General features: G+C 46.1%; 2 protein-coding genes across 3 annotated transcripts; both read left to right on the top strand.

Moving 5' to 3' along the window:
• Positions 1 to 14,038: 14,038 nt before the first annotated feature.
• LOC147673409 (serum amyloid P-component-like) lies at positions 14,039 to 49,134 on the top strand. The gene is made up of 3 exons (XM_086947277.1): positions 14,039 to 14,087; positions 26,207 to 26,278; positions 46,066 to 49,134. The coding sequence occupies exons 2-3, from the start codon at positions 26,221 to 26,223 to the stop codon at positions 46,731 to 46,733; spliced, it is 726 nt and encodes a 241-aa protein (XP_086803403.1). The 5' UTR covers positions 14,039 to 14,087; positions 26,207 to 26,220; the 3' UTR covers positions 46,734 to 49,134.
• On the top strand, positions 23,862 to 117,383 carry LOC147673408 (C-reactive protein-like). 2 transcript variants are annotated; one of them, XM_086947272.1, is made up of 3 exons: positions 23,862 to 23,922; positions 98,696 to 98,767; positions 116,183 to 117,383. In XM_086947272.1, exons 2-3 carry the CDS (start codon positions 98,710 to 98,712, stop codon positions 116,848 to 116,850), a joined length of 726 nt encoding a protein of 241 aa, XP_086803398.1. In that variant the 5' UTR covers positions 23,862 to 23,922; positions 98,696 to 98,709; the 3' UTR covers positions 116,851 to 117,383. The 2 variants fall into 2 exon arrangements, with proteins under 2 accessions (XP_086803398.1, XP_086803397.1); XM_086947271.1 differs by lacking the exon at positions 23,862 to 23,922 and adding an exon at positions 90,084 to 90,167.
• The last annotated feature ends 4,464 nt before the right edge of the window (positions 117,384 to 121,847 follow it).

The raw sequence follows: 121,847 nt of genomic DNA, 5'->3' as shown, positions 1-121,847 counted from the left end.
TAAAATTGTTTGAGTCATTATTTTTAATGATTGTCACGTTGATTTTCATGATACAGAAACTTAATTCTGATTTTAAACAAGCATTTACAATGCAACGGACTCACCTTTGCAAAAGTTAGAGCTATTGGCATTGTAAATGACAATTTTTTTTACTTATGTGTTGGTTTTGAAAACAGATAAATAAATGTCATTGTCATTTACAATGCCAATAACTTAATCTCTCGCAAATGCGAGACCTATTGCATTTGCACCCACCCACACACAGAGCCACACACACAGAGAGCTATAGATGTGGTGGTGGATGTGGTGGTGGTGGTGGAGGATGTGGTGGATGTGGTGGTGGAGGATGTGGTGGTGGAGGTGGTGGTGGTGGATGTGTTGGTGGTGGATGTGTTGGTGGTGGATGTGTTGGTGGTGGGTGTGGTTGATGTAGTGGATGTGTTGGTGGTGGCGGTGGATGTGGTGGTGGCGGTGGATGTGGTGGTGGCGGTGGATGTGGTGGCGGTGGATGTGGTGGCGGTGGATGTGGTGGCGGTGAATGTGGTGGCGGTGAATGTGGTAGTGGTGAATGTGGTAGTGGTGAATGTGGTAGTGGTGAATGTGGTAGTGGTGAATGTGGTGGTGGTGGATGTGGTGGTGGTGGTTGTGGATGTGGTGGTGGTGGTTGTGGATGTGGTGGTTGTGGATGTGGTGGTTGTGGATGTGGTGGCGGTGGATGTGGTGGCGGTGGATGTGGTGGCGGTGGATGTGGTGGCGGTGGATGTGGTGGCGGTGGATGTGGTGGCGGTGGATGTGGTGGCGGTGGATGTGGTGGCGGTGGATGTGGTGGCGGTGGATGTGGTGGCGGTGGATGTGGTGGCGGTGGATGTGGTGGCGGTGGATGTGGTGGCGGTGGATGTGGATGTGGTGGTGGCGGTGGATGTGGTGGCGGTGGATGTGGATGTGGTGGTGGCGGTGGATGTGGTGGTGGCGGTGGATATGGTGGTGGCAGTGGATATGGTGGTGGATATGGTGGTGGCGGTGGATATGGTGGTGGTGAATGTGGTAGTGGTGGTGGATATGGTGGTGGTGGATATGGTGGTGGTGGATATGGTGGTGGTGGTTTCTGTGACAGTGGTGGTTTCTGTGACAGTGGTGGTTTCTGTGACAGTGGTGGTTTCTGTGACAGTGGTGGTTTCTGTGACAGTGGTGGATGTGGTGGTGGATGTGGTGGTGGATGTGGTGGTGGATGTGGTGGTGGATGTGGTGGTGGATGTGGTGGTGGATGTGGTGGTGGATGTGGTGGTGGATGTGGTGGTGGATGTGGTGGTGGATGTGGTGGTGGATGTGGTGGTGGATGTGGTGGTGGATGTGGTGGTGGATGTGGTGGAGGATGTGGTGGAGGATGTGGTGGAGGATGTGGTGGAGGATGTGGTGGAGGATGTGGTGGTGGTGGATGTGATGGAGGTGATGGTGGATGTGGAGGTGATGGTGGATGTGGAGGTGATGGTGGATGTGGAGGTGATGGTGGATGTGGAGGTGATGGTGGATGTGGAGGTGGTGGTGGAGGTGGTGGTGGTGGATGTGGAGGTGGTGGTGGATGTGGAGGTGGTGGTGGAGGTGGTGGATGTGGTGGTGGATGTGGTGATGGATGTGGTGGTGGATGTGGTGATGGATGTGGTGGTGGATGTGGTGATGGATGTGGTGGTGGATGTGGTGGTGGATGTGGTGGTGGATGTGGTGGTGGATGTGGTGGTGGATGTGGTGGTGGATGTGGTGGTGGATGTGGTGGTGGATGTGGATGTGGTGGTGGATATGGTGGTGAAGGAGGATGTGGTGGATGATGTGGTGGTGGATGTGTTGGTGGTGGATGCCACCCGGTTGTCCACCATCCAGCAGTAGAAGCGGCCCACGGACAGGGTCAGCCTGCAGCGTGCAGACTTGCCTCGGCTCAGGCGGTCGGCGCCGCCGGTGCTCATGTCGTAGAGGGAGAGGGCACCCAGCGCCGCCGTTGTGCCGCCCTCGGAAAGGCTCCAGGTGAGCACCCCCTCTGATCATCGAAATCTGCCATACCTGTAGCAGGAGTGCCCCGGTTGACCTTGTGAGGCCCAGTGGCTCCCGAGTGTATCGCTCGCTGCGCCGTATCAGAGGGAGTGATCGGACCAACATTCCAGTTTTGCAGGATGTGCTGGGTTCCTTATGCTAAAAAATATTATGGAATGTAAATGCAATTCTGCAGCTTTCCGGACCCTACTCAGATGCATGAAGGCATGCGTTCATCACCTTTATGTACTTTATGACATGAGTAATGTACTTGTGAATGATTAGGGAATGAACGAGAATATCCAATAAGGTGTCGCCCTCAGAAGGATGAGAGGCTGAGTAGACGCACCGGGATTCGACCCACCCTGTATCCACGAAGCAAGACTTGATTAACTACCTGCGCTCGACCCCACCCAGGAGTGCAGGCCGCCACCCTTTCCGACGGGTATCCGGCTCAGACTGCTACCAAGTCGTCCTTCCTGTGCCCTGTCTGGTTCCTCCGGTTTCAGAAATGCCGCCTCGTGCTGGATTGATAAGTGTGGCGGGGTGGTACAACACCCTGAGAAAATCCCCAAGTTTTATCACTCACACGTAATTTCAGCCTTTTTTTACTTCCCCTCACAATTTTAGCACAATTTCCCACGCCATGAAACTGTTAAAAACCCTGCAAAGCCGCTGCTGGGCGCTTAGTTCAAATCCAATCCTTTTTTTTTTTCATAACACAACAGTATTCTTCCAAAACGCTTTATTACTAGAAGATAATTTATAATCATAAGGGTTTGTTCACCAGACTACTTTTTTGTTTGAATTAAAAAAGCGTATGTCGCGCTTGAACTATTTTTTTTTCTTTCGAAAACCTTTTTTTAAAAAAAAATTTTTAAAACCTTTATTTTCAAATAGTGCACACAGCTATTCAGCCTTGCATCCCGGAGGCTAGGCAGCAACTAAAAAAATAATGGGTCATAGTGCAAGAAACAAGGTACAAGAACGTGTCAAGGTTATAATTTTCCATTTTTTATGTTTTTTATGAAAAAGGAACAAGTACAGAAAGAGGCGCCAGAACTAGCGCTAAGAAGAAGGCAATTAAACTATTATGCAGTGGGGCCCAATCTAGGAGTCGGTTAGGCACAGTGATCACAGTTAGGTTTAAATCAATATGGATGCATAGAACCACGGGGGGAGGGAAACACAGGATAGTAATGATACCAAAACATCAGTTGGAGTTATAGGCTATGAGGTCAAGTGTTCTTCCAGTGGGGCGGTTTCCGGTGGTATGCAGATGTCACCCCTGTACTCGTTCCAGGCCCCCCACAACTTCTGCCATTTTTTAGGTTTACCCCTGGCTACGTACAGTCTTTTCCCGGAACATACACCAATCCACGTTGGCCTTCCACTGTACCACCTTCGGGGCTGTTGTCGCTCCCCACATCTTTGCGATGTCCCGTTTTGCGACCATATTCCCAAGGTCGAAAACCTTTATTGAACATTTGCAATCAAATACAGACATGGGCCTACAACCCCAGGGCTGGCCGCTAAGCATAGGATCTCAATTCACAAAACGCATCGGTTGCAAAGGTAATACAATTTAAACACCGGATAGGAGGTTTTCATTTTTAAATAATAAGTCGAAAGAGCCAGGTATCGCACAGTGTCTCGGATCACAAAGGGGGCGAGCAAAGAAACAACGTATCCAAAAGAAACTCATCATCAACTAAGTCAACGGAGTTAAGACGTAAGTCATCAGGATAAACTAGCACATTTTGTTCGTCTACTCCCTCAGTATTGTCCGCCCCAGAGCACCAAAACCTCGGAAAGTCAAGGTACTGTTATAGAGTCAAGGATGTAAGAAAGCCGAACCCACTACACTAACCCGGAAAAGGAAAGGAGAAGAAGACAAGGGAAGAGAAGGAAGAAAAGAGGCCATAGAACAAAAGTAAAAACGAACACCCATCCCCACACTCCCCCACCCTGCACACCTGCTGATGACTACGGCCACCCCCCTCGCAGCGTGCCTGTCGCCCAGTAATCAGAACCCGAAATATAGAAGAAGAGAAAGAAGAAAAGGCAAAGAACCCCACTCGGTGAGGGAAATCGGAGGAGGGCATATTTCTACGGATTCCCGGTCTCCTTTCCCCGTCATAACCAACCCCGCCCCGGACTCCGTTAGATCAAGAAAACAAACCTGTTATACCTAGTGCACAATCAGAGACCCAGATAACCATCTCAACCCTGGCCACATCTATCAAATTCACAAAGTCACTGATTAAAGAAAGCCCTTTCCGCAACTTATTGCAAGAGTCTACAGAACAGGAGTACACAGATGAGAAAAGTGCGGCAGATCCCAGTGTGGATGGTTGGTGCCAGTGATGCCCCTCCCTGTCTCCGAAGCCAAGCTTTAACCCATCCGCCATCTTGAGAGACCGACAGGGGAGGGGAATCGACAAGGTACAAAACAGCAAAGGATAAAAAGTAGAAAGTTCCAGGATAGGGATGTCATGTAAATGTTCCAAGGGATACATAATCGAGAGTTCCAACGGCTCCATTGGGTCATCGGGCACAGCACCGTCAGGTAGATCCTGTACAGTAGGAGCAGACCCTGTTTCCAGCGCCGGGTCAAAACAAGTCTCCGAGACATATGTTGAAATGCAGGCTGGTTGCCGGGGCACGGGTGTCGAGTCAGGATCCGCTCTCGGGTCTGTGCGTCCATCCGTCGCAGACAACAAACTGCAAGTCTGGACTGCAATGGTTCCCTTAAGTGCCATGAGTGCCTCCAGCACTGTTCTCAGTGTCGGGCCAGTTCGAGCCTGCTCCGCTAGCTGCCTTTCTTCCTCCAACATGGTGGTCCCCACGGAGTGACGCCTTCTCCGGGGCAAAATTAGACGGAGCAGGAGTAAGCCATGAGGGACTGATGGTTAGCAAGCAATAGGACACAGCGAGGTACCGACCCGGGGGGTCGACAATGTGAACGTCGAACCCCCGGTCTGGGACCCCCGCGACACGTCACCGTGCGTCACTCATCACCCCACCTACTGTAGGGCACTAGGCAGTTGGTGGTAGCAGATCAATCAAAAGTCCGAACGTTCCGGAGAGTGGACCCGATAACCTTCGGCAGTCCGTTGTTATTCAACTCCGACCCGGCAGAGCCCGCACTCGAGACCCCGGCGTCTCTGCTGGGTTAGGCCTCAGACGACCATCGATGTAACTCCGCTCCACAACGGCGGAGAAACTCCGGGATTGCACTACTGGAAAGCAGGTCAGATCACACACACGGATCCGGTGCGGGTAACCAGGATAGGCGACAGGATATTGGGTCGGAAGACGGAGGTCAGCGGAGCCGGGAGACTATGCGGCCATCTTGGTTGGTGTCGTAGCTCCTCCTCCGAACTATTTTGATGCTGTGTTCTATGTTTAATTATATCTGTTTTTTAATTTGAAATTTTTAGAACGCCAGTCTGCAGTCATCTTTAATTTATTTATACCTAGAACTTACGTTTGGAGTAGTGTTCATGCTGTTGCTGACTATTGTAATTTAATACAGGTAGCGTAGGATAAATGAACTTTATCTAGGAAGGACTTCAGATGTGAAAACGATAGCTGCATTAAGTTAAATTTGAACGTAGTTGACATTTTTGTTTCTGTACAGATAGGGGAAGAAACCTTTGACCACGAAGGAGGGTGGGAGATGGTTAAACCCCCCTTTCTAATTATTATAGAGGTTCTACAACGTGTACCCGCAAAATAATGGATTTGGGCTCATTTCAATTATAACTCAAACACGTTTTCAAGCAAGCAGAATTGAGACAAATTATTTCAAACTTAATTCATAAAATATGTGAGCTATTTTCTACCTGCTCTGTTATGAGAACTGCCTGCCGAACATGAGAGAACTCTCTTTGGAGGACATAATGTGGCCATCGTTGAATGCGTTGAACAGCAGGTGGCGCACACCAAACGGCACGTACATCAAAAACGTCTCTCGCATTACGTAAAGACCCGCAAGACCGGTGTTGCCAGAAAGAACCAAGTGTGTACAGCTTCATCTCAAATTTTCAGCTGTGCGATACCCCCATGACATAGGTCTCGCGAAAGGTCGCCAGTATGGTTCTGCTTACTACTGGTTCCACCATCAGCGCTTGTGGCAGATGAACACGCTAAAGGGGGAGGAGGAATCGCAGGCCGCTCAAGTTCGCGGGATATCGCGAGACGAGAACGTCAGGGAACATGGCGATGTCTAATCTGTTAAAGGTGAGGAAAGCAAAGAACTGGAATTCCTGCCCTGTGTATGCGCTGGCAATAGAGCTGTCTAGCGGAACAACTCACTATGCTATCGTCATTCTGACCCCCTCTTGACAACTGTCATCTGATGTCAAAACACCCTCTGGTTCCTGTCGAACTCCCACTGCTGCCTGACACTCGGCTGCTTATTCCAGCTAGTCCTGTCAGTCTTGCTGCATGCTACCATCCTTGTCAGTTCTTTATTCTTCTCTGCAAGCTAGCATTACTTTAATAACCACATTGTCCACCTCATAAACTTCTGTCAACAAGCGCTCGCCATTTGTCACTAAGCCCCGTCCTTTTCAGATTGGGGGGCGTGTTTTTTTGTTTCTTTCTCCCCTCTTCTCCATTGGCTGGAATGTAAACAACGGGCGTGTTTTTGACTGTTGTTTACATTCCAGCCAATGGAGAAGAGGGGAGAAAGAAACTAAAAAACACGCCCCCCCCAATCCGAAAAGGACGGGGCTTAGATCGAGAGAATGTCATCACTGGGACCTCTTCTCCAATGGCTGGCCGCCGTTTAGGAGGCCAGCCAATGGAAAAGAGGGGCGGGGTTGACCTCGCTACTCGGAGACATTAAATCTCGACAGCGAGACTGCGCATGTGCGCAGCCTACGCTAGCCGAGACCTAAAAATGGGTGCTTTGCTTTTTGTGCAAGACTACAATGAGACAGTAAAATATAGTAAAATAGACATATAATTCCAAGCCAAATAAGGTTACTTAGAAATTAAGCAAAATGCTTAAATTCCTGCAAATCCATAAAGTCAGATTTTGTTTGGGAATGTACAAGGGTAAATTTGTCTTTTTAGGTCTAACTTGACTGTGCAGCTGCCACTAGACCTACAGAGAGAGGGGCTTTAGCTCTGCCCATCATATTACTCTCTACTAGATTTAATTGGGCGGAAGTTGTATGCTTCCACCGACAAAGAGTGCGTGTATTGCACAGCCTGTGTTCAATATGGTACGGCTGGCTGCTTATGATGACAAGCAAATGATCAAGGATGCAGCCTAATTAGTTCATGGTAAAACGTTATCCCAGATGCCATGGGTATGATCTGTTTATTATGAAAAGTTATGACAAACGGTGTGGGCTTCAAATAATTATTTATTGTTAAAAGCATATGTTCACTCTAACAGGCCTTCATGGAAATGACTGCCAAAAAACATATGAAATGGCTTTACATCGTGAGCTTTATATATTTAAGTATGTGACAGATGCAATTGGGAGTGGATTTACAGTGAGAACTCTCTTACAAATGCAGAAAGAAGGGATTTAATGCATATTTGCTTTTCTTGGTGTGGCACTGGAAAATGTTTGATCCCTACAGACAGCAATTTAAGGGTCATGTCAATGTATACATTGAATCTTCTAAATCTTTGATGGTTCTCTCTTTAGGCAGAGACCACACAGTTATGTGTATTTATTCTTATATTAAAATCAACAAGCTTTGGTTATTAAATGTGATGACAAATGTTCTAGTCCTCAAAGTTTACATTTTGAATGACTTGACGATGCTAGCAGGCTTACCTTTTATATTGTAAAAGGCGTCATGCACTTCGGTAGGCTCATATAGGCAATTGCTATTTTACGATTAAAGCCTGCTTGTGTGCACATTACCACATGGTTCAAGACTACATTTATAGGGCTTGGTGTCCTCTGTGATATTTCTTTAAGGTACATTATTTGCACTCTGCTTAGTCTCCAAGACCCCAATGGTAGGGTTTCCAACTTATAATTCCACCTGAAATGTTATAAATCTTGCAAATATTTCTCACTTTGAATTTCATTGTGTCAGCATTAAAGCGTTTTTCCTTTTCAAAGGAAGCTAGGGGAAATGACAACTTCAAAGGAGGAGCTTCCAGTTGTGAACTCCTTGATAAGTGTAGAACTCGGCTTAAGAGACCGTCTTATACAGATCGCTAGTTTAGGTGGTGATGGGGCGTTATCGATTTCATTATGTTCAATATTTAATTGTGTGTGAATTCAAGCACTTTGTTCATTTTAAAAAGGAAAACACAAGAATTATTTCCTAATTTAAGACTTGTTGTGTAGTTTGTGGAGTTCTTTAACATTTATCAAACCCCTTTAATATGCTATTTTGGCTTTATATATTTATTTATGCTGTTTATGTCATTTCTGACTTTCCTCTTAAACTTCAGGAGTGTCTTGTTTCAGTTGCATGTTTAAAGAACACCAACTTTTTGAAGATGATAAAGCTTAGACACTTTTGAAGTCACTGGCTCTTGCCCACTCTCAGCCCTGCTACTATGAACAAATGTTGGTGTTGCTGCCAATGCCAAACTTAGCTCCTGCCAGCATGTTAACTAGAACTCTGGAACATGTTGCTCTTGTTTGCAAAGTTTAAGGAAAGTTCTTCCTGGTCTTTGAGTTGAAGGAGAAGGTGGTGATCCAGGCAGCTGTCTCATCCTGTTTTGACTACAGGGTTGCAGTCTTGCTCGGTGTACCTAAATATTGTATCTGTTGCCTTGAGATTGAGCCAAATGCAGCTACTATGTCTGTTACTTTATTTACTACAGTGGGCATTGTCAACTCCCAATTGGATTTCCTCTACAGGTACCCAGTGAGTTAATGGATCTTTTATCTTAACCTTTGCATAGTGCAGACGGTACTTGCTGGCACTTCTCTTAAGAACCTCGGCTCTCAGTTTCAGCATAACATACCCTCACCCATGCTTCATTCCTCTTCTAATGCACACTTGGTTGTGTCCGTGCTCTATTGCACCACAGCAGGCAGATGCTCCTTCTTGGTTCTCACTCCTCTTTCGTGTTCACCAGATATAAACGACTCTATCCACGTGAGTGCAGGGTGAGCGGTGTGCCTGTGTGAGTGCATACTATACCACATTGAAGCCTGACCTTTTGCACAGCCAATGTTTGTTTTGTTTCCTTCTTAAGACTGTTAAATCCCCAATCATTTCCTTTCTTTCTAATCTTGGCTCTTGTTTCTGGAACAAAAGGACTTCCTTCTTTTAACAAAGAAAAACCATGTTGGCTGAGCTCTAGCAGGCAAACCACAGCGGGCTTGTTAAGGAAATAGCTCCACAGAGGATCACTTTGTCTTAGTACATTGTGGAGGAAAACTGTTAGATCACTATAGTAGCTACTCGCAGGATCTTCTACGTGCCATAATGTTCCATGTGTTCCTTCTCTCCTACTATAGTGCTTTAAGCGTCCCAACTCAAGACAGGGTCATAGTGCTGTTCTGGTCACTCACACATGACACCAAAAGGCTTCCCAAAATCACACGTGGGCTCTAAGGGAGAAAACCCCGGGGGAGAGCTTACCACTCCCTATCAGTATATTGAACACCAGGAACCTTGCGGGCCCGGTGTGAGGAGGGAGCCCTATGATGAAGCATGTCACCTTCGGGTGAGTGAGGGTTCTCGCCCTTAATGAAATTATTTTCTAACTGCCCCCCTTTAGTTGGTTTAAGAACTTAGCTTTCTGTCAGTTCAACCAAAATGCTTCCACAAAGACCCCGCTGCAGAGAGATCCTTCCGACCAAGCGTTCCCTCACAGTTCCGCGTGCACGGTGTCCCAAGAACCCACTGATCAGTAAAGTCCAGATTAGTTTTCAGGAGGACAAATCTGCAAATAATCACTCCTAAATTTCAGTAACTGGGCCTAATGCACACTCAGTGTAGATGGCATCAAAATCTGACTCAATTTTTACCTTTCAGGGGTTCAAGAGCTCAGTCCTAAATATAACTATTACCTGTGGCCATGTCAATAGTAATATAGGCTTTGAAAATCATATAAACCAAGGCGCCCAGTGCTTACTGGGTGCTCTTGGTTTCAGAAACCGGGAGTGTTTTTTATCATCAAACTTTGGCCAGAGCAAGAGAGAGAGAAACTAAATAAATGTAGAAAGAAGGATGAAGTGACAGATTTACTGTGACAAGAAAACATGGGTGAAAAAGAACCTGCAAGACTGAAACAAGGAGAAAGGAGGTAGAGAGCGGTGAAAGAATGTGGCATGCGGTGGAATTAAGTCTAAGCCACCTTAGTTTCAGCAAACCAATCATTCGGCAGAAGCAGCGGGAAGAAAAAGTAAGGGTCAGTCCTTTCTTGTTTCAAACAAACTGAGCACTGAGGGGCATATTTTCTAGAAAGTCCCACAGCACAGCTCAGCAGGTCACCTTGCTGTGCTGCGTTGTGTGACACGGAAAGGGCCGGAATGCATCGTATTCAAAAGAATACGGCATATTCCTGCCTGTCGCCCTGTGCTGGTGCAGTTCTGACTGCCTATTGCCAACGCTTGCACTCTTGCACCATGGTGCAAGGGTGCCTGCGTTGTCAGGAGGAGTGTTTTTGTGCAGGAAAGGAAACCTTCCTGCACAAAAACAACCCCCTGAGTATATTTTGCTTTCCATGTGTGCTGCAGATAGAGAGAGGAAGTAACGAGAAGAAATAAAGATATTTCTCTTTGTTACACCTCCCACGAGAAGGTGCATCTTTTTGGCACATTCCCGGGTCAACTACTTTTGCTAAAGCTGGGAATTCATCAAAAACCATGGGAGTTGTATGGGAACACCCACGCAACGTCCATGGAACGCCGTCTGCGAGCAGAGTAGCGCAGTTTAGAGATTTGCGCTGCGTTGCGTTACTCTTGATTTATGAAGCCACGAAAGGTGGCCTCGCGCGGCTTCATAACTTGCATTTTGGACTTGCGCTGCTTTTGCACCAGAACGATGTAACTCATTTTATAAATATGCCCCTGAGCACATAATAGTTTTTGTTGGACCAATCACTTCCCACTTTTATCCCACTGACACATTTCTTAAAGTGGGAGTTACTGTTGAAAAGAAAAACCCTTCAGGGAAGTGCAGCAATGGAATGTCATGAAAGGATGGGCATTGATGGCCTTACAGAAGAAGGCTTTATTATGGGATATAAAAAAATAATAAGCAACATTTGGTTTATTAAACCTTACACATTTTTGTTATTGTTGTACTACAGTCACAGTCAAAAGTAAATCCAGGAGAGCCAGATCCATGCCAGATTTTTAGGATATCCATAAAGGATGCACTTACTCAAAAATGAATTGCGACTCGCAAAAATATGTTTAGAGACTCGCTATTTGGAAGGGGTGTTCCCTTCAAAATAGCGAGTCTCGAACCCATGTACTAATATTTTGCAACCGCTATTCGGTTGCAAAACACTCCCAATTACCACCTACTTCAAGTAGATGGTAATGCATTCGCATTCTTATTCGCAAATGGGAAGGGGTCCCCAGGGGACCCCATCCCCTTTGCAGATGCATGTAAAATTATTTTTTAAGGGCTGGCAGTGGTCCCAGGGACCAATGACTGCCCTTAAAAAATGAAACCAAAACGTTTCATTTTCTTTCTTTTTAAATGCAAACCGTTTTTCTTTAAAAAAAACTGCTTTATTTAAAAGCCGTCCCAGACATGGTGGTGTGCTGAGGCCAGCAGGCCACCATCCCTGGGAAGCCCTGTCATTCCCATTGGGCTCGCAAATTGCGAGAGCCTCACTAATATTAATGAGCCTCGCAATTTGCAACCCCATTGGGAATCGCAAACATTGTTAAACACACTGTTGTACATTTGATTTTGTGCCTCGCAATTTGTCGCAAATTGCGAGGTGCAAAATGAAATGGTCGTACATCTGGCCCGGCATCTTTTTGTTGGAGCCGTTTGAGTTCTGCAGTGTCTGCTGCCTTTCATCTTAGACCCCCGGTGCTTGAGTGCTAAATGTCCCTCCTAGCAACACCTTCATGAGAAGGGCTTTAATTAGGACTACTAACAAAAAACTCCTTTGTTTATGATCTGTTTTCAGCGAGGTAGAAACCATATAGTTTGAGGTAAACCCAATGACTATGGAATTGAATTCTATGAATTTGAGGTTCTAAACTGGTTCTCTTGAACTTGCTCAAGTCTGAAGACCTATTGTAGAAGATACCAATATGAACAGCGGGTTTTGGGTCAGCCCATTGTTCACAATAGGTCAGCTTTCTCGTCACTTTCATTTGCTTGTTTCATGTTCAATTGTTTTCCTTCTTCTTCTAGTGTTTAACCCTCTCTGTAAACACAACTTTTTACAGTCCTTTTGATTGGATGGCTTGTATTCTTCTACTGTCAGACTTGGGGAACTATTTTTTAGGTCGAGCCTGGGCAGCGCATGCGCTGCTCTGCGAGGCATGCTGTATTCAGGTAGGGACTTGAAGCTCCGCCCACTCTCCACCCATATTTTTCATTGGCTTGTCTCATTGTCCACTGTAAACTTTGGCTGTTCATTGGCCAATAGGCTTAGTAGTCCCTCCTTATAAGGCCTTGTCTCATTTTGTAACCTCCCATGGCGACGCGTGTTGTTGCTCGGTAGGCTTTAATTACTGCCTCTGACCACTATTTTCTCAAATGGCTTTGTCATGCCTGCAACAGCAGGCAGGACAAGCTCTCACCTAATGCTTTAAAAAAAAATTATAGCACGGGCGCTGAACGCATGTGCAATGCAAAGAGTCTGGCATTTGTGAGAGTTTAAGCTATTGGCATTGCAAATGACAAGGCCTTTTATACATCTGTTTAATAAACAACGCATACATAAAAGGCATTCTCATTTACAATGCCAATAGCTCAAACTCTCATAAATGCGAGACCTATTGCATTGCAAATATTTGTTTCTTTTGCTATCAGCCGTCTGTGGGAGTGCTTGTGTTTTTTCCCTCTTCCCTCTTGTGATGGTTTAACCCTAACATTCCTGTCCTGTGCTCCCCATGTTTCAACCCCCCAGCTCGTCTATTGCTTCCCTCGCTGTCTCCATCCTTTTTGTTTTTTTTTTTCTTTTTCAAAACAATTTCTTAACCTTTTTAATTTAAACCCCGCCCTCACCACTTACGTTGCTCCCACAACCCTCTTCGTAGTTAATCTTGTTATCGTCTACTACCGTCCGCCATTGCTCCTCTGCCTCACCCTGCCACATCTTTTCTGCATCCGTAGTATTTCTTTTATTTCTCTCTACAGGAAGTCGAGGTAGCTGCAGTATGCTGCCGGGCTTCTCCTATTTGAAAAAATAAGGTGATGCCCATTTAACTTATGGTTTATTTTTCTTCACTGCTCCAAGACTGGGATCCACCAACTTGGGCATCTGGGAATATGAAATGAAAAAAAGTCACCTATGTCATGCTAGATGTCTAGCATGTGTGGTGATGAATGGAAAAGCATTGGCAAAGCCAGGAGGAATGCATCAAAAGCCAAAAGGCGTGACCTGTTATCTTTGGCAATGCTGGTTGAATCTTGGGTTGTGGGAGAGTGTAGGAGGATGCTTTTAAGTCATGGAAAAATATTCTAATGTTGTGAGGCTCATACAGAGAAGGCCTAGCTTCATGGTACTGCACATGGAGGCTGAGGCAAGGTTGTGTTGAAAAGCACATTGTTTTGAAAGCTGAATATTCAGAATCTTCCTGGCCAGAGAAAGATTTAGGCGCTGAAGGAAGTGCTCGCTTAACCTGACAGCACAGTTGAAGATAATCCATCCATCCTCAGAATCCCAATCGTTAGGCGGTTCAGTGTTTGTTTACTTCCTTCTTGCAAGATAGTGGAATTTCCCATAAATGTCCCTTCATTGCAACACTTAGAAATTGGATTGTGTAATATATGGCCGTCTGCCTCCTGGACTTGGACAAATCGGATTGGTTGATATGTGTCACGTGCATCTCACACGGGGGCTATAAAGCACGTAGTGCTGTTGTGCAGTCCCAACTTTCTGACAGAAAGTGGGTTCTGGAAGACGTTTGCTTCGCATCTGACAAGTAAGTTTTCATACATCATCAGTCTCCCCATTACTATGTCTATTTATATAGCGCTTCCTACTTCCTTGTGGTGTACCAAGGTGCATAAGTGAAAGGGGTAGCCCGCTGCGCCGTGGGGTAGCGCTTGCTTGGTAGCGTGGTACTTGTCGTGACCCTATGTGAGAAGCGCCTTGGTGTCGTGCGTGAGTGACCAGAGAGGTGCTCTTACATTGGCTTGGAAGGCAGCGCTTTCCCCATGGAGGAGGAAGTCTGAGAGATAGACAATCTCCAGCCATGATTGTCCTTCCTCAGCAGGTTAAACACTTGCTGCAGATCTCAGAAGTCAGAAGTGCCCCTGACCATATATAATCCACCCTCGCTCTGGGTCTATTGCCCGGGGACGCTTGTTTGTTAGAAAGTCAGACCCTACATAACTATATAACTTAAATATATATCTTTTAAACCTCTGCCCCAAAGAAATTGCCAGCAAGGGCAAATGTTTTAGTAAATTTGTTCTAGCTCACTTGATTGAATTTAAAATATTTTACAGGTTAATGCACCTGCTTTGGAGATATTTGTGTCCCAGCAATTTCCAGGGAGTATTGATAGTAAGATAACTTGGGTGGTTCATACACTTGATGGGGAAATCTGGGGGATGTCGAGTAACAGGTTTGGACTCATCCTAAACTAAAAGGTTCAAGTGGCGGCCTGAAAGGAGAAAATCTACAGTGCAGGTCAAAGATGTGTGTTTTATCTGGACATCTCAGTGGGTTACTCATTTTGCTGCAGAGATCCCTGTGTGACCTGCATGTAACAAGTTAAAATTCCAATAATATTAAGTACCGGAAGCAATCAATTGAACTCAAATTTAAGGCATAAATATAGAGCCCTACAGTTTTTTTTTAAAACAATTGATTATTTTAAAGTAGTTGAAAATTGCTCCTTTGGTCAGTAATTAAAACATATTAATATGTCCCACATAAATAGTTAATAATGTAGTTAGTGAAATAGAAATATCTGTCCTCACGGTGCATGCATATCTATTCCATGTAGAGCTTGGAAAACTAAAACCACCCCCTCCAAATCATGGTTTAGCTCAGGTAATGGTGAACTGACAAGCAGAATGCCTTTGTTTCCCTGCTGGCGTTGTCATCAAAGTGTTAAAGTTCCAGCTAGCTCTCAGCTGGGGCATGAATAAAAGGAGGGCTGCTGGCCCCTTACGTAATGCATTTGTGTTGGGCTCAGCTGCCTGGAACTGAAAATAAGGGACCCTCCCTAATGTCCTGCAGGTTCCTGCTCTGTACACAGAACAGTGGAAGCGTGGGGGCAGCTGGCTTTGTCAGCAAATTGCAGCAGGACAAGGGCAGCTTTTTTTATTTTTGTGGGAGTTTTATCAAGTGCGAACTCGACCCGAAGGTATCAGAGCGCTTTATATGAGCACCAGTTGTGTTACGGACGGACACATTAATTTTTTTAAAATGAGGCACGGGTAGATTAAGTGATTTGCCCAGAATCACAGGATGTTGAGCGTCTGTGCTGAGACTCGAACCTGGTTCCCCATCTGATCTGAACGCTGGATCCAGTTGAATAACAGCTGCCGACCCAGGGTCAGGATGGATCACCCTGAGGGTCAGGGTGAAGAGTCAAAGACTGATGGGAAAGGGGAAAGAGACATATAGGGCTTAATTTGTGCTGGTGGTTGCAGATGGTGGGCAGCAATACTCATTCTTGGGGACTGTGACTTATTTTTCATCATCAAACTTTGACCCAGACCAAGAGAGAGAAATGCAGAAAAGGGAGAAAGTAACAGGAGAACGATTAAAAAATCATGACACGGGCTTTCTAATGGGAGGAGGTGAATTCTTTAGATATCGGCAATTGCGTTCAGCACTCCATTGTCATTTGAAAGAAGGGCCTGCGATACCAGAATACTCCCCCCTGGAGGATAGACTCCTCTTAGATCCCATGATTGAGAAAGAGGTGTCCCTGACTTATAAAAAACTGGTAAACAACTCCCCGGACTGCACTTGCTCCCTGGGGGAGGCCTGGGAATCTGATGTGGGACTTTTGGAAGATGACGACTGGGCGGAGGCCCTTCAGAGCCCCAGAGGAATAGCCATCAGAGCGCGTTTTAGGCGTGTTCGACTCTGCATCCTTCACAGATCATATGCCTCGAGAATGGTACAGTCCGTATTGGTGGTCGTGGATCTGAGCTGTGTGCTAGGGGGTGTGGTGAGAAGGGGTCTTTCTTCCATATACTGTGGTCCTGTCCCAGGATTCAGAAGCACTGGAGGGGCCTAACCCGCATCATGGAGGCTGTGGTGGGTGAGCAGGTTCCAATGGAGTCCAGATGGCACATACGTGACGTCACGGGAGAGATCACATGGCCACAGTGGGCCGAGCTCTGGCTCGTCTTAGCAAGGGGGGTCGCCAAGAGTAATATCGCCCGGGCATGGGGGGCGGTGGAGCCCCCAACAGTGGCAGCATGGCGGTGCGATATGGACTGGTGTCATAATGCGGAGCAGGTGGTCTAGCAGTCGCGGATGCCCTCATGAGTGGGAGAAAATATGGGGGGCGTGGACACCGTATAGAGGTCTGTGAGGGGGACCGTGAAGTGTGTTGTATATGTTATCCTATGAGAGTTAAGCGGAGCACTCAATCTAGTATTGTGCTAAATTATGCAACATGACATTGTGTGCTATGTGCTGAGGAGCTATGTAGTGACCGTGTCATTTGCATGAACTGTATATGTATGTCTGGGTCTGCTTTGTCTCTGAAGCTTGTTCTTTTGTTTAATAAAAAGATTTTTTTTTAAATCGTGAGAAGGGAGAAAAGAGGGATAAAAATGACTGGGCAAGGGTGAGATAAAGAGTCATGAAATGTAGGAGGGCATATGAAGGAGGCATCTGACGGAATCAAAACTAGGCCGCCTTGCTATCCCTAAACCATGGCATTAGGTAGCGTGGGCTGCAGGCTCCTAAAAAAATGTCTGACCCTCTACCCTATATATATATTTTTCCCAAAATATACAATACAGAGACAGAGTTAGAGAGAGTGAGACAAAGCGAAAGTTAGCTATGATTGAGACGGAGGTGGCAGACATAAAAAGAGGCAGAAGCAAGGACCTGAAAGTAAAAAAAAACACAGAAAGAAGAGAGAGTAGAACAGTGAAAGAAAGGCTGAAGTGGAAAGAGACAGGGAAAAAGGGGGATAAAAGAGCAAAAGAGAGGGGAAGAGAGAAAACAGGTTAGACGGAGGGAAGGACAAATTAAAGAGGAGAGACAAGAGGTAAAGAGAGAGACAGTCGTAGAACAAGATAAAAGAGGGCGAATAAAAGACAGCAGAAGTGTGAGGTAGAGCAAGAGAAAAAGTGCTTGCTGCAGAGATAGCGAAACAGGAAGAGCCAGAGAGAGAATAAGAAACATATTGCGCGAAAGAAGAAAGGACAGAGAAGGCGAGAATGAGATTCTAGATACCAGGGCCCTTATTTACTTATTTTTGGCGTAGGGGAGCGCCGCTGGGCTTCCTGCTGCAGTGCCCTATGTCAAAAGAAAAGGGCAGGAACGTGCCACATCTATGAGATACGGCAAAATCCCGTCCTCTTTCCCTGCGCTAGTGCTCAAATGGCTGCCTTGTGCAAAGACAGGCACCCTTGAACCACGGTGCAAGGATGTCCGTGTTGTAGGGATCATTGTTTTTGTGCAGGAAGGGACACCTTCCCGCACCAAAACCATCAATGGAGGCGATTTCCTCTTTTGGTGTGTGCCGCTGAATGCAGGACACATAGAAAGAGGAAAAAACAAGGATAACTAATGTTATTTCCCCTCGCTGCGCCTTCCCTATGCCACCCCTGGGGAGGCCCAGGCTTTTGACAGATTCCAAGATTCACAGCATGCTGTAAATCTGGGAGTGTGTCACACAGTGGCGTAACGAAACTTGAGGGGGGCCCCCTGCAAACTACACGGAGGGGGCCCCCCCTCCCATCTTCCGTGCCAGTCTAGAGCTCTCAGGCCAGCGACCCACCATACTGCAGGAGATGCGGGGTAATTGTTACGCCACTGTCACCAATGCAGCCGTTAATAGTAACACTGGATGGTGGAGTTAAAGGTTGGGCTTCGTGTGCCCGCAGGCTATCATAGGTGGGGGTCCATTCATTACAGGGTCCCTGCCATCAGTAGGCCGGGGAAGTTTGCCCAAGTTTAGGTGGGTTTCCTGATGCAGACCCCTGTCTTGATATACAACATCGGGCCCACTCATCGTTCAGTTTTGACAAAAGTGAATCCACTGCTCCTTCTCGTTTCCGTTTTAAAACATTTGACAAAGCGACAATGCAGTATTTCAAAAGCAGATGAAACTACAAAGAGCACATTTTGATAATACATTTTTATTAGTAGACAATAGCAATCTTAAGAGGCATTGCATAGCTTCATACACACTGTGACCCCAATTCCATCACAGTCTCTCTCTCTCTCTCTCTCTCTCAGTCAGTCAGTCTCTCTCTCTCTGTCATTCAGTCTCTCTCAGTCAGTCTCTCTCAGTCAGTCAGTCAGTCTCTCTGTCTCTCTGTCAGTCTGTCAGTCAGTCGGTCTCTCTCTCTCTGTCAGTCTCTCTATCTCTCTCTTTCTGTCAGTCTCTCAGTCAGTCAGTCCCTTTCTCTCTCTCAGTCAGTTTCTCCGCCAGTCAGTCTCTCGGTCAGTCAGCATTTAGTCTCTGAGTCAGTCAGTCTCTACTCTCTCTCCACTCTATCTCTCCATTCTCTCTCTCAACTCTGTCCACTCTATCGCCACTGTCTCTCTCTCCACTCTCTCTCCACTGTCTCTCTCCACTGTCTCTATCTCTCTCTCTCCACTCTCTCTCTCTCCACACTCTCTCTCATCTCTCTCCACTCACTCTTCTCTCTCTCTCCTCTCTCTCTCCACTCTCTCTCCACTATCTCCACTCTCTGTCCTCTCTCTCTCCACTCTCTTTCTCCACTCTCTCTCCACTCTCTCCACTCTCTCCACTCTCTCCACTCTCTCTCTCCACTCTCTCCACTCTCTCTCTCTCTCTCTCCACTCTCTCTCTCCACTCTCTCTCTCCACTCTCTCTCTCTCCACTCTCTCCCGCCTCTCTCTCCTCTCTCTCTTCACTCTCTCTCTATTCTCTCTCTAATCTCTCTCTTCTCTCTCTCTCTATACTCTCTTATCTCTCTCTAATCTCTCTCCACTCTCTCTCCAATCTCTCGACTCTCTCAACTCTCTCCACTCTCTCTATCCTCTCTCTCCACTCTCTCTCCACTCTCTCTCTCCACTCTCTCTCTCCACTCTCTCTCTCTCTCTCTCTCCACTCTCTCTCCACTCTCTCTCCACTCTCTCTCGCTCACTCTCTCCACTGTCTCTTCATGCTCTCTCCACTCTCTCCACTCTCTCTCTCTCCACTCTCTCCCCACTGTCTCTATCCACACTCTCTCTCTCCTCTCTCTCTCTCCACTGTCTCTCTCCACTCTCTCTCTCTCCACTCTCTCTCTCTCCCTCACTCTCTCCACTGTCTCTTCACGCTCTCTCCACTCTCTCTCTCCACTCTCTCTCTCCACTGTCTATCTCTACTCTCTCCACTCTCTCTCCATTCTCTCTCCATTGTCTCTCTCCACTCTCTCTCTCCACTCTCTCTCTCCACTCTCTCTCTCCACTCTCTCTCTACTCTCTCTCTCTACTCTCTCTCTCTCTCCACTCTCTCTCTGCTCTCTCTCTCTCTCTCTCCACTCTCTCTCTCCACTGTCTCCCTCCACTCTCTCTCCACTGTCTCTCTCTCCACTCTCTCTCTCTATTCACTCTCTACTCGCTCTCTCCACTGTCTCTCTCCACTCTCTCTCCACTGTCTCTCTCCACTCTCTCTCTCTCTCTCCACTTTCTCTCTCACTCCACTCTCTCTCTCCGCTCTCTCTCCACTCTCTCCCACTCTCTCTTGCAAAGTAGTGTGCATTGTCATGGGCGTCCGCAGAAATGTTTCCAGGGGGGACACATTTTTAACTTCATCACCATCCCCCTTGCACCCTTCTCACCTTTGCCTTGCACCCTTCTCGCCCTCCCCCTTGCACCCTTCTCCCCCTCCGCCTTGCACCCTTCTCCCCCTCCGCCTTGCACCATTCTCCCCTCTGCCTTGCACCCTTCTCCCCCTCCGCCTTGCACCATTCTCCCCTCTGCCTTGCACCATTCTCCCCTCTGCCTTGCACCCTTCTCCTTTCTGCCTTGCACCCTTCTCCTTTCTGCCTTGCACCCTTCTCCTTTCTGCCTTGCACCCTTCTCCCCTCTGCCTTGCACCCTTCTCCCCTCTGCCTTGCACCCTTCTCCTCTCTGCCTTGCACCCTTCTCCTCTCTGCCTTGCACCCTTCTCCTCTCTGCCTTGCACCCTTCTCCCCTCTGCCTTGCACCCTTCTCCTCTCTGCCTTGCACCCTTCTCTCCTCTGCCTTGCACCCTTCTCCCCCTCCGCCTTGCACCCTTCTCTACCTTGCACCCTTCTCCCCTTTGCCTTGCACCCTTCTCCCCTCTGCCTTGCATCCTTCTCCCCTCTGCCTTGTACCCTTCTCCCCTCTGCCTTGCACCCTTCTTCCCTCTCTCTTGCACCCTACTCCACCTCCGCCTTGCACCTTTTTTACCTTGCACCATTCTCTACCTTCTGCCTTGCACCCTTCTCCCCTCTGCCCTGCACCCTTCTCCCCTCTGCCTTGCACCCTTCTCCCCTCTGCCTTGCACCCTTCTCCCGTCCACCTTGCACCCTTCTCCTCTCTGCCTTGCAACCATCTCCTCTCTGCCTTGCACCATTCTCCCCTCTGCCTTGCACCCTTCTTCCCTCTCTTGCACCCTACTCCACCTCCGCCTTGCACCTTTTTTACCTTGCACCATTCTCTACCTTCTGCCTTGCACCATTCTCCCCTCTGCCTTGCACCATTCTCCCCTCTGCCTTGCACCATTCTCCCCTCTGCCTTGCGCCATTCTCCCCTCTGCCTTGCGCCATTCTCCCCTCTGCCTTGCGCCATTCTCCCCTCTGCCTTGCGCCATTCTCCCCTCCCCCTTGCACCGTTCTCCCCTTCGCCTTGCATCCTTCTCCTCTCTACCTTGCACCTTTCTCCCCTCTGCCTTGCACCCTTTCTCGGCCCCCCCTTGCCCCCCACCCCCGCGGACACCCACTTGGTGTCTTCTAACAAGAGTGCTTACCTGAGGGCACTATTTTGCTGCCTGATCCCTTCACATATATGAGCTTTGCCCTGGAGAATGCTCTCTCTGGGGGCCCCCACTCCCACCCTTGTCAGGGTCCTGAGCAGTGCTCTGTGCTGCCTCCTGCACTCTGGGGCCCCACCTCACCTCATCCTCTTTCTGGCCTACTGTGCTCTGACTGAGGAGAAACATTGCAACTTGTCATTTTGTTTCTCTTCAGCGGGAGGTGCTCAGAGCAGGCTGCAGACAGCCTGCACCTGCTTTAGAGGGAGAGAGACTTGCTTCAGCGCAAGCCTCTCTAACAGCTCTCACCAAAGAGCTGATGGGGCCCCCTTCATTTCCTGAAGAGAGTGGGGCCCCCCTGCACCGCGGGAGCTGCAGGGGCGGGTGTTACGCCCCTGGTGTCAAATGTCATGGATGTTACATGGGAACACCCACAGTAAAGCCCATAGCACACCTCCCTATCACAGTGTGAGGCTACGCAGCGACTTGTGCTGCGTTGCCTCACACCATATCTATGAGGCCATTAAAAGCCGTGCAGTGTGGCTTTACGTGGCCTCATAAATATGACTCTACAATGTGCACCGCCAGAGCGTCAATAAAAGTGACATTGCAGCAGCCTCCGGGCGTGTAAATGAGCCCCCTTGCGCTTTCCTGTATCCCTGTTATAGGCGGACACACTCTCTGACACCTCGATAGGTTACATCTATCGGCCTCTCACTGCACACATTTTCATTTAACATTTCCTTTTCTGTTTGAACCTTGTGACTCACTAGTGGAGGGCCGATTCCATCTTCCTGCGGGTGGGTCACCAAAAACCTTCAGTCAGCAGGACTCTCCTGAACGTTACGTGGAGCTTTTCTGGGAGTGGATTTCACACAATGGCATCATTGATTCAGACTTGTTAAGCTCTTTACTTCAAAGTTTGATGAACACATGGCATTATGGTACATTGAGTCCTCATGTACACCAGTCATATTTACCAAAAAATGTTGGAGCACGGTGCTACGCCAAAGCTGGCAACTCCGACATTTTTTAACCCTTTCGATGCTGATGACGAGCTCAGCTCGTCATCACACACGGGTGTCGTGTGCTGATGACGAGCTGAGCTCGTCATGTTGTCACTAAATTAGCATTTTCCAGCACAGGGGGGGAAAACGCCCAGCAGCCATGTGGTTAAATGAAAGGATGCGCTGTATTCACAAGAATACGGCACACCCCTGTGTTTCCCCTGGCACTAAAAAAGCTGCCTAGCGCCAGTGCAGGCAGCCTGCCGCCATGTTGCAAGGGTGCCTGTGCTGCTAGGGCAATTGTTTATGTGCAGGAAGGGACACCTTCCTGCACATAAACAACCAACAATGGTGATATGCTCTTCCTAGGTGTGCTGCAGAATGCAGCAGTACAAAAGGGGGTGGTGATGGACGGAGCATCTGAATCAATCAAACACTCACACCCAGTCAAAAGATCTGGGTTTAATCCATCACCGTTCTTTAGCCCACTCTAACACCCCAGTTCAGACATGGCCATATGCAATCAGTCTGACCCTGTGCCTCATGGGAACAGTCCAGCCCGAACTGCCAAGCCATGTCTTCCCTGGACCGGAAACAAGCTTCCGAGGACCGGTTTCTGGCATTCCAGCCGTCTTCAGCCCGGCTTGCTTGAATCCAATGGCAAAGTGACCAAGGGACTCACGTCTGAGCAACCCTGCCACACTTATGGTGGCCAAAAGTGGTACAAAAGGGGGTGGTGATGGACGGAGCATCTGAATCAATCAAACACTCACACCCAGTCAAAAGATCTGGGTTTAATCCATCACCGTTCTTTAGCCCACTCTGCCACCCCAGTTCAGAATGCAGCAAACATGGAAAGACCCAAAAAAATGAGGAGAAATTAAAAAAATTTCCTCGTATCGCCATTCTATGAACAGGTATTCCCCGGCGTTAGTTTTTGGCATTGTAAATCTGAAGCCGCGTCAAAAAGCAATGGGTTTTGCAGTGAAACGCCCACAACACCCATTGCACAGCCCTTTGCCGCAGAGGACTGCGGCGGAAAGGGGCATCTTTACAAGGTGGCGTTAAACCACGTTAAGTGCAAATATGTGAAATGGCGCTACGCTACCGGAGCGTCAAAAAAAGTGCTGCACCGGTGCCGAAAGGGGCTTGTAAATACGGCCCTTAGTTTGTAATTTGTTATTTATGGTTTGTCTAACACTCTCCCAGAGTAAGCCTCGACTACTCATCTTTGCTACCAGCGAAGCGCCTAAGTTACTCGGTGATCCAACTGGAGTAGAACCGTATTTATAGCCCTGGGACCCCAGCAGTAAATGATATGGTTAACACATCACTAAAAATAAAGGCCTCACATGTGTACAGCAATACAAATGGGAATCTGCAATGTAAATGAACATCAGTGTGAGACAAAGGCACTTGAATTGTGCGGCAGGGGAGGAACAAATTATGTGGCAGGGTTTAGAAAAGAAAAAGTAAATTATGAGACGGAATACGAGACAGTTTGTGATAGTATTACCATATTATTTTGTCATTTTTACACATGTTTATTCTACCTTGGCAGAGGTTTCACCTCATTTACCGATCTGACACCCACATACAGCAATAAGCAACAGAAGGTGACCAGTCAACATTTGAGAAAGGCCTCCCACTGCGTAACAAGAAGTGTTGACGCGTTTTTAGTAATTTTTATTTGAGCTAAAACAATTTATTTGTAAAATGAGCAGATAATGCAGCAGATAAAGGATTATGTAGCAACATCGTCAAATCCATAATTCTGCGCAATACTCCGCAGCCCCAAAATCTCATATTTCTAGTGGCCTTAGTGAAAATATGGCAGTACAGCTGTCATTCACTTGCATCAGTCTGAGAATCTGCAACGCAAATATACATAAGTGTGTGAGCACGTTGTAATGCAGCTGTCATTCACTTGCATCGGTCTGAGAATCTGCAATGCAAATATACATAAGTGTGGGAGCACGTGGTAATGCAGCTGTCATTCACTCGCATCGGTCTGAGAATCTGCAACGCAAATATACATAAGTGTGGGAGCACGTGGTAATGCAGCTGTCATTCACTCGCATCGGTCTGAGAATCTGCAAAGCAAATATACATAAGTGTGGGAGCACGTGGTAATGCAGCTGTCATTCACTCTCATCGGTCTGAGAATCTGCAACGCAAATATACATAAGTGTGGGAGCACTTGGTAATGCAGCTGTCATTCACTCGCATCGGTCTGAGAATCTGCAAAGCAAATATACATAAGTGTGGGAGCACGTGGTAATGCAGCTGTCCTTCACTCTCATCGGTCTGAGAATCTGCAACGCAAATATACATAAGTGTGGGAGCACGTGGTAATGCAGCTGTCATTCACTCGCATCGGTCTGAGAATCTGCAACGCAAATATACATAAGTGTGGGAGCACGTGGTAATGCAGCTGTCATTCACTCGCATCAGTCTGAGAATCTGCAACGTAAATAAACATAAGTGTGGGGGCTTATAAGTGTGGGAGCATGTGGTAATACAGCTGTCATTCACTCGCATCGGTCTGAGAATCTGCAACGTAAATAAACATAAGTGTGGGCACATGTGGTAATGCAGCCGTCATTCACTCGCATCGGTCTGAGAATCTGCAACGCAAATATACATAAGTGTTGGAGCATGTGGTAATGCAGCTGTGATTCACTCGCATCGGTCTGAGAATCTGCAACGTAAATAAACATAAGTGTGGGAGCATGTGGTAATACAGCTGCCATTCACTTGCATCCGTCTGAGAATCTGCAACGTAAATAAACATAAGTGTGGGAGCATGTGGTAATGCAGCTGTCATTCACTTGCATTGGTCTGAGGATCTACAATGTAAATAAACATAAGTGTGGGAGCATGTGGTAATGCAGCTGTCATTCACTCGCATCAGTCTGAGAACCTGCAACGCAAATATACATAAGTGTGGGAGCACGTGGTAATGCAGCTGTAATTCACTTGCATCAGTCTGAGAATCTGCAATGCAAATATACATAAGTGTGGGAGCTTATAAGTGTGGGAGCATGTGGTAATACAGCTGTCATTCACTTGCATCGGTCTGAGAATCTGCAACGTAAATAAACATAAGTGTGGGAGCATGTGGTAATGCAGCTGTCATTCACTTGCATAGGTCTGAAAATCTGCAACGTAAATAAACATAAGTGTGGGAGCATGTGGTAATGCAGCTGTCATTCACTTGCATTGGTCTGAGAATCTGCAATGTAAATAAACATAAGTGTGGGAGCATGTGGTAATGCAGCTGTCATTCACTCGCATCAGTCTGAGAATCTGCAACGCAAATATACATAAGTGTGGGAGCACGTGGTAATGCAGCTGTCTTTCACTTGCATCAGTCTGAGAATCCGCAATGCAAATATACATAAGTGTGAGAGCCTTTAAGTGTGGGAGCATGTGGTAATACAGCTGTCATTCACTTGCATAGGTCTGAGAATCTGCAAAGTAAATAAACATAAGTGTGGGAGCATGTGGTAATACAGCTGTCATAAGTGTGGGAGCTTGTGGTAATATCCATTCACTTGCATCGGTCTGGGAATCTGCAAAGTAAATAAACATAAGTGTGTGAGCACGTGGTAATATCCATTCACTTGCAACAAGCTGAGAATCTGCAACGTAATTAGACAAATCCGTCCGAGAGTGTATAGTGACACAGCTCTCACTGGGTTACAGAGGTTTTTTCAGCATTGTTGCATAGATAGGGGTCAGATCCTCCACAGATGTTCGCAACAACCTCTACTTATGTTCATGTCTGACATTTCAGATTCATTGTATGTAAATGTATTGTAAGTGGAAATCCTGGAACTTGCATGGCTAGCTTAGCTCCCTCATCCATCTGGGCTTCAAAATATTGACCTCCAGAAAGTGAAGTTCTAATTGGATGAATGCTTTACTTTTCAGAACAGCGGTGGAAAATGAAGCTGTGCTTTCTGTTCCTTCTCAGCATCATGGGAACTGTTTCCCTAGGCATAAGTAAGTATTGTTGAAGCAATGAAGGTGCAGCGGAAGAGGGTTGAGGGTGTTACTGAAGGGTGCACATCAGTGTGGGGGGGATGCTGTGGGACTGTGCAGGTCAGGGGAGGGCAGGCAGTGAAGGTTAGTGGAGAAGGAAGGAGCACATGGTCTGGTGGGTATGATCAGTGGACTCTAGAGAATGGATAGGATGCTCTTCAGCAAAGTGGGATGGTGCAGGATGGTGATGGTGTAAAGTGGAGGGGAGATAGTGCTTGTCAGTGGACATCAGGGGGTATGAGTCACTGATGGAGGGGAGAGGGCGCAGGACTAAGAAGGAGTTCCTGAAGATGGAGACCTGTGGTCAGGAGAGAGGGAAACAACCTTTACATCGCGGTCATTACACCGCAATGCCATTACAATGCAGTCGTTACAACAACCGCGTTGTTACCACGGTATGCCATTACTACGCAAGTCATTACATCGACTTGCAGTAGATGGCGCAGTAACATAAAGAACAGTCTAGTTTACTATTTCAACACCTTCCCTACTGTTGCATAGGCTGGAGTTGGAATAGTAAATTATACATTCATAATGTACATTATAAATGTGTATTTTAATAGTCTCTTGAGGCATTGTAAAAATCAAAGCATCAGACCTTAAAAATAAAAGTAACACGTGTGAGATTTTCTGCACTCTCAGGGTCACCTTGTAACAACTGCTACTCTGAGAGCAGTTTTCTTTGATGTAGGAAAAATGTACACGTATAATGAATTACCTTTAAACATGGAAGGGTTTTTTAGGGTAGTGCCTGCGAGAGCATGCGCTAGCGCAAGCGTCTCGCTTGCGAGACACTGTTGTATACGTAAAAGGGCTTGGAGCCCACCCATTGCTTACCAATTGTTGGCTTGCGCAGCACTCTTCTTTACTGCCTTGTAATTCGTCACTGCAGGGCTAGCATAATTTCTGTTCCTCTCTGTGGAGCAGGAACTAAGCACTGATTGATTCACCTTAATCTTGCCCGTACACTGCTCCTGACATGATTGAGGTACTATTTTGATCTTTTTAACTTCTTGTACCCTGCAAACAGAAGCGGTGTGACTGGCGAAAACGTGCCCAGCAGGACAAACAAAATTGCAAAGATTGAATTAATATAGTTAACTTTCTTTAATTTTGCCAAGTCTTTTGTCAGTTTGCACTCATGTTTTCTTTCGTTTTTTGCACATGGGCACTGTTCTCAAAAGATCAGGATTGTCTTTTTCTAAATATTGTGATATTTTTGAAAATGTGCTTTAACACATAATTGTGCAGTACACCCCTGTCCACCCAACTCTAATATGCCCCACTTCATCCATGCCGATCCATCTCAGCTCACTCTATACCAGAGGTCTTCAAACTTTTGGATGTCAAGACCCCCCTGTCAAAGTTTCCAGGCGTAAGGACCCCCTCCTGACAAGAATTTCTAGCACTTGGTATTTCTCATCACCGACAACCACAAACACTACATTTCAAAAGGGGGTAGAGCACCTGCAGCACATGCACATCTCGCAAGCCATTCCTCCACAGTACAACAAAGCTGACCAACCAACCACAAAAAACGCCACAAAGTATGGACTAAAAACCTGACTACAGCGCTTCCAGCCACCAGAACCTAAAATGGTGGCTGGGACAGCGCTAACCCTCTGTAAATACCTTTGGGCTTCATTTTAAAATTGGGCTGCTTTTGGGCTACTCCCAAGGCAGCCCAAAGCTGCAAAATGGCTTCTCCCTGCTCGCCCCCCTCCCCCTCCCAAATCTGCCCGGGGCAGACTTCACGATGTTCAGCTGCCCCCCAAAGCTCCCCTTGCCACTGAGTCATCTCAGGACACAAGTGCCCTGTTAAATAAAAGTTTGAACTGCTACAAGCCATTAGCTTGTAGCATGCACTTATATCTTTGTTCCCCCCTCTCCGTAAGAAATTAGGTTAGCCTTAGACTCTATGCAGGTGACAAATGAAGAGTGATGGGTACTTTGACACCGTTGAGTCAGGGTTTTTCGTACACCTAACTTGACTCTCTTGGGAATGCATTTGACCCCTTCAACCATTGCCAATCCCTTTATTCTCTGTGAGGTTTCATCCATCTGAGTGCAATCTAACTCCTCCACTATGTCTAATGTTAAATTTATTGTGAAATATAAGTAATTATTTTCCGGCACCTTTTTGTTATTTGTTTGCTTAACTTACATGTTTCTTGACCCCTTCGATGTTTGTGACTGAACCATTCCGTCATCAGTCACGGTTGGGCTGTGCTGATGACGGAATGGTTCCGTCACGACCACACCCATTTACATAGGGGCCCAGCACAGGAGGAGATTCTCCCTAGCAACCAAGGTGTTAATATCTCGTCAGGAAGGAATTCCATCTTAAAATTATCTCAGTGCTGCCATATGGCTATCAACTGGTTCCCCCACAATTTACCTTCAGTCTATAAACTTGTGCCGTTCTAAGACGTATTTTTCTTTTGCAATAATTTTAATATTTTTGATATACAGCTAACTGAAAGCTATAAAGTTCCTCATGTATCAGTTAAGCAGGTAATTGTTTGAAATTGCTTGCTTTCTCTGTTTTTGTAAACATACCTACCTTAACTATTACACACACATAAAACAGTCCCTCCATTCCTTCCAAATAAGTGCAAACGGTAAAAAGTTGGTGGTGCCACAGCACTTAACAGCATGACACTGTATGAATCGCCAGGGAGTTATAGTTTTCAGCCCCTCCTGCCTCCTATACCTTTCTCGCAGTTTTCTTACAACAGTAGTTATCCTGGCTGCAGAATGCCCAATACAAATCAATAGTGGCTGATTACAATCAAGATTCAGTTTGATATTAATGATCATCCTTATTCTTAATTTAATTCCTATCTCAAGAAAGTGCAGTCTCTATGTAATGCGCAAAACTATGCTTTCCTCACTTTGGCAAACATAAGAACAAGTTTTCTTAAATTATCACCGGGTGATTCAAGTGCCATAAAACTATGCACCAAATTGCCACAAGCCTGCGTAGGACGAACGCTCTTCTGGTTGCTATTCTCACAAATGATGCGTGTGCAGCAACTTGCTCGAAATCACATACCTACAGATGTGCGTCCCTTAAAAAAATGCCTCCACCACAGTATCATGATGTAGTTATACATTTGCACTTTTGGAATACAAAAGGAATTCACATCCTTCGTGTGTGTGTCTTTGAGGAGTTAAAAGCCAGCTTGGAAGGCGGGGAAAGAGGCAGCTTCCTTTCAAGTTTTGCGAAGCTTCGGTTACCTACGAAACCAGGAAACAGCCGGGAGATCGGATAGCAGAGGCAGCCACAAGAAAGAAGAATGAAGAGGACACCCACTGTAACACTACAGCAGCAGCAACGAGGAAATCCAGGAAAGGCAGCAGGAACAAACAAAGATTGAAGTTCCCGGCATTTCCTGGTGTGCATCCTGCAGTTTCTCTGATTGGAGGACAGTAGTCAATGACTTTTAATTCTTTTACAATGTCCTCCAATCAGAGAGCTCCTTGAGATGCACTGTTCGGAATCCAAAACTAAGGGTAAATGTTTTGGATTCCAGAGTAAAGCAGTTCCAGTCAGAAGTGCAATGGGAAGGCGCGACCCCATTTCCACGACTCCACCCCCCCCCCCCCCGGGGGTCACATCCCACAGTTTGAAGACCCCTGCTCTATACCTGCTCTATACCAATCCACCTCACTCAATCAAATTCACCCAGGACCAATCCAATCCACTCCACTACAATCCAAACCACTCACCCCAATCCAATACAATTCAATCCACAAAACTCACCCCAATACAATTAGACTCCAGTCCACCATACTCCAATCCAAAACAACCCACCCTACTCCATTCTGCCCCACTCCAACACAAAACAGTTTGCGCCCCTCCAATCCAAAACAATCTTTCCCACTTCAAAGCAATCTGCTTCACTGCTAAATAAGCTGATCCATTCCACTCCAGAACAATCTGCCCCCTCCAATCCAAAACAATCTGCCCCAATCAAATCCAAAACAATCTGACCAACTTCAATCTGCTACACTCCAATCTGCTCACTCGAATCCAAAACAATCTACCCCACTCTAACCCAAAACAATCTGCCCCACTCCAATCCAAAACAATCTGCCCCATTCCAAAGAAATCCGCCCCACTGCAAAATAATCTGGTCCATTCCACTCCAGAAAAATCTGCCCCCTTCAATCCAAAACAATCTGCCCCACTTCAATCCAAAACAATCTGCCCCACTCCAAAGCAATCTGCCCCACTGCAAAATCATCTGGTCCATTCCACTACAGAACAATCTGCCCCCTCCAATCCAAAACAATCTGCCCCAATCCAATCTAAAACAATCTGCCCAACTCCAATCTGCTCTTTCGAATCTAAAACAATCTGCCCTACTCCAATCCAAAACAATCTGCCTCAATCCAGAAACAATATGCTCTACTCCATTCTGCCCCACTCTAATCCAAAACATTCAGCCCCACACCAGTCTTCCCCAATCCAAGCCAAAACAATCTGCCTCACTCCAATCCAAAACAATCTGCCCCACTCCAATCCAAAACATTCTGTTTTACTCCAACCCTCCCTACTCCAATCCAAACCAATCTGACCCACTCCAATCCAAAACAACCCACCCCACTCCAATCTGCCCCACTCAAATAAAATGAGATGTTTATTCCACAAAGATAGATAGCTATCACAAAATTAACATATAACAGTTGTAGCAACAAGAAAATCCTCTTTTTTAAAACACAAATGATAGAAAGAAAAAACAAAGATTACATTTAAAAACTCAGCAAAACCAGGACTGATCCTAGGATCCAATTTTCATGTTTAATAGCTGAACTTGAGTAAAATTCAAGCTATTTGTGTAGTACTAGTTGGGTGTGAATGTTGAAAGTCTTTGGGATCATACTTTATCTAAGGAGGAAATTGACGAAATACAACCCAAGTCCAATTTCCATTGTAGTTCAACAAAATACTTTGCAATAAATTCCTCAGGAGAAATTATAAACTTGAAATATTCAATAACATACTCCAATTGATGAAGTATTAAGTATATACCTTAGTTTTCGTACACTGAATGCTATATATAACAGAAGCTAAATTCATAGGATCACTTGAACTAGTGTATTATATTTGATCTTACATGTCCTGTGTGAGCATACTTTTATGGTAGATCAGAAAAAGAAACAGCCCCTCTATTTTGATCAATTGAGAATCCACATAAATACCTGGAAATAATTTTCCTCAAGAACAATGCTTAATCATTAATTAGGATGTTATTATGCAACAAAGTGCTAGACACAAATGTATTTGATTGTGACAGGGAATCAACAAAAATAATAGTTTTACTAACTGATGTGATAATTTAGCCATAGGAGATAATACGTGATTTGGGGGTTATGTGAAAAAAAAAAAGATATCATGAGAAAAATAAGCCAGGTTAGCTTCAGCATTGTGTTGCCATATTCTTTTGAGACCTTCTGCTTAATCAGATGCAATAGACCACACCTATTAGAAACCAATAGCAGAATGGTATTTTGGTAAGTCAGGAAAATGTACTTCATCATTCTGCTTGGAGTTCTTTGCTTTTTTTAATTTTTAAATTTTTTTAATCTTTTTATTTGAATTTCAAGCAAGGGAGGAAAAACAAATGCATATACATTAGCCTGTACTGGTTCCAATACAAATACAAAAAAATCATATCGCAGGAGAGGTAAAACAAATATACATGTAAATCATACAAGCATAGGATTCTTATGGGGTATCGCAATATATTCAATCAATCTTTTATCATTTTATGTCAGACTCAACATTGAACTTAAGCCTCTAAATTTTGCCAAGGCCTTTTCCCTCTCGAAAACCTCCACAACAATAACCCACCACTCCGCAACTTTGCAGGGTCTAGGAGAAATCCAGGCCCTAGAGATGGCTAGTCTAGCAGCAACCAAAATTATAGGGAGCAGCTAGAATCTCCCTTATATCCCAGCATGATCTCTTGTGTGGTAACAATCAGATCTAATCCAAGGAGGTTTTTACAGACCTGTGTAACTCCCTGCCAGAATGTCAATAACTGTGGGCATGTAGCAAGAATATAGCATGTTACAACGCATGCTATAACATCGCGTACTATTACAATGCGGTCGTTACAACGACCACGTTGTTAGTACACTATGCATTTACATCGCAAGTCATTACAATGACTTGCACTAGCGGGCGCGCTGGACTTAGGAATAGTATTAATTACTATTCCTACTCCAGTTTGCGCAACAGTAGAGAAGGTGTTTATTTCCAATACCTGAGTGCCCCTTAGTGCAAGTAGTTGTAATGACTGGCGATGTAATTGCATCGCGTACTAACAACGCAGTTGTTGTAACGACCGCGTTGTAATGGTAGCGCGATGCAATGACAGCGTTGTAGCAAACATATGTACAATATTTGCTCCATGTACTCCGCATATAGAGCTATTGAACTTATTGCTCGGATATTGAGCTCCCTGTCGCCCCCAGCCGACAATCCTTTCAGGAGTATAGTACAAAATACATACTGTCTGAAATTGTTGTAGACTTAAATTTAAGCAGATCACACAGCCTCTTTTAATATTGTAAATGCTTCATCTATCATTATAGGAGTGGTTTCAGTCTCCTGAGTGGTGCTCCATTTTAGGGCTAGCTGTAGACATGGGTCAGCTCTATTCTGGCCAAGATATGTATATGCCACAGGAATTGCATGCTTTTGAGGAGGTTCATGTAGTAATGTCAAAAGGTCATATGCCTCTACTTATGTAAGACCCTGTGTTCTCAAAAATAAGACTTTAAATTGTAGATATTTATAGTAATGTTGACATGGCATTGAGAAAGTGTCTTGCAAATTTTGAATAGTTCGAAAACCATTACAGTCATAGAGGTCTCCGAGCTTATCAATCCCAAGTTTAGCCCACTGGACACACCATCATGAAAAATATCCGGAAGTGATGGGTTATCCCAGAGAGGAAATTTATCATAGTAAATTGGAAAAGAATATCTAGCTAGAATTTCCCGCCAATTAAACACTAAGCCCCTGAGAGTCTTGAAACTTACTCTCTTGAAAAAATTTGGATCGTGAATTCGATAGAGAAATCTACAGCTATCTTGGCCTAGCAGAAGGTTGTGATTAAAGTCTTGGCCACTATTTGAGAGAAGGCTGGGTAGCCGGTTCGTAAAAGAAGCCCAATAGTATAATTTAAAATCGGGGAACTACATGGGTACTTTAGTAGTTTAATTGCTTGGAGCGCATGTTTATACCCCCACAGGAAACTGCTTATTACGCCATCTACTTTTTTTTTTAAAAAGGAGTTAGTAACTCTCAAAGGGATTGAGTGAAATAAACATAAAAATATGGGGAGGATCGTCGTCTTTATGATGTTACACCTGCCAATTATACTTATAGGTAGTTTATGCCAGTTTTTTGTTATCTTTTTAATAACGGTGTGAGGCAGAGCATCATAATTTAGTTTAATTATGCATTCAATCTGAGATGAAACAGAGATGCCTAAATAAGTAACGTCTGGGCATGTCCCCATTGCAGGGCTACCTGGTGTAAAATTCAATAACAAATGAGTTTTATTAGGGTTCAGTTCATATCCAGAAAAGGATCCAAATATTCCTGCCTCATGCATAATTAATTCCAAGGAGTTTCCCGGGTCCGTAGTAATGATAGCGATATCATCTGCATAGGCATTGATTTTCAATTCATTCATCAGAATGTTTTTATTAGCAAGTAAAGCCCGAATGAAGGTTTCAATATACAGGGCAAACAATAATGGGGAGAGAGGCATCCCTGGCACGTACCCCAATTTATACGGAAAAGCACGAATTGAGAGCAGGCATAATTAAATTTGGCCTGTGGTGTGCGATAAAGAGCCCTTACCCACATGAGAAATCGGCCCTTCATTCCAAATGTAGTAAGGATAGGCCACCTCTAGTAGTATCATTCCCAGATTATTACCGGATTGTTTGACGTAGTCGAATGCCGTTATAGTGGTATTAATATGTGCCTAAGTATCTCTGCCCGCTATGAAGCCATGCTGTTGACTAGAAACAAGTTTTGGCATCAAGGGAGCTAGGCCCTAAGCCAAGATTTTGGCATATATTTTGGTGTCCGCATTGATAAGGGATATCGGGTGATAAGAGCCGCACTCTTCCGGAGGTTTTCCCTTTTTCAGGAAGATAACTTTATTAGTAACATCCCAAGCTGGTGGTACCGTACCAGTATTGCCGATCTCTTGAGTGGCCTTGACATAGAGTGGAGCTATTATATTCCTGAATATTTTTTTAAACTTGATAGGTATCGAATCTTTGCCAGCAGCCTTACCAGCAGGCAGTGAAGACAGAGCAACCAGAAAATCTTCCAGTGAAGTAGTGTGGCTCACTGGTTAGAGGCGGCAGACCCGAGAGCAGAGGACGGCCCGGGACCAGGGTTCGATTCCCGACGCGGCAGGTTTCTGGACCAGGGTCAGCGGACTCGATAATTCTCTCGCCTCGGTGCCCACTCTGATCAGCGATCACACTCGGCAACTCTGGGCACTAGCTTGCCTCATCTTCACTAACGGCCCCACCAGACCGCTGGGGATGCCTGGTCTCACCCTGGAGTTACCCATTAAGGGACCATCTCTCAGGGAAGCCAGGAAGGGTTTTGCAGCGGTCGAAGCGCGGAGGTACCCCTTCGGGAGTGATTCCAGCGCTATATAAGCACATAATTAATTAAATTATTAATTAATTAAGATCTTTGCGCAAAGTTGGGAAACGTCCTCTGCTGGTAGAGATGGTAGTGCTGCTCTCGTTAAGTAATTAGAAACCTCCTCTGCTATTATTGCGTCTGATAGAGGATGAAGGTCTTCATAAAAAGATATGAATTGTGCAAGTATCATGTGAGTTTCAGTGTAGAGTACATTACCTGCTCCTTTATGTTATGTTATCTTATTTGCGATTTATACAGAGCCAAATCACCGACAGGTCTCTTGGCGCTTGGAACCAGGGGAAAAGAACAGCTGACTTGAGGATTGTGGAGGGCACAGATCTTCAAGGAGCTTAACCTGTGTTTAATGCTTCTTTAAACAGGAGAGTTTTGAGTGATTTCCGAAAGTGGAGCAAGTTGGGTTCTTTACGGAGATGCTCAGGTAGCTTGTTCCAAAGCTGCGGAACCAGCATTAAGAAAGTTAATAACCTTTATTACGTTTTTTGCCTTATTGTCTGCTAATTGGTATGCTAATATCCTACCCACCTGTTCGCTATATTCGTATTTAGTAGTTTGATATTTATTATAAGCGGCAACCACTCTCCCGTTGCTGTTTATTGTGCTTTTACCAGATCAATATAAATCTGCATCTGAATACAACCACTCTGCATAATGGCTGTTACATGACATGTTTCTAAGTTAGCCCGCATTAAACGACCCGCCTTAATAAAAGCCTCTCTAGTTTTATTCTTTTGCAATATAAATTGTTGTGTAATACCCCTTATAAACGCTTTCATTGAATCCCAAACAATACATATGAAGCAGTGTTAGTGTTAATGTGAATAAATTCTGAAAACAAAAGTGTTCTGCTTTTCAAAGACAACTGAGTACTCCCCTTGCTCAGTGTTAGAACCGGCTGTCTCTAGTTCGCAGAGGTATACACTTCTGACAAATAGGGACACACCTTTCCTAGTCAGGGCAAGGGGATCACACACTTAGATAACCCCTGCTCACCCCCTTGGTAGCTTGGCAAAGCAGACAGGCTTATCTCAGAGGCAGTGCGTTAAGCATTTATGACCACATACAGTAATAAAGTGAATACACTACAAATGGACACGACACAGTAGTATTATAAAAATAAGGATTTTTATATAAGGCTTAGCACAAGACCAAATAACGACAAAAATATGCACAATCTTAATAAATACTCTTGGAAGGGAAAAATAATAGTTCAAATGTAGTTTCTTCTTAGCACAAAGTCTTTAGTATCAAAAGCAACTCTTCTTCTTTAAAACACAGTTCTTGGCAACAATGTAACCCACACGGGAGTTACACGACGTCGAGGCAAAGTTAATCCAAAGGGTTCGGCGAAGACCGCGAGGAGCGCTACGTCGAGCTCGGAGTCACACGGACCCCCACAACACAGTACCTTTGAAAAGCGAAGCACACGATGATCAGCGGCGTCGAGATGTCCGGCGTCGCGTCTTCGGCGTCGATCCGACCTCGGAGTCTGGACGACCAGCAGCGGCGTCGATCGATGTCGGGCAGGAGCAGCGCTCACGAGGTGAAGCAGGATACGGCGTCGTCGTCGATGTCGATGAAGTTGCAAGAGTGAGCAGCGCTCACGGCGTCGAGAGGGCTCGAAGTCGATGCGATCTGCAGCGGTGCAGACACGGGGTCACTTGGAGCTGGAGCCGAACTCGCTACTCACTGGCGGTGCTGCTGGCGTCGATCGGGCCCGGCGGCCGGCGTCGAGGAAGCGAGACACTGGAGCCGTTACTCACGATGTCGAGCTGGATTCGGCGGCGTCCGTCGGCGTCGAGATTGCTGGTTTCTTTCAGAGGTGCTGGATTCAAAGGTTCCAGCAAATAGAACTTTAAGCAGATGAAGTCCTTTAGCCCTGTGACTTCAGCAGGAGACTGGCACTTTTCCAGTCCTTGGAGATTTTCTTAGCAAAGTCTGAGAGTACACACACAGTTCCTCTCTCCTGGTTCCTTGGCAAAAATAAAGAAGCACATGCAGGATTCCCCCCAGCAAACAGCACACTGGCAGAAGGGGTAGGCAAGTCCTTGGATCGGCAGGCTTCTTGTCCTTGGTTTCAGGGTTCCTTGTCAGAAGTGATCTAAAGTCTTGGTTCAGGGGTCCTTCTCTTATACCCCTTTTTGGCTTTGATCCCTTTGTCCCTGCAGGGGAATTTCCCAACATCCTGGGTCTGTTGTGGGTGTAGCCAGGCAGAGGCACCTGGCCTATTCACTGGGCAGGGCAGAGTCCTCAGCCGCCCAGTAGGAGGTGGAGCCAGTATTGTCACTGGCAGGAGCAGAGCTATCAGCCTCCCGGCAGGAGGTGGGGCGAGGATCGTCCCTGGCAGGCACAGAGCCATCAGTCGCCTGGCAGGAGGTGGAGCCAGCATTGTATCAGGCAGGGCAGGCTATCAGAAGCTACTCTCCCCATACTCTCAATGCAAATGTCCCACTCATCCCACACTGACTCAGCAGATCTCTGGAGCCACCCAGCTCCTGTCACACACACACCAAACCAGCAGAAACCAGAAATAGTTAGACAAGAAAATAGCCACTTTCTAAAAGGGCTATTTTCAAACCCAGAGTCCAAAAACCATCCACACAAATGGATGCGTGATTAAACCCCGAGTTCAGGGATACCAAACTCGACATTGCACCATGCTCCCCGAGCCATCTGGGATTATAGCATTAATAACCCAGGCAGCCCATTCTAACTAATGGAGAGCAGGTTACCTTACAATAGTGAAAAACGAATATGGCTGTAATTCACTATTAGGACATGCCAACTTGGTCAGGCCTGTCCTACCTTATACTTACAATGCACCCTGCCCCCAGGCCTACCATAGGGGAGACTAACATGAAGTTAAGGGAAGGTTTGGGGACTGGCAAGTAGGTGTACTTGCGCAGTCAGCGTGACAGTACCAGACTGCACGTAGGTCTAGCAATGGCAGACCTGTAGACATACTTTTACTAGGCCGCTCTTGTGGGTGGCACAACATGTGCTGCAAGCCCACGAGCAGCATTTGTATTTACAAGCCCTAGCACTCCTGGTGCACTAGACTAGGGACTGACAGTAAACCAAATAAGCCAAACATGGAATTCAATCAATACAGTAATTTCACATAGGGAGCACTTGCACTGTGGCACTGATCAGCAGTGGCACAGTGCCCAAAGCAGTATACCAGCAAAAACATCGTAAACAGTGGAGGCAAACAGAAACAAGCATTTACAATGCAACGGTTTCGCCTTTGAAAAAGTTAGACCTATTGGCATTGTAAACGACAACATTTTTATTTATGTGTTGATTTTCAAAACAGATAAATAAATGGCACTGTCATTTACAATGCCAATAGCTTAATCTCTCGCAAATGCCACACACAAACACACAGACCCCCTCACACATCCATACCTGCAGAGCCACACGCAGAGCCACACACATACACACACATACACAGAGCCACAGACACACACAGCCCCCCCCCCCCCGTTGGGACGCACCCTCCAGGGCCAGCATGGACGGGAAGTCCTTGCAGTTTGCATAAAATGGAAAAACGGTGATGTTTCAATTTTGCTAAAAGCAGTGCAATTACCACTCTTTCACCCACACACTGTCCCTCTGGCTGGAATTATGCCCGAAAAGCATATTATCGATCAGTTATCTTACAATCACTTTTCATTTGTAGGGAACGTTTTAAGCATGTTCTTATGTGAGGGTGTTGGTTATTGTGAACATCATACTTTGAAGCCTTTAATTTGCCTCACAAATATTGCAGAGACCCCAGTTTCATTTGTAAAAATAAAAGTCCTAGGGCCAGAGGTCTGCCACTGCAGCTGGCATTAACCACAGCTCCTCCAAATGCCAGTGTCTGTATTACTGTGGCAGCATTACTTACAGAAGCTGACATTTTGCACAATTCCAGGTCGCCCTGAGCTTTAGGAAAGGCCCCAAAGTGCTATTTCTATTTATGTTTTTATAGTACATAGCAGTGGTTTGCTAAAAAATAGAGAGACAGCGTCGCCTTGTGGTTTACTGTTCTAAAAATTTGTCGGTGTTTAGAAATAAGCAAGGGTGCCGATCATTGGCAAACACTGGCACTAATTAACCAATGGCAGTGGCTCAAAACACGACAGAGGATCCTAGAGCAACCTTTGGCATCCACCGCCACTAGTCACTACTACCTCCAGTCTAAAGTACTGCTGCTGCTGGAGCAACTCCCTGCTGCTGCCATCCCCAGCGAAATGCTACAGGTGGAGCTACCCACAGAGATCAACAGCAGTGTCATAGCGACATAGTAATCAGACGAAGATGTGAACCCGTTACACACAAATAAATCATGCACATATCATCAACCAATAAACAACAAAAGACACAAATGAATTTGCTATTGGCTTGGAAAGTGTTTTTTAGCCGTATGAAGCAGTGTGGGTGCTGTGCAGCATGTGTGAAATTTTGGAGAAAGAAATGTCATGAGACAGCCAGCACTGGCTGCATCTTATGGTTTTGTTTCTGGTGGGAAGGGAGGGGGCAAATAACAGAGCAGCACAAGCAACAATGCTATAGGGAGCATGAGGGACGAGGGCTAGTAACAAGGTGAGTAATGTAATGAGGGGCGTGGGAACGCAACAGGGTGTCTGTGGGGAAGATGGACAGGTAAGCCACAACAACAGGGGAGGGGTCAAAGTTACAAGGCAAGCAACAATAACGAACAGGGAGGCGGGAGGAGTAGGGAAAAGCAGCAACAATAGCAAAATGGAGAGGGACGGGAGCAAGCAATAACAAGCACTGGCAAAGCTAATAGGCGTTAAAAAATAAATATATATTTTGGCAGTGAGACATGAAAGAAGGACAGGAGGAGTAAAATAATCAGAACAGAAGGACAGGTAGGGGAAATAGCATGGAGGGCAGGTGGGGGAGAAGCGGAGTTGAAAAATAAAAGCACACTGGAAACCGAGGAAAGCAGTGGGGAGAAAAGTACACGACAGACAACAGGTGGACACGCATGCACTCTCATGGAGTGCTTCGCAAAAAGAAAAAAAGAAAACCTGAAAAGCAGACACTGGCCACGCATAGAAGCAACCAATCAGAAGGGTCCAAGGGAGGGACAATTACAGGCTGGCCCAGCTAATACATTGCGCCAGCGAACAAAAAGTAAGGAAAAGTGAATGAAAAAACAAAAAGGCAGTGTTTAGCAATGGGAAAAGTGCACTTCTAGGTCCGTTTTCAACATGTCCACAAGAAGGCAGCACACAGTCTGGTGGGCTCCGACCTAAAAAACTCTTTATTTTATTTATCCAGCTATGCTGCACTCAGACTTGCTTTAGTCCTCCGTGTAGGCAAGAGGTGGGAAAGCAGCTGAGAGACGGAAAGAAGCTAGAGCTACTCTGCCTCTAAGAGATGCTATTTCCATTACAGATAACAGGACCATTGCTCCAAGTGAGGCACTGGAGCACGGGTGCAGCTTAGCGATGAGTAATTCTTTTCCACGGAGGGCCGCCTCAAGTCCCTCAGGCCGCAACACACAAGAGGATGGGGGCCCTAGGCTGGGCGCAAGTCGCTGGGGGGCAAGAACACTCAGGAGGCAGTGCCACCAGACCGCCCAGCGCAGGGGGACATCACCACTGCGGCGCCCCGTCTAGTCGAAAATACCGCCGTGGTCCGTCTGCTGTGAGAAGGTGCCCATTCAGCAGGGGCAGAGAGAACAGCCCGGGTAGATATGTAGCAGTGCGGTAGGCGCCCAGCGGATGAGGAGGGGTGTCCCACGGGTGGTGGTCGGGGAGGTTAATACTGTTGATCCCAGTTGTTGTACTGCCTGGTGGGAGCCCTGGGCAAAGCTAGTGCTAGATCTTCCGTCTCCCCTCCAGCCAAAGTGGCAGTCATCCCGGGCCGCAGGGCACTCCGCCCGACCACCTCCCGTCAGCCGGCAATGAGAAATTCGGGCCCACCATGTGCAGGATCCTGAAATCAGTCCCCTCACCCCTTACACGGAGCCAGCAGCTGAGGGAAACTCCAGGATATTAATCAGGTCGCCAGCCTAGGATTGTCACTGCAGCGCTTCTCTGTCACCCCGGTCAGCCCGCACCACTATCAGGGCAGGGGGCAAGACGGGGAATGCAGCCAGGATGGCGGGGGGCGGGGAAGGAAGCAGTCTCCCGGCAGCGCCGCGTCCAGCACGGCCAGAAAGCCCAGCAGGGTTACACGCCACTCACCGCACCACCCCGCAGTGGTAATAGTCAGGGCAGCCGTCGGTCCACTCGTCCTCCCCACTTCAGCGGCGGCATCCGACAGAAGGTTATTCAGGCGGGGATGCGGCAAGGTCCGGTCAAGACGCCCGTTCTCCTCCGGCGTCAACAGGATAATCGGCCAATGCAGTCCCAGCGGTGTGCAGCCAGGCTCGGCCAATTAATCACGGTGCCGGGAGTCGGGAGATACGCCAGGATCTAACGCCGGGCCGCCATTTTGTTTCTTCGCGCCCGTATGATTCTCCAGCTGCCGCGGCCGATTTCGTGAGAAAAACAACACGAGAGCCAATGCTGAGACAAAGTTTGCCCACAAAACTGGGGGGAACAATAGGGGTTTGAAAAAAGCAAAACCACCTGCTTGATTTCTTTAGCAATGTATCAAGATTTATTCTCTTTCAAATTATTTTTTGCTTTGTTTTTTATGAGTGCAAGGGGAAGCAAACAGTTTCATATATACAATAAATACAAAAGTGCAAAAAACATGAATATTTCAGACATTCAATCAAGCATGGCCGTCCAGTCATACACAAACATTCATACACAACACAACGTAATCAGTGGACAAAAAGAAACAAGAAAATCCAAATGGAACCACGTATTGGTCAAACGTAAATTGGAAACAATCCCTTTGAATGATGCAGTTTTTTCAGTTCTTTAAGTGTATTTACACGGGGAGATTCGTTCTCACAACAAAATCAAAAGATGTTCTGTCTTTGAAATAGCAAGTAAAGACCAAATACGGGAGTAGAGTGGTCGACGCCTTTCGAACCCAACTTATTAGGGGGGTTCTCCTCAGGACCAAATGGTTCTGCAAAGATAATAAAAAAGGGTGCTTAGGGGGGAATGTTCAGACACGATTAAAAATGAGAGACTCAAACACCAGTGGGGACCACATCCTACCTTAGCCAATGGACCACAGAGTCATCAATATTCAAAAAGCGGCAGATCAAGATGGTAGAAAGTGGAATGCTCACAGTGGCTGGAAACAAAAAGGAATACATGTGCGGTTTTAATATCAAGCATTCGCTATGGCTCATTCAACCTTTGTTTCCCTGAGCGGTGCTCTTACCTGCGCTTCATCCGGCTCAAGGCTTGCCGGAGAGTCCCTGCTTGTCCTTCGTTCCGGGGGAACGGTGTTCAATTTTCTGAAAAAAGGACGAGGGGGGGAATGAGTCAAAGTCGTAATATTCACCTACGCGGGGTTGTCTAGCTGTCGCGTCAGCCTGGGGACGTACCGATGGAAACCAGGCGTCTGTCCTTGTTACCAGTATGCGAGAAACGGCAAAGTCGCTGCCGGTTGGAAGGGCAACTTCCTGTTAAAAAGCCCCGTGTCATTATGGGACTTGTAGTTTTTGAGTTCCGCTGGGAACTACAAATTGGAAGAATGCTGAGGGTGTCTAGACTGAGCCCGGTTTGACAAAAAGATTTAGCTAGAATTTCTATAAATTTCAGCTATCTCATTTAGGCCTTTGGACGCTGTGTTGAATTTCATAATGAGTAAAGCCTCACGTTGAGACAATCTCGCGTCCACGTCTCCTCCTCTCGGATCCTTCTCGATTTTTGAGAGTACTGTCCATTTCAGGTCAGATTGCTCATGTTTCATCCTGGACCAATGGTTGACCAGTGGGGCATTCTCAACCCCTTTCCTGATCCTAGATTTGTGCTGGATGATCCTGTTACGGACTTCCTGTGTAGTTTTACCAATATACACCAAAGGGCACGGGCAGACAATGGCGTAAACTACATTTTTGCTTTTGCAATTTGTAAACGTTTCATGTTTCCAATAGATGTTATTAATACTGAAAACAGATTCTTCAATTGTTTCGTTGCAGCAAGTGCAAGTTCCGCACTTGTGGTGGCCCTTGGTTGGTGGAAGTCCGAATAGGCTTTGCAAAGTTGGTGCCTTCGTTGTGGGGAGGGCAGCTCTGATTACATGATTGGCTATGCTCTTTTCTTTTTTATAAGCGAACAGAGGGGGGGACACAAAGTCCTCATGGAGGTCTTTGAGTAAATGCCAATTAGATAGGATCAGTTTTTTGTATGGGTTAGCCGCTGGGCAGAATGTGGTAACGCAAACAAGTCTTTTGAGATCTTTTTTGACTTTCTTTTCCAATAAGGTTTCTCTAGGAGTCCACCAGGCTCTTTTGAGGGAGTTCCTTAAAAGTTTTTTGGGGTAGCCCCTTTGCATGAGACGTTCTTTCAGCTCGCCAGCATGTTTGAAGTACTCTTCCTTATTTGAACAGTTACGACGAATTCGTAAGAATTGTCCATAAGGAAGGTTCTGTTTCAAATTGCGCGGATGGTTGCTGGTGTAATGTAGCGCCTTATTTCTATCAGATGGTTTTCGGAAAAGGGTAGTTGTAAGTCCCTGTGTTGTAGATTCCACTTTGACGTCCAAAAATGTTATGGACTCATTGGAAGCTGTAGCTGAAAATTGAATATCAATGGTTCTTGAGTTTAGCCATTCGATGAATTGGCTCAATTCTTCCTGGTTGCCAGTCCAGGTCAGGAACACGTCGTCAATATACCGCATATAGTTAGTGATGCGGGAACTGAACGGATTATTGTTGTATATGAATTTCTCTTCATATAATCCCATAAACATTATGGCCAACTCTGGAGCAAAGGGGCAGCCCATAGCGACCCCTTTGGTTTGAAAGAAGAACTCAGAGTCGAATGTAAAAAAATTCTTCTGCAGTGCAAATCGGGATAAATCCAGTATGAATTCAGTGGGGACCCTTACTGGTCTTTCTCGACTATTCAAGAAAAAAGTCATGGTTTCCAGAGCCTGGTCTTGTGGTATTTGTGTGTACAACGACACTACATCTAGGGTAACCAATAACTGGGTTCTACGATCGAAGGTAGTGTTGGCTAGTCGATTTAGAAATGAGGTGGTGTCTTGCAAATGGGCTGGAATCATATCGATAAAAGGTTTTAGGAAAAAATCGATATATTTAGCCACCGGTTCAAAGAGAGAGTCGCACCCCGATATTATGGGGCGGCCTGGTGGATTATGCTCATCTTTGTGCAATTTTGGAAGGGCATAGAATACCGGAGTTCGAGGGTTCTTATTCTGTAGAAATGATAATTCCTTGGGTCCAACAAATCCTTCGTCAAAGCCTTTTTGGATGACTTCAAACAATTGGTTTCTAATTTCCACAGTGGGGTCCTTACCTATCCGTCTGTAACAGGCTTGGTCATTTAGTTGACGATGAACTTCTTGTTTGTATTTATTCACGTCCCAAATGACGATCGCTCCGCCTTTATCGGCCTGTTTAACCACGATTGTTTCGTCTTTCTTGATTGACAAAAGTGCATCTCTCTCAGTCTTAGATATATTGTACTTCACAAAGGTTTTCCTTTTTTCCAATTCTGAGATTCCGGATAGAATGGTGTTTTCAAATGTTATTACTTCCTTTGGAATCTTTGGGCCTTTGGGGCAAAATGTTGATTTCTTTTTTAAACCTGTGACTTTCTCTTGTTGTTCTTCAGTAGAGTCTTGGAAAAATGTTTTAAGCCGTAATTTACGGCAAAATTCAAGCGTCTCAAGTTTCATTTTGACGTAATCCGTAGGGCGTGATGGAACGAAATTAAGGCCTTTGGTAAGTATAGATCTTTCAGCAGATGACAGAATTCTGTTGGAGAGATTGAAAATCGGAGAAGTGGTTAATTCTTGTAGAATTTCTGACGTGTCCTCATTTCCCATGGTTGAGGTGCTCGAGTTCGACCCCGAGGTTTCGGTTGGCCCCGTCCTAAAAAAGGCTGCTGGTTTTGCTGCTGTTGCTGGTATTGGCCCTGTCGGTTATCGTTCCTATTCTGGAATTGTCGATTGGTATTGTCAGGTTCACTTCCCGATGAAGAGGATGTGTCAGAGAAGGTGAGGTATTTTTGGCGTGACCTTCCCTGATTGTCCTGTAGATACCGTCGTGCGGCCGATTTCGTGGCGCAAGCTGGACAGATCACGGCACAAGAAGATTCCCCCGCACACCATGAGGCTCCGACACCCAGTAGGAGCAAATTTGGGCCGTCAGTGCGTCTGTTAGTATACATCACAAGGAAGGGGTTGCAGTAGAGCAAGGCAACAACATTTATAACAAGTCAGGTCCCGGGCCGGCCAGCCAATCACAGCGCGGCCCGGGAATGACGTCACGGGGGCGTCCCGGGCCGGCAGCCAATCACAGCACGGCCCAGGACAAAGGGGCGGGGCTTAAAAAAAGAACGAGAAACGCCCCCGAATCGCGTTTTCGCAAGAAAGCGTGATTGACAGCCTCTGTCTCCCAATGGCTAGCCTCCATTTATGGAGCTAGCCAATGAGAGACAGAGGCGGGTCATCAAGCCGACATAGAACTCAAGAGGTTTTTTAGCGCATGCGCACTACGTGCGCACTCGCAGGCAAAACCTAAAAATGGAGGAGAGACTCAAGCCAATGATGTCAGGTCTAACACTCAGCTACCCTCGTGTTTTTTAATTCTACACATTGATTGCATATTTGTGCAAGTTGCTAACGCTTTGTGTCATTTTATTGTGTCATTTTTCTATGTGATTTTACGCTGTCTCTATGCTGAATCAAAGATGTTAATGTTTATCTCATGGTGGTAATATCCACCCTTTTATGATTTTTACAAATCAAATAAAGTATATTATATTGTGAAACTGATTTTTTTTTATCTACAGTAGACTTACAGTTTGGTACATCAACTGCATTTGGGTGTGCAACTCTTTCCCAAAATGTTACAAAGTTCAGGTGTGGGTGTAAGGATTCATATATTCTTCCTGTTTCTTTTCTTTTGTTACAGACATGGATGGCCAGGTATTTCTTTTCGCAAATCGATCTGCCACCAACCATGTGACACTGAAACAAGAAGTGACCTCGCTGATAGGTTTCACCGCCTGCCTACGTGCATTCACAGAGCTAACGGAGGATTACAGCTACCTTTCTTGCAACAGCCCTACTCAAGACAACACTCTTCTACTTTTTCATAAAACTTCTAAGGCAAATCCATTTTCCGTCTACGTGGGTGCTGCAGAAACGCCCTTCAGAGCTACGAGCCCATCTTTGGACAGAAGCCACCACATATGTGGCACCTGGGATTCATTCACAGGGGTGGTCCAGATGTTTCTCAATGGAAAGCCACTCGCCAGGAAAGTCATGAAAAAAGGCTACTCCATTCAGGGTCCTCTGACATGTATTCTTGGCCAAGAGCAGGACTCTTTCGGAGGGCAATTTGACATAAACCAGTCTTTTGCAGGTGAAATTGATAATGTACACGTGTGGGATTATGTTTTGTCACCCGCAGATATACACCAGGCCTTTATGAATAACAAACACTTAAATGGCAATGTCATCAGCTGGAGGGCCCTGAGGTATGACATCACAGGAGATGTGCTGGTGGAGCCGGTGCAACAGCGTAGTTGCGATAACCAGGCATGTTATGAAAGTTCCCCAAGATGTGACGCAAAGTAGAGGTTTGGTTAGGTTGCAGCCCATTTGTGTCGACATTCGGGCCTCATTACTTGTTGCACAGAGGGGCATCCCTCTTGGGGATACTACTCTGAGCAAATAGATGTGGTCCAGTGTTTCCAGACCTAGTAATCCCGAAGCACACGACTCAGCGGCAAATCTACCCTGGGAAACCGTAATCATTCTGGTCAAGGGATGCAAGCAGAAGAACTAGAATCTAACATTAAATTTGCAATTCTCTGTCCTATTCAAAAAGCAATGGAAGAAAGACCAAGGGTATCAGCAAAATGTTTCACTCCCCCCTGAACATAAACTATGCTGACATAAGTGCCTCAGTGGCGTCAAAAATAAAAACTTACCTTCCAGAAACTTCAAAAAACAATAGGTTAAAAAGTTTAGAATAAAGTTGAAGGAATTTCCCTTATTATATAATATCTAAAAAGCATTTATTTAAGGCCTTTTTGTTTTCTTATGAAAATGTAATAGCAAAGATTCAATTCATAATTCCAGTGGGTGGTCCTTTCGTGTTATGGCTGAAAAACTGAGAAGGACCTCTCTGAAAAGGAGGTTGTTCCGTTTTTGCCAGTTTTTAACAGCATTAGCTTAGGGCCATATGTATGAACACATTTTCCCATAGGCACAGAATGGGTAAAAACCTTTGATACATCTGGCCCTAAGTCATTAAAGGGGCATGCTGGACTTTGTGAAGTTGGAACTTTGAGACCAATCTTTGTAGAATTCCTGAGAGACCTGAATAGTACTCTAAAGAAGCAAGAACAGAACTGGAGAGACATGTTATTTCCTTTTGCGTCAATACTCAATCAGGCAATTGTATTTTCAACAATTAGAAGACTTCTTAATATTTTTCCAGCAAGTCCAGATACATTTATATTCCCTTAGTCCAGTCTGAAATGCACCAGGGCATTTTCTGCTGGAATGTGAGGATCCCGCATAACGAAAGGCAAAGTTTTCAAGCACATAAATTTGGGAAAAGATGGTGCTCGATACTTTTCTCCCCTTGGACTCTTAAGGATAGATCAACATTGATTGTATATACTGAGGTTCTTAAACGGTGAAGAAGGTGTGGTGTAGAGTCCCAAACGTTCTGGCTATGAGAGTGGATTAAATTTCTCAAAATTAACAAATTACTAAGTTTTTGATGAGTTTAACTTAAAAAAGGACCATTGAAGATTATATCAATGATCCCAACGCTTTGCTTCGTAGGATGTGATCTGCAGGTGTTGGCCGCACCCCTTTGTTAGTTGCATGGAATTTGAAAATTGTGTATATTCTGCATTCGTATCGCAGTACCCTCCTGGGGTATATGGAATGTTGGCCATGGGTGATTAGCTATTGATAAGAAGGTGCTGCAGCACCCGCTCCCGAGTGACACCGTAGGTGATCTTCTTGGACTCAGACTCAAATGGAGGCAGAATGATTGCATGAACGACCTCACAAGAAGCTTATTAGTTTCAGATGGTCAAAGAAAATCATCACATCTTTAATAGCTTCCCGTGCCACATTGGGTGGTAAGAAATTGAGGAGCCAAAGATTCCCTCAAATGGGGATTAAGCTCAAATTAATTGCCTTTTACTTACTCCGAGCAGCATTTCAAAAGGAACATTTTAGCGTTTTTCCAAAATGTTCCCTCTAAAATGTATTTCTACTAAAAGCACACCAACAGGAAAATTGGCTTTTTAAGGCTTTGCTGCTAACTTCATCCACTTTTTGATTTTTAGGGGGAGATTTTCACTGCTTCAAACATGTAACTAAGACCACGATACAAATGCATTGTGTCTGCCAATCATTGTATGAGGGGCTCACTTTAATAAATGTAGGCTATTTTCAGAGTTTGGGAAATAAAAATCCCCAAACCTTTGGAGGAAACTTTAAATGTGGAGTAGATTCCGCCAACTGAATTTCCTTCACAATACCATCAATGTTATGAAGCAAATTCTGCCATTGGATTTTGCTCCTTGTTAAGTTTTTATTCCAGAAATGCTAGGATTTTCAGTTCACTTCAAACTCTAAATGCTCTTTGCATTTTAAGTCATGATTGGTAGAATAACTCTGTTCAGATGAAAGCCCTGGAGGTCCGCGACTGTAGATCTGAAGTGGGTTTACCATATCTAAGATGAAATGAGAACATGGTCAGAGAGTCCTGTCCCCACTGCCTCTGGAAACCAGTAGAAGTAACGGTGGATGCTATACTCATTTTACTGTGTGTTTTGAACGTGTACATTCCAAAATGCCGCCTCTCTCTTCGTCTCTCCAAAGAGGATCCATGAGACCCTAGCGCTCTATTGTATATCTGCTCCAAATGCTATTTACTCAACTGAACGTGCATGCTTGTGCAGTCACTCATTGCACCCCACTATATATGGTAATAAATCACTTGAACTTTGCAGTGTGTCTCTGTGAATTGAGTTTGGTGGTGTCCAGTAAGGCCTGATGCACTATTCCCATACACAAACCAATTATACACACTGTGGACAGCGACAAGTTTGGAAATGCAGGTTGCGATGCTACTTGTGAATGAATGGTTAGCATCTCATATTGTCTTTTCTCCTGCAATCACAAGACAACCTACCTAATGAATATCAGTTATTTGGTATTCATTCACTATTCGCGGTTTCCGACTCCCTGTGATTGGCTGTGAATGTAGGGATAGTGGTCTGCAAGGGACATTAGACCTACGTCTCTGCATTTGCATTCCCAAGTGGGTAACATTTGGTTTTGTTTTATGGCCGCAAATTCGTTACCACCCACTATGAGGTGCCTGTAACTGATCAGTGGTTTGCACCTGCAATTGCGGTCACAAATCATTGATACATCTCTTTCCCAATCACAAATTCGAGGTAGATGCCCCTTTCAAAACACCTCCTATTTGTGTACCAGAAAAGGTTGCAAAAGTCCTTTTAAGGGACTTTTGAAACATTGTAAAAAGTCGTTTTGTGGTCACAAGCCAGTGGTTTGGGCGATTGCATTACTTGCATCTGCACAAGGGCTTTGCACATCAGGCCCCCAAAACCCCTGCTATGCTTCTTATGTAAATTGCTAGTCGCAACAACATATCTATAACTTTGAACCTGGGGCCAGAAGGCATCAGTATGATAGAAATGTGTGTTTGTCATATCCGGACTATAAAGCTTGCAAAATGAGGGAATACCTGTTAAACAAGGATCCTTGGCACTGCTGCTCAAAACCACAGGTTGAGTAAAGATAATCTTCACAGCATGGCCGGAGAACCACCAGTGTGCATGGCCCACAAGTCTGGAACAGTGTGAGGCCACTCCTGAGGAACCACGGGGACATGTCCGGGTTCCAGGGTCTCGCGCGGGTTTATCACTTGACTCCATGCCAACGCTGCTTTGTCTGAGAGTAACCACACCTTTACCTTTAACTTTTTATTTTTGTTGTTGGGACTCGATCATTTATTACTTGAGGAACAGCCTCTTGCTTCTGAACTAAAGTATTTAATAGCTACTGTTTGAAGCTTTCACTAGAGTGGCATTTAAAAAGGACTTGTAAAGATCCGCAAATTTCATAAAACATGGTTAAGAAGATTTCCTTTGAGAAATATGAATTGAGGAAAACATATGATGTAAAAGGCTACAATTACCAGAGAGGGAAATCTCAAATTATTGTGGTGCACAACGCTTCGTACATTGTTTGTGGCCTCGCCTCCCTGTGTTTCATGTGCGCTATCCCACACCTGCTGGAAAACACTCCAGACCGCCATGTTGACAATGCCATCAGCGCACACTAGGAGAGCGTGCCATAGGCAACCGCTGATGGTGCACCCATATAGAAACGTCTCTGGCCCCTGTATACACATCGGTCCCACTGGGGTCCAACCCATGAATATAAGAAATCTTTAATCAATTCTTGTTCAAGCCTTTTATAGAACTGGCAAGTCAGCTTTGTGGCCAACTATTCACCAAGAAGGAAGAGCCACATGATGAATAACTCAAGAACTTGCACATCTGACCTTTGACCTTCTACTTTGCCAACTATAAACCGAAGGAAAGGGACTTTCGAATGTGTATAGTATCCCAATGGCAAAAGCCAACAACTAAACAACAAAATCAACAAGATACAAATAAATAAATAAAGACCACCTGCTCCTCTACTGTTATCTCACTATGATTTTGGCTGTATTCACAAAGGTAAATTTACATACGCAGGTTTGCTCGTGCGTACATTTACTCTTACACTTTGTAGTAACTTTGCTGCTCTTGGCTTTTCACCATTTCTGAATGTAATGTTATTCCAAAACGCAGACATACATGTAACTACCCCTTGAAGCTAGAGGGTGGAGCTATATTCATGAGTGTAAAGTTACTATTTCACACATAGACTAAAGTCTCCATTACTGGGGTGGACCGCTCCCTCAAGGTAAAATATAGTCAAAAATTAAATACGTTTATGAAAATGTAATCAAAATAGTATGAATATTTTAATATTCAATTTGAATGAAAAAGTTACAGAACTATTATCTGAGAAGTACATTAAATAAATAATTCATTTAAATATATGTAATTAATGTATAGTTATTTATTATATATTTATTTTTTTAAACACCTACAGTAAAATAATTATTTTTATTTACAAATAGAAATGAGATGTATCTTTACCTTTTAAATAGTTTATTAAAGTATATCAGGATATTGGAATGTGGAGCACCCTATTGAATACAATGAAGTACACTGGGCTTCTACGGGCCGGTAGAAGCATGCAGAGCAACATTCCAATGTTGTTTTTGTTCACAGCTGATACAATGAACAAAAGCCGCTCAGAGCCTGAGGGGATTTAATCCCCCCCCCTTGGGCTCTGAGAGGCCTTTGTTATTAGTAATTAGAACATTCTGCCCTCTAGGGGCGGTATTTTCTAATAGCCTTAGAGCCCTCCTACCGGGCTCTACTGGTCAGAAAAGGCTGGCTCCCTTGTTAAAGGCCCCAGCCTTCGGCTCAGGCCTTTAACCCTGTTGTGGGTCTTCAATATAGCCTTATAGCCCACCGTAGCGAGCTATACTGGCTATTAAAGGCCTGCTCCAGCGTTCGGCTCGGAACTTTAAGATGGGAGCGGGACTTTAATAGCCGGTATAGCCCAGCAAAGAAGGGTCATAAGGCTATTAGAACATTCTGCCACTAGAGGGCAGAATGTTCTAACAAATAAACCAAAGGGATCTCGCAGACCAAGGGTGTTTACATCCCCTTGAGCTCCGAGAGGCCTTTGTTCACAGCAAAATCTGTGAACAAAAGAAACGTTGGAATGTTGCTCTGCAGGCCTTTACCGGCTCGTAGAAGCTCGGAGCACTCCATTGTATTCAATGGAGTTCTCAACATTCTAATGTTCAAATGGCTGTTAGAGCCCGTTAGGTCGGGCTCCAAGGCTACAATATAATATTATTTATTATGTAGTTATATATCATTCCCGAAGCATTTATAAATATATATTTTTTAAGTCAAAATAAGTAAATTTTATGTATTTAACATTATTTTCTACAGAGTTCTATTTTAAATACCTTCATTGTTTTCAATGGATGAGTGTTGCAGTTTCAATGATTGGCATGTGGGGTGCTGGACTTACTCCAGGTCTGAACTGGATTTAATTTAGAACTGTTTTGAGTCATTTTTGCAGAATTCACTTTAGAAGTGCAATTTGTGAATGGCAATAGCCTTACTCTATTAGGGGTGGTTGCTTGTCCCTTTCTAAACTCCCCCTTACCCTCCCCTATCCCCTCCTTATTCCTTCCTAATCCCCTCCCCTTTGTAGTGTATATTCTGCCGTTTTCCAGCCACTCTTCAGTCCCTTCCAGATTTACTTTTATAATGTTGGCATACATGTGTGGAGATCGCCACAAAGCAAAGGTAAGAAAGCTGGAGGCATAGGCCTCCACGCGCATTTTAGTGAATGCATTTTATAGTATGTGAGTAGTACTATTGCAGCACTACTAGACATAGTAAAAAGTGCAGTTTGTGCACAGGCTCCCAGTCCTGCATATTTAGTTCAAATTCCCTCCATCAATTTTGCTCCTATACTCTCTAATCAACATCCTGGGTCTAATCATCACCCTTAATTAATCTTCTAATTGAATTTAACTTCATAAAGTGCCACAGACCCCCTGATTAGACATCATGGACTCCCTGAAACCAGAAGGTGGAATCTAATTTACGAGTGTAAAGTTACTCTTTGTAACTTGTCACACCTAAGCAGAGATCTTCCTATGGTAGAGTGTACAAAACAGTTAAAATGTTTATTAAACTTAAACTATTTTTTTTATAAATAATAATAATAATAATTTTGTATGTTTATTTTAAATGTAAAACAAACTTTTAAAAATGCTACTGCATATGTAACTCATTTTTAAATTAGATAAAAAAATATTTTAAAGAGTTTCTTTAAAACATAAAGTAGTGTTTACATTTATTTATTTATTAAAAATGACGAAAAACGTATGTACAGACGAACTTTAAATATCAAAAGAAATAAGTTGCATTTATTTTTAAATTTAAAAACTATTAAAATTATGTACTTTTTTTATTTATAGGCCATTTTTTTAACATTGTGTTAATATTTATTTTTAGGAAGTATAAATCCATTTATTTAGTTTAACACTATCTCCCATGCGGTTTATTTTAATGTCCTACCTCCATTATTTTGTGTGTGAGGGTGTTGCTGTCAGGATATGCTCCACGGGATCCGGATGGTGAATAGAAGGCCCACCTCCAAACGTCACAAACACTCTGATATAAATATATCAACAGAGGATTTGAGCCATTAGGCGAGGGGTAATTGCAAAAATAATAAACAGGGAAGGGAAGGAAGGGGTCAGCTGGGAAGGGATGTACCTGAAACGACAGAGCATACACAGGTAAGAACACCATACACCCAACACATCAAATAAACCACCAATTCCTCTTGCAACTAAGTACCCGTGAGAACAAACATAAACTCGGCAATTGGGTGGTCTCGAATTCCCCCTCTAAGGATATATGCTTGAGCCCTAATGGAAACAGGCATAAGTTAGGAAAAACATCAAATGCATAAACTCATACATATGAATTCATCAGGAGCTCCTATATACCTTAGTGGAAACACAAGCTATCCAAAATAAGGAGTTCTGGGTGAAGGTTTGATAAGAGAGTAACTGAACACAAAGAAAATTATAAGGAGAAGCTGTTGTTGTTAGCCACACAGACACGGTAATGCGTGGGAAGCAAGAACCACAGCACTCCGCTCTGCGAGTAAAAGCACACCAGCCTCTGTTAGGAACACAGGTACTTGAAAGGAACGTTTCATGAATTTTAGCAGTTAGTTTGAATGGTATGAAATACTGTGACACTGTGCCAGCGTACTCGTGATATGTACTCAAGTGTTCTCGCCACGGTAACACGCAGTTAACACCACCGCCGTGCTCCGCAAGCTCCACTAATAGTTATAGGGCATAGAAAATACAAGCGCTTGTTCTGGCTACACGGAGCAGCTGCTACCACCGTGCACCACCTACTCGAAGTAGAAGAAGAAAGCAACCAAATGAGAGACGGCAGCGTGTGGCTCCTAACACTACTACGCTCCGCTCTAATGTCCACAAGCCGACACGGGCTATAACCAAAAGCTCAGCGTTTGTCCCACGGAGGCGAACCTGCTCCTCCGCGCCCCACAGTAAACAATCTGAAGCAACAAAACAAGCAAGCGCCGCAGTTCCGTCACTGCGCGCTGGAAATCACGGCAACGCGTGGGAGCCCCCACAGCGCTCCGCTCAATGGCGGTCACAACAAGGCGGGGAACCGCTCCTACCTGGAGGAAGAGTAATAACGGACACAGAACCTCCCTGCAGGTACACGAATTCCCCGGCTCCTTCTCCTTCCGCTCAATCCAAGCAACAAAGCGGAATAACACGCAACAGGATGCGTGTCACAGGAACTCAAATAGGCTAACCGAGGATTCTGGGAAATGTAGTTCGCTCAGCGCCCGTTTTCTTTTCCTGCACATCGTCATCCCCCAGACACAGCAAGGCAGGCGCAAATATGATTTCTGACAGTTGCAGTACCAATGGCTGACCATGTAAAAGTGTTAGACTTACTCGAGGTCTGAGCTGGAGAAATCTACTACTGTTGTGGCTCTCTTTTTGGCAGGAGTAACTATAGTTGAGTGCAGTTTGTGACTAGAAATGGACTTATTGTTGTTGGTGGATACATGTCCCTCCCTACACCCCTCCTTTAGCCCACCATGCTCCTCATACGCCTTTTTCTCATTTGCCAGTCGCTCACCCCTGTCCCGCCCACATTTACTACAGAAACATGTGCTTACGTTTGTGGAGAGCCCCATAGTCAGGTCAGATGTTTTGATACATAAAAGATAGGAGAGGTGGACAGACCTGCACATATAGAACTGTGAATAGCATTATGAAGTACCTGAGTAGTACTAATTGTATTTGCAGTAAACATACTACAAAATGCAGTTTGGAAATAGGCCCCATTGTGTGTGAGCCGACACTGACCCTAATTATCCATACATTATAAGTCACTACAATTTTGTGCCAGTAATCACCAGTTGGTTGTATTAGCATGGCGTGAGCCACCATTTGAGGCATATGTAAAGGGCTGATATAAGGCCACACACGTGCTTCTGCGACACAGCAATAACGAACACAGACACGGCCAGTACGTATGAGCCGGAAAGACCCCGAGCGGTCTTCCGCTTTCTTTATTTATACCCCGGTGCGAGCCCGCCCCGAGTTATGCGTGAATGCGTGAATGTATGGCAACATTGTGTGAGAGAGTCCGGGTGGCTCTCTACAACCCTCCTACAAATTAGTCTGCCCTTCCACCCCAACCTGTGCTTCACGGCGATGTCCATGCAAAGTCTCTCAACCTCTGGCTATGTCTTGGGTTAGGCCGTAGGTCGTATCTTTGGCTGCGTGTGCACGGGGATGTCACTACCCCAGCCGGGGTGGTCTCTGGACCTGTGCATCTGCCATCCACACTTGGGCTGCTGGAGAAACTCCTGTCATCATGCCTCGCCCCAAAGGTGAGTTTCCTCGGTCTTGCGGGGCAGGTGGCGACACGGGTGTGGACGGTACAAGATCAGGATCCACATATTCTTCTCCATCGCAATCTTCGGTCATTCTTCGGGTCTCCACAGGTCCTTTCGCCTTCTTGAAGCTGGATACATTGCGGTTGACCACCTGTTTCCCCCGCCTGGCAGTAACCATGGTGCCCTGAACTTCCTCCACCGTCCACAGCTCTGGTTCATATGGGGTCCTGAACTTCCACCCCGGGTGTCGATCTCGGACCACAACGGAGTCACCCACTTGCAGAGTCGGTTCTTGGGCATGTCTTGCCACACTTGCTCTTCGATTAGTTTCTCGTCTCCGCGCCTGAATAGCCTCTTCATCCCTGCTATCAGGCAGCCATGTATGGTCAGTCGGAATGCTGTCAAGGGGTGCTCTTTGGAAGAGGATGTGCGCTGGGGCACACTTCGTGGTGCTATGTGGTGTCTGTCGGTAAGCTCCCAGGAACTGATCAAGGGCAATCTCAGGATCCTCTCCACTATCTACCACAATCCTCAGAGCTCTAATGAGGGTCCTCATCAGTCTCTCCACTTCCCCATTGGCTTGAGGCCATAGCGGGGTGATCTTACGGTGTGTGATTTGGAGGCTCTGGAGATAGTTCTGAAATTCCTGCCCCTGGAAGGGTGGCCCGTTGTCTGATTTGATTTCCTCCGGAATCCCCAGCGTGGCAAATATGCGATTGAGGGCCTTCTTGACATGGGGAAATGCCGTGGACGATATTACTTCCACTACTGGGAACTTGGAGAATGAGTCCACCAGGACGAGGGTGTGGCGGCCATCTGGGAAGCTCCTGAAATCAATGCTAAGGTGCGTCCAAGGCGTCTGGGGTAGATCTCCGTCCTCACGGGCCCCGGTGCTGGCACACTGCCGGGAATGGTGCAGGCGTGACATGAGCGTACCATCTCATCTACCCTGCTGTCCGTGGTCGGGAACCAGACTTTGCTTCTCAGGCGTGCCTTTGTCTTGTCCATCCCTTGATGGCCCACATGTGCAAGTTCCAGGATCCTGGGCTGTAGGGCTTCAGGTACTACAATTAAGTGTCCTCTGAGGATAAATCCCTCATCACCTACACTCAGTTCATTCCGGATTTGCCATAGTTGTCGGCGTGTATGGCTCACTTCTGCTCGAAGGTTTTGTGTCCCATCCAGGAAGTGGGCCCACCTGTTTCCTTCTAGGGCATGCCAGAGTCTGGATAGTGTTTCGTCCTGGGCAGTTGCCACCCCTATCTCTGTCAGTGTCATCGTTTCCGGGCATGCTGTTTGCGAGATCATGTGAACAAACCCATCCACCCCTGTTCCATCTTCCAACGGGCGGATTGGGGTAGTGACATCAGGGTGTCTAGAGAGATAGACAGCGGGATTGTGCGCACCTGGCCGAAAGATGATTTTGAAGTTGTATCCCTGCAATTGGACTGCCCAGCGATCTATCCGTGGGGTGCGAGTATGGCAGATCCCGCAAAGAGGGGCAGTAGTGGCTTGTGGTCCGTCACCACGCTGAACTCTTGACCACACAGATAAAGATGAAAGTGTCGGCACGCCCACTTTATCGCGAGGGCCTCGCGCTCAATTTGTGCATATCGGGTTTCGGTGTCGGACAGGGCTTTGCTGGCGTAAGCCACTGGTTTCCACACCTCCGGTCCATGTTCCTGCAGGAGCACTGCCCCATACCCTAGCGGACTGGCGTCGATAATGAGCTCCGTTTTCCGGCGGGGTTGGAAATAAGCCATCACAGCCGTGTCCAGGAGACTTGCCTTTATGTCCTGAAAAGCTTTGTTGGCCGCTACGGTCCACTCCCACTTGTGATCTTGTTTCGTGAGCGTTCTTAGGGGTTCCGCCAGCGCGGCCAAGTTGGGGAAGAAGCGGCCACAGTAGGTGGCCAGGCCTAGGAAGATTCGCACTTCGGTGGGGTTCCGCTGAGTGCTGGCGGCCTTAATTGCTTCTGCTTTCTTGGGATCAACCTTCAGGCTTTCACTTGTGAAGACATATCCGAAAAAATCTTGACAGCTGTGTTGGGTAGCTTCATGTCCACACACAGTCTGATGGCTCCTGGTTGCTTCGGCTTGGGTGCGACCACCAGCGGAGATACCCAAGGGATCAGGCCTGACTCTATTACCCCAAGGTCTTCCAGCTTCGTGAGTTCTGCTTCCACCTGAGGTCTCAGATTGAATGGTACCCGCCTATGCCTCAGGGCAACAGGCCGTACCGACGCGTCGATGTGAAGTTTAACTTTCTTTCCTTTTAGCTTCCCCAAGCCACGGAATAGTTCAGGGAATTCCTTTAGCAGATTGTCTGCGTGGGCTTGGTGTACCTGGTTCGCAAAGAATACCAGTCCTAAGTCTTCCGCAGTGTGGCAACTCAGTAGGGTGCCCTTCTTCCCCTCGGTGATGTGGAAGCGAGTCTCGGTGGAGTACTCTCCATTCACAACTGTCGTCTCTATGACCCCTCTCAGGGGTAGTGGGTCCGTTCCCCCATAGGTGTATATTTGAGAGTTGGAGGTGGCTAGCGGGGTTTTGGCAGCATCTTGTCGTATTGGTCTGAATCCATGACGTTTACTGATGCTCCGGTGTCAATAAGAGCTCTCACTTCCGTGCCTTCTATGGAGACGGAGCACATGGGTGGAGGTCTCTTCCGGGTCAACACCCTGCTGACGTACGAGATGACATACACCTCATCATCACTGTCATCTTCGTATCTCGGTCGCCTCTCCTGTGCTTGGTTATCTGGGGGATATGGTTCTTGATCAATTGACAGTTGTCTGACTCTCCGTGTTATGTTCTTGGGCTTTGGGCCTGTTGGCCGATACCGTCCTCCTCGGCATACTGCTGTAAAGTGATTCAGCTGGCCGCACTTCAGACACGTTTTTCCTTTTGCTCCACAGGTAGCGGTCGCTGGGTGATCCTCACAGCAGTCGTCGCATTGGCTTCCTCGAGTGGCTGTGGTGCGCTGCTGGTTCCATTGAGGTCTCTTCTGGATCGCCTCGACCTTTTCCTCCTTTATTGTCGGCTGTGGCCGGGCATGGGCTGGTGCTGCCACTGGTGTTCTAAGGGCTACGCCCATTTCTTCCGCTCTGGCGTCCGAGAGTTTGTGTGAGCGTGCCAGGACTAAGATTTCATCTAACGAAATTCCTGGTTGTTGAAGTATGAGCTTTCTCAGTAGTGTTGATCGACACCCCACTATGATTTGGTCCCTAATATCCTCTCGTGGGTTGGTAAAAGGACATGAGAGCGCCAGCCGGCGCAGCCGCGAGTGGAACATATCTACCTATTTTGCGTCGGTCTGCCAAGCCCTCTTGAATTTAAACTTTTCAAAGTCGTGGTTGAGTTGTGGGTCGAAATGCGCGTCAAGTGCAGCGACCCCTGCGTCATAGTCATCTTCTTGCCCTGTGTTAGGGAGTGTCTCGAAAAGATCATAGATTTCAGGCCCTCCATATAGGATGAGGAGCGACCTCTTGACTGTCCCATCATTCTCTCTGGTGCCTTTGAAGTAGAGGTTGAGCCTTCCTACCCAGGCTTTCCACCTCGCGTCGGCAGTCGCAGGTTCCCCCGCCTCGCTGAATGGGGGAATCGGCGCGGCACCGACATGCGGGTGACTGGGCGGTGGTGGTGCGGCTGCAGCAGCTTGATTTTGGGTGGGTGCTTGAATCTGGGCAGGTGGCAGTGGCGCTGGTGGTGCGGCTTGACCTGGCCCGCCACCAGCTTGGCCGGCTCCTGGCGCTGTGACTAACATGATGTAGGCCTCCTTCTTTTACGAGTCTTTCGAGGCTACTGGGGTAGCTGGAGCGCGCTAAATTGCTTCCTCTATCCATGTCTCTGCGTGTGACTCACCCTGCTGCATCGAGCGAGGCTGTGCTCCGCCCACCAGGTCTCTGGGGAGCGGGTGGGGCGATGACAGGCCGGGCCTGGCTGCGAAGTTTGCCACGATGTGACGTGGTTGCAGGTCTTTCCCTGAGCCGCAATGAGGTGCTGTCCTGTTGTGGGACAGTGTGTGTCAGAGGGTTTTGCCACTGCTTGTTTGGCTCCCTTCCTATTTGCCGGCGAATGGTGATGAGCCGCTGACTCGGCCAGGATCATTGCTGCACATCACGGTGAAGTGCCCCTCCCTCTGGGACTTGGCCGGGAGGCTGGGTCGTGCTGCGGTCAGGCGCGCACTTATCTTCGCGCCTCTCGCGGCGCACCTCCCGATCCGGGACTGCCACGTGAAGCGCACGCAGGGGGCACAAGTGCTGAACTCACCCTACCGCCGTGCAGGGCCCGGCGAGTCCCGTCTGCCGAAGGCGCTACCCCCGACGGGGAGACGCGTGGGCGGGCCTCGAGCCTGGGCGCGGGCGGGTCGACAGACCTCGCAGCCTTCCGGAGCGTTGTGATCAGGTCCCCAGCGATGAGCGGCCCCACTGGAGGCAGGGGCAGCGGTCGGGCAGGCGTGGATTCTGACCGCCTCGTCGCCAGTGTAAAGGGCTGATATAAGGCCACACACGTGCTTCTGCGACACAGCAATAACGGACACAGACACGGCCAGAACGTATGAGCCGGAAAGACCCAGAGCGGTCTTCCGCTTTCTTTATTTATACCCCGGTGCGAGCCTGCCCCGGGGTATGCGTGGGTGCGTGAATGTATGGCAATATTGTATGAGAGAGTCCGGGTGGCTCTCTACAGCATCCATATCCGTAGAAGTGGTCTGCAAAACTGTGACAAAACAATGGGCAGAGAAGCCTATCGACTGTGGATTTTTCACTATTGCACCAGAACAAGAATGTTGAAAGAGTTGACCATCAAAGTCAGCAAAGAGGCAAGAAAACGGAAGGTATGAGGTGGAGTTGGGATATTCAATAAGGATGCTGCAGGGATTGAAGTTCAATCCCTGCACAAGGTCACCCAGAGCAGGGCCCGGTGATGTGGCTAACGTGATCCCACGCACGTTGCCAGTGTGCTTCCCGATTCGCCTAGCCTCGCCCTGCCTGCTAATGGCCGTCCGGCTGAATGCTGCCCGCTGACCGCCGACCGCTGTTTTCTTGATCACGAGCGGTGAATGCGGTGAATATCAGCGCTGGTCCTGGCTCTCGGACACACCGGAGATCTGCGGTCTGCAGCTATCCCGCTGCCCCACTATCCCTTTGTCCCGCGGTCGATTCTTGGACGGCCGCGGAGTTTGTTTTCAGCGCTGTGGAGTGGCGCCCGCATTGAGCCTGCTCGCTGCTTTCTGTGGCGCGGTGGAATGGCGCCCGCATTGAGCCTGCTCGCTGCTTTCTGTGGCGCGGTGGAGTGGCGCCCGCATTGAGCCTGCTCGCTGCTTTCTGTGGCGCCCGCATTGAGCCTGCTCGCTGCTTTCTGTGGCGCGTTGGAGTGGCGCCCGTGCTGAGCCTGCTCGCTGCTCGCCTTTTGCCTGCCCTGCCTCGCCATACCCCACGCTCATGTTTCTCTCTTGAACAGTCTAGAGCGGGAGCATGGACAGGTGGAGAAGATGAGCAACAGCTCATATCCCAAGGTCCATCCGAGAGAAGGGCTTTGCAGGTTCTGCAGCGTGCTTTAAGGCGGGAGCACAGAGAACATCACGAACACAAGCGTAGAGCACCCACCTGCTGGATAACCAAGGAGAAAAAAATGTATCGGTGGATATCAGATATCAGAAGGCATGGTAAGGAGGAGATCATAATCCTAAGACTTTTTGAGACTTTTGAGAAAGCGCTAAAATCACTAAGGAAGGTGCATGAAACTGATTTAAAAAAGGGGTTCCTAATTCCAATATATATTACAGTGGCAGTTGGGGCCATAGAACTGTTAAAGGGCCACTAAAAGGCTCCTAAAGGGACTGAAGCACCGAAGCACTGATCTGTTCAACGTACCTGGTGCATTTATATATTGGTCAGCTGTTCGGCTAGTGCTAGGGCTAGTGCTCTTACTGGGGAGGTTTTCTTCGACGTTTCTGACTGGCAGCTTCCCTTTCTTCCACTAGGAATGTCAACAAAAGTGAGAAGTAAAAGGGCCTAGGCCGGGGTAGCAAAGGAATTTCTAAAAACGGGCCAGTCACCGACAGCACCCTTATTTGTATCTAAGGGGGCCAGGAAAGTAAGAAGAAACGCGCAGCAAAAGACTGATTTGAAAAACAGAGTACTGGAACTAGTGGAGAAGAATAGACAAAACACCTCTGCAAAATCCCTGGAAGAGGATGAGGTGGAGGACGATGAAGAGGCAGAAATACTATCTGAACTGTCGGCAGAGCTAAGCATGCTCGCTGTAGGCGATGGATGTGAAGGAGATCGAGAGGATGAAGCAGGAGGGACCCTGAATAAGGGGGAAGACAATCAGTTAAGCTCCAAACAATACCCCCTCTTCAGCAAACCACTAGCTTCACGGGGCAGACTCACAAGCACCCCTCAATTGAACCGGGAGGAGCTGGGAGAGCTGAAAGAGCGAGCAATGGAGAATGATGTGCAGGACGCACCGGAAGTGCAACATCAGAAGGCATTATCTACCGACGCATACCCCCCGTTACCTCAAGTGGAACAGCCACAGCCCCAGCCCCAACCAAAACCTCAACCAAAGCCAAATGGAACATCAAAATCTGCAGAACAGATAGATATTATTGAAGAGAATACAGTTACTCCCTCAAATGCATCTTCCTCTGTCCGGTCGATATGCCCGAAGCCTCAAGAGACTCAGGTCGCCGCAGAAGATAGATGAGGTAGAGGTTTTATCCAACAAGCTAAGTACCCTGTCTGAATTATCAGAGCCAAAATATGTTTCAGTACAAGAAATGTTAATAACTATCCTTCAAGAAATAAGAGATCTTAAATCTTCGCAGGCACTCGAGATATCACAACTACATTGCAGACTGACAAAGATGGAGGAAAATCTAGGTAACCTCCCCAGAAGGGTTACAGAGGCCGAAGCTCGGGTCTCAACATTGGAAGATACTGTCACTTCCATGCAGAAGGATCTCTATGTGCTGAATAAAAATAAGTCTCAGTTGGAGTCAAAACTACAAGACTTAGAAAATTACAATAAAAGGTCCAATCTACGCCTCGTAGGAGTCTCGGAAGAGCTGGAGGGCGAAGAGGTGGTGAAATGGTCCGAGGCTCTCTTGAAAAAGGCGATACCTGAGCTACGAGGTGACCTAACAATCACGAGAGCACACAGGGTACCTGCACATAAACCTGTCAATCTTTAGTATCCGCAAACAATCTTAATGAATTTTTCAGACTGCAGGATTAAAGAGAGAATTCTGAGTATGGCAATCTCTAGAAGAACCTTTAACACCGATGAAGTAGGGGCATGGCCTGCGGTGTCAAGATGGCGGTCGCACTCTGAGAGTGCTCCTGGACATCCTCCGTCATCCGCCCAGCATCCGCCGCTATCTGCCTAACTTTCAGCCATCTGCCTGCCTGGCGAAGATCCCTGTGAGGTCCGCTCTCTGCCGCTGCCCTTGGGAGCGGTCCCGGTGCTCCCTTTCTGTCCCTCTGATCCCTGCTCCCAGAGGCCCGGTGCGACCAACATGGCGACCCCCAGGTAGTGTGGGCCTGCGCACGAGGGGGTGTCTGCACGGGTCCCCGGACCCCACCCCCCCAAAATCCGGGTCCGTGGTGCTGGACTCGGAGGGCTGCCTGCCATCCCGGGCACTGCCGGTGTGAAGTGCGGCTGGGCTGGGAGGCATCGCCACTGACCCCCGAGGCCAGGGTTGTAGCTCGGAGCTGTTGGCGCCGGACTGAGGCGAGGCACGGGAGAGATGGCTGCTGGCCTGGCGGTGAGCCCGTAGGAGCTGTCATCTAGCGGGTGCGGAGCAGAGATGGACCAGCGGACCGGCGTTGTAACGGTGAGGAGTTCCGGGGGGGGTGGAGATGGCCGGGCCCGATCTTTCTGCCTCACAGACCCTGAACTGTTGTTGGCCTGCTGGAGAGACCCTGTGAGGCGGCCCTCGGCCTGCGCGTGGTAACGCGGCCTGCTCTGGCCCTGAAACCCCCCCCCGGTGGAGGACTGTACCCCGTTGCAAGACCTGTGGGCAGTGGCCTCGTGACCCTCCCCCTTGTACAAGGGCATCGCTGGCCCTCCTACCGCCTGTATGAGACCGGCGATTAAGGTGGTGACGGCTGACTTCCCCGGGGTGCCGCCGGTGAGGGGGAACTCTCGGCGGGGGTCAGGCTTCCACGGGGGGCTGCTGTCTCTCTGGAGAGTGGGCCTGTTGCCCGGAAGAGCCACGACAGCCAGGAGTGTCCGTGGGGTGAAGAGACTGGACCCGAGCGACCTGCCCCGAGACCTGGACCCTGCGCCTGCTCCAATCCTGAGCCTCCCCACGAGGTGGCCCTCTGGCCCCATACCACTGGCGGGAGTGCCTGTGCCCTGAGGAGTCACTCCGTGGATAGACTTGCCTAACACCATGAGGCCGGGGGCGGCCCTGTGACCCCTCCTCCCCAGGTGGGGGACTGCGACCACCTGCACCCTACCATGTGAATCTGTGCCCCTGGGGAGGACTATCAAGGATTTGGCCTGTCTGGAGCTGTGTTACCAAGGAGGAGCTCACTGCCAGCCGCGGAGCCCGGGGGCGGTCTGACGCTATAACCGGCATATCTGAGCCTCGTCCATGAGCCACCATGCCCCAAGTACTCCGTTGTGGAACGCCCCGGCCCCGGGGAAGACTGACCAACGCATTACGGGCGGCCTACCCCCCTTCACCCCAACCTCGCTCCGAGCTCCCCGCCGAAAAGACTCTGGCATAGGTGGGCCGGGGGCTACGGAGAGATCCGTCCATCATACCAGAGACCCCGGTGCCGCTGGACCTGCGCCCCCTCACCCCTACCACGTGTTAATTGCCTGTCTGCACCTATGGGTAAGCCCCGCGCCCTCCCGGCCCCTGACCCCGCAACCCAAACGACCATGGAACAGTTTGCTAAATCGAATCGAGGACCCGGTGGCGAAGCGGGCCGGTTCTGGCCCAGCTGGGGGGGACCTATCGACCATTCTTCAAGCGATCTCTGCGTCCCAGGCGTCCGTTAAAAGCAAGATAGGGGAGGTGCGGATTGATGTGGCCCTAATCCGCAAGGACCTCCGCAAAGCCGCAGAGCGCATCACGGAGGCCGAATCCCGGATCTCCACTGTGGAGGACGACGTAAGTACCCTCAAGTCTCAAATGGCCTGTCTCCAATCGCAGACCGCGGAGCTCCACCGAAGGGCCGAGGACGCTGAAAACAGGGCTCGCCGAAACAACCTGCGGCTTCCGGTGCTTTCCCGAAGGGGTGGAGAAGGAGAATACCGCCACCTTTATGGAGACCTGGATCCACACCTGGATGCCCAAGGAAAAGCTGTCCCCCTGGTTTACGGTGGAGCGAGCTCAACGCTCCCTTGCCCCAAAGCCACCACCTGGTGCCCCGGTCCATCCCATCATCCTCCGCGTCCTAAACTTCCGGGACAGGGACGCAATACTGGGGGCGCCCAGGGAGCTGGGGGCGCTGCATCACCAAGACTCTAAGATAATGGTGTTTCCTCACTACTCCAGGGAGGTTCAGTCTCAACGTCGCTCATACGAAGAAGTCAAACAGAAGCTTAGGGCGCTGGGCCTCCGCTACGGGCTCCTCTTTCCGACCCGGCTAAAAATGATCTTTCAGAACAAGACCTTCTTTTTTGACTCCCCTCAATCTGCGTGGACCTGGCTCACGGAGGAGCGGCCCCTCCAGCCGAAGACGACTGTCTCCCCTTCCCAGGGAGCCCCAGAGCGGGCGAACCACTCCACGCCGAAGCCCAGGCACCGTAGAACTGGATCATGAAGGAGAACGGGTCGCCGAGGTGGTGGCTCCCAATCGCCTGAGGCACGGAACCAGCGCTCTTCGACCCAAACCCAGGAGAGGGGTCCCGCTCCCCCGCCATTGGTCTCCTCCCTGATCGACCTGGGCAGCGTCCGCGGACCCAGTGAAACTTTGCGATGTGCCCTGTCTGACTCTGACCTGTCCGGGAGCCCTATGATCCGCGGCTCGGACGGGGACCGGGTCATGAATGACGCTACCACCAGCACCTGCAGCTCTATCCTGAGGCGCATCGTTAATGATCACATTTCTACCGCTGCGCCCGAGCTCACAAGGAGCTCACTAACCTGATTTGTCGGGGTCCTCCCATTGATGCACTCCTGAGCTCACATACCTTAACCCGCAGATGCACATTTGTTATCTTTTCCTCTGTCCGGCAGTTAGCATTTCATCCTAACACATGGAGGGGGGTCCGACTCAGCCATGTCCCAATCTTGTGGTTGCTAACCGTTTTAGTTTAGCTGTTCGCCTCCCTGTGAAGTGTTTGTGACTTGTTAAAGGGCGACAGATGCTTCCTGTTTCGAAGTGTAGGGTAGGGGAGTTGGGGGGACAGGGAGGGGGAAGGGACCGTTGTCCCTAGAGCGGATTCTTCTGATGGCGGGTGGGAGGGAGTTCCATATTCTTGGTGCAGCCCCAGTGAACGCCCGATTATAGGTTTTTCTTTTTCGAAAGTGTGCAGACTGGAGTAGGAGGTCTCTGGCAGACCGTGAGTTTCTGATTCCGCCCGATAACACAAGTTTCTGTGACAGAATTGCAGGGGAGTTCGTGTATACAGACTTGTGTGTGATGCATGCCAGCTTAAACTGTATTCTGGCCTCGAGAGGAAGCCAGTTCAGCATTTTCAAGTGTGGGGAAATGTGATCAAATTTCCTTGTGGCGGTGAGTAGTCTGGCGGCCGCATTGAGGGAGGCTTTTAATGGTGCTAGTGAGATCTTTGGTAGGCCAGATAGTGTGGAGCAGCCATATTCCAGTCTAGAAATGACTAGTGCTTGGACTGCCATTTTTAGGTCGGGAGCATCCAGGAAGGGTTTCAATTTCCATGGATAGCTCAGGTGTAATCTGGCGGATTTGGCCATCGAGCTGATGTGATTTTGCATGGTCAAGTTGCAGTCCAAGGTTATTCCCAGCGATTTGGCCGAGTTCACAATGGTCGGAGGACAGTTTAAGGCTGTGATGGCCTTAATCCAAGTTTGAGTTTCAGGGTTGGTTTTAGTAGGGGAGATGAGAAGAAATTCCATTTTCTTTGCGTTGAGTTTGAGTTGATTGAAGGCTAGCCATTGGACGGTCTGCTTCAGGGCCTCATTCAGGGAGAGAACCTCCTCGAGAGATGAGATTTTGATGTAGATCTGCGTGTCATCAGCGTACATATGATAGGAGATATTTGCGGTGCGGAGGACTTCGGCAAGTGGTTTGAGATAGAGGTTGAAGAGGGTGGGGGACAGCGTTGAGCCTTGATGGACTCCAACTGTGACCGAAGAGGGAGTGGATAGGATGCCATTGACTAGGAATATTTGAGATCGGTTTTGGAGGAAGGAGCTAAACCATTCAAGAACGGTACCATCTAGTCCCATCCTAAGTTTTAGACGTTCGAGAAGTTTCCCATGGTTGACCGTGTCGAAGGCAGAGGATATGTCTAGGAGGATTAGGAAACAGGTTGTGCCTTGGTCAAGGGCTTGGAGGGCATCATCGACGATGTGGAACATGGTGGTTTCAGTGCTGTGTTCTGGCCTGAATCCAGATTTGAAGTCATCGAGCAGGTGAAAGTTGTTGATGTGATGACTAAGCTGCTGCTGCACACATTTCTCCAGCACTTTGGCTAAGAGAGGGATGTTGGAGATAGGTCAGAAGTTTTCAGAGAATCTTACCCATTACGCCTTGCCTTTCCATTAAAATATGACCAAATGGCAATATTTTGCTGAAAGATTCACCCCTACCTCTGATGCACAGGAACGGGTGTATACAGTGTTACCTGCTTGGTGAGACAAAGTGTACAGTGAAAACATGTCTGCGCAATCCGAACCAACAATGGCATCCTATCCTGGGAGTACGGGGTCTCTCGTTCAGCCGAATATGCCAAGTGAAGCTCCTCCACCCTTTTTGCCACCCACAGTATCTGGGATGCCAATAAATAGTGCTCTACGTTGGGTGAGGCCAGCCCACCCTGTGCCCGTGGTAAGTACAACTTCTTCAATGCCACCCTGCACCGCGTATTATTCCAGATAAAAGCCCTGATGATCCATTCAAGGGAACGAAAGAAGGAAACAGGTGAATAAAGCTGGAAGGTTGGCGAAATAGTAAAGAAGACGAGGCAGCATTACCATCTTGATCAGTTCTACCTTGCCTATAACAGACAGGTGAAGCGCCTTCCAAAATTCGATTTGAGATTTGAGCGCTGTAACTGCCCTGGAGATGTTGACTCCTGAAGATCACAGTCATCATGGTAGATGCGTATATACCCAAGTACCGAAATGCCATCAACTGCCATAAAACACTTTTATGATTTGAAGGAGCACTGATAAAATATTCAAATTAAAAATAGGAATAGGCCACGTTACAACACATGCAATTACAACGCGGTCCTTACACCGACTGTGTTGTTACATTGCATACCATTACAACACAAGTTGTTACAACGACTTGCTGAAGGGGGCGTGCTGGATTTTGGAATAGTATAATTTACTAATCCAACTCCAGTCTGTTGTAACGACTTGCGTTGTAACGGTTTATGATGTAACAACGCGGTCGTTGAAATGACCACGTTTTATTGGCATGCGTTGTAAACGATGTTTCCCGGAAAAGAGTAATGTGATCCCAGTACTATTAGGCATATCTAAATGGACCATGTATGGTATTGGTTGATTATAAGGACAATTATACGATTGAAGGAATACATACGACCATGCATAACTTTTTAGCGCATGCCCAGGCAGATGAGATTACACTGTTGCAGAAAAAGGCTCATGGGCAGCAGCAAACGATGCACTGTTGCTGTCGAAAGTGACATTGTCGGTGAAAAATGACAGCCCGGAATGCAAGTTGTGCAATCTCCAGTGGATGGGATCAGTTCAACCTTCCCTTCCATCACCGTATTGTTCGTTTCGGGATTTAACTTTGCATCATGATTTAAACTTGTTTGAGGCATTGTTCTTAAGGTTTGTCACATTGATTTTCAAAAAATGCTCTTTGCTTTTTGTGCAACACTAAAATAGACATATAATTCCAAGCCAAATAAGGCTACTTAGAAATGAAGCAAGATGGTGAAATTCCAACACATCCATAATGTCTGATTTTGTTTGGGTCAATGTCTCTTTTTAGGTCTGACGTGACTGTGCAGCTGCCACTAGACCTACAGCAAGAGGAGCTTTGGCTCCACCCATCATATTACTCTTCCTCTCTACTAGATTTTATTGGGCTGAAGTTGTATGATTCCACCGTCAAAGAGTGCTTGTATTGCACAGCCTATGTTCAATATAGTACGCATGGCTGGTTATGGTGACAAGCCAATGATCAAGGTTGTAGCCAGATCAGTTCATTGTATAAAGGTATCCCTTATGCCATGGGTATGATCTGCTTATTATGAAAAGGTATGACAAACGTTGTGGGCTTCAATTATTTATTGTTAAAAGCAAATGCTAAATCTAACAGCCCTTTATGGAAATGATTGCCAAAAAACATATGGAATGGCTTTACATTGTGAGCTTTATATATATTTACCTATCTCACACCTGCAACTGGAAATAGGTTTAGAGTGGGAACTCTCTTACAAATGCAGTAAGAAGGAATTTAATACATATTTGCATTTTTTTGGTCTAGCTTTGGAAAAATGTTGATATCTACAACAGTGATTTAAGGTTCATGTCAATGTATACTTTGAGTCTTCCTCAATCTATGGTGGTTATTTCTAGGCAGAGACCAAATAGTCATGGTTATTTATTACTATATTGAACTCAACAAGCTTGCTTTAATGGTTATTAAATGTGATGGCACGTGCTCTAGTCCTCTAAGTTTACATTTCGAATAACTTGACGAAGCTAGCAGGCTTAATTTCTTTAATTGTAAAAGGCCCCATTCACCCCAGGAGGCACATATAAGTCATTGCTATTTGTGCGATTAAAGCCTGCTTTTGTGCACATTGCCACATGTCCATAACAGATATCTGGGTGCAGCCCACATTTATAGGGTTTGTTGTACCCTCTGATATTTCTTTAGGGTACATGATTTGTACTCTGGTTAGTCTTCGAAGCCCCAATAGCAATTTCCAACTTAAAATTTCACCCGAAATGTCTTAAATCTTATAACTATTTCTTATTTTGAATATAGCATTTAATTGTGTCAGCATTAAAGTGTTTCCTAGTCAAAGAATGCAAGAGGAAAGAGTTTACACTGAGAACTCTATGACAACTGCAAAGGAGGAGCTTCCTGTTGTGAACTCCTTAATAAGCGTAGAACTCGGCTTAGGAGACCATCTTAAATAGATCCCTAGATCAGGTGGTGATGGGGTGTTATCGATTTTATTGTGTTTAATATTTAATTATGTGAGAGTTAAGACACTTTATTCATTTTAAAAATGAAAACACAAGATGAGTTGTGCACTTTGAAGAGTTCTTTAACATTTATCGAACCCCTTAAATTCCTTTAATTTGTTATTTTGGCTCTATATTCTTAACTGTGCTGTTAATATTTCATTTCCGACTTTTTTCTTAAAATTTAGGCGTGTCTTGTGAACACTAACGTTTTGGAGATCAGTTCAGATAAAACTAAGGTGTTGATTCGAAAGAACAATCCTTGGATCTTAGACACTGCCTCTTGCCCACTCTCAGCCCTGCTACTATGAACAAATGTTGGTGTTACTTCCAATGCCAAACTTAGCTCCTGCCAGCATGTTAACTGGAACTCTGGTTGGGATGGGATGAATGCACTGCTACTGTTTATATACTCTTTTCTCTCAGTTCCTTACTTTAGTTGGTGCACTAGAAGGTAATACCGAGGGTCCAACGGTATTCAATGTAATGTCAAAGTTGTGGGTCTAAAGGTACTCTAGAACCATCCCTTCATAGGCACTCAGTACATTGTCTCCATATGGTAAGAAGACTTCCACACTGTAATTCAATTCATTCATTGATCATTTTATTTGTTATCATTTGGTTGCGGTTCATATCATCTTTCTTTTTTCATTTAAATGATTGTTGGCATTTTCATTGTCATGTCAAACATTGTCATCTCGGTGTATCCAATGCATTTCGGGCATGCAAATATGCCCTTCATCAGGGACAACGACACTGTCAGAAATAATAACTATGGTCAAAAATACGTACAATGTTGTGATATGCATAGACAGTCACATTGTGGTGAAAAACGCAATTAAAAAGGTTTATGTGAGGTAAGTGAATATCTGGTAAAACGTGATGACCTACATTGCATGCACTGTGTCTAAACGATAAATGTGGGTGATAAGGGTTTGTACAGACTCACATGTCTAGGATTTCCAGTGGTAGAGGAAACCTGTAAAGAATCAAAAATAAAAGAACCACGTTCTAGTATCTGTGCACCATGTCCGTATCTAGTCTAAAATTCGCTCTGCCAGAGACAACCGTCTCAGTAACTAACCTTCTGTGCAGTGGGAATGCCGGTTCCACGCGGGTCCTCTCGGAAGTCCGAGCTGGTACATGGATCAGCCGCGTTTGTGTTGTTTTCAAAGAGGGTTCCCGGTCATGTGACGAATGACGCGTCACACTCATAGAAAAAAGACTATGAAAACGAAGATTCACCGGTGATCGCGTGCAAAACTAAATGTGCACGTTTAATGTGGTGTTCTGGCATCAACAATTGTCAGGCATGGCCATGGGCAATTCAGCAGCCCCTGTGTATGCGAACATTTTTATGCAGTGGTATGAAAACCGACATATATTCTCCAATAATGAATGGACGAAAAACTTAAAACTACTGATTAGATACATTGACGACTACTTTATCGTATGGACAAACACACAAGAAAAACTACAGATGGAATTAACGAAATTCAACGAACATGACCAAAGAATACAACTTACATGGATCATGTCAGATACGTCTGTGAATTTTCTAGATGTTAAGGTAACCATAACAACTGAGGGATTTGTGACTGACTTATACGTCAAACCAACAGACCGTAACAACATGTTGTTATATTCAAGTTTTCATCAACCTAACCTAATCAAAAACCTACCATTCTCACAGATGACTAGAGTCAAACGAATCACTTCAGACAAAAACACACTTAACATCAGACTAGATGAAATGGTAAACAAGTTCACATCCAGAGGTTACCCCCAATCTCTATTAGACGAATCTAAAAAGAGGATTGACCAAATTGGAAGAAAACAGTTACTAACCAGCAAAACCAAAGCAGAACAGACAAGAACAGTTGTAGTATCCAAATACTCCACTGCGAGCAAAAAATACAAACAGGCAATAATGAAACATTGGACAATTCTCAATATGGAACCTGATTTTAACCAATCCTTTAGGGAACCTCCGATTTTTGCATTTACAAGAGCTAAGAACTTAGGAGAAATTCTACAACAGAAAAGTCTGGACAACACATCATTCACAGGAACAAAACCTTGTTTAAACTGTGGGAATTGTAATAGTGTGATTCGAGGCAACACAATCAGCCATCCCTCCAAAGGTTACCCAATAAAACTGAGAGTGAATGCGACCTGTGAATCGAGCAATTTAATTTATGGAATCAGATGCCCATGTGGCAAGATTTACGTGGGGAAAACCGAGAGACGCATCAAAGTGCGGTTAACGGAACACAGATCCAACATACGACTAAAGAATACCAAATCAGCATTATCGCTGCATTTCACAGAAGAAAGTCATAATGTCTCGCAAATCAAATTCATAATCCTGGAAACAGTTCAAAAAATTGAAGGGAGAAACAACAACAAACACCTACTGATGAGAGAGAACTATTGGATACAAAAATTGTCTACCCAGAAACCAATGGGGTTAAATGATAGAATTGAATTTGCATGTTACCTATAAAATTTATATTAATTGCTCTTATTAGACTGTATCCTGTGCATACTGTGTGCTGTTCACATATCCAACAGACACTTACATTCACACATTACCTTCTTCCCCATTAACTTTACCTATGGCTCACCACACTAATCCCTATAATACCAATGCGAACCACCTTGGTTCGAATCCCGACTTTTTCCTAAATTTTTTTGTGAGGGAATATATATATAAATTTTTTTAGAAAGCTCGTGTTTTTTCCTCAAATATCACTGTCAACTTAGTGATACATTTTGTTCTGGCCAGAACACCACATTAAACGTGCACATTTAGTTTTGCACGCGATCACCGGTGAATCTTCGTTTTCATAGTCTTTTTTCTATGAGTGTGACACGTCATTCGTCACATGACCGGGAACCCTCTTTGAAAACAACACAAACGCGGCTGATCCATGTACCAGCTCGGACTTCCGAGAGGACCCGCGTGGAACCGGCATTCCCACTGCACAGAAGGTTAGTTACTGAGACGGTTGTCTCTGGCAGCGCGAATTTTAGACTAGATACGGACATGGTGCACAGATACTAGAACGTGGTTCTTTTATTTTTGATTCTTTACAGGTTTCCTCTACCACTGGAAATCCTAGACATGTGAGTCTGTACAAACCCTTATCACCCACATTTATCGTTTAGACACAGTGCATGCAATGTAGGTCATCACGTTTTACCAGATATTCACTTACCTCACATAAACCTTTTTAATTGCGTTTTTCACCACAATGTGACTGTCTATGCATATCACAACATTGTACGTATTTTTGACCATAGTTATTATTTCTGACAGTGTCGTTGACCCTGATGAAGGGCATATTTGCATGCCCGAAATGCATTGGATACACCGAGATGACAATGTTTGACATGACAATGAAAATGCCAACAATCATTTAAATGAAAAAAGAAAGATGATATGAACCGCAACCAAATGATAACAAATAAAATGATCAATGAATGAATTGAATTACAGTGTGGAAGTCTTCTTACCATATGGAGACAATGTATTGAGTGCCTATGAAGGGATGGTTCTAGAGTACCTTTAGACCCACAACTGGAACTCTGGAACATGTTGCTCTCTTTTGCAAAGTTTTTAAGGAAAGTTCTTCCTAGCCTCTGAGTTGAAGGAGCGGGCGGTGCTCCGGGCAGCCGCCTCATGCTCTTTTGACTATAGGGTTGCAGTCTTGCTTGGTGGACCTAAATATTGTATCTGTTGCCTTGAGATTGAGCCTAATGCTACTATGTCTGTTACTTTATTTACTACAGTGGGCATTGTCAACTCCCAATTAGATTTCCTTCACAGGTAACCAGTGAGTTAATGGATCTTTTATCAGGTTCAGGTTCAGGTTTTAACGTCTTTATTTCGAAGGTTTCTTCATAAAGGACAGCAGATAAGAATACATACAGATTTACAACATGAATATTACAAGTAATAAAAGTGGTTTATAAGTAGCCATCAAGACACATTATAAAATTTGATTAAATAGTATCACAAGACGTTTTACATAGATCATTAAAAAGGATTTACAAATCACAATTCATACATTATAACAATGTGTTACTACACTAAGTATATTCCCTCTTGTACAGTTATCATCATAGGGGACTTAATTATCTTCCTGAGAGATGTCTAACCCTAATGGTCCACGCCCATCCAATGTATTTCGCCAAGCCTATGGAGATCCACAGCTGTATTATATCTCATGGTTAACAGCGCTTCTTCCCACGCCCGTGTGTTAACCCTTCCAGTATGCTGGACAGGCAAAAAGAAAATGACCCATAGTTTCCTTTTGCTCGCTACACCAGGGGCAGTGCAAAGACGGTTTATTATGCCATTTGTTGGTAAACTCCCTTATTGGCAATGTGCCAACTCGAAATTGATGATAGAGTTTCCGATCTGCACTTTTAGTAATCTTGTCCCAGTATATTTCTGCGTGGGAAACCACTTTATGGAGCAAAAAGAAGCCAGTCAAGTTTTGGTTTTGTGAAAGTAAAACCAAATCTTCTTTGACTGTGGCCCAAAACATTAGTTTAAATTCTTGTTTTGAAGGAAAAACCTGGTTTCCCGGATCTGACCACAGCATGTGAAGACCCATCCTATGGAGAATTTCCTTTACATTTTTAAACCAAGATAGATTCCCTGACCCTGGTATCGATCTCACTTCCAGAATTTCATTTGCAAACATAGAAAGTTCTGGGGTGGACCAAATTCGTCTCCAAAGGGCTACCATCCTATATTGAGTCTGATTTTTGATTGATTGGCAGCCCATATCTAACATAAGGGGGAGTGATGGAGTCGAAAATGGGAGACCTACCAAGCTACGGAGAAATTTATTCTGGATTTTATCTAGAGAGGCAAGATCTGCATAGCCCCACAGATCCGAACCCTAGAGGATGGCAGAGCTAATTTTGGCATTAAATATTTTTAGTGCTGGCAAGACTCTTTTGGTTTGGGAGCTACGTTGTTCTTTGACTAGGCAACCCGATAAACTGGCAAATTTTAAATAAAGTGCCTCGATCTGCTCCTTCCAGCGCAATCTATAGTCTATAACCACCCCTAGGTAGGTCATCACCCCTACTTGTTCCAAGATGGTACCATTCATAGTAACATGACCCCTTTGTGATCTATTCTTGGTCAGAACCATGAATTTGGTTTTCGAAACATTAATTTCAAGATCGTTTTTTGTACAAAACTCCACAAACTTATTTATTGCGGTCTGGAGACCCACCTGTGTTTTTGCCAGGATCAGAGTATCATCGGCAAAAATTAAAAGGGGGAATCTTGTCCCACCCAGAACTGGCGCATCTGTCGGGGTAGAAGAAAGGAACTGTACCACTTGATTAATGAAGAGTAGGAACAGGGTTGGTGCCAGGACACAGCCCTGTCTTACTCCACGGGTCACTGGAAAGGGGTCTGTCACCTGGCCCTGACGTCCCCATCTAACTCTAGCAAAGTTAGACTCATGTAGCCTGATGGTAAGCTTGAGTAGTTCAGGTGGCATACCCATTCTCTTTAGAGCTTCCCATAATTTTCCTCTAGGAACCATGTCGAACGCAGATTTAACATCTACGAACGCTGCGTATAAGGTGCGTATAAGGTGCCTTCTCCTAAGTGCACTGTCTTCCAATAGATCATGATAAATCTGAGCACTTGGTCGACAGTGCTAATACTAGCCCTAAAACCAGCTTGTAGCGGGGATAGGATATTTTCCTCACTTATCCAAGACTGGATTCTACCCAGCAGCATTCTGGCAATTACCTTCTGCAGGGCGTCAATAAGACTTATAGGACGATAATTCCCTGCAAGGGTCTTATCACCTTTTTTAAGGTCCCTTTCCAAGAGTCTGGAATACTGGCTCGTCTAACAATAGCATTGGCTAAAATGGTTATATAAGGGACCCAGTTTATTATATCCAGCTTGAAGAGATCAGCCGGAACACAGTCCATACCTGGTGCTTTCCCATTTTGTATCTGTTTTAATGCAATCTCTGTTTCACTTTCTGTAAAAACTATGTTCTCACTAGTAGCTATGGAAATAGGAGACAGATTACTCTCCCCTATATTAAGATTGCCTGTCACCTTGCCACAGAATTGGGCCGAAAAAAATTCAACCCAATCATCGGCTGAAACGTAGTTAACTGGGGTTTGCGAGTCCCATGACCCTCCCCACTTCACTACCTGCCAAAATTTAAGTTGGTTAGTGGACAGACTGGCCTCGTATAGTTCCAGCCAGCGTTGGTCATCCCATGCAGTCCTTGCTTGGTTTAGCACTTTCTTATATTTGGCCCTCTCTATTTTAATATCCATTGTTACCCTGGACTTAATAACAGCAATCAAGGAACTGTGTGCTCTACGACAGGTTTTATTATACCATTTAGCGCCCAGGGTTTTTTGTCTATTTTCGACGAGCCACCCTGTTTTGTAAAGAAAGGTTTAAGTTTGGCAGAAAAGGACTCATGGATTGCAGTCATTTGCTCCAATGACCCCATTTTATCCAGCACTGATTTTACTTTTTTAGTGGCAGCTGCAACTTCCATTGAAATTTTTTCAATGGTATCGGGGACTTCCAGAATCCGATCCCAGCGTACCCTACGACAGTCATTTGTAAGAAATGTCTCAGCCGTAGTGTACTTTGAGGCGTTCCTTATGGACAAGCCACCATCCACTTTCAGGTTTATTGATAAAGGATTGTGGTCACTTTCAGGCCTATCTACTATTTCCTTATCTTCTAATAGGCACCAGTACTCTATTTTAATAAGGAAATAATCTATGCGGCTAGAACTATAGCCATTATCAAATGTGGCTTTTCCTGCTTTGTCAGAAATAGACCTCCCGTTTGCTGCCCTAATGTCCCACTCCAGACATAACCCAAGCCATTGCAAAGCAGCATCAGTGACTTTTTTGATTGGTGATAAGGCAAGGCTGGGAATATTCCATAATCGGTCTGTTTCGCCATAACAATTATCTTCCGTAACTGGTAGGGGTTCAAACGTACAGTTTAAGTCCCCTGCCACTGTTACACACTTATCTCGTCCAATGCTGTTCAGTAGGAATTCTAGGTCCTCAATAATTTCGGGACTCTTACCTCCCACTCGACCCCTTGCATATATGTTGATTAAAAACAAGTCCCGTTGGTTTGCTCTGCTGAGTTTAAGACCCTGAAGATCGGCACTAGGGACAGATATCTCATGGATCCTGTAACATAATGATTGTTTTATCTAAATAACAAGTCCCCCAGACGGGCGACCCTTATGCCCTTTATGTGCTGGTTTGTAAAAATTCAGATAACCAAGACGAAAAATAGCATCAATTGACCAACTTTCTTGAAATACAACAATATCAAATTGCTCAATAAAGACCCCCCATTCTACCAAGTCCACGTTCCCCTTCAACCCCGCAATGTTCCAAGACAATATCTTGAGTGTCTTTACAAGAACTACCAGTGGCTCATCAGGTAAGGTTACATCCCCCATACTTTTGTCACACGATAAGGGGTTGTTTATACAATCCTGTACCAGATTAGTAACATTAGGACCATTTCTTATTTGATCACCCAAAGAATTTTCAGCATTATTATGTCAGTTATCGGTGCTTGTGTGAGATAAGGGGATATTTTCCCAATAGAGAGCCTGTGCACCCTATAGCTCTGTTCCAGTGTCCCCCCATTATGTCAGTCAACACCATCCAACCCACACAGCGGAGCAAAACGATTCGAGAGATGAGGCATGAACATAGGGTAAGTAGCCACTTCTGAAGGGTATCTTCCTCTAAAGCTACCGTTTTGGTTGAAATGATTTTGTCGAGGAAACTCTCTCCCCAGGCTGAGTTTGGGGTAGAAATAATGCAGGGATAAAGTTTGAACATCACCCACTCTTCCAAATCTTGGTTCTCTACTAATAAACTCAGCTACCCATGGCTCCCTAAAGCTGATGACGACAGTCCTTCGAGGTCTTTTTTACTATAACCTACCCAGTCTACTCTCCTAAAGGTTAGGATTTCAGTTTTTGACATTGGTGGGAGTGGACGGTTCTTATTTAACCAAAATTTTACTTTGTTATGTAAATCACTGTGAGTTTCCACCCTACCCTCTCCCAATGGGGCTACTCCTGTCAGGATTACGGTGTATGGCAGTGATTCAGGAGGGAGATTCATGCATTTTTTCTTGGATGGAACAGTTTTCCTAATCTGTGTGTTTTGTATTACTGGGCGGGATGGTTTAGATGAACCTTTTGGGGTGGCCTGTGGTTTGTTACCCGAATCAACTTTATGGGGGATAGACACTACCGCAGTCTGCTTATTTATATCTGCGGCAGGTTTCTGCTGGGGGACCTTCAATGAAGATGGTACCTGATTTACAGTTTTTCCCTTATCTCCATTACTTGGCGCCCTTTTTTGTACATTCATTTGCACTGGGCCCTTGGAGCTGCTAGATTGTTGAAGCTTTTTCAAAATGTCAGAATTTTCCCTCACCAGTATTTCCATAGAGTCCATTTTAACATTAAGCAGTCTAGTCCGTTCAAATAAGGGCAAGAGGAGAGATTTAATGAACACCTCAATTTTATCTAAGAGTGTACCTTCTACATTATTATTAACTGTGTTATTGTTACTCACTACAGGGTTTGGAGGTATCACTGTTGTGTTATTTTGGGGCAGAGTCTCACTATTGGTTTTCTGAACCTATTTATTACCCCCCTTCTGGGACGAATCTACCCTTTTCCTTTTGTTAGATTTCTGCATATTCCTGTTCTCCAGAGATGATAGTTGTATTTCGGACTCTGGGCTTTTAGTAAAACTAGAGGAAATCGAAGTATCGGTCTCAGAGTTGATTGAATTGTAATGTAGAGAACTACATTCTAATATGGAATCTTGAGTGTTTTTATCAGCTCCCCCCTCTAGCTCTGACTCAAGGCCAACAGGCACAATTTCTGTAACTATAACATTACAGTCCGCGGACTCCAATTGTGTTAGTGGAACTGGGGAAACAGCTTCACAAATTTTCCCTAAGGAAGAGCGCTTACCCGTGACTAAGTCAAGAGATAAGCGTTTTTCTCCAAGAGCAATTTCTTTTTCTAAGATACATGTTGTACGTTTAAAAAATTGGTCAATGGTACCAGTAAAGACTCCATTTGTGGTGGATACTTGAACTTGTCTTTCTTTACCAGAGCGTAGGGGCATTTTGTGTGAATATACGTGACCACGCTACCAGAGGAAATACAAGACAATGTACAATAACGCAACCACTATGAATCAAAAAATCATACAAACCAGATGACACAAAGGGAAGATGAAAGGGGGGTGGCCCGACCCGACCTCCGCCGACCTCGGACGGCCTCAGACGGCCCCGCCCTTGTCCCGGGCTTCTCCCGGTCGCTCCCGCGCTGCGGGTCTAAGTGATTAACTTTATACAATACAATGTGAGAGGGGAGGAGCATGCAGGGAGAGCGGCCCAGGTGCTGGCAATTGGGTCTGGCGGGCACTCCTGGGACTTGGAGTCCTGCGCCCGCACTCGCTCGCAGCCCCGCACAACACAGTCACCCACAGAGACTTCCTCAGGTGAAGGACGAAGTTCTTGGCAGTCCGGCCTCGCTAGTTCAGGGTTAAGCTCCCACACAAAGCGGGACCCGCGAAGCGGGTTCCACGAGCAGTAGGCTGAAAGGCAGAGATGAATCCACAAGCGTCAGCACTCGCAAACAGCGTCCCAACAACAACCAGGGGAGTGGATTTTTAACAGGCACTGGTGGGGAGGAGCATGCAGGGAGAGCGGCCCAGGTGCTGGCAATTGGGTCTGGCGGGCGCTCCTGGGACTTAGAGTCCTGCGCCCGCACTCGCTCGCAGCCCCGCACAACACAGTCACCCACAGAGACTTCCTCAGGTGAAGGACGAAGTCCTTGGCAGTCCGGCCTCGCTAGTTCAGGGTTAAGCTCCCACACAAAGCGGGACCCGCGAAGCTGGTTCCGCGCAGTGGCGTCACTAGGGGGAGCGGGGGGTGGGGACCGCACCGGGTGACCCCATCCTCATGGCGTGACACCGTGAGACTCTGCAATATTACACCACATATGTGCACATGTGAACTCATGCTGGGCATTTACACGAAGACGCGTATGGGGGAAAGTGCACCTCGTGGTGAGACGACAGAAAGCTGCTAGGCAGCTCCAAAGTATGAAAATGATGTCCCTGCTTGTCTCTCCGCTCTCGCACGTTAGTGCGCAAAGGCTACTAACATCACAGACAGGGGAGCCCCAATGACATAAAGCCATACCAGGCGCCGCCGGTTGACGTCACGTCCTGCTGCGCCTGCGGAAGGCGGGGAGTTTACTTTGGAACTACTGTCCGGTTCCTGACTCCTGCGGCGCGTGCGGGCGCCTTACAGTCTCTCTCTATGGACTGCACTAAGTTATGCAATGGGTATGGCAGCTCGCGCTCGCAAAATAGACTGCCGCACATTGTGTGATCCCGACGCGATAGACCAGACCCCACCGGCCTTCTTGTGAAGTTGCAGTGTTTCAGGTACAGTTATGGCAACATTATGGCAGAGCTCGCATGCAGGCGGCGGCCGCAACTTTTCAAATGTCCGCACGCACATAATTGCAGCCAGTAGTGGGCTCGCTAATTGCCTTCCGCCAGTCCTGTAGCCACAGCCCGCCCTAACAGCCCCCAGCACCACCATCCCCGTGTGTGGAGGACAGGGACTCGGTCGGTTAGGCTTAGGCCTCATCTGCCCTCCTGCCTCCAGTCACGTGTGGGCTATGTTACTGTACATCCCTTGTGAGTGGCGGCACACTGACTTGGGGCCAGCCTGCCTGTTCAGCCGACAAATCATCTCAAGCGCGCACCGGCCACTGCAGTTACCGTGAGTTCACTAGGGCCTTGTAGCAACGCTAGAAAACAGCCTGCAGTGTAGCATGACACTCAAGGGCTGCACACACACTATTCCTCTCGGTGCACTGCAGAACGTGATTATCTACTGACTCAGCCTTCCCTGTCAGTAATTTCTGGCATTGCACAGGTGAGTCAAGCAGCAATGGGGGCAGTGTCAGTGCGTGGTCCATAGGCGTGGTTAAAAGACATTATTCTGTATGTATTTTTGTTAGTGTTTCACCTTTACACATCTGAAGCACGCACCATAATTGAAAGATGAATGCAAGTTCAAGTAATCAGTCACAAATACACTCTTACATTGTGAAACCTCAACTGGTTAATTCAGTCTTCCTGCAAATGCCTGTCTGTTTTTAAGGAGAGAAAAATAATTTAATCCTGCTTGGCGCAGCAGCCAGCAGGGCATAGTGACTTCTCTATTTATAATGCTATGACATCCCCTGCTTCTGCGACTGAGAAAGCACTTTAACTATGCAAGGCATTGATTGTAATGCGCACAGTATATAATGGTCACTCAAAGTGTCAATGCTTTGGCCGTAGAATGTCCCTCCCAAGTAATCTGAAATCATGGAAATACCACACAATCAAACTGAAAACATGGCAGTTATAGAGAGTCATGATAGAGCGGACAGAGTTCCCCAGAAACCACGGAGGGCTATAGGTCGTCGAGGGAAGTGTGATGCCAGGCACTTGGAAGCAGAGCACCTCCCACACTCACACCTAAGTGCCCTTCCATTTCTGGCACTTTGCACCTGTTTTAAGTTCTTCTTAGAGTTTCTTGTTGCTCAAATGGGTGTAATTTCTGTTATTTATAAGTTTCCGTAGTATTCATTGCTTGATTTTGACTAAATGAAAGTGTCACTTATCGTTGAAGAAAAGTCACTCATAATTACACTCAAACTTTGAAAATGTCACACATAGCAATCTGAAACCTTGGCAGCTATGGACAGAACAACCATGAAGGTTTAAATCAAACAAGCCTCTTTAGAGAATAGAGACCACTCACAGAAACGCAGCCACCCACCAAACGCTCCTAAGGGTCATAAACGCGAGGATGCGTGTTAAGAAAAGTGCACTCAGAAACAACGGATGAAACAACCATAAAAATCATTGTAGTGCAGCATGACGCTTTAGACTCTTCAGAGTACCTGTTTGCTGTTCAGAAAGTGCTGGCACTCTCCCATTCTATGTATTGCAGCAGTGCTGAGAAGTGCAGGTGTTCTTTCAAATAAGGAGCACTGCGTACCGGACAGTACCTCCCATTTAAAGCACGCGCGTTACTCTGACGTTACATTTCCATAGGAGTCATAGTATTGGAAATCTAGGACAGGAGTTGTGTGTCAAGGATGGAAACACACCGGGCCGAATTTACAAAGCATTTATACGAATACGCCATTCCAGAGCGCAAAGCCACTTATACAACTCAGGAAGATTATTTGGGCCCGCAGGTACAGCTGTATTTATTTACTCACACAGAGAATCCCTAAATGTCGGTATTCATAAACATTTTCTGATCCTCTTCGGGACTAGGAAAATTATAGGTATTTACGCCTGTTAGGGGTTTAAGTAAATCCACGTTCACGGTTGTAAAGTGAAAGGAACATCTCCCCAAGTCGCTGTGGTGAGCACAAGGCGTGCCTCAACAGTAAAAATAGATTTGCACCCATGGAGAAAAAAAAAGTTTGTTTACAGGGGCTTGTTTTTTTTTCTTGCAGACCAGAATATACATGTATATAATATTAGTGTGACTGGGTGTCGAGGTGTCACGCCTCATGATATATGAGAACATAGAGTTCACAGCTCTGCCTTTTGTCATAAAATCCGCTGCCAGGGTGTTCGCAGAGCACTCCTCACTATCCCGAGCTCATCTAAAGGGACGATCTACACGTGTCAAGTACCCAAACCCGGATGATTGATGCAGAAGATGTCTTCAGAAGTGCAGGCACTTTACAGCCAAGATAGTGCAAGCACTGCCTAGCTGGGATTCAAAGTGACTACATGAAGTAACACCTGACACATTGTCAGACAAAGACTCTGTGGAACCAGTCATAGACGCTCAGGGAGTGCTGGGATTTCCCCTCTATCCCAGGCTCTAAGAGTGAGACAGGTGTAGGCCTTGTAATGGGCGATGTCGAAGTGCAAGCATTCCCCTCCTATTAAGGTCACAATCACTCCTCCAGAACAGAAAGGGTTAAGGTGATTCCAGGGCCAGCTTTAGTGCTGATGGTGCCACAATCTTGTTTGGTGCCCCCAATGACGGGCTTCCTTCGCAGATTCTCTCACCACTACCCTCCAACAGTGCCCCTCATCATCTCTCCCTAGTCGTGAGGGGGTGACACCATGAGACACCGCACTGGGTGACACCAACCCTAGTGACGCCACTGGTTCCGCGAGCAGTAGGCTGAAAGGCAGAGATGAATCCACAAGCGTCAGCACTCGCAAACAGTGTCTTTTATCTTAAACTTTGCATAGTGCAGACGGTACTTGCTGGCGCTTCTCTTAGGAAACGCGGCTCTCAGTTTCAGCATAACATACCCTCACCCATGCTTCATTCCTCTTCTAATGCACACTTGGTTGTGTCCATGCTCCATCGCACGCGAGCGGCAGATGCTCTTTCTTGGTTCTCACTCCTCTTCTGTGTTCACCAGATGTAAACGACTCTACCTACGTGAGTGCAGGGTGAGCGGTGTGCCTGTGTGAGTCTACACTGCAGCACATTGAAGCCTGACCTTTTGCATTGCCAATGTTTGTTTTGTTTCCTTCTTAAGACTGTAAAATCCCCAATGATGTCCTTCCTTTCTAATCTTGGCTCTTGCTTCAGGAACAAAAAGACTTCCTTCAAAGCCATGTTGGCTGAGCTCTAGCCGGCAAACCACAGCGGGCGTGCTACGGTGATAGCTCTACAGAGGAACACTTCCTTCTAGTGCGTTGTGGATGGAAACTGTTGTGTGATATTTTAGAGGTAAATCACCTTCCACGCTACTCGTAGGATCTTCAACCTGCAATGATTTTTCAAGGGTTCCTTCTCTCCCACTATGATGCTTTAAGTGTCGCAACTCAAGACAGGGTAGGAGAGCTGCTCTGGGCACTCACACATGACACCAAAATGCTTCCGACAGAGACCCCGCTGCAGAGAGGATCCTTCCAAGCAAGCGTCCCCTCAGAGTGCAGCGTGAAAGGTGTCCCAAGAACCCACTGATCAGTAAAGCCCAGATAAGTTTTCAGTATGACAAATATGTAAATAATCACTCCTAAATTTCAGTAACTTGGTCTTATGCAAACTCATTGGAGAGGTCTTGAAAATCTGACTCAATTTTTACCTTTCAGGGGATCAAGAGCTCAGTCCTAAATATAACTATTACCTGCAGCCATTTAGATAGTAAATAGGATTTTAAAATTCATATAAACCAGAGCACGCAATGCTTACTGGGTGCTCTTGGTTTCAGGTGGTTGGCACTGGTACACATTTTTAGGAACCAGGAATGTTTTTCATCATCAGACGTTGGCCAGAACAAGAGAGAGAGAAAGTCAAAAAATGGAGAAAGAAGCATGAAGAGAAAGATATGAAAACAGTGACAAAGGAGGAAAACATGGTTGAAAAAGAACCTACAAGAGTGAAACAAAGAGAAATGAGGTGTTGTGTGGTGGAGGAATGAGGCATGAGGTGGAATTAAGTCTAAGCCACCTTAGTTTGCAGCAAACCCATTATTCAGCAGTGGCAGCGGGAAGAAAAAATGAGTTTGATTACATTCTTGTTTTAAACAAAATAAGCACTGAGAACATAACAGTTTTTGTTGGACCAATCACTTTCCACTTTTATACCATTGACAAATTTCTTAAAGTGGGAGTTAATGTTCAAAGGAGAAACCCCTTCAGGGAAGTGCAGAAATGGAATGTCATGAGAGCCTGGGCATTGATGATCCTACTGGAGAAGGCTTTATTATGGGACATAAACAAAGAATGAGCAACATTTGGTTTATTAAACTTTACACATTTTTGTTATTGTTGTCACAGTCACAAGTAAATCCAGGGGAGCCAGATCCATGCCAGATTTTCAGGATATCCATCCAGGACGCAATTACTTAAAAAATGATGTAAGCCATATATGTAGGTTTGGGATTTTCTGAGAGTTTTACACAGAGCTGACACACCTGGACCTAAGGTGGACACCCCGGTGACAGAGAAAGTGTGCCAGTACGTGGCTGTCACAATTCATCTCGATTTTTTATCCATGAAACGAAATTCTCTACCTACCCGACTCCTTTACATACAGAAAAGGTTGGCATATGGGCCGCCTGCTGCTGAAACCTTCCAGGGAGTCAGAAACATTTAGATTTTAGAGGAGTCCTATATAAGATTGTCAGATATGTCTTGTTCGCAGGTGGGGGGAGGGCAGAGCCCTGTTAGTGCATGGGCAAAGTGGGCAATTGCCAAGGTACCCCCTCATTGCAAGCAGCCCCTTGTAAAGCGCGGCCTCTCTCCAGCTACCGCTTCCCTTCCCTCCCTTTCTTTCCCTTCCCTTCCCTCCCTTTCTTTCCCTTCCCTTCCCTTCCCTTCCCTTCCCTTTCCTTTCCTTTCCTTTCTCTCTATCTCATGTCGGTCTACCTCACCTCTCTCTCACAATCACACCCCACCTCGCTCTCTCTCTCTCTCTCAAACACATTCCTTTGCACCCACCTTTTCTACCTCTCACGGGCTCACCATACTCCCCCTCTCTATCACTCTTTCTGTCTATATCTACCTCTGCGCCTCTCGACACCCTCTCCTTGCCTCACTTTGCTCAACCTCGCCCCCCTCTCTGCACCTCACCTTATTTGTTCATCTCAGCGTCCTCTATCTGTCTTCCTTCTGCTTTACATCTGTCTCTCATCAGATTTCTTTCTATACCTCAACTCTATTTCTTACTCTCTCTATTCCTCTCTATACTGCACACTACCTTCCTTCCTCTCTTTTAACCTACAGATCCCTCACTACTTATCTCTACACCAATCTTCTGCTTAACTTCTCACTTTACCTCTCGTTTAATTTGTTCTGAATCTTTTCCCTCTACCTCCCCTTTCTCAACAGCTTACTCCTTTCTCGCTACTTCTGTTTTTCACTTTTTTTCCATCCTTACCTCAATTCTCTCTCTCTCTTTCTTATCGGTCTTTATTTGAACCTACCTTCTATGCCACACCTCTTTCTCTATTTGAAATGCTTTACTGTGTAGAATGCATATTTTTCTCTCGCCTTCTCCCATCTCACTAAACTATCTTCTCTACTGATGTGTCTCTATATACTTCACATATTGTACCACTCTCTGTGCCTCACCACTCTTACTCTACCCTTGAATCATTCCCTACTTCTCCCACTACCTAACCTCTCTACTGGTCTATCACTATCTCCCCAACCTTGGCTCTAATTTGCGGCTCTTTCTACGTTTCCCTAAATCACCATATCTCCGCTCGCTCTTTCTACATCTCCTTCTACTTATCTCTAGCTCTCTCTTAAATACTTTCCTTCTCTACCTCCTTCTAAACTGTTCCATATCTCCACACCTACCTCTTTCTCTTACTACCTCTCTCTATAAATTTTTCAGCTACCTCAGATGTATATCTTTACTTCACGCCTCTCCCTACCTCTGTACGCCATCTTTATTTCTGTCTCTTTTTTTCTTCTATACATGGCGTTCTCATTAATTTGCTGTACATCTCCAGTTTCCTGCCCCCTTGCCTTCCCTTTACTCAACAGAACTAGTGTCACTGTCAGCCAGAGAAGTATACTAATAGAACGAGGAGATGAGGGCCAATATGGCGATAGATAATTAATGCTAGGATTATAACGATTTTATTTGATGAATGATAAACATTCACAGGCTTTGATTTTCATTCCCGCAGGAGCATGCCACCTGTACAGGGAACATTTTTGTGCTTACAAACACCTCTCATTTATAGCTAAATTTCAAGAGCTAAGTGAATAGATTGCATTGTAATAATATGCACATGTTTCTCATTGTAATAGTATGCACTACTCAACTAGTGCATGGCATTACACGACCACCACTCCACCAAGTCTCCTTTACCATATCCTTCCTACATTTGGAGAAGAGGCTGGTGAGCAACTGAAGTCCCCATAAAGTATTGTTGTTGTAATAAAAAAAAATTGCAAGCGCACAAAACCAAATAGGTCTTTCAATGCTTGTTCAAGCTTATAATTACCGCTATTTGCCTGGTGTACTCTGGACAGCCTGAACTTTGAGCTGTAATTGTGTGCTTTGGTTTCTGAAAGTTTAATATGTAAATTATTTTTATTGCATAATGATAGCTTGAATACACTGAAAATAAGTAATCTATCAAATTAATTCCAAACAAGGACCCCCAAAATAGGCCTTGCCATGGCACTAGGGCCTAATTTGTGCCAGTGTTTTCAGGTGCTCGGCACTGGCACTTATTTTTAAATACCAGATCTTACTTAAAGAGTACACCACAGGATGGCGCTCTCAGCATTTGTTTTGGCACAGCATGCATGTTTAGCAGTTCAGCGTGTTACAAAAACTTGTACTTCCAGACGATCCCTACCACTTGGTGTGACCTGCAGTAGTCAAAATGCAACATTTTTTGAGCGTAATGGTTAGTAGGTAACGCTGACACTGGCACTCGGCGGCAGTTGTGGGTAGTGCCACCTCTAGTAGAATCTCTTGGGCCCTGGCACATGTATGTTTACACATAAAGCACAGTCTGGGACACAACCATCCTTAAGATGTCAAAGGGGATGATACTTATTAAGGAGCAGGTGGTTCGAAAAGATGCTCACGTGCAAGGGTTAACAGCATCAAAGCATTTTAATGGAGTCACCCACCATCGGTTTTAATGATTAATACATTGTTTTATCTAAAGTTCCTCTGTCTCTGGACAAATACACGCTCCTCCCCTTTGGCTCCAATGTCCCCACCCCTTTTACCCAAAATTGTTGTATTATGCTGCAGTATCTTCTTGTTGAAGTCCTTTGAGTTCTGTAGTGTGCGCTGCCTTTCATTTAACCCCCCCCCCCCCCCCCCGAGCTTGAGTGCTAAATGCACCTCCTAGTAACACCTTCCTGAGTAGGGCTTTAATTAGGACTACTAACAAAAACCTCCATTCTTTATTACCTGATTTCTGCAAGGCAGGAACCATATAAATCGGGTTAAACCAAATCAGTTTGGACTTGAATTATATAAATTTGAGGCTCAAGACCGGCTTTCTTGAGCGTGTTCAAGTTTGAAGAGCTATTGTAGACAATCCAAATATGAACAGCGGGTTTCGGGTCAGCCATTGCTTACAATTGGTCGGCTTTCTTGTCACTTTCATTTGCTTGCTTCGTATTCAATGGTTTTCCTTCTTCTTCCAGTGTTTCACCATCTCCTGAAGCACAGCTTCTTCACAATCTTTTTGATTGGATAACTTGTATTCTTCTTCTGTCAGACTCAGGGAACAATGTTTTTAGGTCGAGCCTGGGCAGCGCATGCGCTGCTCTGTGAGGCATGCTGTATTCAGGTAGAGGCTTCAAGCTCCGCCCACTCTCAGCCCACATTTTTCATTTGCTTGTGTCATCGCAACTGTAAACTGTGGCTGTTCATTGGTCAAAAGGCTTCGTAGTCCCTCCTTAGTACCTCCTTGTCTCATTTTGTAACCTCCTATTGCGACACCCCCTGTTACATGTGTTGTTGCTCAGTAGCCTTTAATTACAGCGTCCAGGCACTATTTTCTCATATCGCTGTGTCCTGCCTGCTGTTGCAGGCAGGACACAAGCTCTCCTTACGTTTTTTTTTTATTGCACGCATTTTCAATGCAATAGGTCTGGCATTTGCAAGAGTTTAAGCTATTGGCATTGTAATGACAATGACTTTTATTTATCTGTTTTAATAACAACACATACATAAAAGGCATTGTCATTTACAATCCCAATAGCTCAAACTCTCATAAATGTTAGCCCTATTACTTTGAAAATGGTTGTTTCTTTTGCTTTCAGCCGTCTGTGGGAGTGCATGTGTTTTTTCCCTCTTCCCTCTTGTGATGGTTTAACCCTAACATTCCTGTCCTGTGCTCCCCATGTTGCAACCCCCCAGCTTGTCTATTGCTTCCCCCGCTGTCTCCATCCTTCTTGGGTTTTTTTTGATTTTTTGTGAACGATTTCTTAACGTTTTTAATTTAAACCCCGTCCCACCACTTAGGTTGCTCCCACAGCCCTCTTCGTAGTTAATCTTGCCATTGGTTACTCGCCCCACCTGTCCACCAATACTCCTCTGCCTCACCCTGCCAAATCTTTTCTGCATCTGTAGTATTTCTTTTATTTCTCTCTACAGGAAGTCGAGGTAGCTGCAGGATGCTGCCGGGCTTCTCCTATTTGAAAAAATAAGGTGATGCCCATTTAACTTATGGTTTATTTTTCTTCACTGCTCCAAGACTGAGATCCACTAACTTGGGCATCTGGGAATATGAAATGAAAAAAAGTCACTTATGTCATGCTAGATGTCTGGCATGTGTGGTGATGCGTGCACATGAATACGCCATCACACTGGGTCTCCATGCAAAAGCTTTGGCAAAGCCAGTAGGGATGCATCTAAAGCCAAAAGGCGTGACCTGTTATCTTTGGTAATACTTGTTAAATCTTGAGTTGTGGGGAGTGTATGCGGATGCCTTTAAGTCATGGAAAAAAAGATCCTAATGCTGTGGGGTTCATAGAGAGAAGGCCTAGCTTCATGGTACTGCACATGGAGGCTGAGGCAAGGTTGTGTTGAAAAGCACATTGTTTTGAAAGCTGAATATTCAGAATCTTCCTGGCCAGAGAAAGATTCAGGCGCTGAAGGAAGTGCTCGCTAAACCTGACAGCACAGTTGAAGATAATCCATCCATCCTCAAAATCCAATCATTGTTAGGCGGATCAGTGTTTGTTTACTTCCTTCTTGCAAGATAGTGGAATTTCCCATAAATGCCCTTTCCCAGCAACATTTAGAAGCTGGATTGCGAAATATATGGCCCTCTGCCGCCTGGACTTGGACAAATCGGATTGGTTGATATGTGTCACGTGCATCTCACACGGGGGCTATAAAGCACGTAGTGCTGTTGTGCAGTCCCAACTTTCTGACAGAAAGTAGGTTCTGGAAGACGTTTGCTTCGCATCTGACATGTAAGTTTTCATACATCATCAGTCTCCCCATTACTATGACTATTTACATAGCGCTTCCTACTTCCTTGTGGTGTGCCAAGGAGCATAAGTGAGAGGGGTAGCCCGCTGCGCCGTGGGGTAGCGCTTGCTTGGTAGCGTTGTACTTGCCGTGACCCTATGTGAGAAGCGTCGTGGTGTCGTGCGTGAGTGACCAGAGAGGTGCTCTTACATTGGCTTTGAAGGCAGCGCTTTCCCCATGGAGGAGGAAGTCTAAGAGATAGACAATCTCCAGCCATGATTGTCCTTCCTCAGCAGGTTAAACACTTGCTGCAGATCTCAGAAGTCAGAAGTGCCCCTGACCATATATAATCCACCCTCGCTCTGGGTCTATTGCCCGGGGACGCTTGTTTGTTAGAAAGTCAGACCCTACATAACTATATAACTTAAATATATATCTTTTAAACCTCTGCCCCAAAGAAAGTGCCAGCAGGGGCAAATGTTTTAGTAAATTTGTTCTAGCTCACTTTATTGAATTTTAAATATTTTACAGGTTAATGCACCTGCTTTGGAGATATTTGTGTCCCAGCAATTTCCAGGAAGTATTAATAGTAAGTTAACTTGGGTGGGTAATACACTTGATGGGGCCATCTGGGGGATGTCTAGTAACAGGTTGGGCTCATCATAAAATAAAAGGTTAAAGAGCCTGCCAGAAAGCAGAACAATCTACAGTGCCGGTCAAAGATGTGGGTTTTATCTGGACATCTCAGTGGGTTACTCATTTTGCTGCAGAGATCCCCGTGTAACCTTCATGTAACAAGTTAAAATTGTCACAACATACGGGTGGTTCAATTATTCAACATATGTTTTAATTGCATTATTCTAAAGTGGTTGGAAATTGCTCCCTTGGTCAGTAATAAAAACGTATTAATACATCCTACAAAAGTAGTTCATAATGTAGTTAGTCCAATAGAAATGTCTGTCCTTACAGTGCATGCATGTCCATTACATGTTGATTTGGAAAACTAATCCCCCCCCCCCCCCTCCAAATCATGGTTTAGCTCACGTACTGGTGAAGTAACAATCGAATACCTTTCTTTCCTTGCTGGCATGGTTATCAAAGTGTTAAAGTTCCAGCTAGCTCTCAGCTGGGACTGCAACAATAGGAGTGCCGCTGGCCCTTTAAGTGGTGCATTTGTATTGGGCCAGTTGCCTAGAACTGAAGACAAGCAGGGCCGGTCCTAGGATATGTGGGGCCCCGGGCAGGATAGGAACATGTGAGGCCCCTAAGCAGAGACCACGCGGAATCGGATCGGGCCGGCTAAAGAAAGGGTTTTTTTGTGTGTTTTTTTTAATAATTAAAATTAAACCAAACTGCACACCCTCGACTGGGTTTTGTCAAGGGTTGTTAGCTGTGTAAGCTAAATGAGCAACAACAATAAATTGTTTTCCTTTCACCTTGTTGCGTTGATCAATTAGTAGCTCTTTCACACACATTTGCATAGAATCACAACTGGAATGCAGGACCATTGCTCTTTGTGCTCTGCAGAGAGGCCATATTTTGAATGATCATGTAATCTGAACACCTTTTTAACAGACAGACAGGCATAATGTGAAAGTTGTATTGCCTTCATCCTCAACTCCGAAGTGCTGAACTGTAGCCTGTAATAAACACCTGGAGGCGACAGTACAAAGGGTGCATCATCCAAGAGTAATATGCTGTGAAATAAAATACAGTAACACACATGCTGGAAATAGCTAGCACTCTTGAGGAAATCAAGATTAATTAAAGCATGTGAAATATGAACAGGAACAAAATCACTGCATTGTTTTACCCTAACATCAGGACCACTGGAATTATGTGGCAGGGTGAGTAAATTATGCGGCATGAAAATGCAAATTATGCGGCATAATCCGGCACATTTTGAAATAGTATTACTTCATTTTTTTGCCATTTTTAAACTTGGTAACACTGTTTGGGAACCGGTTGCACCCCATTAGTACCAATTTAACACCCAAATTTAGCCGTGAGAAATAGGAAGTTGACTATTCCAGCTTTTCAAAGGGCCTTCCCACATGCGCAAGACGTGTTGCTGCGTTTTTAGCAACTTTTGAACTGTTTGAGATAGAAAGCAATTTTCTTGTTAAAATCTGTAGATTATGCAGCAGATGATGGATTATGTGGCAAATGCGTCAAATGCATAATTGTGCAGAAATTGCTGCACAATCGCATTATTCCAGTGGCCCTGCCTAAGATGCAGCATCAGACTGGGAAAGAAAATAGGCCCCAGTACCAAAATAAAAGGGGCACCCATTAGTGAGTTCGTTAGCTAGAAAAGTGTCTCATGTTTGCAAACTAGGGTAGTTTTAAACTTGTAAAGACTTGCTGTATAAGTTTTTTGTAAGGTATGGAAAACTGCACTGATTTTAGTTTTCTGCAGGCAATAAAAGCTTTAATATCATGAAAATCAACAGTAAAAACTGGCTCACCTGACCATAAAGCAGGTCAACAACTAGCCAAAGAAACCACCAACATACTGACCTGACAGCAGGGCTCTAAGTGGGATGAAAAAACTAGGGGGGTCTTTCACAGGGGCATGCTAATGTAGTTAAGGGAGTGGCTTAAAAACATGTAAGCTATATAAATCTATACTTAGCATAGTGCGCCGCCCAACTGGTATTTTGCTGCTTCTGTCATTGCTTCAAGATAAATATTACAACAAGTAAAATTACACCTATAACACGCCAGTACTATTGGCTTTGTCAGTGATTATCAGTTGCATACGATAAATAAGCAACATCTTCGGCTTCCTTGTTTATAATATCGAAAATGCTCCAGTTCTGACATGATGAGACTGTGAAAGAATTATAACGAGTGTTGTTGAAGTTGCATTAAAGGCAGCAGAGAGTTGTGCTGCTGCAGAGTTAATATTTGTGTTTTCACTCTGAGGGTGACTGTAAAAATGGAGAGCGACCCGTCTCATCACCTGCTTTTCTGAACTTTCATTTGTTTTGCAGACACTAGATTAATGTTTTTGCAGGAAAAATTAAGGCCCCTTTTCAATGTCCATATTAATTTAATACCAGGTCTAAGACTCGAGTAACCCAGCAGACGTTAAACTCTGCTCCATCCACTTTTGCATGCTGATACTGCTCCTCTGCATGCACCTCTTGTCCTGGTCTCGTTGCCATACTCACACCTATCTGCTCTAAATCCCCCCCCCCCCCCCCTGTTATTCACTCCCTGCTCCCTTTCCAGGTGTCCTAGGTGAGGAGTTTCCATTGTGATGCGCCGCCATTCTTTTGCTCTGCGCCCAGCAGGATATTCTGCCTTTCATTCAAACAGGGGCAGGGCGTACTTCCCAGGCAAAGGCCCTTTAATTAACTTTCTAATCACTGTCATCGACATGCAGATGCAGCCATTAGGCCCACAGAGACAGGCCTGCAGGGGAGAGTGATAAAAAAAGAAATGTAATCTCTTGGGGGGCCCCCTGGGCCTCGGAACTCTGGAGTCATTAACTGCGCGAGGCCCCAAGGCTGCCAGCAGGCGCTGGGGCCCTGGGCAGCTGCCCATGCTGCCCATGCCTAGCGCCGGCCCTGAAGACAAGGGACCCTCCCTTACGTGCTGCGCCTTCCTGCTCTGTACACACACTAGGGGAAGTCCGGGCATCTGGTGGTGTCAGCAATTTGCAGCAGGACATGGTCAGCACATTTCTTTTTTTTGGGAGGGGGGAGTTTTATATGGCGCGAACTCAACCCGAAGATTTCAGAGCGCTTTACATGAGCACCAGTTGTAATACAAACGGACACATTCATTCTTTTTGGTAGGCACTGAGCGATTACGTGATTTGCCCAGAATCACAGGATGTTGAGCCGAGGACGCCGAGACTCGAACCTGGTTCCCCAGCTGGCCAGGATGCTGAATCCCGTTCAATAATAGCTACCGACCCAGGGTGAGGATGGATCCCCCTGAGGGCAGGGCCGGACTGGGAACCGATACAGGCTCTGGCAAACTGCTCGGCCGGCCCCCGGGGGTAGCAGCCGAGCTGTTTAATAGGGCCGCTTTCGGCTGATTTTGTTACAGGGGGCCAATATTTTTGGTCCCCGGTAACAAAAAAACAGCCACCAGGTGCCCAAAGCCGGCCCCCACCCTGGCTGCCCACCGGGGAAATGCTAGGGGCCGCTACAGCCAGTCCGGCAAGGGTGAAGAGTCAAAGACTGATGGGAAAGGTGAAAGAGACACAGTGCTTAATTTGTGCCGGTGATTATAGGTGGTGGGCAGTGCCCTTCATTCTTGGGGACTGGGACTAATTTCTCATCATCAAACTTTGACCCAGAGCAAGAGAGAGAAATGCAGAAAAGGGAGAAAGAAGCAAGAGAGCAATTAAAAAATCATGACCAGGGAGAAAAGAGGGATAAAAACCATTGCACAAGGGTGAGATTCAAAACTAGACAGCCGTGGTATCCCAAAACCATGGCATTAGGTAGAGTGGGCTGCAGTCTCTACCCAATGTATTTCTTTTTTAAAATAAACAATACAGAGACAGAGCGAAAGTTAGCACTATGATTGAGACGGAGGTGGCAGACGTAAAAAGAGGAAGAAGAGAGGACCTGAAAGTAAAAATAAAACATTGGAAGAAGAGAAAGAGAAGAACAGTGAAAGAAAGGCTGAAGCGCAAAGAGAGACAGAATAAGAGGAGGGGAAAAAGGGATAAAGAGCAAATGAGAGCGAAAGAGAAAAAGACAGGTTAGACGGAGGGAAGGACAAATTAAAGGAGGAGAGAGAGAAGAGGTAAAGAGAGAGACAGTTCGAAGAACAAGATAAAAGAGGGAGAATATAAGACAGCAGAAGTGTGAGTGAGAGAAAGAGAAAAAGTGCTTGATGCAGAGATAGCGAAAAAGAGAGAGCCGGAGCGAGACTATTCTGTGAAAGAAGAAAGGGACAGGGAAGGCGAGAATGAGATTCTAGATACCAGAGCCCTTATTTACTTATTTTTGGCGTAGGGAAGCGCCGCTGGGCTTCCTGCTGCGGTGCCCTATGTCAAAAGAAAAGAGTATTGATGAGATACGGCGCCTTCCTGTCCTCTTTTACTGCGCTGGTGCTCAAATGGCTGCCTCGCACCAACGCAGACACCCTTGAACCATGGTGCAAGGATGCCCATGTTGTGGGGATGATTGTTTTTGTGCAGGAAGGGACACCTTCCCGCACAAAAACTATCAATGGAGGCGATTTCCTAGACGAAACAAGAAGAAACAATGTTATTTCTCCTAGGTGCGCCTCCGCTATGCTTTAAAAATAGAGGGACTGCTCCCTCTTGTGGCCCTGTTTAAAAATCACTGACGGTGACCAGTCAACATCTGAGTAAATCCTTTCACTGCACAACGCAAAGAGTTGCTGCATTTTCAATAGTTTTGTTTTGTTCGAGCTAGAAAACTGTTTTTGGGGTAAAATTTGCAGATTATGCAGCAGATCAAATGTTATGACGCAACGTCTGCAAGTCAATAATTTTGCACAATATGCCGCTGCCCCAAAATCTCATAATTCTATTGGCCCTGGAGAAAATATGGCAATACAGCTATCATTCATTTAGAGCAGGATGAGAATCCGCAACATAAATGAACATACGTGAGGGAGCTTGTAGTAATACAGCTGTCATTCACGTGCATCAGTCTGAGAATCTGTAACATAAATTAACATAAGTGTGGGAGCTTGTGGCAGTACAGCTGTCGTTCACTTGCATCAGTCTGAGAATCTGTAACATAAATAAACATAAGTGTGGGAGCTTGTGGCAGTACAGCTGTCATTCACATGCATCAGTCTGAGAATCTGTAACATAAATAAACATAAGTGTGGGAGCTTGTGGCAGTACAGCTGTCATTCACATGCATCAGTCTGAGAATCTGTAACATAAATAAACATAAGTGTGGGAGCTTGTGGTAATACAGCTGTCGTTCACTTGCATCAGTCTGAGAATCTGTAACATAAATAAACATAAGTGTGGGAGCTTGTGGCAGTACAGCTGTCATTCACATGCATCAGTCTGAGAATCTGTAACATAAATAAACATAAGTGTGGGAGCTTGTGGCAGTACAGCTGTCATTCACATGCATCAGTCTGAGAATCTGTAACATAAATAAACATAAGTGTGGGAGCTTGTGGCAGTACAGCTGTCGTTCACATGCATCAGTCTGAGAATCTGTAACATAAATAACCATAAGTGTGGGAGCTTGTGGTAATACAGCTGTCGTTCACTTGCATCAGTCTGAGAATCTGTAACATAAATAAACATAAGTGTGGGAGCTTGTGGCAGTACAGCTGTCATTCACATGCATCAGTCTGAGAATCTGTAACATAAATAAACATAAGTGTGGGAGCTTGTGCTAATACAGCTGTCGTTCACATGCATCAGTCTGAGAATCTGTAACATAAATAAACATAAGTGTGGGAGCTTGTGGTAATACAGCTGTCGTTCACTTGCATCAGTCTGAGAATCTGTAACATAAATAAACATAAGTGTGGGAGCTTGTGGCAGTACAGCTGTCATTCACATGCATCAGTCTGAGAATCTGTAACATAAATAAACATAAGTGTGGGAGCTTGTGGCAGTACAGCTGTCATTCACATGCATCAGTCTGAGAATCTGTAACATAAATAAACATAAGTGTGAGAGCTTGTGGCAGTACAGCTGTCATTCACATGCATCAGTCTGAGAATCTGTAACATAAATAAACATAAGTGTGGGAGCTTGTGGTAATACAGCTGTCGTTCACATGCATCAGTCTGAGAATCGTAACATAAATAAACATAAGTGTGAGAGCTTGTGGCAGTACAGCTGTTATTCACATGCATCAGTCAAAGAATCTGTAACATAAATAAACATAAGTGTGGGAGCTTGTGGTAATACAGCTGTCGTTCACATACATAAGTCTGAGAATCTGTAACATAAATAAACATAAGTGTGAGAGCTAGTGGTAATACAGCTGTCGTTCACTTGCATCAGTTTGAGAATCTGTAACATAAATAAACATAAGTGTGAGATCTTGTGGCAGTTCAGCTGTCGTTCACTTGCATCAGTCTGAGAATCCGTAACATAAATAAACATAAGTGTGAGAGCTTGTGGCAGTTCAGCTGTCGTTCACTTGCATCAGTTTGAGAATCTGTAACGTAAATTCACATAAGTGTAGGAGCTTGTGGTAATACAGCTGTCGTTCACATGCATCAGTCTGAGAATCTGTAACATAAGTGTGAGAGCTTGTGGCAGTACAGCTGTCGTTCACTTGCATCAGTCTGAGAATCTGTAACATAAATAAACATAAGTGTGAGAGCTTGTGGCAGTTCAGCTGTCGTTCACTTGCATCAGTCTGAAAATCCATAACATAAATAAACATAAGTGTGAGAGCTTGTGGCAGTTCAGCTGTCGTTCACTTGCATCAGTCTGAGAATCTGTAACATAAATAAACATAAGTGTGAGAACGTGTGGTAATACAGCTGTCATTCACATGCATCAGTCTGAGAATCTGTAACATAAATAAACATAAGTGTGGGAGCTTGTGGTAATACAGCTGTCATTCACATGCATCAGTCTGAGAATCTGTAACATAAATTAACATAAGTGTGAGAACGTGTGGTAATACAGCTGTCATTCACATGCATCAGTTTGAGAATATGTAACATAAATAAACATAAGTGTGAGAGCTTGTGGCAGTACAGCTGTCGTTCACTTGCATCAGTCTGAGAATCTGTAACATAAATAAACATAAGTGTGAGAGCTTGTGGTAATACAGCTGTCATTCACATGCATCAGTTTGAGAATCCGTAACATAAATAAACATAAGTGTGAGAGCTTGTGGTAATACAGCTGTCATTCACTTGCATCAGTTTGAGAATCCGTAACATAAATAAACATAAGTGTGAGAGCTTGTGGCAGTACAGCTGGCGTTCACTTGCATCAGTCTGAGAATCTGTAACATAAATAAACATAAGTGTGAGAGCTTGTGGTAATATAGCTGTCGTTCACTTGCATCAGTTTGAGAATCCGTAACATAAATAAACATAAGTGTGAGAGCTTGTGGCAGTACAGCTGTCATTCACTTGCATCAGTTTGAGAATCCGTAACATAAATAAACATAAGTGTGAGAGCTTGTGGCAGTACATCTGCCGTTCACTTGCATCAGTTTGAGAATCTGTAACATAAATAAACGTAAGTGTGGGAACTTGTGGTAATACAGCTGTCGTTCACATGCATCAGTCTAAGAATCTGTAACATAAATAAACATAAGTGTGAGAGCTTGTGGTAATACAGCTCTCCTTCCCTTAGGACAGGATGAGAATCTGCAACAAATCAGTCCGAGAGTGTATAGTAACACAGCTCTCACTCGGTTACAGATTTTCACGATAACCTCACAACATTTTCGGGATGACATTTTAGATTCATTGTATGCAAATTTGGAAATCCTGGAACTTGCATGGCTAGGTCTCTCATCCTTGTAGGTGTCAAAATATTGACCTACAGAAAGTGAAGTTCTAATTGGATGAATGCTTTACTTTTCAGAACCGGGGTGGAAAATGAAGCTGTGCTTTCTGCTCCTTCTCAGCCTCATGGGAGCTGTTTCCCAAGGCATAAGTAAGTATTGTTGAAGCAATGAAGGTGCAGAGGAAGAGGGTTGAGGGTGTTACTGAAGGGTGCACATCAGTGTGGGGGGATGCTGTGGGACTGAGCAGGTCATGGGAGGGCAGGCAGTGAGGGTTAGTGGAGAAGGAAGGAGCACAGGGATACGATCAGTGGACTCTAGAGAGGGTGTAGCGGAATGATAGGATGGTGCAGGATGGTGATGGTGTAGAGTGGGGGGTAAGTGCCTGTCAGAGGACAGCAGAGGGTATGAGTCACTGATGGAGGGGAGAGTGTGCAGGATACAGAAGGAGTTCCTGAAGATGCAGACCTGTGGTCAGTAGAGAGGGGAGGATGCGGGTCAGTGAAGGGGGGATGGGGTAGGTCAAACAAGAATGATGGCAAATTCTGCAAACTGAAAAGCTTATTGTTCTGATTTTTCTAAACTTACAACTTATCATAACAAACTGTCCTGCTTAATACTTTCTTTCTGATCCATTCCGGCTCCACCCAACCCCACTCAAATCCACCATCCCACAATCCGATCAATCAATCAATCAATCAAAGACATTTACAAAGCGCACTACTTACCCGGAGGGTCTCAAGGCGCTTGGGGGGGTGGGGGGGGGTGCTGCTACTGCTCGAACAGCCAGGTCTTGAGCTTCTTCCTGAAGGAGAGGTGGTCTTGGGTCAGGCGCAGGTCGGGAGGGAGGGAGTTCCAGGTCCAGTCGGCTGGTGACTAGGGCCTGGGTGACCGTCTTCCTGGTCTCGGTGGGGATCCACCGGAAGATCTTCCGTAGCATGCGCAGGATGTTGAAGCACGACGAGGAGACGGCGTTGACTTGTCTGGTCATGGAGAGGGAGGAGTCCAGGATAAAGCCCAGGTTGCGTGCGTGGTCTGTCGGTTTGGGTGCGGTGCCCAGGGCGGGGGGCCACCAGGAGTCGTCCCAGGCGGAGGGCGAGGAGCCCAGGATGAGGACTTCCGTCTTGTCTGAGTTCAGTTTCAGGCGGCTGGTCGTCATCCACTCGGCTACGTCTTTCATCCCTTCGTGAAGGTTGGCTCTGGCGGCGGCGGGGTCGTTGGTCAGGGAGAGGATCAGCTGGGTGTCGTCAGCGTAGGAGATGATGTTGAGGTTGTGTTGGCGTGCGATGGACGCGAGGGGGCTCATGTAGACGTTGAAGAGGGTGGGGCTCAGCGAGGATCCTTGAGGGACGCCGCAGATGACTTCGGTGGCCTCTGACTTGTACGGTGGTAGACGGACTCTCTGTGTTCTTCTGTCGAGGAAGGAGATGATCCATTCCAGTGCCTTCTCCTGGATTCCGACGTTGCTGAGGCGCTGCACTAGGGTGCGGTGGCAGACAGTGTTGAATGCCGCGGAGAGGTCTAGGAGGATGAGGGCCGCTGTTTCTCCGTTGTCCATCAGGGCTCGGATGTCATCGGTGGCAGCGATGAGGGCGGTCTCAGTGCTGTGGTTGGCTCAGAAGCCAGACTGTGAGGGGTCGAGGGATCCATTCGTCTCGAGGAAGGCGGCCAGCTGTTTGTTGACGGTCCTCTCGATGACTTTGGCCGGAAACGGGAGGAGCGAGATGGGGCGGTAATTCTTGAGTTCGGTGGGGTCCGCTGTTGGTTTCTTTAGTAGAGCGCTGAGTTCGGCGTGCTTCCAGCTCTCCGGGAAGGTGGCGGTGTCGAAGGAGGTGTTGATGATGTCCCGCAGGTGGGGTGCGATGACAGCGTCGGCCTTGTTGAAGACGTGGTGAGGGCAGGGGTCGGTCGGAGATCCGGAGTGGATGGAGTTCATCATGCGGACGGTGTCTTCGGTGCTGATCGGAGTCCAGGCGCGGAGGGTGGTGGTGGGGGGGCGGTGGTTCGGTCGTGGCGTGCGTCGGTTGAGTGCTGAAGCTGTTGTGTATGTCCGCGATCTTGTTGTGGAAGTAGGAGGCGAGGGAGTTGCAGAGGTCTTGCGATGGGGTGATGTTGTTGTTTCCGGCGTTGGGGTTGGAGAGCTCTTTCACGATGTTGAAGAGTTCCTTGCAGTTGTGTGCGTTGTTGTCCAGCCGGTCCTTGAATGCAGTTTTCTTGGTGGCGCGGATCAGTTGGTGGTGCTTCCGGGTGGCAAGCTTGAGGGTGGTCATGTTGTCCGGTGTTGGTTCCCTTCTCCAGGCTTTCTCGAGGGCTCGGCAGTTCTTCTTGGAGCTCTTGAGTTTGTCGGTGAACCATGGGGCCTTCTTGCTGCCGGGTCTGCTGGGCGGGGTCCTCAGTGGGGCGAGTTCGTCCGCGCAGTTGCTGATCCACTTGGTGAGGTTGTCGGCGGCCTGGCTTGGGTTCGCTGAGCTGGCGGGAGGGTGCCGGCTCAGGGAAGCGGCGAGCTGGTCGGCTGTGATCTTGTTCCAGCTTCTTCGAGCAACCTGTTGCTGGTGGTGGTGGATCGTCGTTCTTCTGAAGGTTAAGTGGACGCAGCTGTGGTCCGTCCAGTGGAGTCCAGTGGCGTGGCTGAAGGCGATGTCTTTGCTGGATGAGAAGACGGCATCGAGTGTGTGTCCGGCGAGGTGGGTGGGGGTGGACACCAGCTGCTTGAGTCCGAGGTTGGCGAGGTTGTCGAGCAGGGTGGTGGTGTTGCGGTCGTTGTTGTTCTCCAGGTGGAAGTTGATGTCCCCCAGGAGGATGTAGTCAGCGGATGGGGGGGCATGCGGGCTGACGAAGTCGGCGATGTCCTCGCTGAATTGTGTGCGTGGTCCCGGGGGTCGGTAGATCAGGGTACCTCTGAGGGTGGTCTTCGGGTCGGTGCGGATCTGGAAGTGTAGGTGTTCGGCGGTAGTCAGGGTGTCGTCTGTGTTGGTCGTGATGTGGATGGTGTCCCTGTGGATGATGGCGATGCCTCCTCCAGTCTGGATGTCGCGATCTCTCCGGGTGATCTTGTATCCCTCTGGGATGGCGATGGTGACGTCGGGCGCTGAGGAGTCGTTCATCCAGGTTTCCGTGAGGAAGGCAACGTCAGGAGCTGTGGTGTCGAGGAGGTTCCAGAGTTCGATGGCGTGTCTGTGGACGGAGCGGGTGTTGAGCAGGATGCACTTGAGGTGGTTGCTGCTGGTGTTCGGCTTGGCGGGTGCTGGTGCGGGGCAGGTCCGGATGCAGGTGAACTTGCAGGCGTGGCAGCTGAAGGGTCCGTGGGTGCGTCTCGGGGTGGCTCGGTAGCATCCCGGGACTCGGCCGGTGTTGAGCGCGTTGAGGGTGGCGGCGGTGTACGTCCGGCGGGTGGGCTGGGGTCCTCGGGGGCCAGGGGTTCGAGCGCTGGGCGCGGTCCAGGCGCGGACGGGCGCAGACGGGCTTACCTTTGGCGCAACTTCGGCGCGCTTAGGGCGTGCACGCTGCGCGTGCACGCTGCGCGTTGGCCACTCTGCCATATGAGGAGAGTGGGGGGGCGGAGCGAGGGAGGGGCCGCTGGGAGGGGGAGCGGGGTGGCGAATGGGGATGGCGAGCGAGGGAAGGGGGCGGGGCCGCAGGGGGGCAGCGGCGAGGAGGTGGCGAGAAACGCGGCCGGGGCTGGGCGAGGAGGGGGGAGCACTGGGGGCTAGGGCAAAAAACGGCGGGGAAAGAAAAATACAACGGCGGCGAAGCAAGCAGGTGGCAGGGGGCACAGGAGATTTGTGGAAAGCGGATCTGGCAGAGGGCACAGCTCAGGGCAGAGGCGGCACCAGAGGACGGGTTCACTCACGGGGAGTGTGCTCGGGGGGTGACCTGCCCGGAGGGACAGAGGTCACTGCACCTCACTGGCCCCAGAGGGCTATAAGTAGTCTTGTGCGAGGGAGGGGCCGCTGGGAGGGGGAGCGGGGTGGCGAATGGGGATGGCGAGCGAGGGAAGGGGGCGGGGCCGCAGGGGGGCAGCGGTGAGGAGGTGGCGAGAAACGCGGCCGGGGCTGGGCGAGGAGGGGGGAGCACTGGGGGCTAGGGAAAAAAACGGCGGGGAAAGAAAAATACAACGGCGGCGAAGCAAGCAGGTGGCAGGGGGCACAGGAGATTCGTGGAAAGCGGATCTGGCAGAGGGCACAGCTCAGGGCAGAGGCGGCACCAGAGGACGGGCTCACTCACGGGGAGTGTGCTCGGGGGGATCCACCCCACCCCAATCCAGTACATCCCACCGAATCCAATCCACCCCACTCAATCCAATCAATCTCACTCCAATCCGATCCACCCCACTGCAAACCAATCTACTCAACTCCTATCCAAACCCACACCATTTCAATCCAATCCACCCCACTCCAATTCACCCCACTCCATACCACCCCACTCAATTCCACCCCAGTTCAGTCCATCCCATCCCATCCCATCACATCCCACGCAACTCCAATGCAATCCACCCCACTCAATCAATTTCACCCCACTCCTACCCACCTTAATTAAATACCCTTACTCCAATATGCCCCACTTCATCCCAATCCAATCCAACCCAACCTAATCCACATCACCCCACTCCAACCCAACCCACCCACTCCAGTCCACCCCACTCAAGTCCACCCAGTCCAGTCCACTCCACCCCACTCCATCTATTTCATCCACCCCACTCCAATCTAATCCCCCATCCAATCCTCTCCACTCCAATCCAACCCTCACTACCCAAATCCAATCCACCCCAATCCACTCAAATACAATCCACCGCACTCCCTCAATCCACTCTAACCCATTCAACCCCACTCCTTTCTATGCCACTCCACTCTACGACACTCTCTGCCACTGAACTCTGCTCCCCTCTACTCACCTCTATGACACTCTACTCCCCCTACTCCACTTTACGACACTCTACTCCAACAAATCCAGTCTGCAACATTCTACTCTCCCACTCGGCTCTAGGGCACGCCACACCACTAACTTGTAGCCATGCTGAGCAGCAGCCACACTGGTGTACAACATGGCACAAACACATTGCCAAAGCCAATAGCTCTTGTATAGGCAAGACCACTTGACTTTGCAAATGCGTGTTTTAGTATGGAGACAAAAACTGTTCCCAAGTCCATCAGGTAGGTATTTTATTGCTGTGCAGGGAACAGTTAATTTTGATGTGTATGGCCGGTCCTCGCTATATCACCTCTTTCCACTTTTCTTTCCTGCACCTTTGCCCCTTCCCCTTCATCTCATCCAACACGCAATCCCACCTGCCCGAGCTGAAAGGCTTCCTCAATCAACAAAATATCCAATCTGACACAACCTACACTTCTGCAAACATTGTTTTCTCCTCAGTTTATGTCAGCTCTCTATTATTACTATTAGTTGCCTTCCATTTCTGAATCACAAACATATTTTTAAATGTTTTAGGCATGTTCAATTTTGAACACTATCATTCAAGTTGGAAGAGCTGTCCTTGGCCAACATATTAGATTTCAAATTTTTTCTGCAACTTGACTGATTAACAGGTTGGATTTTTGCCACTATGCTTTATCAAAAGAGAGTTTATTCAGCTTGTATTTAACATAAACTGGTAATTAGCTTTACGGGGCTTTCAAAGTGGGGCATTTTATTCTTTCTCTACCTACTGATTTCCTCTCAAACATGGAGTCTGACATGTACAAGACAGAGCATGGATGCTGTGGCTATTTGCAGATGATTCCTACTGATGAGGACCTCTCTATGAAGCTCCAGATAGGAGCAGCAATCTCCTCATGCACCTTTCAACTTTGCAATATCAAGAAAATTAGGAAATACTTTACCCTGAAGCCATTATACAGATTATAATGACACTACTGATGTCTCGCACTGACAATGCAAATTCTCTTTACTTAGGACTTCCAAAAGGATTGAACCAGAGGCTGCAGAGAGTACAAAGTCAGGCATCTGGGCATCAGGCATCTGGGCTGCTCCGGCACCAGCCTAGATATTGCCACACCAAGCCTCTGATGAGAAAGCTACACTTGTTGCCCAGCGGACCATCTTTAAATTGGCTGTATTATTTTTAAGTCAGTTTATGGAAAAAGTCAAACTTTTGTGTCCTCCAGAGTTCAAAGTTACATCCCCAAGTGCAATTTTCGATCAGGCCACCATAATATGCTAGCTGTTTCTAAGTTTAAAATGAAGAGATTGGGTGGAGCCATATTTTGTGTGATTGCCCGCATCTTTAGAACTCTTTTCCTTCTGATATACGAACTACAATGGTTTGCTCCAGATTTAGAACACTCCTAAAAACCTGGCCTTTGAAATAAGTGTATGGTTCTGCTCTCAACTCAGATGTTCCCTCTTTTTACTCAGCTCCATGAAACCTTTTTGGTTTATGCGCTTTACAAATGCTGTGTAACTCACCATAGCATAGCATAACAGGAGAGTCTTATCGCTGGAAGAAATACACAAGAAATTAGGCTAATGTTGAAAATAAGAGATACGTTCAACACAGAGAATGCTGGACGAGCCTTCCTCTCCGCTTAAAAATATCAAATTCAGTGTTGCTACTGATTTTGCCTTTGGCTCTACTGGTTGATATTCCTTGTGTACCCTTTCCTTCCCCTCATCTGATGATTTGGCTTGGGTCAAAAGTAAGATGATTATTTGGAAAACTTCTGTGCTTTACAGTGCTGCCCTTAATATTTTTTCTCTGAAATTGATATGTGAGACAAGTTCAAAAGTATTCTGCTTTATTTTTTTAAATAATACAATGAAATGTTTATTCCACAATGACAGATAGAAATCACAAAATTAACATATAACAGTTGTAGCAACAAGAACATCCTTTTTTAAAACACAAATGATAGAAAGAAAAAACAAAGATTAAATGTAAAAACTCAGCAAAACCAGGACTGATCCTAGGATCCAATTTTTATGTTTAATAGCTGAACTTGAGTAAAGTTCAAGCTCTTTGTGTAGTACTAGTTGGGTGTGAATGTTGAAAGTCTTTGGGATCACACTTTATCTAAGGTGGAAATTGACGAAATACACCCCAAGTCCAATTTCCATTGTAGTTCAATAAAATACTTTGCAATAAATTTCTCAGGAGAAATTATAAACTTGAAATATTCAATAACATACTCCAATTGATGAAGTATTAGGTATATACCTTAGTTTTCGTATACTGAATGCTATATATAACAGAAGCTAAATACTCAAGATCACTTGAACTAGTGTATTATACTGGATCTTGCATGTCCTCGGTGAGTATACATTTATGGTAGATCAGAAAGAGGATTAGCCCCTCTATTTTGATCAATTGAGAATCCACATAAATACCTGGAAATAATTTTCCTCAAGAACAATGCTTAATCATTAATTAGGATGTTATTATCCAACAAAGTGCTAGACACAAATATATCTGATTGTGACAGGGAATCAACAAATAATAGTTTTACTAACTGATGTGATAATTTAGCCATAGGATATAATATGTGATTTGGGGGTTACGTGAAAAAAAAAGATATCATGAGAAAAATAAGCCAGGTTAGCTTCAGCATTGTGTTGTCATAATCTTTTGAGACCTTCTGCTTAATCAGATGCAATAGACCACACCTATTAGAAACCAAAAGCAGAATGGTATTTTGGTAAGTCAGGAAAGTGTACATCATCATTCTGCTTGGAGTTCTTTGCTTTTTTAAATTGTTTTATCTTTTTGTTTGAACTGCAAGCAAGGGAGGAAAAACAAATGCATGAACATTAGCCTGTACTGGTTCCAATACAAATACAAAAAATCATATCGCAGGAGAGGGAAAACAAATATACATGTGAATCATACAAGCATAGGACTCTTATGGGGTATCACAATATATTCAATCAATCTTTTATCATTTTATGCCAGACTCGACATTGAACTTAAGCCTCTAAATTTTGCGAAGGCCTTTTCCCTCTCGAAAACCTCCACAACAATAACCCACCACTCCACAACTTTGCAGGGTCTAGGGACATCCAGGCCCTAGAGATGGCTAGTCTAGCAGCAACCAAAATTATAGGGAGCAGCTAGAATCTCCCTTATATCCCAGCATGATCTCTTGTGTGGTAAAAACCAGATCTAATCCAAGGAGGTTTTTACAGACCTGTGTAACTCCCTGCCAGAATGTCAATAACTGTGGGCATGTAGCAAGAATATAGCATGTTACAACGCATGCTATAACATCGCGTACTATTACAATGCGGTTGTTACAATGACCACGTTGTTAGTACGCGATGCATTTACATCGCAAGTCATAACAATGACTTGCACTAGCGGTCGCGCTGGATTTAGGAATAGTATGGTAGAGTATTAATTACTATTCCTACTCCAGTTTGCTCAACAGTAAGGAAGGTGTTTATTTCCAATACCTGAGTGCCCCTTAGTGCAAGTCGTTGCACTTATTGCTCGGATATTGAGCTCCTTGTCGCCCCCAGCCGACAATCCTTTCAGGAGTATAGTACAAAATACATACTGTTTGAAATTGCTGTAGACTTAAATTTAAGCAGATCACACAGCCTCTTTTAATATTGTAAATGCTTCATCTATCATTATAGGAGTGGTTTCAGTCTCCTGAGTGGTGCTCCATTTTAGGGCTAGCTGCAGACATGGGTCAGCTCTCTCCTGGCAAAGATATTTATATGCCACATGAATTGCATGCTTTTGAGGAGGTTCATGTAGTAATGTCAATAGGTCATATGCCTCTACTGATTTAAGACCCCGTGTTCTCAAAAATAAGACTCTAAATTGTAGATATTTATAGTAATGTTGACGTGGCATTGAGGTCATAGAGGTCTCCGAGCTTATCAATCCCATGTTTAGCCCACTGGACACACCATCATGAAAAAAATCCGGAAGTGATGGGTTATCCCAGAGAGGAAATTTATCATAGTAAATTGGAAAAGAATATCTAGCTAGAATTTCCCGCCAATTAAACACTAAGCCCCTGAGAGTCTTGAAACTTACTCTCTTAAAAAAATTTGGATTGTGAATTCGATAGAGAAATCTACAGCTATCTTGGCCTAGCAGAAGGTTGTGATTAAAGTCTTGGCCCCTATTTGAGAGAAGGCTGCGTAGCCGGTTCGTAAAAGAAGCCCAAAAGTATAATTTAAAATAGGGGAACCATATGGGTACTTTAGTAGTTTAATTGCTCGGCGCGCAGGTTTATACCCCCACAGGAAACTGCTAATTACGCCACCTAATTTTTTTTAAAAAGGAGTTAGTAACTCTCAAAGGGATTGCGTGAAATAAACATAAAAATATGGGGAGGATCGTCATCTTTATGATGTTACACCTGCCAATTATACTTATAGGTAGTTTATGCCAGTTTTTTGTTAGCTTTTTAATAACGTTGTGAGGCAGAGCATCATAATTTAGTTTAATTATGCATTCAATCTGAGATGAAATAGAGATGCCTAAATAAGTAACTTCAGGGCATGTCCCCATTGCAGGGCTACCTGGTGTAAAATTCAATAACACCTGAGTTTTATTAAGGTTCAGTTCATATCCAGAAAAGGATCCAAATATTCCTGCCTCATGCATAATTAATTCCAAGGAGTTTCCCGGGTCCGTATTAATGATAGCGATATCATCTGCATAGGCATTGACTTTCAATTCATTCATCAGAATGTTTTTATTAGCAAGTAAAGCCCGAATGAAGGTTTCAAGATACAGAGCAAACAATAATGGGGAGAGAGGCATCCCTGGCACGTACCACTATTTATACGGAAAAGCACCAATTGAGAGCAGGCATAATTAAATTTGGCCTGTGGTGTGCGATAAAGAGCCACATAAGAAATCGGCCCGTCATTCCAAATGAAGTAAGGATAGGCCACGTCTAGTAGTATCATTCCCAGATTATTACCGGATTGTTTGACGTAGTCGAATGCCGTTATAGTGGTATTAATATATGCCTAAGTATCTCTGCCATGCTGTTGACTACAAACAAGTTTTGGCATCAAGGGAGCTAGGCCCTAAACCAAGATTTTGGCATATATTTTGATGTCAGCATTGACAAGGGATATCGGGTGATAAGAGCCGCACTCTTCCGGAGGTTTTCCCTTTTTCAGGAAGATAACTTTATTAGTAACATCCCAAGCTGGTGGTACCGTACCAGTATTGCCTATCTCTTGAGTGACCTTGACATAGAGTGGAGCTATGATATTCCTGAATATTTTGTAAAAACTTGATAGGTATCGAATCTTCGCCAGCAGCCTTACCAGCAGGCAGTGAAGACAGAGCAACCAGAAAATCTTCTGGTAAGATCTTTGCGCAAAGTTGGGAAACGTCCTCTGCTGGTAGAGATGGTAGTGCTGCTCTCGTTAAGTAATTAGAAAGTAATTAGAAACCTCCGCTGCTATTATTGCATCTGATAGAGGATAAAGGTCTTCATGAAAAGATACAAATTGTGCAAGTATCATGTGAGTTTCTGTGTAGAGTACATTACCTGCTCCTTTATGTTATGTTATGTTATTTACGATTTATATAGAGCCAAATCACCGACAGGTCTCTTGGCGCTTGGAACCAGGAGAGAAGAACAGCAGACTGAAGGATGGTGGAGGGCACAGATCATCAAGGAGCTTAACCTGTGTTTAATGCTTCTTTAAACAGGAGAGTTTTGAGTGATTTCCGAAAGTGGAGCAAGTTGGGTTCTTTACGGAGATGCTCAGGTAGCTTTTCCCAACGCTACAATACCAGCACTGAGAAAGTTAATAACCTTTATTAAATTTTTTGCCTTATTGTCTGCTAATTGGTATGCTAATATCGTACCTACCTGTTCGCTATATTCGTATTTAGTAGTTCGATATTTATTATAAGTCGCAACCACTCTCCCGTTGCTGTTTATTGTGCTTTTACCAGATCAATATAAATCTGCATCTGAATACAATCATTCTGCATAATGGCTGTGTAATAGGCTCAGGAGGAATTGGCAGCCAACGTGTCTTTGTTAACGTGGTATTTATTGATTTATACAAAGAATCAGTACAAGTCTTTCTCCTTGGCAACGTCCGACGTGGTGAACGGCTTCTATCGGACCTTCGGGCTTGAGACTTGGGGAGTTTGTCTCGACGAGTTCTCTCCCGGCTCAGACGAGGAAGTACTTCGTCCGGTTCCGTTTTGGCTCTCGGAGTAAACAAGAATAGAGAACACTAGGTGAGTGTACTGTTCAATTAGGTACACCGTTATCAGGGAATGGTTAGTGAGGAGATCACAATCCGCGCACTAATTTATAAACTGTGGACGTGTGAGGGTAAGTGCTCGGGATAGGGTAATACCGGGACACGGGGATACCCAGGTTATATACTGGAACCGCCCTTACGTCCAACCCAACCCTTGATTCTGTTTCGTACCTGGTTGAGCCATACACCTCCCCCGGGTGTATGGCTTGGCGACGCGTGGGGTCGTTGGCCTCCTGGCTTGCTTCCTTCCTCCTTCGTCCTCTGGTCTCAGCTTCCTCGTCGTTCTCTCGTCTCTCTCCGTCTGCAACGTCCTTCTGCTCCTCTCCTCTCCACTCGTCAACTCTTTCCCTCCGGGCGAACAAGCACACCTGTGTATTGCGTTTGTCGGTATAAGACGTCTTCACGTCAGGTTGTAGGCCCGCCCACTCATCAGCCGTCTCCAAGTTAAAGGGCCAGTCCAAGTTATCGTATTCCTGATCTTGCGCTTCCACTTCGGTGTTCTGTAGGGAGCAGAAAGAGGGGGAGGAGGTAGGTGAGAGTTGGGGAACAGTCTCTGTGTCACAAACAAGTTCATACGGCGGGCCCATGCCGTTACACACTTCCCCCTCAGAACATTCACGATCGGTGAGTGGGTGACGGGACAAGAAATCGGCTCCCACATTATCGGAACCCTTCCGGTGATGAACAGTAAACGTATAAGGTTGTAATGTCAAAAACCATCGCAGCACTCTGGCATTGTTTGACATATTGCGTGCCATCCATAGGAGAGGAGCATGGTCAGTATATAAGTCAAAGTGGCGCCCCCCTAGATAGTATGCCAGTTTTTCAATAGCCCATTTGATGGCTAGGCATTCTTTCTCGACTGTCGCGTACTTGAGTTCCCGAGGGAACAGCTTCCGACTGACATACAGTATTGGGTGGTCATGTCCATCAAGTCCTGTTTGAGATAGCACAGCCCCAATGCCATAGTCGGAAGCGTCCGTATGTAAAGAGAAAGAAGGGGAGAAGTCAGGGGAAGAAAGGACTGGGGCAGACGTTATGATAGTCTTCAATTGACGGAATGCCTCGAGCATAATTCCCGTTGGTTTAATAGGAGTAGAGGATTTCCCAATAGATTTTAGAGAGTCTGTTAGGGGGGCGGCCAGATGAGCAAATTGAGGTATAAAATGTCTGTAATACCCGACCAACCCCAAAAACGATCTCATCTCTCTTCGGGTGGTGGGAAATTGCCTATCCGCAATGGCTCTGACTTTCTCAATCTGGGGCTCGATGAGTCTGTGTCCCAGAATGTACCCCAAGTACTTCACCTTATGAAAGGCGAGCTTTGATTTCTTCGCGTTTATGGTAAGACCAGCTGATTCTAGGGCTGAAAAAACAGCATGCAAGTGAGCCAAATGTGTAGGCCAGTCAGGGCTATACACGACAATGTCGTCAAGATAGGCGGATGTAAAATCCGATAATCCAGCCAAAACATTGTTCATCAGGCGCTGGAAAGTAGCGGGCGCTCCGTGCAGCCCGAAGGGCAGAACAGTGAATTCGAAGTGTCCCTCCGCAGTGGAAAAAGCAGTCTTTTTACGGTCCTCCGGCCTGAGGGGGACCTGCCAATACCCCTTCGTCAAATCCAGGGTAGTAATAAATTTTGAATCTCCCAATTTCTCAATAAGTTTGTCAACCCTATGAATGGGGTATGCGTCAAAAAGTGAAATTTCATTAAGAGGCCTAAAGTCCATGCAGAAACATCTGCTGCCGTCGGGTTTAGGAACCATAACTATGGGGCTAGACCAGTCACTGCTCGAAGGTTGTATCACCCCTAGTTTAAGCATTTCCTGAATTTCATTACTGATGGCGGAACGCCGTGCCTCAGGGACTCTATAAGGCCGAATCCTTACTTTCTTGTCGGGGGGGGGTCAATATACAGTGCTCTGCCATAGTCGTCCTACCTGGGACATTCGAAAAAAAAATGTCATGGTTTCTCAACGTCTTCTGAAGATCTTGCAACTGGATCGAAGTTAATTCGTTGTTAAGAAGAAACTGCTCTCTGGTTGAAGTGGTGGGTGTCTGAGCGTCCGTTAGATGTATGTCGGACAGTACAGGGCCCAACCACTTCTTGAGAATATTAATGTGGTACGTTTGCTGTTTGTTTGCTGTAATTTGCAGTGTATAGCTGGTGTTACCTACTTTTGCCATTACTTTATACGGGCCCATCCATTCAGCTTTAAATTTCTGTTTGGAGGAATGCAAAAGAACTGAAGCCCATTCATCAACCTGGAGGTGTCGCCATTTCTTCCCGCGATCATAAGCCACCTTTTGCGGTTTTGACTTGCTTCAAGGTGTGTATACGCCAGGTCTCTTAATTTGCCAATTTTGGACCGGAGATTTTTGGCGTAGTCGAGAGACGCAGCTGTTTCTTCAGGGAGTTCATTCTCCCACGCGTCCTTAGTCATCTCCAGAAGGGAGCGGGGCTGTCGCCCGTACAACAACTCAAAAGGTGATATGCCCATACTACTTTGCTTTTGGGCTCTTATGGCATACAGTGCCAGTGGCAGCATTTTATCCCAGTCACCCCCACTGACCTCCATCATCTTTCTGAGGGTTGTTTTCAATGTTCGGTTATAACGTTCTACCAGACCGTCCGTCTGAGGGTGATACACGGAGGTACGGATCTGGTGAATATTCAGGGTGTTACAAATGTCCTTCATTAATTTCGAGACAAATGGAGTGCCCTGATCAGTCAGGATTTCTTTAGGGAACCCCACCCTACTGAACAATTCCAACATTTTCTCACCCACTTGTTTCGAATTAGCGGACGTGAGGGGGAATGCTTCGGGAAATCTCGTGGCATATTCGACCACCACCAAAACATGTTGGAACCCTTTTCTTGTTCTTGGTAGTGGTCCGATAAGATCCATGCCGACCCTCTCGAACAGCTTACCAATAATGGGTAACGGCTGGAGCGGGACTGAAGGAGGTTTTGTCATGTTCTTTTTTTGACAAATTTCGCATTTTCTACAGTACTCTGAAGTATCTTTATATATTCCTGGCCAAAAGAAATGTTTGATGATATTTTGGGTAGTTTTATCGGCTCCTGCATGACCCGCTATGAGATGGCTGTGGGCAAAGAAAAGTACTTGTTCTCGAAACGAGACAGGTACTAGAAGTTGCGGTGAATCATGCTGTTTTCCCACTCTGTAAAGTAGGTCGCCTTGTATGAGAAATCTGGAATAACTATGGTCATTGTTAGGTGCCTGTTGGGCCTGTTCCCAGGCGTTAAACAGCGTGGTGTCATTAGCCTGTGCAAATCTGAAACTCCTGTCTAGTATCCAGGGATCTTGTGAGAGCAAGGCGGACAATGGTCCGTTGGTTTTGTCAGAAGACCCGAAACCTTTCGATCAGCGTTCAGTGTGATCCAACCTCTCAATTTCTTCTAGAGACGGGTGGGCTATTTGTTCACAAATTAATTGGGCTACGCGATCTCCTTTTTTTACAATAAATGTCTCGTTTCCCAAATTGAACAGGAGTATTCCTACATTTCTTCAATAGTCCTCATCGATCACACCGGCTCCTACATCAATAAAATGTTTGGTGGCGAGACCAGAGTGGGGAGCTATCCTCCAATAGCAGCCTAAAGGTATTGCAATCTGAATGTCTGTCTTTATTATTGCTTTTCCTTTCGCAGGAATTTCATATCCTTATGCACTGTACAGATCGTACCCTGCTGCTCGCGTAGAGCCACGTGTTGGGCTCATGGCATGTTCCGAGAGTTTGGAAAACCTCAGAACAAATGAAGTCTGAGGACTCCCATCTTCACCCTCCCAGTGATACTTGCAGGAGTTTTTTTGTGGAGTTTCCACTTCCACTGACTCTTTAAACATCCGTAGGAACCCAGGATTATCTGTGCCGATAATGAGATCTTCTGGCAGAGAGGAGAGTACCCCCACCCTTATACTATGGAGTTTTCCTGAGATAGGCTCTATAGGGACGTTGGCCATGGGGTAGGGTTTTATATCTCCATGGACGCACCTAATGTTAACTTTACCCCGGGGTATGTATTGGGAGGAGGTTACATGTTGTGACTGTATAACCGACTGGCGACAGCCGGAATCTAATAAAGCATGAACAGCAGTGCCATTTACTTTCACAATTACTCTAAAAGAGCTTCCCATTTCAGCCGAATAGAGAACAGCTTTTGGGAGGTATCCAATCTCCATTGGTTCTTTGGTGTTTCTTCTTTTGGGGCAAAGTCGAGCTATGTGGCCCCTCGTACCACAGTAAAAGCATTGTGGTCCCGAAGTTCCGCCATGTTCGGTCCTCCATGTGTGTGGTCGGGGAGGTTCTTTTCCTCGAGGAATTTTTTTTTCCGGTCTGGGTCTGATTTTAAGTTTTTCTACTTCCCAATTGGTATTCTTTGGTTGGGCTCTAGCAAAAGACGATGCCATTTCTACGGCCTGAGTGGTAGTAAGATTATGGTGTTGCCGGAGCCATCTTTGAGAGGCATATGGAAGGGCCTCGAGGAACTGTTCTAAATATATCCGATCGAGTATTTCTTCCTTGCTACTGGTTAAGGGAGTCAGCCATTTATCGACGGCCATTTTTAATCTCACAAACAAGGTTTTTGGATTTTCCCCGGTAGTGCCTCTTTCTCTCCGAAATCTCAGTCTGTAGGCTTCAGAATCTAACCCCAAATGATCTAAGATGATTCTTTTGATATCTGCATAGGGAGTATCTCCTGTAGGGTTTGCTACTTGGTATGCAGCCTGAGCTTCGCCCCCCAGCAGAGGAGCTAAAAAAAATGGCCATTTAGTTATGGGCCAGCCATATGCTCTAGCGGCTCTCTCTCGAAATTTAACAAAAAGGAATCGGGATCTTCTCCCGCTTGGTATTTTTGTAGTGAAATGGCGGGTGCACAATGAGTTATAGGTCTTTCGGTTGTGGCTGACCTGTTGGTGGGGTCTACCCATATCTGTTCGGTTTTTCCTTCCAACGTTTTCTTCAAGATTTCTCTATCAGCTTGTGCTGATGTTAGGTGTTTTTCGATCACCCACTCTAGTCTCTCCTGGCCTTTTACCAATTGATCAACGACGGTTTCCATCTTTTCTGCAGAGATGGTCAAAGTGCCCGCATTCTCCACCACTGTAATAGGCTCAGGAGGAATTGGCAGCCAACGTGTCTTTGTTAACGTGGTATTTATTGATTTATAGAAAGAATCAGTACAAGTCTTTCTCCTTGGCAACGTCCGACGTGGTGAACGGCTTCTATCGGACCTTCGGGCTTGAGACTTGGGGAGTTCGTCTCGACGAGTTCTCCCCCGGCTCCGACGAGGAAGTACTTCGTCCGGTTCCGTTTTGGCTCTCGGAGTAAACAAGAATCGAGAACACTATGTGAGTGTACTGTTCAATTAGGTACACCGATATCAGGGAATGGTTAGTGAGGAGATCACAATCCGTGCACTAATTTATAAACTGTGGACGTGTGAGGGTAAGTGCTCGGGATAGGGTAATACCGGGACACGGGGATACCCAGGTTATATACTGGAACCGCTCTTACGTCCAACCCAACCCTTGATTCTGTTTCTTACCTGGTTGAGCCATACACCTCCCCCGGGTGTATGGCTGGGCAATGCGTGGGGTCGCTGGCCTCCTGGCTTGCTTCCTTCCTCCTCCGAAATTCGTCCTCTGGTCTCAGCTTCCTCGTCATTCTCTCGTCTCTCTCCGTCTGTAACGTCCTTCTGCTCCTCTCCTCTCCACTCGTCAACTCTCTCCCTCCGGGTGAACAAGCACACCTGTGTATCGCGTTTGTCGGTATAAGACGTCTTCACGTCTGGTTGTAGGCCCGCCCACTCAGCAGCCGTCTCCAAGTTAAAGGGCCAATCCAAGTTATCGTATTCCTGATCTTGCGCTTCCACTTTGGTGTTCTGTAGGGAGCAAAAAGAGGGGGAGGAGGTAGGTGAGAGTTGGGGAACAGTCTCTGTGTCGCAAACAAGTTCATACGGCGGACCCACGCCGTTACAGGCTGTTACATGACATGTTTCTAAGTTAGCCCGCATTAAACAACCCGCCTTAATAGAAGCCTCTCTAGTTTTATTCTTTTGCAATATAAATTGTTGTGTAATACCCCTTATAAACGCTTTCATTGAATCCCAAACAATACATATCAGGCAGTGTTAGTGTTAATGTGAATAAATTCTGAAAACAAAAGTGTTCTGCTTTTCAAAGACAATTGAGTTTTTTATCTACAGTTGACTTACAGTTTGGTACATCAACTGCATTTGGGTGTGCAACTCTTTCCCAAAATGTTACAATGTTCAGGTGTGGGTGAAGGATTCATATATTCTTCCTGTTTCTATTCTTTTGTTGCAGGTATGGATGGCCAGGTATTTCTTTTCGCAAGTCGATCTGCCACCAACCATGTGACGCTGACACAAGAAGTGACCTCATTGAAAGGTTTCACCGCCTGCCTACGTGCAATCACAGAGCTAACGGAGGATTACAGCTACTTTTCTTGCAACAGCCCTACTCAGGAAAACAATCTTCTACTTTTTCATAAAACTTCTAAGACAACTCCATTTGCGGTCCACGTGGGTGCCGCAGAAACACTCTTCAGAGCTACGAGCCCCTCTTTGGACAGAAGCCACCACATATGTGGCACCTGGGATTCATTCACAGGGGTGGTCCAGATGTTTCTCAATGGAAAGCCACTCGCCAGGAAAGTCATGAAAAAAGGCTACTCCATTCAAGGTCCTCTGAAATGTATTCTGGGCCAAGAGCAGGACTCTTTCGGAGGAAGCTTTGACATAAACCTGTCTTTTGCGGGTGAAATTGATAATGTACATGTGTGGGATTATGTTTTGTCACCCGCAGATATACACCAGGCCTTTATGAATAACAAGCACTTAAATGGCAATGTCATCAGCTGGAGGGCCCTGAGGTATGACATCACAGGAGATGTGCTGGTGGAGCCGGTGCAACAGCGTAGTTGTGATAACCAGGCATGTTATGAAAGTTCCCCAAGATGTGACGCAAACTAGAGGTTTGTTAGGTTGCAGCCCATTTGTGTCGACATTCGGGCCTCATTACTTGTTGCACAGAGGGGCATCCCTCTTGGGGATACTACTCTGAGCAAATAGATGTGGTCTAGGGTTTCCAGACCTAGTAATCCCGAAGCACACGACTCAGCGGCAAATCTACCCTGGGAAACCGTAATCATTCTGGTCAAGGGCTGCAAGCAGAGGAACTAGAATCTAACATTAAATTTGCAATTCTCTGTCCTATTCAAAAAGCAATGGAAGAAAGACCAAGGGTACCAGCAAAATGTTTTACTCCCCCCTGAACATAAACTATGCTGTCATAAGTGCCTCAGTGGCGTCAAAAATAAAAACTTACCTTCCAGAAACTACAAAAAACAATAGGTTAAAAAGTTTAGAATAAAGTTGAAGGAATTTCACTTATTATATAATAACTAAAAAGCATTTATTCAAGGCCTTTTTGTTTTCTTATGAAAATGCAATAGCAAAGATTCAATTCATAATTCCAGTGGGTGGTCCTTTCATGTTCTGGCTGATGTTCTGGCTGAAAAAACTGAGAAGGAGCTCTCTGTAAAGGAGGTTGTTCCGTTTTTGCCAGTTTGTAACAGCATTAGCTTAGGGCCATATGTATGAACACATTTTCCCATAGAAACCTTTGATACATCTGGCCCTAAGTCATTAAAGGGGCATGCTGGACTTTGTGAAGTTGGAACTTTGAGACCAATCTTTGTAGAATTCCTGAGAGACCTGAATAGTACTCTAAAGAAGCAAGAACAGAACTAGAAAGATATGTTATCTCCTTTTGCGTCAATACTCAATCAAGCAATTGTATTTTCAACAATTAAAAGACTTCTTAATATTTTTCCAGCAAGTCCAGATACATTTATATTCCCTTTGTCCAGTCTGAAATGCACCAGGGCATTTTCTGCTGGAATGTGAGGATCCCGCATAACGAAAGGCAAAGTTTTCAAGCACATAATTTTGGGAAAAGATGGTGCTCGATACTTTTCTCCCCTTGGACTCTTAAGGATAGATAAACATTGATTGTATATACTGAGGTTCTTAATCGGTGAAGAAGGTGCGGTGTAGAGTCCCAAACGTTCTGGCTCTGAAAATGGATTCAATTTCTCAAAATTAACAAATTACTAAGTTTTTGATGAGTTTAATTTAAAAAAGGACCATTGAAGATTATATCAATGATCCCAACGCTTTGGTTTGTAGGATGTGATCTGCAGGTGTTGGCCACACCCCTTTGTTAGTTGCATGGAATTTGATATTGTTTATATTCTGCATTCGTATCGCAGTACACTCCTGGGGTATATGGAATGTTGGCTATGGGTGATTAGCTATTGATAAGAAGGTGCGGCAGCACCCGCTCCCGAGTGACACCGTAGGTGATCTTCTTGGACTCAGACTCAAAAGGAGGCAGAATGATTGCACGAACGACCTCACAAGAAGCATATTAGTTTCAGATGGTCAAAGAAAATCATCATGTCTTTAATAGCGTCCCGTGCCACTCTGGGTGGTAAGAAATTGAGGAGCCAAAGATTACCTCAAATGGGGATTAAGTTCAAATTAATTGCCTTTTATTTTCTCCGAGCAGCATTTCAAAAGGAACTTTTTAGGGTTTTTCGAAAATGTTCCCTCTAAAACGTATTTCTACTACAGAAAAATTGGGCATTTTAAGGCTTTGATGCCAACTTCACCCACTTTTTGATTTTTAGGGGGAGATTTTCACTGCTTCAAACATGTAAATGTGTAAATGTAAATGTATTTGAGCTTATATAGCGCACAGCTACCCACAAAGGGTTTCCCGGCGCTTGCTTAGGGAACCCGTCCTGGTATTCCCCTGTGAGATAACCCCGGCAGAGTATCCACAAGGTGAAAGCCAGGCATCCCGCCGCGAGGGGCCGTTGTGGAGATTAAGCAAGCTATTGCCCAGAGTCGCAGAGTGTGAACCCGTGAGTCGAGAAGGTACCGGAGCGAGAATTATCGAGTCCATGGAATTTTTGATCCCAAGACCTGCCGAGGCGGGGAATTGAACCCTGGTCCAGGGCCGATCTCAGCTTCTGGGTCTGCCGTCTCTAACCCTTGAGCCACACTTCTCCAACATGTAACTAAGACATAGATACAAATGCATTGTGTCTGCCAATCATTGTATGAGGGGCTCACTTTAATAAATGTAGGCCACTTTCAGAGTTTGGAGGGAAATAAAAATCCCCAAATTTTTGTAGGAAACTTTATTTGCTAGTTGAATCCCTATTATAGAGCAAATTCTGCCAGTAGATGTTGCTGCTTGCTAGACTTTATTCCAGAAAAGCTAGGATTGTCAGTTCACTTCAAACTCTAAATGTTCCTTGCATTTTAAGCCATGCTTGGTAAAGTAACTCTGTTCAGATGAAAGCCCTGGAGGTCCGCGACTGTAGATCTAAAGTGGGTTTACCGAATCTAAGATGAAATGAGAACATGGTCAGAGAGTCCTGTGGAAACCAGTAGAAGTAACGGTGGATGCTATACTCATTTTACTGTGTGCGTTGAACGTATATATTCCAAAATGCCGCCTCTCTCTTCGTCTCGCCAAAGAGGATCCATGATTCCCTAGCGCTCTATTGTATATCTGCTCCAATTACTATTTACTCAACTGAACATTCATGCTTGTGCAGTCACTCATTGCACCCCACTATATATGGTAATAAATCACTTGAACTTTGCAGTGTGTCTCTGTGAATTGAAGTTAGTGGTGTCCAGTAAGGCCTGATGCACTATTCCCATACACAAACCAATGATACACACTGTGGACAGCGACAAGTTTGGAAATGCAGGTTGTGATGCTACCTGTGAATGAATGGTTAGCATCTCATATTGTCTTTTCTCCTGGAATCACAAGACAACCTACCTAATGAATATCAGTTATTTGGTATTCATTCACTATTCGCTGTTTGCAACTCCCTGTGATTGGCTGTGAATGTATGTATAGGGGTCTGCAAGGGACATTAGACCTCCGTCCCTGCATTTGCATTCCCAAGTGGGTAACATTTGGTTATGTTTTTTGACCGCAAATACGTTACCACCCACTATGAGGTGCCTGTAACTGATCAGTGGTTTGCACCTGCAATTGCGGTCACAAATCATTGATACATCTCTTTCCCAATCACAAATTCGAGGTACATGCCCCTTGCAAAACACCTCCTATTTGAGTACCAGATAAGGTTGCAAAAGTCCTTTTATGAGACTTTTTACAACTTGTAAAAGGGACTTTTGAAAATTGTAAAACATCTTTTTGTGGTCAAAAACCAGTGGTTTGGGTAATTGCATCATTTGCATCTGCACAAGGACTTTGTACATCAGGCCCCAAAAACCTATGCTATGGGGGCGGAGCTGGGCCGGCGGCCAAGATGGCCGCACCGAGTCCCGGCTCCGCCGACCTTCTCTCCTCGCCGCCTGATCCGCTTGCCTGATCCGAGAACACGCGGAGCTTTTGTCCGTCGGAAGGGACGCCGAGGTGAGGCGTCCGACTCCGGCGTAATTCCGGACTCCGGGGACGGAGATATGCTTCCCGGCGCAGGGCGGCCTGCCAGATACCGGAGACCGGGACCTTGCGTTCTGCTGCACCCACCCGCCAATGCAACAACAACGGCCGCATCGACCAGTGGGGCGCCGGTCTCCCGCCGGGGAACCTGAAAATACTCTCGACACCTCCGGAGCCCTTTCCAGGTGCATTGAACAATTTCTACTGTGCGGCTTGCTTCTCCCCCCCCCCCCTCTACTTCCCCCCCCAGAGAATTTTTGACTGCTGACGGACTTTGAGAATTGCTCCCTGTTTACCCGGAGCATTTCACATGCCTGCAAATTGAACTGCCACTCTATCTCTAGCTCATGGGCACTGGCGAGAGTACGATGCTAATGTGCCTTCTTGTGCTGGGGCGGGCCGCAATCAACACTCAGTGGAGGGGAGACAGACATTTTGTGTCGCCTATTGCTGATACACAGGCAATTCGCCATCTTGACTGGGAAGGGACCGAAGACTCTTAAGCCTGCCTGTACTGCGCCGTGGCGCTGCTTGTTGGAACATTGGCGATTCAATGGATTATACCTTGTGGAGACGGCTGGATGTACTGGAAGTCTGGATGGAGACTGTATCTCTCTGAGGGGCCTCGGACCTACATTCTGGTGATGGTGGGATGTAGTTCGGATTATTATTGAACCGATGGTTCGCTGTGGCCGTCACCAGCTTTGCTCGTCACCTTCATTGTGGTAAGGGTGTTTGCAGGGCTGTGACGCGACGTGAAGATGCTTTACTGTTGGCGACACTTCGTACTTGCTCCCTGGGAAGACTTCTGGTGTCTCAAGGCGGATCGGCTACAGGATGGCGAACTCCCTGGACTACGATCGTTGGTGGCTGATTGCTCTACGAGACTTTGGAGAGGTTTTGGTTACTCCTGGACTGCTGTGACTGTTTCACTTTGTGATGTCTACCCCGGTCCGGCATTTTGGGGCGGGTGGGACCTGCATCATTGATCCTGTTGACCTGTGAGAGTCGGTTGTGCCTAGGGCGCCGTTTCTGCGGCTGGGGGTGCATTATGCCCCCCTGTGGGACTTGGACTAGGTAACGATTGATACATCCTGTTTAAGTTGGTTCTCCCAATACTGTGAATTTGCTCCCTGATCGATTTAAAGGTGGGTGAAGGGGGGGGGGGAGGTTGGGGTTCCCGCACCGGGAGTCTCCCCCATGTTTCCTTCCCTATCGTGGGCTGTTGGTTACTTTTCTTTCTTTTCCTATTTTATCTCCTTATTTCTCTTATTCTCTTGTCTATATTTCGGGTTCACAATGGGCGACAGGCACGCTGCTGGGGGTAGGCCATGGCCACATGCAGGGGTGCAGGGTGGGGGGATGGGGGAAGGGTGTTGTTGTTTTCTTATTTTTCTTTGTTTCTATGGCCTTCTTATTCTTTTGCCTCTGGCTACTTCTATTTTCTCCTTTTTCTTTATTCGGGATCTTT

The sequence above is a fragment of the Lissotriton vulgaris genome, chromosome 12 (genome assembly GCF_964263255.1).
Source record: "Lissotriton vulgaris chromosome 12, aLisVul1.2, whole genome shotgun sequence".
NCBI classification, from domain to species: Eukaryota; Metazoa; Chordata; class Amphibia; order Caudata; family Salamandridae; genus Lissotriton; species Lissotriton vulgaris.
Note: the sequence above shows the minus strand (reverse complement) of the source record. Positions and strands in the feature narration are given on the sequence as shown.

What these genes read in the sequence shown, in the direction of transcription:
- LOC147673409 (XM_086947277.1), top strand. Translation starts at nt 26,221, where the DNA reads ATGAAGCTGTGCTTTCTGTTCCTTCTCAGCATCATGGGAACTGTTTCC. An exon ending in AACTGTTTCCCTAGGCATAA is followed by an intron (nt 26,279 to 46,065) that starts GTAAGTATTGTT and finishes CTTTTGTTACAG; the next exon opens with ACATGGATGGCCAGGTATTT.
- LOC147673408 (XM_086947272.1), top strand. Translation starts at nt 98,710, where the DNA reads ATGAAGCTGTGCTTTCTGCTCCTTCTCAGCCTCATGGGAGCTGTTTCC. An exon ending in AGCTGTTTCCCAAGGCATAA is followed by an intron (nt 98,768 to 116,182) that starts GTAAGTATTGTT and finishes CTTTTGTTGCAG; the next exon opens with GTATGGATGGCCAGGTATTT.